This window comes from Oryx dammah, unplaced genomic scaffold (genome assembly GCF_014754425.2).
Source record: "Oryx dammah isolate SB20612 unplaced genomic scaffold, SCBI_Odam_1.1 HiC_scaffold_8, whole genome shotgun sequence".
Classification (NCBI taxonomy): domain Eukaryota; kingdom Metazoa; phylum Chordata; class Mammalia; order Artiodactyla; family Bovidae; genus Oryx; species Oryx dammah.
In genome coordinates, this window is record NW_024070192.1 from 52,801,364 (window position 1) to 52,923,504 (window position 122,141).

At 50.8% G+C, this 122,141-nt stretch overlaps 3 protein-coding genes and 1 non-coding gene across 8 annotated transcripts; 3 read left to right on the top strand and 1 right to left on the bottom strand.

Annotated features, from left to right (window-relative positions):
• Positions 1-9,971: 9,971 nt before the first annotated feature.
• TSPOAP1 (TSPO associated protein 1) lies at positions 9,972-35,817 on the top strand. The gene is made up of 32 exons (XM_040244228.1): positions 9,972-11,172; positions 11,960-12,067; positions 12,354-12,482; positions 13,057-13,236; positions 13,794-13,979; positions 15,108-15,185; positions 15,271-15,354; positions 15,606-15,695; positions 15,877-15,999; positions 16,230-16,334; positions 18,163-18,213; positions 18,522-18,542; positions 19,297-19,501; positions 20,073-20,248; positions 21,439-21,554; positions 21,808-21,917; positions 24,325-25,155; positions 25,324-25,475; positions 25,864-26,241; positions 26,340-26,573; positions 26,903-27,082; positions 27,679-28,566; positions 29,221-29,320; positions 29,405-29,559; positions 30,159-30,327; positions 30,702-30,773; positions 31,305-31,337; positions 31,494-31,597; positions 31,682-31,753; positions 31,965-32,075; positions 32,672-32,733; positions 34,547-35,817. Exons 1-31 carry the CDS (start codon positions 10,843-10,845, stop codon positions 32,699-32,701), a joined length of 5,601 nt encoding a protein of 1,866 aa, XP_040100162.1. The 5' UTR covers positions 9,972-10,842; the 3' UTR covers positions 32,702-32,733; positions 34,547-35,817.
• Positions 35,818-49,788: 13,971 nt separating this feature from the next.
• On the top strand, positions 49,789-59,749 carry MPO (myeloperoxidase). Its single transcript, XM_040244229.1, has 12 exons — positions 49,789-49,873; positions 50,023-50,116; positions 50,422-50,597; positions 50,786-50,909; positions 51,005-51,134; positions 51,206-51,412; positions 52,260-52,578; positions 54,649-54,809; positions 56,734-56,989; positions 57,432-57,602; positions 58,565-58,802; positions 59,532-59,749. The coding sequence occupies exons 1-12, from the start codon at positions 49,798-49,800 to the stop codon at positions 59,737-59,739; spliced, it is 2,160 nt and encodes a 719-aa protein (XP_040100163.1). The 5' UTR covers positions 49,789-49,797; the 3' UTR covers positions 59,740-59,749.
• A 2,204-nt stretch (positions 59,750-61,953) lies between these two features.
• On the bottom strand, positions 61,954-92,388 carry LPO (lactoperoxidase). Of its 5 annotated transcripts, none has more exons than XM_040244231.1 (13): positions 92,243-92,388; positions 87,355-87,432; positions 85,919-86,006; positions 81,124-81,284; positions 79,459-79,576; positions 78,917-79,046; positions 77,970-78,176; positions 76,190-76,514; positions 74,415-74,575; positions 65,533-65,785; positions 63,691-63,864; positions 62,836-63,073; positions 61,954-62,648 (listed from the first exon to the last, which is right to left on the bottom strand). In XM_040244231.1, the coding sequence occupies exons 1-13, from the start codon at positions 92,259-92,261 to the stop codon at positions 62,441-62,443; spliced, it is 2,160 nt and encodes a 719-aa protein (XP_040100165.1). In that variant the 5' UTR covers positions 92,262-92,388; the 3' UTR covers positions 61,954-62,440. The 5 variants fall into 5 exon arrangements, with proteins under 5 accessions (XP_040100165.1, XP_040100167.1, XP_040100168.1 ...); XM_040244233.1 differs by having other exon boundaries at positions 87,355-87,475; XM_040244234.1 differs by having other exon boundaries at positions 87,355-87,487.
• Positions 83,326-83,432, top strand: LOC120867513. The gene has a single exon (XR_005721934.1). It is a non-coding gene; the product is annotated as a U6 spliceosomal RNA (small nuclear RNA).
• Positions 92,389-122,141: the final 29,753 nt, after the last annotated feature.

Genomic DNA, 122,141 nt, shown 5'->3' on the forward strand with positions numbered 1-122,141 from the left:
CCTAAGCTCAGACTGGAAGACCCCCCCATCCTGCAGCAGGGGGCCTAAGCTCAGACTGGAAGACCCCCCCCACCCTGCAACAGGGGGCCTAAGCTCAGACTGGAAGACCCCCCCACCCTGCAGCAGGGAGGCCTATGCTCACCCCACCCTGCCCGCCCCGGCCTCCGCACCTCTCCTCCCCCTACCAGAGGCCAGAACTGGGGACCACGTGGTGCTCTAGCCCAGGGATCTTCACAGCCACTGGGAGGCAGAGTAGAAGGGAGAAGCGGCCCTCAGGCTAGAGCTTCCACAGTCATAATTTGTTCTGTCAGGATGACAATTACTTGGTTCAAAAACTTGGCCACCTGCATGATCGCATTTGCTCCTCAGTATGATCCCGTGGGGCATTATCTCCCTTTCACAAATGAGAAAACTGAGTTTCAGGGAACAAGGCTCGCCCAAGGTCCGCGGCCAGGCAAGGCTGTACAGGGGGCTGGTTTTCAGCCCAGCTGTCCTTATGGCGTCTCTTCGGTTCCTCCGTGGCAGATGGGGACCCGGGCACAAAACTGGGGTAGGGGTGAGGGCTAGTTCTTCCTTTTGCCCCCTTGAGTCCCAATCTGCAGGTGCGGGTCTGCCGACTGCAGCACCAAGGTGTTTGGGGACGAGGTGTCTGCTTCACTCCCGGGCTCTCTGGCCCGTGGACCCCTCCTGGAGGGCCTGGGCCCCCAGCCCTGTCCCCACTCCCCGTTTGGCCCCAGGACTCTCCGCAGCACCCCTTCCCCCTCCCTGCAGCCGCAACCCCAGGACACAGCGGCCTGCGCCCCATTGGCCAGCCTGGGAGCATTTGCCCTTATTTGGCCAGGCTGCTCCAGGCGGCCTCCACCCCCAGCCCAGCCCCCGCCGGCCGTCTCTCTCACTTCGTCTTTTTGAGGTTTGGCTCTGGGGCCCTGGCGGGCCTCGCTTCAAACGCACTTTCTGGTTGAGTCACTTTTTTAACGGCTCCAGGGCCATGAGCTGCCGCGGCGGTGGCTGCAGAAGCAGCTCCCAGCCCTGGTGGCCACCGCCCCCCACCCGACTACTTTAACGGGTTCCGAGGGAAGAAGCCGAGGTGTCCCCTCACTGTTGACCACTTGGGGACCCACTTAGACCCCTCTGTTCCTCCCACTCCCGAGCCTGGGGCCCGGGAAGTCTGCCCTGGGTTCCTCTCCCTGCTTTTTTTCCAACCCTCTTCTCCGACTGGGCTGGTGAGGAGGGAGGCAGGCTGCCTCTCACTGTCCTGTTGAGTGTCCACGCTGACGTCCTCCTGGTCCCCCGGGCGACACTTGAACGGAGTTCCTTAGGGAAACAGAAATGGGTTGCCGGCTGTTGGCTGATTTTCAGGAAGGTGAAACTTAACCTCGCTGTTTCCGGTTCCTCATCTTTGAGATGAGGATACTATCATTTACATCATTGGGTCAGCATGATGATCAAATGAGGTTTTATAAAGTTCTTGGCTGCTGTCCTTCCCACCCCCACCCCCCGCCCCCTGCCCCACAGCTCAGTGTGCACACCGCTCAGTGTGCACACCGTGGAGGTGAATGAAGAAACAGCCCAGAGTAGTTCACAGAGCAGTCCTCACAAAGCTCTCTGCTCTTTCCACCCCCTCACCTTTTGCTTCTCCAGCTGCCCCTGGGATGTGAGGTCGGCTGCAGAGGGCAGGATGCACGCAGGAGGGAACAAATAGGCGGAGGAGACCCTCAGCCCCCTGCCCCTGTTCTCAGCCACTAGGAGGAGTGGATTCAGCTCGCTCGAGCTCCCTTCCCAGCCATGGCCGTCTCTGAGCTATGAGATGTCTGCCTGTGAACTCAGTGGGGAAATCCATGGGCAGGTCCTGGAACACAGGCCCGCTGTTTCTTCCTTCAAGGGCTTTGGGGCCCCTTGCTCTTGGGGACTTCCTAGAGTACCCACAGGTCCTTGAGTCAACCTCTTCTTCAATTTATAGATGAAGAAACAAAGGCTGGGGGTTGGGGGCCAGATTCAGGGACAGGTCTAAAGTTGCACTGTAAATAGCCCCAGGGTGGGGACCGGACTCCTGGTCTCCCACCTCCTAGGGTTACCCTCACTTTCGTGGTCCTGATGCTGGGGGTAGGCAGTTAGCCTGATGAGAGACCATAGTGGGTTCCAGGCAGGGATGAGCTGACCAGCTCCACTCTTGGGACACACACACACAAACAACCCCCCACACACAGAGTTTATTTGTAGCAGTTAAAACTGGAGCAGGTGCAAATCTGCAGTGAAACCAGGCACCTTCGTACCTTTGCGTAGAGGGAGCCGGGAAGGTGTTTTCTCCCCTGTCCTTCCTGGGTCCCTAGGGGATCCCGGTGGAGGATGTGTCTGGCTCCATGGGCACTCCCACAGCAGTGGTCAAGGTGGTCTTCTTTCTCACACCCACACCCCTTTCCTACCCAGCCCACTCTGCCTCTTCCTGGATGATGCGGACAAAACCCTGAACCTGGCCCTATGTTGCTTTGTGACCTCAGGCTGCCTTTGGCCTGTCTCTGGTCTGGCAGCTCCATGTCCTCACTCAGGTCAGTTTGCTGCCTGATCCTGACCTCACCGGAGCTGGCTTCCCAAGGTTCCCACAGCTGCCTCTCACAGAACAGCACAGGAGAGCATGAGGTTTAACTTGGAGGATGTCTGGGCTGTGCAGGCAAGGCCAAGGGCAGAGGGTGCCCACCCTCCTTGTCTGGAGGCCACTCAGCACTCCTGATGCCCCTTCCCCTGTCCCCCCAGGCTCTGGGCTGAGACACCAGGCTTCTTAGGTGCTGCAGCTTCCTTGGGGACCCGGCCTGTTGAAGGGCTTTCTTCTTTCAGCCCCTGCTTCCCTTGGCAGCCCCCCCGCCTCAGGGAGCATGACATCCTAACATTTGGGGCTACCGACTCCAATCGCCCTTAGCCCCACTGTGCCGCGCCAGGGGCTCAATCTCCCTCTTTGTGGCCAGGCCCGTCCCCCAGCCTCGCCGGAGGGAGGATGGGCCGCTCTCCCCTGACTTCCTGTTTGTGCAGCGGCCCGTGGCTTCTCTTTTGTTGTCTCCGCACCAGGCAGGTTATCTAGGCTGCCATCTTTGCCTGCCTGCTGAGTGAGGGCCCTGGGCCCGTGCAGCTGGAGGGGAGGCTTGGTTTTCTTCTCTACTTTCCTGTGCAGACAAGACCCTTGAATTTCTCCCACCCTTGGGGGTCCATTTTCCCTTGCAGGTGTTACTCCTTCAAAAGGCCGTTTGCTCCCTGTTTCTCCTTGCCCAGTCAACTGCTCCCTTCTCTATCTCCTCCCCTTCCAATCCTCTTTCATCCGTGCTCGCTTCCTCCAGGAAGCCTTCTCTGACGGGCCCCGGCCACTTAAGCATCTGTCAGTCCAGCCCCATGGGCCCCTCAGCCCCACTCAGAACTGACATGGCCTTGTTGCTACTGTTTTATAAGATGTCGGCGTATGTGAAGGCACGTGGTATGTCCCCTCTCACTCCGCAGATTCAGCGCCTGCTCAAGCAAGAGTCCTGTGTCCCCATTAGGCCTGAAGCCTTACGCCTGTTTTAGGCACAAGCCACTCGCTCACACTGACATGTGAAGCTCCCACACCCTGCATGTGTGTGTCCTGGCTCAGACTGGGGAGTCCTGAAGACAGGGCTGTGTCCTTTTCGCCTTGGGGTCACATTTACCTGCCCGCAGCCTCAGCCTGGCACACAATACAGGCTGTCCCCAAGGTCAGCGAGGTCAGGTGGGGCTGGAGATTGTGAGCCTGGTGCCCTCCAGGAAGCCGGTCCCAGACCCAACAGCCTCAGGGCCCTGCCCTGGTGGAAAGGTTGGTCCCACTTTGTTTCTGATGTCAGCAGCCCCATCCCTACTCCTTCTTAGCTTGGTCCTGACTCCTTTTCCCCTCTTGCTGCCTCTGAGTGAGTTCTAGGAGTGTCAGAACTGGGGAGGACCATGGAGGACACTCTCTAGCAGAGTCTCAGTAAGCCCAGGCTGCCCACTGAGTGCCTGACTGAACCCAGACCTGCCAGCCACCACTGGGTGGAGTTGGAAGAATCGACTCAAACTCCTCTCTCCTTCACAAAGAGAGGCCTCCTGTTGCAGCCACATCCTCAGTCAGCCACTGGCCATCAGCAAGGTTGTTTTCTCTCATCCCAGGGAGCTCTGGTTGTGTCTATCCGTGTGTGTACATGTGCATGTGTGTACGTGCGTGTGTGCAGGCCTGCGCTGAGGCTTTTGTTGCTCAGTCATTCACTCAGGCCACACCTATGGGCTGTGCAGCACGGAGCAGGGCTCCCAGCCCAGCACTCCTGTTCGACTCACCTGGGTGGTTCTTACTGTCTCAGTGTCCTTATCTCAGACCCTGACCCTTCTATGTCTTTGACTTTGTCTCTGGTGTCCACGTTCTCTTCCTTTGAGGCCCAGCAGGGCTGGGGGAGAAGTCCAGGGTATGGAGGTCCTGACCACCCCCGCACCAGTTCCATGCGTCCTCAACCCCAGCCTCAGGATGGAATTAGGGAAAGGCCCAACCCGTCCAGAAACCGCCCAAGCCCTAGAAGCTCTGTGATTGGAGAGGCTGAGCCTCCAGCTCTTTGCTTAAAAAAAAAAATCAGTGGTCCTTGGCCTAGAGCCTTGAGGACAGACCGGGAAAACAGCCGCTGTTGTCACAGAGGGGCAGGCATCAGGGGTGCCCCCCACCCAGCTCTGGTCAGGAGAGAGGCCAGGCTGGGGCTGGGGACTGTTGAGGGACAAGCGTGTCCCTCAGAAGGAAGCTCAGGTCTGACTTGCCACAGGTCATACGCTGAAGGAGCCTGCGGCAGAGCTTGGCCCCGAAGCCAGGCCCCCTGGCCTCCAGCCTGTGACTCGTTTGCTAGGACGAAACACCTCCAAGGCGATGACTCTAGCGATGACTGTAGAAGGGGGGCGGCAAGATGCTCATGGAGGAGGAACCCTGAAGGGTGGGAGTCCAGGAACCCAGGTTACTGCACGACTCTGATATTCTTATCCTCTTATCGCCTGGGGCAGCCACTTCCCCTCCACCCAGGGTCTGCTGCGGTGGTCTGTTAAAGGAGCACTGTCCCATTTCTGGCCAGCTCATCCTCCTCACCACTGTCCCTTCAGGCCTGCAGGTGAAGGACCGTGTTTGCCCTTCTCTGTCCTATTTATGGGCCTGGAGACGGGTAACGATTTTCCAGGTTGAGGGTTGCCAAGCCTGAAGGAAAAGATGCAAGACAGTTTTCTCCCCTGCTGCCTCGCTGGCAGGCCAGTCCTCTTCTGGGCCTTTGAATCCAAGAGTTCCCGCAGTCTGTGCATGCCTGACCCGGAATGGGGGACCCAGAGAAGATGCCCATGGGAAGGAGACCCTGGGTGATTGTCATCCATCCTACCTGCTCCCTCACCTCCTTGGCCCTGGCCCAATCCACCCCTCTTGATGCCAGAGCCAAGCCCACTGAAAGGCTTGGAGAATCACTCACCCTAGCCCCCCACCCAGCCCCACACCCCGTTTCCCGCTCCCCGCACCCCCAGCCAGGGGCCCTGGGATGGGCAGCTTCCTGCCTTCCCCATGGGGAAAGCGGGGGTGGCATGCAGGTGGGCGGGCCCCGTGCCCACATCCGGTAGCAGCTTAGAACCTCTGTTCTCCAAGCCTCTCTCCCTCTAGCCCTCCAAACCCAGTGACTCCCAGGACCTGCCTGAGACCCCAGACCTCATCACCGCCCTTCCCTGCCCTGCCCTCTTATCCTGACAGGCCCTGCGGGGCGTGGGAACACCAAGTCTAGGGCCAACAGGCCCGGTGCAACCCCCACAGCGTGCTGAGGGGGTCTGGTCTCCCGCAGGCTGTGCAGGGGGAGGGGTGCTTTGTGGGGTGCTGGGGGCAACCTGGAGGGTATCGTGACGTGCTGCCCTAGACCCCCGTCAGACACCTGTTCCTCGGTGGCCTCCTTGGGCAGCAAGTACGGGAGCCATGGCCCGGTCTGAGAGCCACTGCCGTCCCAAAGGGATGGGAGTTTTCTGGGCTGGGGTCGGTGGGGGTGGAGCTCAGAGAAAAGGTTCTTCTCTTGTGCTAGAATTTAGGCCCTGAGAGGCAGCCCTTACGTCCTGGGGTCACTCCCATGGCAGCCCCTGGACTTCTGAACTAGCCCCCGAGGCTGGTGTCTGGGGGGAAGGGCAGGCCTGGGGTCCCGGAAGCCACCTGCCAGGGTGTGTGCCATGGTCTCTTCAGCCCCCTCCCGCCAATACCCAGGCTTGTCTCTGGTTTCCTGTCAGTCTGTCCTCCCCAGGGAGGGGAGGGGCAGCTAATCGGCACCGCAGTGTGGGGGCGGGCTCCAAGACCGTTGGGCGCCCTGAGATCTGACCCACGTGGCCTCGGGGTTATAAGCCCTGCCCGCCCTGAAGGGAACCCCACTTGGGAGCCTGGAGCACAGGGCTTGCGCCCTTCAGCCCTGCAGCATTAGGTAAGGATCTGAACCTTCACTGCAGCCCCCACTGGGGGTCCTGGACTTTAGGCCTCCAGGGGCGATGAGGGGCTTGGGCCGCAGGCCTTGGGTGGAGGTGCTGGGGAGGGGCTTGGGAGGCTCTGGTGCCAAGGCTTCCAAGCCAAGCGCTGGGCCAAGAGAAGCAAGACCCCTCAGGTCTACAGCTTCCGTGGTAGGCCAGCACCTCAAAATCCTTGACTTCTCTCTAGACAAGGGAGTGAAAATGGCTTCTGGCCCTGTGAAGAAAGAGGGGTCCAAGGCTTCAAGGGATGAGGCTGGGAGAACAGGGTGGGGATGGCAGAGGGTGAGGAGAGGCTGGAAGGGGGGACTTGGTATCGCGGAGAGGTGCTCAGGGTCTCTCTCCACCCAACATGGCCACCATCTCTGTCAAGACGGCCTTGGGCTCCTACGTGGGAGCCACAGCGGTGGGTGGTGAGGGACTCTGGCCTTGGGCTGGAGAGGAGGCTGGGGTCCCAGGCCTCTGGTGTGGCTCTGGAGGGCATCACGCCAGGGGGCAGAACCGGGGACTAGGGTGAGGCCTCCTGAGTGGCCACGGTCTCCACCTGAGTGCCCCAAACGTGGGGGCGACGGGGTGGAGCCGGGTGGGGGGGAAGGGAAGAGGGAACCAAAGAGGAAGTGGGGGAGGGAGGCCGCGTCTGGCGCCATGCTGAGTCACCGCCCACAGGGCCCGGGCGGCCAGGGTGCTGGGGCCGGGGCGGGCAGGGGGCCGGGCTGGGGCCGGAGGGCAGGGGCAGGGGCCTGGGGCGCAGGGGGCCGGGGCCTGGGGCGCAGGGGGAGGGCCGGGGCCGTCGGGCCGCAGCCTGGAGGAAGAGCCGGCGGCCTGAAGAGCACTGCAGACGGACAGACAGACAGTGCAGTCACCCATAAAGTAGAAAGCACTACTAACAGCACTGGAGGGTGTAGTGTTTCCTACTTTATGGATGAGTGTACTGTGGGCTTCGGAGACCACGCCGCCGCCGCCGCCGAATCCCCCGCCGTCGGGACCGCGTGGGACAGGTGAGCCCCGCGGGCGCCCCCCGCACGCCGCCCGGACCCCCGAACGGCCGCCCCTGCCCGCCGTGGCCCGCCTGGGCTCCTCGGCTGCCCCGAGGGCCGGCAGGTGGACGTCTGGACCCAATGCAGCCGGAGAGGCGCCCCCGCAGCGGCCCGGCCGTCGCGGATGCCGGAGGAGCAAGAGGCGGGAAAGGGGAGGAGACGGCATGGAGGCGGGAGCGGTGCCCGGGACCCCGACACTAATAAAGAGTGGACTCCTCTTCTCTCTTGTCTGAGACTCTCTTGCTGGGTGCGGTGGGGCGAATGGGCTTAGCAGGCACATGGATGCGCAGAAGGGCCGGAGGGAAAGTCACTCTCTCCTGAGAGAAATGGGTTTGGCTCTGCCTAAGAGACCAGAAGGAGGCTCTGGGCCTGGGCGGCTGGTGGCCTGCGGAGGGCCATCCCTGGGGGCAGACCTCCCTGCAAAGGAGGAAAGTGGGCAGGACATCAAGGGCAGGGCTCTGAGGACCTCCTGCCCTTCACCCGAGCTCCCCCGCCTTTTGCTGCCCTCCACCTGCTTTTCACACCCACAGACGAAGGCTGCCTACTTTAAGCTGTAATCTCAGAAAGTCTAGGGGCTCCTTGGTAGTCTAAGAATTGGGAACAAACTCACTGTGGCTCACACACAAAAAGCATCTTATACGTAAGAGAAGGGCACAGATGCTAATATACAAAGCACACACCAGCACATGAGTGCAATCACACACAGGGCCCCACATACATAAGCTGTCAGTACAAACTGTATAGGGATTTCCCTGGTGGTTAGGACTCTGAGCTTCCACTGTGGGGGTGGGGCAGGGTTTGATCCCTGGTTGGGAAACCAAGATCCTACAAGTTGTATGGTGCAGCCAAAAGGAAAAAAAAAATTGAAATGGCACATATACATGGCAGCATGTCACACAATGACACACAGGGATATACCCACACTCAGGACACAAACATATTCAATAGTATACACACATGCAATGATACAAATATATATAATATGTGTCACAGAAGAGCATACAAATACACATATGGTGACATTCACATACACACATAGTGACACGTTCATACACAATGAATATACAAGAGAGACATGATGATGTATACATATACATATATAGATATCAATAAAACCGTGTCGTATGTCATTACAGATCCGTGACTGTATGAGAGTGTGCTATATTGTGTAATGTCATCCATATACATTTAAGATGACTTACATGTTGTAATTTATATGCTCGCACAACATAGCCTCACATACACATCACAGCATGTGGATGATGTGACAAGTATATATGCAACGGCACATACATGGAAACATGCATGCTTGTATACCCAGGGAGGCCCACGGGCACGCAACAGCGTACACGCATGCGTACATATATGCGTGTGCATATGTATATGAAGTAACACAATGTCTGCCCACATACAGAGACAAATTTGTGTCCTCTATATATGCACTACACATAGGTGCGCACATAATGGCATGTGCATACACCCTGCACGTATGGATCTGTATACTGATTTAGGGAAGTGAGGGTGACACGTCTTCTCCATGCTCTCCCACCACCAACAGTTCCGTCAGCTCTGGCCTAGGTCGAGCCCACTCTCAGGGACTCTGTGGCTTAGCACTGCTGGTGCTGTCCCCTGGGGCTGCCACACGGGGGCCCCCTCCCTTAGGAGAGACTGGCTTGAGCCTCAGGTTTGGAGGGACTGAGTCTCCGGTCCAGAGGCCTCTCTGAGGTTCTTCCCAACATCCGTGTCCCTGGGGACTCCATCTAGGTCTCTGCCGCCACATAGAGGCTGGTTTAAGGGTGGAGGAGCTCCACATCCTTGTCCCCAAAATGCCATTTTACCATAACAAAAAGGCTTAGGACGAGACAGAAGGTGAGCTTCCTGACAGTTTGGGGCTAAGCCAGCCTAACAAGCCACGTGGCCTTCCCTGCTGGCCCGAGATGGCCAGGTTGCCCCCAAAATGCAGCAGCCAGGAGGAAGCAAAAGCAATTATCTCAGCCTATTTCCACCTCTGTCTCCTTGTTTCTCTCTTCTTGTTTTCATTATCTTGATTTCCCTGTCTCTCTTTGTTTCATCTTAAATTCCATCTTTTCTATTCCTGCCATTCTCCGTGGCTGGATTTCTGTCGTTCCAACCCCCTGTCTCAGTCTCTAACCGGCTTGGACTGGGACAGCTATGGAGACAGCAGCCCTGTCTGCAGCCCCCCTGTCTCTGTACCCTGGAAGACGTGGGTGTGTGTGTGGGAAGGGTGGGTGCTCACATGGGGGGCACTGGGTCGACATCCTAAGGAACCTGTTCTTCCCTCTGTCCTAACCCTGCCTGCTGGTCCAGCCCACCAGTCCAGCGCCATCCCCATGGAAACCAGCAGCCGAGTTCCTATTGGTGGGCGGGAAGGGAGGGGGAGGGGGAGGGAAGGGCTGGCTCTCCCTCGCTCACCCCCCTGGTTCTGAGGCTCGGCCCTCCTCCGCGCCCACCATCTCGGGGCTCTGGGACTACAGGGAACCCCTTCAGTCCCCAGAGCTGAGGCCAGCAGGGAGAGAGACTATGAGGCAAGCAGCCCACCGACCCAGGCCTCCTTAGGACCAGCCCAACTGCCCAGCAAGCTGGCCAGCAGCGGCGGAGAGAGGAGCGCGAGATAAAGGACTCCAGCGGACCTTTGGGGATCACCCCCAGCAGCTCCTGTGGACCCTAGCCGGGTTAAGGGATCGTGATGGATGGTCAGACTCACAGATGCCGAAACAGACACACAATGACAGCCATGCACACAGCAGCACAGCACTGAGACGCTCAGATACAACCAGTGGCAGCATCACACACCGCCACAGCCCTGCAGTAGACACCCACACGCAGAAACAACTGGCAACTCTGAGACAGGCTTAGGCAGTGGCACACAAAACCACAGCCCCCAGCACACACAAGTAGGAGCACCCATCCTACACACACACACACACACACACACACACACACACACAGAGCCGTGCTGACCGGCACAGGCCGACCTGCAGACGCGCGCACACCCTCAGCCGGAGCTGCTGTCGGTGGCCTCAGCACACTCTCCCCACCCCTGCAGGGACACCCTTGCTCCTCCAGGCTCGTGCACACAGCCACGAGCAAACACAGCTCGCACACCCCTGGCTCCAGCTCTTCCGGCAGCCCCGGCTCCCACAGCCTCCTTTGTGGGGCAGGAAGCACTCGGCTAACCTTGGATGGAATTTCAGTGAAGCCAAGAGCTCAGAGAGGAGAGGGTCTGGCCTGGCATGACCCTCATCGGCCCCTCCAGCTGGCTGGGTGATGTCCCCCGGCCTGGGTCCTAGGGACCCTTGGCAGAACCATGGAGCAACTGACATCTCTTCCATCGCTGGGGGACCCCGGAAACATGGAGCCGTGGGCACTGCCTGCTTGGCAGAGCTGGACTCCAGGCCGGGGGGGTGATGCTGGAGGCGCATCACCAAGCATGGCTGATACCCCCATAGATCTGCGTGTTGGAGAACTGAAGCCTGAGGAGAGTTCCGAGCCTGAGGGAGCCGGAAGCCTGGGGCCTGTGGGGGGCATGGAGCCTGGAAGAACAGGAACTGGGCTGCCCAGCCCTGCGCGGGGAGCCCTGAGCTCCGGACCCGGCTGTCAGAGGCTGGAGGACCCGGAGGCAGAGGCTTTCTCTAAGGTAAGGGAGCTGAGGTTGGCCGGGGTCTGCGAGGCTGGGGCTCTCTCCCTGCCTGCCGGCCTGGGCATGGTCGGGGACTTCACTGCCCTCTGTCTTCTCTGGGCCTATCTCTGTCTGGGAGTCCATCTCAGTGACCGTCTGTCCTCCCTCTTTGGGCAGAAATTTCAGTGGTTCCGTTTTTCCCCATCTGTCTGTCCTTCTGACTCGGCCTGTCTGTCTGCCTTGAACCCTCCCCTTCCCCCTCCTTCTGTGAGTCTCTCTCTGACAGTCTGTCTGTGTCTGTCTCTCTTCTCAGCACCTCTCTGTCTTTGGGGGCTGGGGGATACTGGGGGACTGTGGGGGTGTGTGTGTGATGGAATCAGAGTCTGGAGGAAGCGACTCAGTGGAGGGGGGCTCAGTGCTGGGCCAAGCCAGGGAGGATGAGGCTTGGGGTGGGTGTGAGCCATCTTCTGTAGACGACGGAGGGACCTGGACTTTGGGGAACTCAGGACCTGGGGGAGCCTGGAGGAGTGGGGGTGGGAGTTGAGGCTGGTCTTTCCCGAAAGGGGACGCTGGGCAGAGGTGGGGAGAACTGGGGACTAGCAGAGAGGGTCCCAGGGTTGGGAGATGCTAGTGTACTAAGCAGCCCCTCCTGTACTCCACTCTGAAGGCCTGGGGCATGGGGGAGAACCTTCTTGTCTCCATATCTCCTTGGACTGTGGAAGGGGAATGCGTCCATACAGAGGGCTCTGATTTCCATAGGTAGGGTGATTCCTGAGGGGCTGCGCCCCATCCTTTCCCATGCCAGGGCAAGCTGAAAATGGGCTTCGGGGACAGGCCCAATCTGGAGCTGCTGAGGGCCGTGGGGGAGCTGCAGCAGCGCTGTGCCATCCTTAAGGAGGAGAACCAGATGCTGGTGAGGCTTGGAAAGCAAGTCCTGGGTCCCGGGGGGGAGGCAGACTCAGACACCCCAGCTCTCTGCTTCAGCATCCTTCTCATCCCATGAACATCCCTCCAAGCAGGAGCTACATGGAGCTGACATGACCCCAAGACCCAGAGAGGGTGAACCCCTACCTAGAGTTGCCAAGGAGCCCCCCTGGGAGCCCAAGAGTCTAGCCCAAGGCCCAGGCTGTTACGATTGGGTCTGGGGTGGGGTCCGGGCTTCTCCCCACATGCCCCAATTCTGGCTGACCCCTTGTCAGAGGAAGAGCAGCTTCCCAGAGACGGAGGAGAAGGTGCGGAGGCTGAAGCGGAAGAATGCCGAGCTGGCGGTCATTGCCAAGCGCCTGGAGGAGAGGGCCCGAAAGCTGCAGGAGACTAACCTGAGGGTGGTGAGGATGGGAGGCCACTGGATGGGCAACCAGGGCAGAGGGGTGCCAGAGCAGTGGGGCTTGGGCATCGTGGACTCTTAGTACCCAGGGACGCAGGAGCCCAGCGGCTGAGGTGTAGGAAGGGCCAATGCCAGCCAGGCTATGGGGCTGGGGGCTTCTGGAACCACAGGAGGGAGAGAAGGGCTGGGGGAAGGGGGGGTCCCGGACAGGGAGAGCAGAATTCTGGATTGCCAGTGCTGGCGCTAGCGGCTGCCTCCTGCTGCGCTCATCTCTGGGTGCAGAGCTGGTGGGGGCAGGGACAAGACCTATCACACTGGCAGCCCTCAATTAGCAGCATCCTCTGGGCCTAAGCTAGAAGGTGGAGTTAACCCTTTCACCCCCGCTTGAGGATTGCTTGGGAAGGGGTCAAGCGAGGCTGAGAGTCGGCCCAGGGTAGATCCTCACTCAGGGTGGAAGCAGGTGAAGGCCACATTTCAAAGGTGTTCCTCCTAACCCCTCCTTTGGGAGGAGCTGAGAAGTGGGAGAAATGCCCCAGCCCTCAGATGACCATTGGCCTTACCCCTCCCCCGGCCAGGTGAGTGCTCCCATGCCCAGTCCAGGGGCCAGCTTGGAGTTGTGCCGGAAGGCCCTGGCGCGCCAACGAGCCCGGGACCTCAGTGAGACAGCCAGCGCCCTGTTGGCCAAGGACAAGCAGATTGCTGCCTTGCAGCGGGAGTGCAGGGAGCTCCAGGCCAGGCTCAGCCTGGCGGGCAAGGTGCGAGGAGGCCCTGGTCACCCCTTCCGGCTCAGCCCTACCTAGGGCTGCCGGCCTGGCGGTGTGGGACGCAGACTGAGATGGTAATGAGATGCAAATAAAGCGAGCAGGTGGAGGCTGCTGGGAGTAGGTTCCCCTGGCAACGGCCCAGGTGGGAGCGGGGACCGGGCGCCTGAACCGAAGGGGGTGGAGCCGTGAGTCCCAGACCTGGGAATTTCTGGGCTCCAGGTTTTGGGCTGCAAGCCAGTGGGCTTGGCTGAATGAACTCACGCATAACCTCACACTGGGGTGCAGAGATGTTCGCAAGGCATTGAGCACAGTGCCGAGGACACCGCGAATGTCCAGTAAACGAGCTCCCGGGAGTGTTTGCACACGGGCGAGCGGAAGCATGGGGCTGTGTAGGCATGCATCTGCGACCAGGCATAGATGCATGGGAAAGGTGCGCACCTGCCCGAGCCCGAGGGCCCCTGCAGTCCGGCGGAGGGCGGGCTCAGCTGGGGACGGCGCGGGGCGGGTCGGGGTTAGGCTCGACTCGGCTCCCGGTCCCCCGACTCCAGGAGGGCCCCCAGTGGCTTCACGTGCGGGACTTCGACCGGCTGCTGCGCGAGTCCCAGCGGGAGGTGCTGCGGCTGCAGAGGCAGATCGCCCTGCGCAACCAGCGGGAGCCGCCCTCGCCGCCCCGGCCCCCGGGCCCCTCTGTCCCGGCCAGAGCAGGGGCGCCCGCCCCGGGGGCCCCGGGAGAGGTGAGCGCCGACGCCAGGGCAGGTGTGTAGGTGTGCGGAGAATGGGGTGGGAGCGGCTCCGGGATCTCCCCCATCCCCGCGCACCGTGCTCAGAGCCCCGACGAGGAGGTGGCGGCGCGCGCATGGCCCGGGCCGGGTCCTTGGCCCGGCCTCCCAGGGCTCGTACCTGCGCCGCGCGTGTCCCCGGGGGCTCGGGCCCCCCCTCTCCGCAGGCCTGAGGCCGGCGGCCCGCCCTGCCGCCCCTGCCGCGCCGCCAGTGGTATGGCCCGGCCGCAAATCCCCGGTTGCCCTGGCAGCCGCCTGGGGCCCAGCCCGCGCCGCTGCCTCCCGCCGCAGCCGCAGCGCGGGGACGCCCCCTTCAGCGCCTGCCCGGTCCGTCAGACCCGGCCCGGCTTCCCCGGGGCGGCGAGGTGTCCTCCCTGGCTCCAGGTACGGGCGACCCTCACCGGGCGTTGGGCTTAGGCGTCCCCTGGCCCAAAAGCTGGGGACCCCGCTCCGGACCTCCGTAACTTAGAGGTCTGGCTCCTCTCCATCCTCTGTCCTGGGCGGCACCTGGGTCCCCCTCCTTCCGGGAAGAGGGTAGGGAGAAGGGATTTGGCCCCTCTGCCTGGTCCAGGGAGGTAGCATCTCTCATCAAGACCTGTCCTCCAGAGTTTGCATGGATGGATAACCGGGGTGTGCCCGTAGGGTGGGTTTGGGGAAGCTGGGAGGAGGGTCTGAACAGGTCTGTAGGCGCTAGGCCAAGACTATGGATCCATAAACCCTAGGTCTGGGGACACCACCTCCCTGGGGGCTCAGGCAGCCTCCTAGTTCCCTGCCAGTCACTGAAGGACACCCAGGACAGTTATTGAGTGCAGAGCAGGGCTGCAAGCTAAAAAGGGAAAGCTTTGGCCTGGATAGAGGACCCATCTCCCAGGGCAATCATGGGTCGCTGGATCTCAAAACACACAGGATCAACTGGAGATGGGGGGGGAGGGGGCAGACAGCACCCCTTCTCCTTCCTGAGCAGGGATCTCTTTGCTGACTGTGAGGTGGGGTGGGAACCCCCCTCGGACAGGCTGGGCCGGGGGCAGGCTGCCCTGAGGCCTTGCCCTCAGGTGCCAGCCCACTGCCCCTGGTCATTTTCAGGCCACACCTCAGGAGGATGTGGAAAACCCAGCTGTGGTCCTAGGGGAGCCAGAGAAACAGCAGCGGGTGCAGCAACTGGTAAGAGCCGGGTTAAGGCGCTGGAGGAGACCCTTTACAGGTGTATCTGCCATCCTGTGTGAGGAGCTCCTTTCTGATCCCACAGGAATCGGAGCTCAGCAAGAAGAGGAAGAAATGTGAGAGCCTGGAGCAGGAAGCCCGGAAAAAGCAGAGGCGATGTGAGGAGCTGGTGAGCTCTGTGGGGCCTTGGAAGGCCAGCTCCTTGGGTCCATCAGGCCCACCAGGTGGAGGACCCCCCCAGAATGCCAGTTCCTTCTCTCCTGCCCTGAAAGCATGCTTTCCCTCCTGCTTGGCGGGGCTTCCCTTTCCTGGCTGACGCAGGTCCCAGGAGGGGGCCGGCAGGGTCCCACGTGTGCCTGTGTTGGGAGAGGAGGAGGTGGGTGCTGGGAGCCTCCCTGGAGCTCCCCTCTGGTCTCGCAGGAACTGCAGCTCAGGGCAGCCCAGAACGAGAATGCCCGCCTCGTGGAGGAGAACTCTCGGCTCAGTGGGAGAGCCACGGAGAAGGAGCAGGTAGCGGCTCTGCCCAGGTCCTGCCAGGGCCCCATCCCCAGGCAAGGCGCTGCCTCTGCCAGCTCCCCAGTTGGGGAGCCGAGAGCATGGAGCACCCTGTGGCCCCTGGGGGCGGGGGTGCTGGGGGGCAAGGCTCACGCTCTCAACTCCCTGCACCCCCACTCCCCCCAACCCCGTCCAGGTGGAGTGGGAGAATGCAGAGCTGAGGGGCCAGCTCCTGGGGGTGACACAGGAGAGGGACTCGGCCCTTCTCAAGAGCCAAGGTCTGCAGAGCAAGCTGGAGAGCCTGGAGCAGGTGCTGAAGGTGAGGACACCGGGCGGCACGGGGCGAAAGAGGGCTGGCGAAGCATGTGCCCTGCGTGGGATGCGGGGGTGTAGGCTGAGTCCTGGCGCCCATGGCCCTTTCCTTCTCTAGCCGCAGTTTCCTTTTTAACAGAGTGTCTGGAACACATGGTGTCTGAGGCGCCCTCATCTTAGATCTTCCGTAGACAGTAGAGCAGGGCTCGGGCCTTGACGCAGGCTCTTGCGTTTCAGCACATGCGGGAGGTGGCCCAGCGGCGGCAGCAGCTGGAGGTGGAACATGAGCAGGCTCGGCTCAGCCTGCAGGAGAAGCGGGAGGAGGTCCGGAGGCTGCAGCAGGTAGGGGCAGCGTCCAGGGCGGCAGAAGGGCGGGGGGCTGCCAGACCTCAGCTGTAGCTTCTGGACCCTCATCCAATGTGGGTATTTATGGAGAACCCCTGGTGACTCGGACGGTCAAGAATCTGCCTGCAATGCAGAGACCCAGATTCCATCCCTGGGTGGGGAAGATCCCCTGGAGGAGGGCATGGCAACCCTCTCCAGTATCCTTGCCTGGAGAATCCCATGGGCAGAAGAGCCTAGGGGGCTGCAGTCGGTGGAATCACAAAGAGTCGGACGCGACTGGGCAACTAACACTGTCTAACTGACACACTGTGTGCCAGGCACTGTGCCAGGCCCTGGAGGGACTGTGAGGGGCAAAGGCCAGGTCCCCGACCGAGCAGAACTTAAACAGGTTCATGCATGAGCTGGTCGCAGGCGTTGACAAGTACAGTGGGGAAAGTTACCGGGGTGATGCAACACAGGGTGGCGGGGATGGGGTGAGGGGCCTCTTCAGCGAGCTTGGCAAGGGAGGCCTCTAATACCTCGAGGGTCAGAAGGAGCCAGCTGATGAGCACTCTGGGGAGGGGGTATACTCATGCCGATGCCCTGTGGTGGGGAGAAGCTTGAGGGGTACAGACCAGTGTGGCTAGCATGTGGTAGGATGGACGGAATGGCAGGAGTAGGCAAGAACCAGATCGCATCAGACCTTCAAAGTCAGGGGAGAAGTTTGGGTATTCTGCTTTCTGAGTCGTTTGAAGCCATTCAAAGGTCCCAAGCAGGGGAGTGGCATGGTCTGATCCGTCATTTAGAGGGTCACTTCGGCAGCACTCCAGATGATGGACAGGGGCGTGGGCGAAGAAGCAAGGCATTCGGGTGTTGGGTGGACACAGGGGTCCAGGTGGGAGATGATGTCTGCCTGGGTGAGAGTATAATCCATGGCGAGGAACAAGTGGGCAGATACGAAGTATGTTGTGGACAGAGAATCGACAGGACTCACTGCAGGCTTCCGATTGAGTGCCCTGTGCCTTCACTCAAGTGCTGAGTACATGGATGGTTGGGCCTTTCACCCGCCAGGAGTGAGGGATGACGGGCAGCAGGTTTGCGAGGTTGGGCATCCTGAGTTCTGAGTTCCGTTTTGACCAAGTTTGGGCTGTGTGTTAACCACTCGAGTGGAGAGCCCCATAGACAGCTGGGCTTGTGAGTCTTGGGTCCTGGGGAAGCTGGTCTTGGAGACAGGTTTCGGAGTCTTCAGTGCATCTGGTCCTGCGACTAGATGGGAGTCTAGAGAGAGTGACTGCGGGCCCAGCACTGTGCCCTGTGGGGCCCTGACACTCAGAGGGGGCAAAAGACTAGCAGGCAGAGAGCATCAAGAGAGACAGGAGGAGAAAAAACCCCAAGGCGGAGGGTCTGGGAAGCAGGAAGCAGTCCCAGGCCCCTCTTCTCGGCCCCTTCGCCTTCGGACTTGAGGTGCGGTTCAGAGTGGGAACCGGAGGGAGGCACCCACAGCCCCTTCCCAGCCCCCATCCTTCTCCTCTCTCCTCCTTTGTCCTGCCTGCCCACCTCCTTCGATCCCACCCCAGTCCTCACCCCTCTCCTCCAGCCTTTGCCTCCTCCCACTTGTAGACCCAGGTCTTCCCTGGTGGCTCAGAGGTTAAAGCATCTGCCTGCAATGTGGGAGACCTGGGTTCGATCCCTGGGTCGGGAGGATCCCTGGAGAAGGAAATGGCAGTCCACTCCAGTATTCTTGCCTGGAGAATCCCATGGATGGAGAAGCCTGGTAGGCTGCAGTCCATGGGGTCGCAAAGAGTCGGACACGACTAAGCGACTTCACTTTCACTTTCACTTGTAGGCCCAGGCGGAAGCCCAGAGGGAGCATGAAGGCGCTGTGCAGCTGCTGGAGGTAGGGTCCCTGGAGGTGGCTGCCGTGCTTCCAGCTAGGGGGAAGGCTGGGGCGGTTCAGAGAGTGTTGCAGGGGGTTGCCAGGGTGTGGGTGGAGGTGTGGGCTTGCAGGAAGGGCTCCTAAATGCTCTGGGGGCTGGGGCGATCCCCTCCACCTTTGGCCCTGAAATATCTTTCCAGTTAGCACTTGCTTAGTTGGTCCAGGGAGCTGACTGAGATGCGTCCACTTGGGCCCCTCTCTCCCTCTCTGGGTAATGCCCCTGGGTAAGAGTTCTAACCTCTCCTCTGGGCTTTCCTTTCCCGCCACAGTCTACCCTGGATTCCATGCAGGTACAGCCTCCTGATCCCCCACCTCCCTGGGGAGTGGGGGTGGGGGGCTCTCCCCAGCACCTCTCCAGGCTGGCTGAGCTGAGTCTCCTCCCTCAGGCTCAAGCGGTTCCAGCCCTCCTGTCCAACGACAGGGGTGTGACTGGTCGCAGGCTGAGACTCCGTAGATGGGCTGGGATTCTCACTGCCCCGGCCCCAGACCTGCCACTGTGCCTGGCACATACAGGCCCTGCCCATCTCTGAAACCCAGCCCCTGAGACCAGGAGGAGGTTCCAAAGCCAGCCAGTCTGACCCATGACCCCCTTGATGGGGACTCTCCTGATCCTTGAGAAAAACTCCTGGGAGTTGGCTCACTCCTGTCCCAACGATATCTCGAGCTCTGGGGTCTTTGGGGACATCTCTGAGGGCCGGGATGTGGGTCACTGGCTGTGGGAGGGTGACGAGCCACGGAGCAGAGAGAACCCCTGAAGTGATACCGTGGTGGTGATGGGGTGGGGCGACCCCTTTTGGCCCAGAAAATGCCACTGTCTGGGGCATGAAGCTCAGCTGGAGGTGGGGTTGGAAGTGACGATGTCCCACGGTGCCCAGTCTCGACCCTCAGCCACCCTATGTTGGGGCAGCCGGGCGGCCAGGCTGAGGGTTTGTGCCCAGCCCCGGGGCCTGGGCGGGTGTGATCTGAAGCGGGGCTGTGTGGAGATGGCACGGGCTGGCCCAGGCAGCTCCACGGCCCGGCAGCTCATCCTGCGTCTCGGCCCAGGTCCGGGTCCGGGAGCTGGAGGAGCAGTGCCGCAGCCAGACCGAGCGCTTCAGCCTGCTGGCGCGGGAGCTCCAGGCCTTCCGCCTGCACCCTGGCCCCCTGGACCTGCTCACCTCCGCCCTGGGCTGCAGTGCCCCAGGGGACCGCCCGCCACCCCCCTGTTGCTGCTCCACCCCGCAGCCCTGCCACGGATCCGGCCCCAAAGGTGAGGAAGACCCCCAGTGCCGTCAGCCTGGTGCTTTTGTCCTAAGTGGAGTTCAGGGTCAGAGAAGGCTAGCAGCTCACCCAAAGTCACACAGCAAGTTAGAGCCCGTTCTAGCTTGACCCAGGCTCTGGGTGGAGGGCGGGGCAGAGGGGAACAGCTGAGCCCACTAGAGAATCTCAGGTAGCTGCTCCTCTCCCTCCTCTGTGATCCTGGCTGGGAGGTGGGCACCAGGAGTCAGGCAATGTGGGCTGGCGAAGAGCCAGGTGGGCATCGGTCAGATCGGGTGGTCCCGGCTCCACTCACTCAGTGATGCTGTTAAAGCTCTGTGGGCCGTGTGTCCTAGGCGCTGAGACAGGGGTGTCCACTACACCTCATTGAGTTGCTCTGAGGATGCTGTGAAATAATACGTGTAAGTCACCTCCACCTCCACTCAGTAAGCTCCCCCAGGATTTCCTTTCTTGTAAGGGAACTTGGTCACAGAGGGCCTGATCGCTAGCTCCAAGAGGACGCGTGGTCACTGGTCACTCCTCGGGACACCAACCCCCAAGGCCACGTGTCATCTTTCCTGTAGACCTCGACCTCCCACCAGCCTCCCCGGGGCGCTGTACCCCGAAGTCTTCCGAGCCTCCCTCTGCCACCCTTGCTGGGGTCTCCCGAAGGACGCCGGCCAAGAGGGCAGAGTCTCTGTCCAACTCCTCTCGCTCTGAGTCCATCCACAACAGCCCCAAGTCCTGCCCGACCCCTGAGGTCAGTGCTGGGGAGGGGCCTGGACTCTAGCTCTGCCTTGGCGGGGGCAGGTGGAGGGAGGGGGTGGCCCAGGAGCTGGGGGGCTGCTGGCCCGTGTTGGGGGTCAGGCCAGACCCCGGAGGAGAGGGGCCCATGGATTCCTCCCGGCAGGCAGGGAGCTCCGATGGGGCCTGCCCTGCCTGCTGGTTGTGCCTGCTGTCCTTACTCAGGGGCTGCCCAGCCCGCCCCTCTGGGGCCCAGTGAGGCCCTAGAGTCTTGGGCTGCAGGGAGGGGGACCCTTTGGGGCCAGGACCCACACAACGAGGTTGGTGGTGAGCGTGTCTGTGGCAGAAGCTGGTGGCGCTGTGAGAAGGGGCACCGGTTCTGGGATTGAGGTCCCAGCTGTGTCTCAGGCAGGTCGCTGACCCTCTCTGGGCTTGGGTTTCGCTGTCGTCTGAGTTTTGAACTAACAAGCCTGCCCGGTGAGGTTGTGGGGAGGATGATGTGAAAAGAAAACAAGGACGGAACCTCCCACTGTGTGGGGCGCGCAGTAGATGCTTAACATGCTGGTATTACTGCCAAGTTCTTTGGTATCACTCACAACCGCAGCCCTCTCTCTCTCTCCCTCACAAACCCGAGAAAGTGCAGGGGGGGCGGGATGGGGGCGTCTGGAGCAGCCCTGCAGCCTCGGGTGCGGGAAGCGGTGGAGCCCAGCTGCGGCCTCTACCGTCCCCTTGTGGGCACGAGTGGAGGTGCTGGCTTTGGGTGCCCCCGCTTACCCTGGCAGTACCTCTGTCCCAGAGACTTCTCAGCCCCTTCTGCCCCTTTGCTTCCAGCTAGAGCGCTTTATTGCAGTTTTTTAAACCTTAAAGACACAGACTGTCATTGGGCGCCCCTTTGTCCCCCACCGCCAGAGTGGCTGCCCCCTCTCCGCTGGGCACGGTGGTTTCATTTACTGAGCTGGTGCAGCAGAGGCTGGGGCTCAGGGAGGGGTCACCATTGACCCCTCTCCCTTGACCCTGGGCCTCTGGGCTCCACCAGTACCCGAGGGCTCATGTTCTGGTTTAGAAAGTGTCAGTGGAGCTCCCTGCCGTTGGCCTCGTCCAGCATCTGCTCTGTTTCTCGTCTCAGGACAGCGGGGCCTCCCCTGCTGGGTTTGCAGTTGGCCCTTGGGTCCTGGAGAGGACTGGCCCTTTTCTGTTTGCCCCCAGGTGGACACAGCCAGTGAGGTGGAGGAGCTGGAGGCGGACAGCATCTCGCTGCTCCCGGCAGTGGCAGAGGGTGACCGGAGCGGAGCCAGGGTCCAGGTCTTCCTAGCTCGCTACAGGTGGGCCCTGACCCCTGCGCCCTGGCCCTCCGGCATTTGGGGTGCATGGGGGGAATGAGACGGAGAGGGTGTGGCGGGGGTCATGGTGGGAGAAGTCATCTTCGCCTCCTTGGGCTGGGGTGGGTGCAGTGGGCGCTCCCTGTGGTTAACGGTGGACAACAAAGTGTCCCCAAGGCCAAGCGACGGGCGGTGGGGGGAGGGAGGAGACAGGATGTTGGTCACCATCCCCCTCCTCCTCTGGGCCTCCCCGCAGCTACAACCCCTTCGAGGGCCCCAACGAGAACCCAGAGGCTGAGCTGCCGCTGACCGCCGGCGAGTACATCTACATCTACGGCAGCATGGACGAGGATGGCTTCTTTGAAGGTAGGAGGTAGCGGGGACTGTCCCATCCTTGTGTTTGCTTTGAAGCTCCTCTTCCCAAAGCCCTCCACCCATCTGCACCCTCTGAGCCCACTGTCACTCCTCAGACTCGGCAGAAAGGCACAGAGAGACCCGGTGGCCTGTGGAGAAAGGGCTCTGCGGGCAGCCGGTCTTACTCCACGTCTGCCCCGTGCAGGACAGGAGAGGGCCCAGCACAGTCCAGAGGGCGGACACAGCATCACAGGGAATTTCAGCTAAATTCGCTTTTCTGCTAGCAGACAGGGCACGGCAGCACTGAGCACTAGTGACCTCGAGGTCGGGTCTGATGCTGAGCCCAGTGAGTGTGGGGAGGAGGGGTCGGGGTCCAGGGCCCGGGAGAGGGTGTCGGCAAGTGGTCGGCAGTTGCCAGGGCCCAGGCAGGGCTGCGCTCCAGGGCGGTTCTACAGTGCCCAGGGCAGTTCTGTGGTGCCCGTCTGATCAGGTCACCGAGGCAGACACTGTGTTACTGAGTGGGCAGTCGGGCAGGGCCTGGCAGACTCTGCCGGGTGCCCTGGCTGGGCGCCAGGCTGTGACCTTTCGCAGCATGGAGGACAGCGTGGTGTGGAGACCAGGATGAGGGGTGGACAGGGCAGGCGAGAGTTGCAGTGGCCTGTGGGGATTCAGCAAAGGGCTCTGGTCTGGGTCTGTATCACCCAAAGCTTTGGGTTTGTGGGGGCCGCTCAGCCTATCCTCTTGGGGCCCCAAGCCTGTTATCTGAGCAGGTGCTGGGAATGATGGAAAACAACTAAACTCTCTCTAGGGATGGACGATGGAGAGAAGGATTAAATAGCTCCCAGAAAAATGGCTTTTTTAATGAGAAAAAAAAAACAAACCTAAACACCAACTCTGTCCAATCCCATGGACAGAGGGGCATGGCAGAAAACAGTCCGTGGGGTCGTAAGAGTCGAACACGACTTAGCCACTAAACCACCACCATCACCACCAGCGGGAACATAAATATTAACTAACCACAAGTTACTACAACTATGCAATCTAGGATAGCTGGAAAGGCATGCAGGCAAGTGGGTGTCAGACACCCTATTCCTCATCTTCCTTTGGTGGCTTCATCTGTATCTGATCCCACAGTTGCGCTGTTAGTGCCTGGAGGAATTTCTTAGTGCTGCCGTAAAAAGTTTCCACCAACTTGGTGGTGGCTTAAACCAACAGAAATGTGTCCTTTCACAGTGCTGGAGGCCAGAAGCCTGAAAGCAAGGTGTTGGCAGGGCCACCGTGCCCCTGGAGGCCCCAGAGGAGATTCTGCTCCTTGTCCCGTGCAGTTTCTGGGGGGTCCAGTTGTTCCCTGCTTGTGGCCACATCACTCTGGTCCCTGCATCTGCATTTCAGCACCTCTCCCTGTGTGTCCTCTTATAAGGACACTTGTCATTGGGTTTAGGGCCCACCCAGATAATCCAGGACGGTCTTTATCTCAAGCTCCTTAAAATTGCGTCTGCGAAGACACTTTTGCTGTATTTATAGGGTTCAGGGTTTAGGATGTGGACATATTTTGGGAAGGCCACCTTTCAACCCACTACTTACACTCTGTTACCTAACTTACTGAAAGTCTCTTGTTTCTCTTCATTTTCTTACTCCCCCCACCCCCCCACTCCTAGCCTAAGTAGAGAGAGATGATGTTGGGGAAGCTTCCACATCCTCCTGCCGCTCAGGACCGCCTTCACTCACCCCTGGCCCTAAACCTGGCCCTTGTTCCCCTTTCTTCCCAAGAAGGCCCAGCAGCCGCCAGCTCCTCTGGCTCTGGCACTCTTTTTCTTTTTCCCAAATTAGCTGTGATATGATAGGCCGTTTGTCCAGGTTCTCTGATCTTTGACATCCCACAAACAAACAGTAAGAAATGTTTTATAATGCTCTGTTACCAAGTGTTCAGGAGAGCTGGTCCATTTCCTGCAAGCACTGTCAGAACTGACTGACAGGCACCTCCCTGGTGGTCCAGTGGTTAAGAATCTGCCTTGCAGTGCAGCGGATGCGGGTTTGATCCCTGGTTGGGGAACTAAAGATCCCACATGCTTGGGATCAACTAAGCCTGCACACTATAGCTAGGGAGTCTGTGTGACACAAATACCCTGCCTGCTGTAACTAAGACCGACGCAGACAGATAAATGTTAAAAGACTTGACTGCCGGTCATGCTCCTAGACCCAGGCACATTAAAATTTAAAAGACGCCTGTCCTATCGAACTACAGTACTGTTATCACACCAGTGAAAATTAACAATAATTTCCCAGTCCACATCTTGACTGCTCTTTTAAAAGTGCCAACAGGTGAATCACATGCTTCTGATCACTCACCAAGCCTTGCTACAATGCATTGATCGGGCTGTGTTTTTCTCCACCTCCTCTCTTGTCTTCCCCTCCCCAGGGGAGCTCATGGATGGCCGGCGGGGCCTGGTCCCTTCCAATTTTGTTGAGCGAGTGTCTGACGACGACCTGCTGGCCTCCCTGCCTCCAGAGCTGGCTGACTTGTCCCACAGCTCAGGCCCCGAGCTCAGTTTTCTGAGCGGCGGTGGAGGCGGCAGCAGTAGTGGGGGCCAGAGCAGCGGGGGACGCAGCCAGCCCCGACCGGAGGACGAGGCGGCTGGCGAGGCACCCAGCCCGAGCCCCCCGCCCGAGGGCCTGGGGGAGCCCCCTGCCGTGCCTTACCCCCGCCGCCTGGCCGTCCTGAAGCAGCTGGCCCACTGCGTGGTGCTGGCCTGGGAGCCGCCTCCTGAGCGTGTGGAGCTAAGTGGCTACCACGTCTGTGTGAATGGGGAGCTGCGGCAGGCCCTGGGGTCCGGGGCGCCCCCCACGGCTGTGCTGGAGAACTTGGACCTGCAGGCGGGGCCCCTGTGGGTCTCTGTGCAGGCCCTGACCAGCCGGGGTGGCTCCGACCCGCTGCGCTGCTGCTTGCTGCTGGGGGCCCAGGCTGGCGTGGCTCCTAGCCAGCTGCGGGTCCATCGGCTGACTGCCACGTCTGCCGAGATCGCCTGGGTGCCCAGCAACAGCAGCTTGGCCCACGCCGTCTACCTCAACGGGGAAGAATGCCCCCCTGCCCGCCCCAGCACCTACTGGGCCACCTTCTGCCACCTGCGGCCTGGTACCCTCTATCAGGCCCGAGTGGAGGCTCAGCTCCCCCCTCGAGGGTCCTGGGAACCAGGTGGGGAGAGGCCAGAGCCGCGGGCTGCCACCCTGCAGTTCACCACGCTGCCAGCAGGTAGGTGGGCGCGGGCGCCCGGTATGTGTAAGCCCCGGGGAGGTCAGGCCCGGGAGGGTGGCCCCAGGGGGACACTGGCTACTACTTGCATCTTTAGGGAAGAGGCAGAGTGGGCTGTCCTCTCTGGCGGGAGTGCTCCAATCCTGGGTCTTGTGCCCCCTCCCCTAGGCCCACCTGACGCCCCCCTGGATGTGCAGGTCGAGCCGGGGCCCTCCCCTGGGATCCTGATCATCAGCTGGCTCCCAGTGACGATAGATGCAGCTGGCACCTCCAACGGCGTCCGGGTCACAGGCTACGCTGTTTATGCTGATGGGCAGAAGGTACGGCCCGGGGGTACCCACCTGTATCCTGGGAGCGGGGCGTGGGTCTCTGCCCTTTCCCGTACCCCGGGAGCGGGCCGTGTGTCTCTGCCGTCTCCCATACCCCGGGAGCAGGGCGTGGTTCTCTGCCCTCTCCATGCTGAGAGGCCTCGTCTCCCTGACCTGGCATGGAGCTGCCCGTCCCAGGCATCTGGGCACTGGGTAGCAGATTGGTTAAGAGCGTGGGCTTTGGTTGCCTACGGACTAGGACTCTAGCCCTGAGGCCCCATGGCCAGGAGGCTCAGAAGAGACCAGGCACCCGAGGGTGCGGCTCCCAGCACAGCACCAGCAGCCAGTGGGGACGTCACTGCAGCCCCCCTTTCCCGTGCTGTTCCCCCCACCCCCGCAGATCATGGAGGTGGCCTCGCCCACGGCGGGCAGCGTGCTGGTGGAGCTGGCGCAGCTGCAGCTGCTGCAGGCATGCCGCGCAGTGGCCGTGCGCACCATGTCGCCCCACGGCGAGTCGGCGGACTCCCTCCCAGCTCCTATTGCCCCCGCCCTGTCTGAGGCCTCCTGGACGGCCAGGGTCCCCTGCGCCTGCCCACGACCGGGCCTGGAGGCCAGACCGCCCCTTGCTCCAGCCTCCCCGGGGCTGGGGGATCCCAGCTCTCCTCTCGGGTGCCCCAACCCCCGTGGAGCTCAAGAGCCCCCAGGCGCCCCCCCAGCCAGCCCTGTCAGAGAGATGGCAGGAGGATCCTCAGAGGAGCCCCCAGCGCCTGTCTCGCAGGTACTTGGCCGGGGAGGAGGGTGGCTGGCAGAGGCTGGGAGGAGGGTCTGGGCCTGGGGTGGGGGGCCCTTCTTCAGTGCCTGCCATTCCAGGAGCAGGCTGGGGCGGCTGTGCTGGGTGCCCCTGGGGACGGGAAGGCCACCGAGCCCGCCTTGGGAGACTGTGTTCCTGGCCCTGCCACCTCCTCCATGGCCAAGGAGGACGCTGAGCAGACCGTAGGAGAGGCCCGCCTGGCACCCGGCACCACCCAAGGAACGCTGGCCCAGAGGCTGCCCTGTGCCCAGGCCTGCCGTGGAGGAGACGCAGGGTCCGGGCTGAGGCCCAGGGCTGAGGTATGGGGCTGGGGCACCTTGGGCCACTGCGAGGAGTCGAGGGCCTCCTCCCCGCCTCTGCCAGCCCAGAGCTGGTTGCCCACTCTGCCTGCTCTGCCCCGCTCTCGTTCTGCCCTGCGCTGTGTGTCTGGCTGTTTGTGTTTGCCACTTTGTCTTCTAGGTTTCTTTCCCCACCCCGCGCGGTGACTGTGCTCCAATTTGGGGGCATGCTCCTCTCTCCTTCTGCAGGGGGACCCCCCATTCATCCTGGCTGGGGCTGACCCTGTCAGAAGGTCCCCACGTGCCCTTGCTCACCTCCCCGCTGTCCTCCCACGTCTGGCCTCTTGTAGGAGGATGCGGCCGAGCTGGGGGTCCATCCGGGGAACTCCCTTGTGGACCAGGGCCGCAACTCGGATCTGTCAGACATTCAAGAAGAGGAGGAGGAGGAGGAGGAAGAAGAGCTGGGTGTCAGGACCTGCTCCTTCCCGAAGCAGGTGGCTGGCCACAGCATCGGGGGGCAGGGGGCCAAGGTATTGGGGTGAGGAGGGGCTGGGGGGCCCCTCAGGTTCCCGTGGCCTCCGCCCCCAGAGTCAGCGGCTGCTCCCGTGTGCCAGCAGCATTCTCGGTGTGCGGCCTGGGCCCTCTGCTGCGTGGCAGCTAGGAAGTAGCTCAGGCCCGGCCTCGACCCTCCTGAAAAGGAAGGGGGACCGAGGCGCCCCGTTCTGTAACTTTTCCCACTCAAGCCTGCTCGATGCAGCGCCCTCTGAGAGCCTCTCGGTGCTGGGAGCTTCCAAGGAGGGGCTGGGAGGCCCCGCACCATCTAGGCCTGGCCTGTTCCCGACACTCAACCCCTCTGTGCACCCCATTCTTGGGAGGGCGCCTTAGTGCTCCCCATGGCCCTGCCTTGGACACGCTGTGTGGCTCTGGGCCAGACTCTCTCTCTGGTCTTCCTTCTTGGAGGGAGGCGACCGGGGTTGCGTGGTGCAGGGGGCGGGGTGGGGGGGAGCTTTGGGTTACCTGAAACCCCTGCCCTCCTTTGAGGGCAAAGGTCACAGCTCTGTCCTTTCCCCACGGACCTCTCTTCCCTGCGCCTGCCCCACCCCCCGACCCCCAGTCCCAGCCCCAGCCCCAGCCCGACCCCTTCTGTGAGACCGACAGCGACGAGGAGGTATTGGAACAGATCCTGGAGCTGCCTCTCCAGCACTTTCGCAGCAAGAAGCTGTTTAGCATCCCCGAAGAGGAGGAGGAGGAGGAGGCGGAGGCGGCGGAGGAGGCCAGAGAGGCCGCCCAGGAGGAGAAGGAGCCAGGGGCAGGCTCTGCGTCCAGAGACCCCGGCCCGCCTGCACCCCTGCCTCTGGGGCCGGGCTGCGACTGTGCGCGGCCCCGCGGCCCCGGCCTCTGCGCTTCGTCCCCCCAGCCCTGCAGGGCTGGGGACCGCCTGGAGGACCCGCTGGGACTGGTCAGTGGCGGCAGCTGGAGAAAAGGAAGTGGCTCCCCCGAAAAGCCCCCTGGCCGCAGGCGGTCCCCGGATCCCCGGGAACACTGCAGTCGGCTTCTCAGCAACGGCGGCGGCGGGTCCCAGGCCCCCGGCCGAGCACCGGGCCCTACGCGCGAGAGGGGCGGCCCCGCTGCGGCCGAGGGCGCCAGGGCTCCGCCGGATGCCGGCGGGAGGGCGCGGCCTGCCCCCTCGAGGAAGTGCCCCCGGGGCCGGGCCCCGGAACCGGAACCGGAACCGGGCCTGGCCAGCTGCCTCTCCCCCAAGTGCTTGGAAATCAGCATCGAATATGACTCTGAGGATGAGCAAGAGACAGGCGGCGGGGACATGAGCATCACCAGCTCCGGCTGTCTCGGAGATGGGGAGGCCTGGGGTGCAGCCCCTGTGGGAAGGCCCAGGGCACCTCCGAAGGCCAGTTCAGGCCCCCACTCCTCCCCGTACTCCCCGGCCTGGGAGAAGGGGGAGCCGGAGCGGAGAGGCCGCAGTGCGACCGGCAGAGCCAAGGAGCCGCCCCCCAGGGTCCGTGCCCTCTCCCTGCCCGGGCAGCCCCCTGCCTACCGCCGCCCGGTGGCCCTGCTTGCTGCCCACCGGCCGCTCCCATTCCACGCTGCCGCCTCCATCAGCAGAGGTGGGGTGGGGCCTCGGGGCTCCCTCACCTGCCTCCTCCCACCCACATTCCACTGCTTTGCTGCTTCTGCCGACTGATCGGAACTGGGATGCGCGGATGCTCTGTGGCCATAAGTCGCCCATTGCTGCCAGCAGGCCCCCTGCCTTTGGCGCAGGTGACCCTTTCCTCTGCTTAGCTAGTGACAGCTTCAGGACCCAGCCTGCGATGTCCAGCATCGCCCAACCCTGACACCGAGAAGAGGCCCTCCTCTCACACGCTCCTCGGCCAGCTCTCAGATCTAAACCTTAGTCCCTCTACTGCACTCATCTGCTAAGGTGGCCGGAGCTGGGGCCTCCCCTCCTGCCCTTCCTCCCCCCGTGGGGGTGTCCGATGGCTCCAGTGAGCTTGGGCCACGGCTCCAGGAGAGGAATGTGTGTCCCTGCTCTGCTGTGCTGCTTCCGCCGATGGGGCAGAGCTGGGGGGAGTGCTCCTGGGGTCCTGCCCCTAATGAGGCCCATCAGAGGGGTGGTGCATCACTCCTGCTGTCTGTTGCCCTCTCTTTGCAGGCAGCAGAGTCTGGGGAGCCCAGAGGGCTGGACAGCCCAGGGCAGAGCGGCTCCCAGCGGAGAAGGGGCTGGGCCCCCAGGCCAGGCTCCACAGAGCTGGGTGAGCCTCTGCGGGGGCTGGGCCAGGCCAAGGGGGCCTCTCCCGCCTCCTTGGCCAGATTTGATTGCTGTTTCTCCTGCGCAGCTTCCCCGAGGAGCCCTCCAGAAACATCCCTGGCCCTCCGGGACCTCCCTGTCAGGGTCTTTGTGGCTCTGTTTGACTACGACCCCGTGTCAATGTCACCCAACCCTGATGCTGGGGAAGAGGAGCTCCCGTTCCGGGAGGGCCAGATCCTGAAGGTAACTGACTCGCTGTCTGCCTGCTTCCTCCCTTCTTTCCTGCCTTGTCCCGAGGGATCGTAGCCATACCCGGGTGGGAATGCAGCTTCTAGAGCCAGGTGATGTGGAGTGGGGTTGCGACAGTGCCACTTCGAGCTATGAAACCCAGAGTAGATTCTTTCCTTCGGGCCTCATGGGTAAAGTGAGGATCATGTGAGTGTCTGCCTCACAGGCTTGTTTGAGGATTAGAGGATTCAGTACCCACAGAGCGCTGAAACTGCCTGGTACATGGCACGGCGTGCTACTGCTGCTGTTAGCATGACGACCTCTTCTGAGCCTGCAAGGATTTCCTGAAGGCTTTGGGCTAAAACTCTGAGGTCAGGGAGATCCAGTCTGGGTGGACTGGGGGAATGGACGTGCAGATAGTGAGTCCTGATCATATGGATAGAGCTGTTTTCTGTCATTCCTCTGATCCTTCTTCTTGGCTATTTCCCCCTATTTCCGGTTCCATGAAAGGTAGAGCATTTTTCTGCAGTCCCGAGTGGGGGGTGCTGTGGGCTCGGGGTGCAGGGAGCACGCGGAACTGGCCTGCTGACACAGCTGGTCTCTTCTGCTTCCAGGTGTTTGGAGACAAGGACGCAGATGGCTTCTACCGGGGTGAGGGTGGGGGCCGGTGGGGCTACATTCCCTGCAACATGGTGGCTGAGGTGGCCGTGGACAGCCCTGCGGGGACACAGCAGCTGCTCCAGCGGGCCCATCTGTCCCCAGAGGTTCTCGCTGAGGGCTCAGGTATGACCTGCTCCTGCCCCTCGCCCACCGCTCCCCACCCCAGTGCCGACTCAACACCCCCCAGCCCCAAGTAATTTGGACGTCGGGAGCGGCCAGGGTATCTGGTTGATCCAGAGACTGGCAGAGTCACTGGGGCCCTCAGAGACTCGGGCCCGCGTGGCTGCAGTAGTGAGCTTGCCATGTGGAATGGGGGCCGCTGCAGGGGGACTGGCCGTGTATTTTGGATCCTGGAGGTCGGGATGGGAAGGGAAGAGTGGCCTTAGAGGCTTGAGCACAGGAACCCCAGCACAGCCCTGAGAGGAGACCAGAGTCACTGTCCGTCTCGCTCCCTCACCTCGGTTTCCCTCTGACATCCGCTTGCCTGTCTGGAGCAGGGAACGGCCTGTTTGTCTATTCCACAGCCCGTACTGCTGGGCCTCCTCCCAAGCCCCGCCGCTCCAAGAAAGGTGGGTGTGATCCTTGTCTTCTCCAGGGCCCCTGAGGATGAGGAGGGAGGGGGCAGGGGCACTGCCTGGCTCTCGGGAAACACATACAAGGTCTGTCTTGAACAGGTGGAGGGAACCGGCCCCACCTTCACCCACAGCCATGCGTCCCATGGGGAGCTTCATTCTAATGGGGTTGGGAAGTGGTTTGCTGGAACCTCTGTTCTAGAAAGCGTCCTTGTCTCTTCTGTCTCCTGCATTGGCAAGCGGGCTTTTAACCCCTAGTGCTGCCTGGGAAGCCCCGTTCCAGAAAGCACCTGGCTATACATTCTGTGCAACCTGGAGCAAGTCACTGACCCTGTCTGGCCCTTAGTTCACTGTGAAGACCGCAGGGCGGGTCTGCTTTCGGGCTGGTGGTCCTTCTCCTGCATCTCTCCCTGTGTGAGGCTGAGCATCCTGCTTGCCCCGCACCAGACCCCCGCCCCGCCCCGCCTTCCCCTGCCCCCAGAGGGGAGGGACGGAGGGCCAGGGCTCACAGGCCCCTTCTCTCCTCAGCTGAGTGGGAAGGGCCCGCCCAGCCCCGTGCAGGTGAGGGGCTTCCTTGCACCTCCAGCCTCCCCTGGAGCCACAGCTGCTGCGGAGGCGGAGGCGGCGACTCCAGTCGGCAGGTCTCCAGCGCCGAGGACAGGAGAGGGGTGGGAGTGCCTAGAAAGAGTCCCGAGTCGTCTTCTCCTCCCCCTCCAGGGCCCCCCTTGCTGGCCTCCTCTGCTAGCCTGAAAGCTCCCCATTCCATGGTGGCCGCGTTTGACTACAACCCCCGGGAGAGCTCTCCCAACATGGATGTGGAGGTGAGCCCCTTCAGAGCCCAGCCAAGGCCGGGTGGTTGACCGGGTCTGCCCCGGCCTGACTCCTGCCTCATGGTCTCTCCATAGGCAGAGCTGCCCTTCCGGGCAGGGGATGTCATCACTGTTTTCGGGGCCATGGACGATGACGGTTTCTACTATGTGAGGACGTGGGGGTGGGGGTGTGCCCAAGGGGGCTCTCCTGGAGCCATGGTTTGGGGGGAGCCAGGTTCCTGATGGAAACCCAGAGGGACAGGCTAGTCGCCTCCCACTATGGGGACATTGACCCCAGGCTGTCCCCCCAGAGCTTCAGGGTTCAGGCGGTGCTGTTGAGGCCCCTCCTGGCCTTGTCTCACCCGCATCTCCTCCCCAGGGGGAGCTGAATGGACAGCGGGGCCTGGTTCCATCCAACTTCCTGGAGGGCCCTGGGCCTGAGGCAGGCGGCTCAGACAGGGAGCCTGGGGCAGCCCCATCCGAGGGCCAGGTCAGTGAAGACCTGGGCTCCAGGCTCAGCACTTGGGTCTCTATGCTGCGTCGTGGGAGGGGTGCAGCTGCGTGCAGCGGTCCAGGTGTCCACGGTGCCCAGGAGGGGGTTGTGCCCACGGCCAAGGTGGCTCCCCCCGCCTCCCCTCCCCAGCATGTGCCCCTCTGCATGGTGGGGTGAGGCCGAGACCTTGATGCCCATCTCATCTGACCTGGCTGTCCACAGTCCCAGCCAGTGCAGTGGAGGGCCCCCTGGAAAAGGACCCGCGAGCCTCCCACACCTCTTGCCATCACAGCCCCAATCAGGGACCCTCCCTGATTCCCTGCTGCAGCTTCCCGGCTCCCAGGCGCTTTTTAAAGCCAGACGCCCAGCAAGGCCCCAGTTCCTGGGTGGGTGGAGTATACTTACAGGCTCCCAGGGCACGAAGAGGGTGAGGGGGCCGGGCCCCGACCGGAAAGCCCTGGGCCTCCATCTGCGCTAGTTCCAGAGTCAGGGGCTGTGCAAGCAGGACCTAGTGGCCCGGGTGGCCGGAGACTGGTTGGAGAGCTCGTGGTCTGCCAGTAACCCATCTCCTCTCTTTGTTCCCTGTTCTTCAGAGAACGAGGAGGAGAAGAGTCCAGTGCTAGATGGAGATAGATATATGTAGAGAGAGCGACATGTAAGTGGGGACTGACCCCCTGGGTCCACGTCACCCTGTTCCTCATCCCTCACAATCAGATAGTGCTCCTTGTCTCAGACACAGGAGCCCCACGGGCTTGTCCACCTGCTTCCAGGAACAGGGGAGGGAGCTCTTGCCATGAGCCCACTTTGGAACTCATATCGGCCCCTCCCCTTACCTTATTCAGGGCAGTGGCAGCTGCCTTAGGAGCACGTGTCATGCTAGTATGTACTGTCCCACGTTAGCTGACTCTTCATGTTCTATAGCACGTGAGGCTCATAGAATGTTGTGTGACATCCACATTGTGGCTCATCAGTGTATTATGATACTATATGACTATGGTATTATAATATTGTGATTATTATTGGTGACAGAAGAATGATACTAACGCCACCAGTAATAATAGTCTCCATCTTCCCACCCTCATCCTCTGTATCATGACCTCTTAGGGGCATCAGAGGCATGATTTTATGTCCAACTTTCCGTTTTCTTGCAGGTGGGGCGGGTATAAAAGGGGAGGTTTAAACAGTCGGAGTCCATGGATAACCTCAAACCGTTCATTTCTGGGGCCCCTCCGTGTGTCTCCCCAGTGGGAGTGGTAAGGGCCTCCGATCTCCTCCCAACCCTGGCCAGCCATCAGCCCTGGCTAGTTGGAAAGAGATTCTTTGACCTCTGGGTGCTACCCTCCTCCAGGGGATCTTCCCGACTCCAGGGGTTGAGCCCACGTCTCTTATATCTCCTGTGTTGGCAGGTGGGTTCTTTACCACGTGCGCCACCTGGGAAACCCCCTCTGGGTGCCAGCAGACCTCTTTGCGGGCAGCCCTGCCAGATCACCAGGGCCTTAGGTGGAGGTGGGCCCCAGGCTGGGCACCCGGCACCTGGGCTCTGTGATTGGTTCTGCCAGTAGACTGCCAGGCCCTGGTGGAAGTCGGGGTTTGAGGAAGGGAGTAGGGGGCGGGCGTGGAGAACACATAGGCTGGCAGGACCTGACAGGCCGTACCAGGCACAGGTCACAGAGGGGGCGTGGGAATTCAGCGGGTGGGGGGAGGCTTCCTCGTGGCTCTCTTCTTTGTCCAGTCCCTGTTTTTAGGCCACTTACAGCACAGTCTGGGTGGGTGTGTGGCAGCGGGAGTCACTCATGGCGGCTCATAGAACAAGGAGCTTCTGCAGAGGAGGCATGCTAAGGGCAGGGAGGGGCGGGTGGGGAGCAGCTCTCTCTGGAGAGAGCTCATGGTGAGTGTGAGTGCCTCTGGCCCTGCCTCCCTGCAGCCCTCTCTGGGGCCATCCAAGGAAGAGTCTCCCCTTGGAGTGGGCACTCCTCCCCTCCCTGAAGGCCCTCGGACACCGTGTGGGCCCGCTCGTCTGTGCGGTGGTGCAGGAGCCACCTTCCCTTGGAGTGTCTGGCTCCTTCCAGCATCCCTGTCCTTGCTCTCCCTTTGGCTAGGAAGGGATGATGGGGTGGGGGGGTGGTGTTGGAGCACCCATCCCAAGGGTCAAGTCCAAGGGCTCTTGAACTCCATCAGCCCAGCATCCTGCAGAGAGACCCAGAGGAGGGGAGGGGCTCGCCCCCTCCAAGAGAACCGAAGCAGAACTGAGCCTCCTCATCTATCCCTTCTGACAGCCAGCTCCGTGCTCTCCCATCATCGTGCCCTCTTGGTGCTCTGCATGGGGCGGCGGCTGGACGTGGGTTCTGGTTCACGCCTGTGCTTCTGTGATGACCTGGGGGCTGCGGGCTCCTGAGGTCGTGGGGTAAAGGAGGCAAGGTGGGGTGGGGGTCAGGCCTTGACCTTGCCCCTTTTCTCTTACTTTCTAGGACTGGGTCAGCTCAACCCAGGGGCCCCCAGCGCCCCCAGGCTGGCCCTGTGCTCCTGGCCCTCACCGCTTCCCCAAGGTTGAACCGGGGTTGCCACAGGGCCCAAGCAGGAAGGTGTGGGGTCTCATCTCCAAGGGGAAGCAGCTCCTCAGGAAACTGGGCTCGGGGAAGGAGTGATGCTGTGGCCTGACTGAGGCCCCAGCCGCGTGGGGAAGACCCTGGACTCTGGTTCTCCCAAGTGAGCGCCGTGGTGCTGGGACAGGACTCTGACCCAGTGAAGATCAGAGCTAGAGGAGCGGCTGGTCCTCCGGATGGGCGTCGTCTTCTTACAGGCGGGGACCCTGAGCCCCGGCACAGGAGTGAGTCCAGGGGCTGAGCACCTGGTCCCGGAGCTGGCCGGGGACACGGACTTGTCACTCCTGGTTCACCTGTCTGCGCCTGCTGTCCGCTGCGCTATGCTAGTCCCTTCTCGGCCTCCACACACCTGACTCGGGGAGATCCTGTTCCCTCCGACGGCGCTGGCCGTCCTCTTCAAGTCTTCCCTCTCTGAAGGAAAGTTTGCACTGGATTCTGCCGAGCCCCCCACCCCGGGGGCGGAGCTGTGTATATAGATGTACATACTCAGTGCCTCAGCCCAGCTTCCTCCCTCTCGCTTCCACCGCACAGGCCCGGGATGGAGAAAGGCCAAGCCAAAGCGGGCCTGACCCCGCCGCACAGCACCCCTCCACACCCCCCTGCAAGACCTGAGACCCAAGACCCGGGGCCTGTGAGCAGAAAGCAGGAGTTGGGTTTGCCTTATTTTGCTCATCGGATTCAACTTCTCTTTTGCATCGTTTTCCTCTGGTCCCTGTTGGAGTCTGGGGGCTGGTGGGGAGGACAGATTCATGCAACTATTTTCATACATTCCCTGTTCAGAGTGGGGTGGTGGTTTGTCGCCCTCCTCCCCTTAGCACCCTTTGCCTCACACTCTGGCTGGGTGAGTGTCTCTGGTCCCTGTTGGAGTCTGGGGGCTGGTGGGGAGGACAGATTTATGCAACTATTTTCATACATTCGCTGTTCAGAGTGGGGTGGCGGTTTGTCCCCCTCCTCCCCTTAGCACCCTTTGCCTCACACTCTGGCTGGGTGAGTGAGTGTCTCTGCATGTTTCCGTTGCTGTGGTGGGAGATTGTTTGAACTCCCACCCCCACCTTGGTCTCCAGGGGTGTGGAATGGTGGGGGCATTTGTTTAAAAAGACATTTTATTATAATAAAGTCTATTTTCACAAAACCCATGCTGGGCTCTACCTGGGATGAAGGACCCCTGAGGGGTGGCTTATGGTGGGCTTTGGACTCCACTTTAGAATCCAGAAGTTAACATCTGAGGGTGACCAGGGGTAAAACTAAGAACACCAAGAAGATCAAGCAGCTCTGGAATTGTTTTCTCAAGAAGGTTTGGGGGCTTTCTGACTTCCTGATCACCGGGTCAGGTGTTGAGAGTTGGGTCAGGATCCTGGAGGAAGAAAGAGACCTGGGAAGGGGATGCGGAGACAGGAGGAGAAAAGGCACCAGTTTCAAGGTGGTGGACTGAACTGAATACATGCCACAATCTTGGTTCTCCTGGACCAAATTCATAGGAATAATAGAGGTAATAAAAACCAGCCAAACACCCAAATGAACAGCATACATAGCTCCATTTGAAGAAGGGGGACTCCCACTAGATGAGAAACAGCAGGATTTCAGAAAACACAGAAAATAGATGGGAAGACTTCCCTGGTTGTCCAGTGGCTAAGACTCCAAGCTCCCAATGCAGGGGGCCTGGCTTTGATCCCTGGTCAGAGAACAAGATCCCGCATACCACAACTAAGACTGGGCACAGCTAACTCAATCACTCAGTCTTACAAGAAAAAAAGAAAACAGATGAGAAATCACATTTAGAAACCTCAAAGCAGAGCTCAGGAGACTTCTGTACAGCTCTGCGCCTAGAGGAGGCACCAACAGCAGAAGGACCTCAGGGGCCATGATGGCATGATTAGTTGGGAGTCCACGTGGGGAGCCTCCAGGCCGATGGCTGCACATTCTCCTCTCCATGGGCCAAGGGGCAATGGTGAGGATGGCTGCCTTTAATGAAAACAGTGAGAGTGGCAGCTTGGACCAGAGACCAGATGGTAAATGGCTGGCAGAATCCTGGCAGGAAGCAGAAGCGTCATTGCCCAGGGAAGACGCCACCAATGTGAGCACAGTGTTCCCACCTCCCTCTCTCACTGAAACCCTCCAAGTCAGCAACAGCACCCACCCAGGTGTTTTACAGGGACTCTCAACTACTAAGGCAAGGAGACAAGACAACACACAGATCAATTTGGGAAGAACTGACATTTGAATTATGTGAACCTATGAGCAAAGCCTTTCTCTCTGTTAATGTCTCTTAGCCATGTTTTGTAGTTTTCAGTATAGAGTGTGTACATCTTTGTCAGATTTATCCTTGATTATTTGATACTTTTAATACAATTATAAATGGTACTATTACTTTATATTCCAGTTTCTGATGCTTTGTTGTTAGAAAACAGAAACACAAGTGGTTTTTGTGTTTTGGGCTTGCATGTTGCAACCTTACTAAACCCACTTATTAGTTCTAGCAGTTGTTTTATAGATTCCTTTGAATCCTCTGACTTAGCAGCAGCAGCACACATGTGATCATACTGTATATAAACAAAGACAGTTTCACGTCTCCCTTTCAAATTTTGACGCATTTAATTTCTTTTGCTTGCCTCACTGCACCGATAGAACTTCCAGTCCAATGCTTAATAGAAATACAGGAAAAGGACACACTTGCTTTGTTTCTGGTCTTACAGAGAAAGTCTGTTACCATTATGATGTTAGCGATAGGGTTTTTTGGTAGATGCCCTTTGTTTGGTTTGAGGAAGTTCTCGTCATCCCTCATTTGCAGAGAAGTGTTTTTTGTTTCATTTTAAAGAGAATCTACATTAAATCACACCTGCAATGAAGTATCACCCCACACCCATCAGAATGGCCATCATCAAAAAATCTACAAATGATCAATGCTGGAGAGGGTATGGAGAAAAAGGAATCTCCTACATTGTCGGCGGGAATGTAAACTGGAGCAGTCACTATGGAGAACAGTATGGAAGAGGTTCCTTAAAAAACTAAAAATGGGACTACCCTGGTGGTCCAGTGGTTAAGAATCCGCCTGCCAGTGCAGGGGACATGGATTTGATCCTCGGCCCTGGAAGATTTCACACGACATGGAGTAAATAAGCCTATGCACCACAACTCCTGAAGCCTGCATGCTCCAGAGCTCAGGCCCCACCGCAAGGAAAGCCACTGAAGTGAGATGCCACACACCACAACAAAAAGTAGACCCACTCGCCGTAAATAAAGCCCCAGTGCAACAATGTGCATCCACAAAAATAAATAAGCAAATTAATTTAAAAAGCTAGAATAGAGTTACTGTATAATTCTGCAATCCCACTCCTGGGGCATCGATCCAAAGAAAACCATAATTCAAAAAGATACATGCACCCCAATGTTAATTTTAGCAGGTGTAAATCACACCTGCAATGAAGTATCACACCTTCATTTGATATTTACAACATCCAAGACATAGAAGCATCCTAAATGCCTATCGACAGAGAAAAGTATAAAGAAAATGTGGTACACACACACACACACAATGGAATATTATTCAGCCATAAAAAAGAATGAAATAATACCATTTGCAGCAACATAGATTGCTGCAACAGGACCTAGAGATTATCATAGTAAGTGAAGTAGGCCAGCCAGGAAAAGGCAAATACATATTAAATCACTTATATATGGAATTTAAAAAATGATACAAATGAACTTACCTACAAAATAGAAACAGACACAAACAGAAAAAAAAATTTATGGTCACCAAAGAGGAAGTTGGTGGTGGTGGTTTGGTCACTAAGTTGTGTCTGACTCTTGAGACCCCATGGACTTTAGCCTGTGAGGCTCCTCTGTCCATGGGATTCTCTGGGCAAGAATACCAGAGTGAGTAGTCATTTCCTTCTTCAGGGGATCTTCCCGACCCAGGGATCGAACCTGGGTCTTCTGCATTGCAGGCAGATTCTTTATGAACTGAGATATGAGGGAAGCCCAAGGGGAGGCATAAAGTAAGAGTTTGGGATTAACATATACATACTATTACATATGAAATAGATAACCAATAATGACCTACTGTATAGCAAAGGAAACTACACCCAATATTTTGTAATAACCTATAAGGGAAGATAATCTGAAAAAAAGATATATAACTGAATCACTTTGCTGTACACCAGAAACTAACACAGCATTGTAAACCAACTATACTTCAAAAAATTAATTAATTAAAAATTAAGAGAATCAGTCTTAATTTATTTTTATTTTTAAATATATATTCTTTTTCAAGTTCTTTTCCATAATGGCTTGTTAGAAGATATTGAATACAGTTCCCTGTACTGTACAGTAAGAGCTTGTTGTTTATCTATTTTACATATAGTAGCTTGCATTTGCTAATCCCAAACTCCTAATTTTTCCCTCCTCAGATTTCCCCTCTGGTAACCATGAGTTTGTTTTCTATGTCTGTGAGTCTGTTTCTGTTTTGCAAATAAACTCATTTGTATCACATTTTGCATTCTACGTGTAAGTGATATATATTTGTCTGTCTCTGTCTGACTTACTTCAAGCTTAGCATAATAATCTCTAAGTCTACCCAGGTTGCTGCAAATGGCATTATTTCATTATTTTTTTTAATGGCTGAATAATATTCCATTGTGTATACATATCATTTCTTTATCCATTCACTTGCCTATGGACATTTAGGTTGTCTCTTTGTCTTAACTATTGTAAAAAATGCTGCTATGAACATTGGGGTGCATATATCTTTAAAAAATTTTTTTTAATTTTATTTTTTCCAATTTGTTATTATTCTACTTTTCTTTTTTAAAAAGTATGTATTTTTGGTTGTGCTGGGTCTTTGTTGCTGCACATGGGCTTTCTCTAGTTGTGGCCAGCAAGGGGTTACTCTTCATGTTAGAGCACAGGCTTCTCATTGCCGTGGCGTCTCTTGCTGTGGAGCACAGGCTCTAGAGAGGGTGGGCTTCAGTGACTGTGGTGCACGGACTTAGTTGATCCCTGACTGTGGAATCTTCCTGGGCCAGGGAGTGGACCCCACTGGCAGGCAGATTTTTAACCACTGGACCCCCAGGGAAGTCCTGCATGTATCTTTTTGAATTACAGTTTTCTCTGGATATGTGCCTAGGTATTACAAGATCATATGGTAACTGTATGTTAGGTTTCCTTCGGCCAGGCCGTGCAGCTTGCTGGACTCAGCTCCCGACCAGGGACTGAACCAGGCCAGACAGTCCTAACTGCTGGATGGCCAGGGAATTCCCTGTTTATTTTAGTTTCTCAAGGAACCTCCATACTGTTTTCTATCGTGGCGGCACCAGCTTACATTCGCCCTCCCTCCCACTCCCCAGCAGTGTGTAAGACAGTTCTCTTTTCTCACATCTGCAGAGAAGTTTTGTTTTTGAACAATCACTAATGGATGTTGGATTTTGTCAGATGCTCTTTTGGCATCTAATGAGACATCACCCCAGTTGTGGTGAATCTCACTGATTGATTTTGGAGTGTTGAATCAACTTTACTTTTCCTGGGATAAATTCTACATGGTTATGAGCTGGGAGGAGGACAAAAGCCTACTCTCTAGGCTGCGCCCCTTATGCTGAATTGAGGAGTGTGTACTGGGTAAAGAGAAGTGGCGATGGTGGGAGACTCACGTGCAAGAGAGATTCTGGGGTTAACATCTGGGCTCATCCATTCTCCGTTTCCTACCTGCCCTCAGCCATGGGTCTTTACCCATTAGGGAGTCTCCATTCTCTGTTAAGGTAAGAACCTCCCCTTGGGTCATGGAACTCTGGTCCTCAGGGCAGAGGAAAGGACCTCTTGTTTCTGAATGTGACCAGGATCCAGCACCTCTGTGTAACGCCCTCTCTCACACACTTCTGTTGTTTGCAAGGGGCTTTTTCCTGGCTGCAGTCCCTGCAGAGAGGAGGGCATAACTAGAAAGTTCTCCTTAGCCTCACCCCCTGCTGGAGATGCCTGGTCCTGGCCTTATCTGCTCTCTGCCTTCCCCACCAGGTTCCAGGATCCTTCTGAGTCCCTGGGGGTTTCCCACCGCTGCTGCTGCTGCTGCTGCTGCTAAGTCGCTTCAGTCGCGTCCAACTCTGTGCGACCCCATAGACGGCAGCCCACCAGGCTCCCCCGTCCCTGGGATTCTCCAGGCAAGAACACTGGAGTGGGTTGCCATTTCCTTCTCCAGTGCAGGAAAGTGAAAAGTGAAAGTGAAGTCGCTCAGTTGTGTCCAACTCTTAGCGACCCCATGGACTGCAGCCCCACCAGGCTCCTCCGTCCATGGGATTTTCCAGGCAAGAGTACTGGAATGGGGTGCCATTGCCTTTTTGGAGGGTTTCCCACAGCTCTTGTTATTTTCTTGCTCTACAACAATTTCACTTCCATGTCTCACTTCCATGATATCTCCACGGTCAAGTTTGGCTGATAGATCCTGTAACCCACATTAATTCTGCTTTGTCTGAAATCAGGGTTAGCAGAATTTCAGGAGCTGGAAGTCTACTTGTGACAGAGAACTTGACTGCAATATTAGATGCATAAAGATAATAGAGCAATATCTTCCAAGTATTGGTGTACTGCAGTCCATGGGATTGCAAAGAGTTGGGCACAGCATACTGACTGAACAATAATAACAAATCTTCCAAGCATTGAAGAGAAAGAAATTTGGACTTGAATGCTATACTTAAATTATCATTTACAATACTGAAGTCTCCCACATGGGAGGCCTTTAATCCTAAATGCCGTGTGTGCCAAGGTTATCATTTCAATCTTTGATAACATTTGACTTTATTTTAAGAAATCAAAGTAAAAGTAATCCAAAACTGCAGATTAGTTTGCTACTTTGAGGGGAGGTTGAGGAGGAGGGAGAGATTATTAATCTTTTGTGGTAAAATTATATTTTTCCTGGTAAAACTCCCAGAGGGGTATTGACTTTAAAGTAAAGCCTCCACTGTCTCAGCCTTTTCAGTTTCATTCCCCAAAGGTAGCCACTGCTAATAGGCTTCTGTGTCTGCTTCTAGAATGTTCTATAGATATTTAAAATATGTATGTGCTTATACATGGCATGTGAGTGTGTGTGCTTTGTATAAATTGCATTATGCTGTATATAATGTTTTACAGGGCTTCCCTTGTAGCTCAGTTGGTAAAGAACCTGTCTACAATGCAGGAGACTCAGGCTTGATTTCTGGTTTGGGAAGATCCCCTGGAGGAGGAAATGGCAACCCATTCCAGGATTCTTGCCTGGAGAATCCCATGGACAGAAGAGCCTGGTGGGCTACAGTCCATGGGGTTGCAAGAGTCGGACACGACTTAGCGAGTCCACCAACGTTTTATAATTAGTTCTTTCCTTTCAGCAACATCTTTTTCTTTTTTAAACTATCTTTTTTAAAAAAAATTATTTATTTGACTGTGTTGGGTCTTAGCAGCAGCAAACTGGATCTTTCCTTGCAGTGCACAGAGTCTCTAGTTGTGCTCTGGGCTCCAGACCTCAAGGCCTTCAGCAGGCACAGCAGGTGCTGCGTTGCTTCGAGGCAAGTGGGACCTTAGTTTCCGGACCAGGGATCAAACCCCCATCCTCTGAGCTGCAAGCTGGATTCTCAACCACAGGAGCACCAGGGAAGCCCCAACGTAGCTTTATCGTTACATATAGACCTCCCTTCTTAGGCTTAAAGGCTGCATAAAACACTATTATCTAGATGTGCCACACTATGGCAAAAATCTGTTCAGGACATTTGGCCCGTTTATAGTCTTTTTGGTTGCTGCAAATGAGGCTGAAATGAACACTCTTGTGCAGGTATCTTTCTGTTTTCCTAAGAATGCATCTGAAAAGTAAAGTAGAAAAGTTGAGTCAGAGCAAGTGTACAGTTTAGATGTTGACTGATAGTGCCAAATTGCCATCCCACGGCACAGAGCCAATCTACACTTATTTTTTCACACATTGTCTGGCACTGGCTTTATCCATCCTTTTAAAATTTAACTAGTCTGTCTGATTGATAAAGATGAGGTTGAATTATTTTACTTTGAATTTTGTGCTTCTTATTTTTACTGTCATTTTGTAGAACTTTGTCTCGTGGAAGCTTACCACCCATCCCAGCCCTCTGCCCTCCCCCTCTCACCAAAAATCACAAGTATAAAAAGAATTAACTGAATAACCATTAAATATTTATGTAGTCATGTAACTTAACCCGTCTTTACTTTTACCATACTATCCTAAACAAATTTGAAAGTCATTATTTGAAACTAACAAAAGTCTGAATGCTCACTCTTTAAAAATTTTTAATCTTGTTAAGTAGAAAGTGCAACCTTTCTAGAATAGAGGGTTAAAAATGTTCAATGCTTTTCAACTCTATGAATCTACCGTCTAAAGAAAACCAAAAGAAGTAGGCTAAATTCTTTTCTTTAAAAATACTTACACTGAAAGCTTTTAAGGGAAAGAGAATATTTATTATTATAGATTTTACAGGTTCTGTGCAGAAACTCAATGACCAAATTTATATACATTTTTCAAAAAGAAGGCATTTAGGAATAAACCTAACAAGAGGGTAAAACAATAACACTTCAATGAAGACTATAAAAGTAGACTTAAATAAAATGGTATACTATATTTCTCAAGAATGTAAACTCCAAGAGAGCAAGTAATTTGTTAATTGCTATATCTCCAGTGCCAAGAACAGGGCTGGCACAGACATGCTAAGTAAATACATGTTAAATGGATGAATGTGCATGGATGGAAAGATTTACTCTCATAAGATGCCAACTGTCACCAAATTTATGCATAAATTGAATATAATATTAATAAAATTATATTGTCTTTCTCATGGAACTAGACACTCAAAAATTCACAAGAGACCACAACATTAAGAATGTTGAGGATTCTTTTGAAAAAGAAGAATAAGAAAGGAGAATTTATCTTATAAGAAATCAAAACATATTAGAAAGTTATGGCAACTGTAATGATTAGGTATTGACATAGAAACAGATAAAAAGACTAGTAGATCAATAGAGCAGAATAATTAGAAACACACACATTTATCGTAAATGATAAAAGTAGCACTCAGTTCAGTGGAAAAATAACAGATTATTCAGTTAAAGGCATTGGGACAACTGGCTTTCCATTTGGAAAGAAATGAAAGTAGCTCTCTCCCTTACACTATTCACTCACAAAAATTCCAGATGATTTAGCAACCCAAGCTCCAATATTTTCGTCACCTGATGCGAAAACTGACTCATTGGAAAAGACTCTGATGCTGGGAAAGATTGAGGGCAGGAGAAGAGGGCGACAGAGGATGCGATGATTGGATAGCATCACCGACTTAATGGACATGAGTTTGAGCAAACTCCAGGAGATAGTGAAGGACAGGGAAGCCTGGCGTGGTGCAGTCCATGGGGTCACGAAGAGTCAGACACAACTTAGAGACTGAACAACAACGACAAAGCTTTCAGAAAAATATACAGGAGGATATATAAATTTATGATTTTTGTAAAAGGGTAGATCCTCTTAAGTCTGAAAAGAAAAATCCATAGAGGAAAAGATTGATAAATCAGACCACCTCAAAATTGAGACCCTACAAAAAATTAGTGAAAAGTGACAAGACTGTAAAAAAATATTAGCCACACACAAGACAGGTGACAGATTACTGTTTATCCAGAACATATAATAACTTTGCACTTCAATAAAAAAGAGTGATTATCAGTAGGAAAATGGAGAAAACCAAACAGGAAATTTACAGAACTGAATACGACTAAAATGATGCACAAACTATTAACCAAAGAAGTAAAACCTGAACCAATAATGTGATTCTAATCTTCGCCTACAAGAATTTTACTTTTTTGGAAATATCTATTAAACATTTAAAATGCATAAAACCTATGCCCTACTTCTCAGTCTTTACTCTGGAGTATACATGCGTGCACACAAAGAGGCTCTTGCCACACTGTCCTTAACAGTGAAAAATGGGAAAGTGTCAGCCTCCAACAATGAAGAGTTGCCTAGTGGTGGTATATCATCTAAAGAATACCGTGTGTGCATGCTCAGTCGCTCAGGAATATCTGATTCTGCAATCCCATGGACTGTAGCCTGGCAGGCTCCTCTGTGCATGGGATTTTCCAGGCAAGAATACTGGGGCAGGTTGCCATTTCCTACTCCAGGGGATCTTCCTAAATCAGGGATCAAACCTGTGTCTCTCAGGTCTAAAGTGAGACAGTTTTGTAAGTAACACATGATTACAGATCTGCAGAGGGATTGTTGAGTGAGAGAAGCACGCTGCTGAGCAGTACGTATAATGTGATATCATTTATGGAAAAATAAACAAGCAAGAATATTTCCCACAGATCTACCCACATAAATGAATGTAAGGTAAAAAGATTTGGAAGGACAAACACAGAAATGACAACAGTATTTATGTTTCAAGAGTGGGGGGAAGGGACTATAATCGAAAATGATGCAATAATCTAATCCAGAAACTGACCTGCAACATTTTAATTTTATTCAAAATATATCCAGTATGAATTACTTGCATACTTCTATATTAATTTTTAAAACTTGAAGGAGAGAGAAAGCAAAGACTTTGGACTGGGTGCAGTTCGGGTGTTTGAGGAGTCACTGTCCTTACCCCTTCCCCAGCTTCCATAACCTCCTTCACTCCAGCCACACACGCACTGTAATCCCAACTGAACTGTTTCCTAAATAGCATTAAGAAAGAATAAACTGTTTTGCAAGCAGTAGCAAAGAGAGCCCGTTACCCCACAGACAGATAAACTTTTTTGCAAGCAGTAGCAAAGAGAGCCCGTTACCCCACAGACAGTTTGACTTCACCTTAGGAGTGGGGATGTTTGTGAAGGTAAAGTGGGGAGGAGGGCAGTGTGTGTGGGTGGAGGGCGTCTCCCGCAAAGGACTGTAGTCTTAAAATGTAGCAGTCTCAGCAGCGCCCTCCAGAGGCTACCCCAGGATGGGAGTTCAGTTTAGTTCAGTCGCTCAGTGGTGTCCGACTCTTTGCGACCCCATGAATCACAGCACGCCAGGCCTCCCTGTCCATCACCAACCCCGGGAGTTCACTCAGATTCGCGTCCATCGAGCCGGTGATGCCATCCAGCCATCTCATTCTCTGTCGTCCCCTTCTCCTCCTGCCCCTGAACCCGTCCAGCATCAAAGTCTTTTCCAATGAGTCAACTCTTCGCATGAGGTGGCCAAAGTACTGGAGTTTCAGCTTCAGCATCATTCCTTCCAAAGAAATCCCAGGGCTGATCTCCTTCAGAATGGACTGGTTGGATCTCCTTGCAGTCCAAGGGACCCTCAAGAGTCTTCTCCAACACCACAGTTCAGAAGCATCAATTCTTCGGCGCTCAGCCTTCTTCACAGTCCAACTCTCACATCCATACATGACCACTGGAAAAACCATAGCCTTGACTAGACGGACCTTAGCTAGGGGTAATTTGCGCCATGAGGTTTGTCAGAAATCTCTCTTCTGGCAGACACATTCTCCTTCTGGTTACTCTGCACGCTGAGAAGCCCTCTGAGCCTCACTTACATCTGGGCTTCCCAGGTGGCAACAGGGGTAAAGAACCCGCCTGCCAACACAGGAGATGTAAGAGATGAGGGTTCTATCCCTGGCTCGGGAAGAACTCTTGGAGGAGGGCATGGCAACCCACTCCAGTATTCTTGCCTGGAGAATCCCATGGATAGAGGAACCTGGCGGGTTACAGTCCATAGGGTCACAAAGGGTTGGACATGACTGAAGTAACATTCTGCATGCATTCAGACAAACAGGGCTGAGAAGAGGAATCAACAATGATACAGACTGGTCAGCCTTGCAATGATGTCACTTGGCTCATTGTTAATTAGTTGCAAACATCATAAAGGGCATCTCACATCATCATAGAACATCTCAAACCTCTGCACACAAATGCAGGCCCGCAGCCCCCATCGTGGGCCAAAGGCAGGTGGTTTGGGATGGTCCATCTTGAGAATCGTCCCCCCACCATTCACACAGAGAATTTAAGGCATTTTAGTATCATTCTTTGAAAATGTTTCAGTTTTTCAAAATTCACTGCCTCATCGCCACGTGTGTGTGAGAAATCAGGGCAGGTCTCTTGATGCCTATGAATCACTGCAATGCCTCATGCTTGGCGCTGGGCCTCTGGGCTGGTCCCCGAAGTGCCCACGTGAGCTTTCTAAAATGAACCCTGACCAGGCACTTCAGGGCCTCCACGGCCCCCTGGAGCCTTCAGAACGAGAACTTCTCAGGAGGTCAGCAAGAGTGTTGTGTCCTAGACCTGCTTCATCAGCCTCAGCCTGCCCCAACCTCTCCCCCATGTTGGAACCGTCTGGATGAAGCCCACCAGCGTCAGAGCTTTGCTGTGTCATTCTCAGGCGCCAGAGCATTCTTCCTTCCTGTGCCCAACTTCTAAACATTCTTCAAGACAATCTCAAATACTAATTCCTCAAAAAGGCCTTCTCTGATGCTCCTGAAGAATTCTGCCCAAGGTTGTTGGGGTGCCGTTGGTCCACATCCTCCTGTGCTCATTGAGGTCAGAGGGCACGGTACCTGGCATGTGCAGCGGCTTGGTAACTACTCATTGAACAATCTTGGGTGATGGATCAGGAGTAAACCTTCAGAGGCCATTGGGTAAAGAGCACATGTTTGTAAGTCAAGAGATCTGACCAGTAGATTATTCCGAGCTGTCACGTTGCTGCTATCAGCAAAGTCATTTCCTTCCCAGACCTCCGTCTTCCTCATCTGTGCTAAGAGGAGCTTGTATTAAACGTCTCTCCCCTCTTGGGCTCTGACCATTCCCTTAAAAGAGTCAAAGGACACTAACTGTCAGGGCTAACGAGGGTGATGGGGTGCTTCCACGCACGGCTGGGAGGATGAACACTTTAAAAATGTGGCTACCCAGGTATGCAGCGATTTTACTTTCAGGACTTTTTACCTAAGGAAATAATTGAAGAGATGACTAGAGATTTACATGGATCACGATCCTAGTACTGCTTCTAACAGTGAAAATAGGAAATGCCCCAAGTATCTTAACAAGAGAGGATTAGTGAATAAGACATAGCATCTCATAATATTATGCAGACATAAGAATGAAATAAATCTGTTTATTGACACAGATGTCCAGGCTAAATTAAGTATTAAAAGTCAGATTATAAAATAATATTTAAAGTATGTTTTTTTTTTTTTGATCATACCTTGCATCTTGCAGAATCTTAGTTCCCTGACCAGGGCACGGCAGTGAAAATGCCAAGTGCTAACCGCTGACCATTAGGGATAAGTATGTTCTTATCACTGTTTGAAATACATATTGGACTTCCCTATGGTCCAGTGGTTAAGAATCCACCTGCCAGTGCAGGAGACATGGGCTCCACCCCTGGCTTGGGAAGGTTTCACATGCCAAGGGGCAACAAAGCCCCGAAGCCACGATTACTAAGCCTGAGCTCTAGAGCCTGTGTTCCACAAGTACTAAGCCCACGTGCTGCAGCTACTGAAGGCTGCACGCCTAGAACCCATGCTCTACAACAAGAGAAGCCTCCGCAATGAGAAGCCTGTGCAATGCAACTGGAGAGTAGCCCCTGTTTGCCACACGCAGAGAAAGCCCACAAGCAGCAACAAAGACCCAGCGCAGCCAAAATGAAATAACAAATAAATAAAATACATATTATATCTACATATACAGATCAAATTATGAAATGGGATGATTAGTCAGTGCTAGGAATATGGGAAATTATTTTCCTTCTTGTTTCTTATTTATGTGAAAGATGACAAAGCTGGAAAGAAAAAAATTACCCTAATCTCACCTGTCTGTAAATAGTTTATTTATTTATTCTATAACATTTCATGAATGGAAATACATTACAGGATTTTTTTAAAAAGTATTTTTCAAAAGCCTATAAAATTCTAGAACCTGATTCACAAAGAGCCACTTGTCCAAGTTCACACATAGCAAGCCCTGGAAGAACAAGGCTGGAAGAACTTCCTGGCAGGTGGAAAGGGACACCAGGAAGATGTCGCTGTCCCTTGTTCCTCGGCCAAGAGGTGGTCTGGGGATAGATGGCAAGAGTGAGTGCAGGAGGGTGTCTGGAGGTAGGATGTGTGGGTAGACTGAACAGGACATGGGGGCCATGGGGGCCATGGGGGCCAGCCTGACGAGGGCACAGGAAGGCAGATGAACACCGTCATGAGTTGTAGGGCACCTTTCCCACTGGCACTCTCTTTACCAGCCTTCCTCTGGGTCTGGGCTGCGTCACCCAGCTGACCACTAACCACAGCCAGCTCTGTTCTCTCCTGGTTCCTGAAATCTGGGAGCAGATGGAGGGGGTGTTGGAGGTAGTCCCCTACAAAGAGCCAAGAGGAAAGGCGATGAGAGGGATAGAGGAAGTTCCTTGGTCCTCAGCCCGTAGCCCCCATGTTCCTCTTTCCTGTAAAGCTCAACGATCTCCAGTCAGATTTCCTGTCCCCTTAGCCTGCTCCAAGAATGAGGGGCTGCCCACCATGGTTGGCCCCAGGGGCCTGGTTACTGTTGAGCGTGGGGGAATGGTGTCCGGAGGCCGATCGGGCCATCATCACTCCAATTTCTGTTTCCCATTATTCCCTGGGCTGTCAGTTCCTAACTTTCATCCCTTGCAAAGGAACCCTGGATACTCAGTTGAACCAGAATTTTGGAGAGGGGGGATAAAATTTGCACGCTTTGGGGACAGCACTGGTCTAGCACACGTGGGGAGCTGAGATTCTCTGGAGGAGTGCCAAGTTCACAGGCTGGAGATGGTTTTGGTCCCTCCTCCACTGCCTGTTTCTCCCATACGAGGGGGCTCTTTCTGTGCTCCCTGGCCCCAGTGGGGGAGGAGAGAGGCTTTAGTCTCCAGGGGCGGGACCCACCTGCCCCAGCCCTCCCCTAGTCTGGAGAACATAAAAGCCCAGGTTCAGCTAAGAGGTGATGACAATGCCAGGTGGAGCCCTGGAACTTCAGAGGTAGGGTCCTAGACTCCGTCTGCAAGCAGAACCCACTGCGGGGGCACTGGGTGAGAAGGAGGGGGTGAGGGGCCTGGGAGGAGGTGGCTGTGGGGCGCCCGTCTCCCCAGTGCACTGTGGGCTTTGCACACTTCGCAGGCACGGGGTCTTGTTGCAGAGATGAAGCTGCTCCTGGGCCCGGCGGGACTCCTGGCAGTTCTGATCATGCTCCAGCCCTCAGAGGGTGCCCCTCCAGGTAACAGTTCAGAAAGAAGGGAAAAGGTGGCGTGTCGAGGGTAGGTCTGAGTCCCCGGGATTCCTTTCCTCCTTGTAAGCCACCCGGGCTCTGGGGTCTGATGGGGACTTTGGGTCCATTCCTGACCTCCTGACCTCTGTTCTGGGCAGCTGTCCCGGGGGAAGTGGAGACCTCAGTGGTGTTGACCTGCATGGAGGAAGCCAAGCGGCTAGTGGACAAAGCCTACAAGGAGCGGCGGGAAAGGTGGGGCTTCTGAGTGAGGCTGTCCCCGGCATTTCAGAGAAGGAACAGGCAGCAGGGAACGTGTGGCTGGAGGCTGGAGGTGGGGCCCTCTGCCGGGCGGTCTTTCTGTCTTTGGGTGTGAAAATGTCTTCAAGACCATGCCTCCCACGGCCTTGTCTTTGGACTCCCAGGTCCAAACCTTTGGTGTCTACAAAGACAAACCTGCTTCCCGGCTCTGGGTCCTTCGAGCCCACAGCTCTGGGCTGGGGCCCTGCTCGGTGTCTCCCCCTCCTTTCTCTGGGCTCACCCCTCCTTCCCTCAAGCAGCATCAAGCAGCGGCTTCACAGCGGCTCGGCCAGCCCCATGGAACTCCTGTCCTACTTCAAGCAGCCGGTGGCGGCCACCAGGACCGCCGTGAGGGCGGCTGACTACCTGCACGTGGCCCTCAGCCTGCTGGAGAGGAAGCTGAGGGCCCTGTGGCCAGGCCGTTTCAATGTCACAGGTACAGTTCCCGCTACTCTTCCAGCACCTCACTCAGTCCCTGTGGGTCTCCCCATCCCTCCTTCCGGGGGGTATCCTAGCAGCCCCCCACTATGTCCTCAGTCCACATCCCCCAAGCAAGGCTCCCCAGAAGTGGGTAGAACACAGGGGCTCAGCTCCCACTTGCCTCCTACTTTGCCCGGTCCACAGACGTGCTGACCCCGGCCCAGCTGAACCTGCTGTCCAAGACTAGCGGCTGCACCCACCAGGACCTGGGGGTGAGCTGCCCAGAGAGGGACAAGTACCGAACCATCACCGGGCAGTGCAACAACAGGTGTGGCTGCTGGGGGTGGCCCCTGATGGGCGGGTGGTGGCTGGAGGCTGGGGACCATACCAAGGGGTGTTAGCGCCGTGTTCCCGCCCCTGCAGGCGCAGCCCCACGCTGGGGGCTTCCAACCGCGCCTTTGCACGCTGGCTGCCGGCGGAGTACGAGGACGGCTTCTCGCTGCCCTTTGGCTGGACGCCCCGGGTCAAGCGCAGCGGCTTCCCAGTGCCCCTGGTGAGCCCCGGCCGGGCGGAGGGGGAGCGGCCCGGCCAAGACCGCGGCCCCTGACGCCCGGTGTCCCACAGGCTCGCGCCGTGTCCAATGAGATCGTGCGCTTCCCCACGGAGAAGCTGACTCCGGACCAGGAGCGCTCACTCATGTTCATGCAGTGGGGCCAGCTGCTCGACCACGACCTCGACTTCACCCCCGAGCCGGCCGCCCGCGCCTCCTTCCTCACCGGCATCAACTGCGAGACCAGCTGCCTGCAGCAGCCGCCGTGCTTCCCGCTCAAGGTGCTTCCTCCCGGCCCCGCCCTGCAGCCCGCCGGGTCGGGGGAGAGGGGCATCGTTCCTTGAAGAGGCCACCTCCCTTCCTGCCCAGCTTGTCTTCTCCGGGTCCCAGCAAGCCTGCCCTGACCGCTCCCCCCGCCTCCACCACCCAGCATTTCCCAACCTCTCTGTGCTGACAACCTTCCCACTGCCCCTCAGACTTCTGTGTGCAAGCGCCGGGGGGGGGCTCAGTCTTCTTCCCTCCCCACTCGGGGGTCCCCCAGCCCCAGCCCACATCACACAGAGCCTGGTAGTGGCGTTGGAGCGGGGCTGAGAGTGGACACGTGCAGAGTAGGTAGCAGGGGAGAGAAGGAAGGAAGGAGGGTCCCAGAGAGAGGCGGACAGAGGCAGATAGGGGACGGAGTGAGACAGAGAGACAAGAGGGGGAAGGGAAAGAAGAGAGGCCACCGCAGAGGACAGAGAGAGAGCCAGAGACCCGAGCAGAGAGGAACAGAGTCAGAGGAGAGGAGAGAGAGGAGGTTGAGGGGGAGGGTCGGAGGACTGGCCTGCGCACCTCCAGGGGGCCCAGGTCCTCCATGCCTGCCCTCCAGTCACCGCCCCTCCTGCTCAGAGGCGCTCTGCCGGTGGGACCTTAGGCTCATCCCTCGGGGGCCTTGAGAAGCCTTCCTGCCAGCTGAGGGGGGCCCGAGGGGCTCTGTTTACTGTCTGGGTTGCCCGCTCTGGTCCCCGGTTCCAGACGGCTTCCCTAGCGGGAATTCAGGGTCTAAAAAGGCGGGTGGACCAGGGCGAGCCACTCCTGACCTCTGTCCCTGGCCGCGGCGAGCCCGCGGGCCCTCTCTCTGCACCTCAGATCCCGCCCAATGACCCCCGCATCAAGAACCAGCAGGACTGCATCCCTTTCTTCCGCTCCAGCCCTGCGTGCACCCAGAGCAACATCACCATCCGCAACCAGATCAACGCGCTCACGTCCTTCGTGGACGCCAGCATGGTCTACGGCAGTGAGGACCCCTTGGCCATGAGGCTGCGCAACCTGACCAACCAGCTGGGGCTGCTGGCCGTCAACACCCGCTTCAAGGACAACGGCCGGGCCCTGCTGCCCTTCGACAACCTGCGCGATGACCCCTGCCTCCTCACCAACCGCTCTGCGAACATCCCCTGCTTCCTGGCAGGTCAGTCCTGGGCAGGGACCGGGACTGATGCAGGGCGCCCCCTACTGGAGCCACAGCGAGCCTATTGCAGAGCCCCTTGTGGGGTTAGCATTCAGAGACTGCCCTCACCAATTTACAGGGTGAGAATGGAGTTGCCTTGGTAACAAGTTGGATGGAGCCAGAAGGAAAAACAAAAACAAACCCCCAAAACGACAAGAACAAAACACCCCAAATTTAAGAAGGAGACTCGGGGATGGCCAAGGCGCCTGGCTCCATCTATCTAGCCCTTTCTCTGTTGCTCCCTTTCCATTTGGGCTCTGAGAGAGGGGAAAGCTGACTCCTCCAGGGACAGGAAACCAAAGAGAGAGCAGCATGGCGCCCTCAACGCTCTAGAACAGCAGTATCCAATATGGCAGACACTAGGCATACATGGCTATTTTCATTTATATGTAATTTAGCTTAAATTAAAAACAAGCTTGCTCTACTGTGCCAGCTACCTTTCAAGTGCGCATTTCAAGTGTTCAGTAGCCCCATAGGCTAATGGCTTCTATACAGGACAGCTCAAATGTAGAACGTTTTCATCAGTGCAGAATTTCTGTGGGACAGAGCTGCTCCAGAACATCACCACCTACCCACCTTGATTCCCTGTAATAAAAGAGGGTGGGATTTTCGATTTAGACAACTGGCAGTCCTGGGCATAAAGTTGGGGCAGTGATGGTGGCCATGCCCAGAAATTTTACTTGATACGGTGTTTTTAACTGTGAACCCAGCAGTGGGTCTGAGGCCCTTCTCTCTGGCCTCTTAACCTCTCCTCATGATGGCTCTGCTGGCTGGGCCCTGGGGAAGAGAATCCAGGTCAGCCTCACTGTGGACTTTTCTGGGCTAGAGGAGAAGGAGCAGCAGTCCTCCGCCTCCACATGGTGTTGAGTCATGTGTCCCCAGCCCGGATGGTCTTGACCTCTTGTTAAGTAATGAGAAGGAAAGGCTACTCTCAGGGAATTTCCTTGCCACCGACTTTTAGAGCTGGGGAGGACGGAACCAAGTGTCTTACAGAAATGGGCCTGGTCCTGACCCTCCAGAGCAGGGTTAGGGGAGGACTAGAAGAATCAGAGGGTCACTCTTGGTTCTTTTAACAGTCTCAGGTGTGGCCTTCAAACATCCTGTGCCCTGACTCCCTCTCCCAAGCAGACTGCAGAGTTAGAATGTAGTAAGGTGGGCATGGCAGCTCTGAGCAGGTGGTAGTGGCTTTCTAGAGTCCTGTGGTAAGAAGGATTCTGAGGTTGCATCCAATTTCTTTTTTTATATTAATTTTTATTTTTGGCTGCGCTGGGTCTTCAGTGCTTCACTGCTATGTGTAGGCTTTCTCTAGTTGTGGCAAGTGGAAACTGCTCTAGTCACAGTGTGTCAGCTTCTCACTGTGGTGGCTTCTTTTGTCGTGAAGCACAGGCTCTAGGGCACACAGACTTCAGTAGCTGTGCCACACGGGCTTAGTTGCTCCATGGCACTTGGGATCTTCCCAGACCAGGTCCCCTGCAGTGGCAGGCAGATTCTTAACCACTGGACCACCAGGGAAGTCTGCATCTAATTTTATCAGGAGTAAAGGCTGTGATCATTTGCTGTGTCTGACATGGGCAGGAAAACAGGGAGAGCCAACATGCATGCTACTTTTTTGGCCTTCCCTGAATCAAGAAAATGTCAATCAAGCAGTGCTCATGGATCTCCTATTTTGTCCCAGGCAGTGTTAAACCCCATGTGTTTGTGTGTACGTTGGGTGGGAGGGTCAGATACAAAAAGGCACAATCCATGGTCCTTGTCCTCCAGGGGCCAGCAGTCTCAGGTATGGGAAGGTGGCAAGTCTTGTGTAAGATCTGATGCTTAGTAAATGAGCATTCCCGGCCAGCATTGAAGAGCTGCTAAGGCGGACCAGGGGATCAAGGGAGGCCTCCAAGATGGGGTGCAGACTGAGCATGGCGTGAAAAGTTGAGTGGAGATAACAGCATTTGAGGCCTTGGCCCCAGAGGGAGTTTCAGTGGAGCAAGTCCTTTCTGGGAGGGAGGTCTTAAGAATGACAGTAGCTTTTGCTTCCCCAAGGGGACTCCCGTGCGAGTGAGATGCCTGAGCTCACCTCCATGCACACACTCTTTGTGAGGGAGCACAACCGGCTGGCCACAGAGCTCAAGCGCCTGAACACCCGCTGGGATGGAGAGAGGCTCTATCAGGAAGCCCGAAAGATCGTGGGAGCCATGGTCCAGGTAGGCAGTCCTGGGCATCTGTGATGCCAGGGGTTGGCAGACTTGGGATGCCAAAGTTCCTCTGCTGCATGTTGCTTGCTTGCTTGCTAAGTCACTTCAGTCGTGTCCGACTCTGTGTGACCCCATAGACGGCAGCCCACCAGGCTCCCCGTCCCTGGGATTCTCCAGTAAGAACACTGGAGTGGGTTGCCATTTCTTCTCCAATTCGTGAGAATGAAAAGTGAAAGTGAAGTCACTCAGTCATGTCCAACTCTTAGTGATCCCATGGACTGCAGCCTACCAGGCTCCTCTATCCATGGGATTTTCTAGGCAAGAGTACCGGAGTGGGCTGCCATTGCCTTCTCCGCTGCTGCATGTTAGCTGTGCAAATTAACCCTCATGAGCTATGTGAAAACACCTGGCAGATACTAAGTGCCTGACAAGGGTCACTTGCCTTTCATCCCCTCTTTCCCAGGCTTGCTCTCCTTTCGACTTTCCTGTCTACCAGGAATGATACTGACAGGTTTAAACAGGTGGATCTAAAATGCTTGGTGCCCAGTGAAAGTGGAATTTGCTCAGTCATGTCCGATTCTTTGCGACCCCATGGACTATATAGAGTCCGTGGAATTCTCCAGGCCAGAATACTGGAGTGGGTAACCTTTCCCTTCTCCAGGGGATCGTCCCAACCCAGGGATCAAACCCAGATTTCCTGCATTGCAGGCGGATTCTTTAGCAGCTGGGCCACCAGGCGTACAGTAGGTGTTCAGTAAATTCTTCTTTCCTTTATCACATTCACTCTTGGCTCCTTTACACACTCCCTCTTTTTTACGGCTCTATCCCAGCTCACCCACTCTTCTTATCCTCGCTTAAAGGGGTGTTCTCCCAATTTGGGGGGAACTATTTCAATGCTTTATTTATTTCTTGGCTGCGCTATTTAGCTTTGGGGATCTTAGTCCCCCAACCAGGGATTGAACCTGTACCCCCTGCAGTGGAAACGCAGAGTCCAAATCACTGGACTGCCAGGGGGTTTCCTTTCTCCCAAGTTTTGACGCTCCAGCACCCTCCTCCTCTCCCAGGTCATGAACGTGCACTCGAGTGCACACACCACACACACACACACACACACTGGTTGTTAATACTCCTCAACTTTGAAGTGGAGAGAGTTGCTGGTGCTGAGGTTGATCAGGGTGACCAGTTTTCCATTGGCACTAAGAACTTAAATGAGATTTAACTCTGAGAGGAGATTCCAGAGTCTAAAATCTAGAGTGTGTCTGTTCCCTCTCTTCTCTTTTCACTGCGAGAAATCACCTAGGGTAGCCCTTTTCCCTTTTGCCTCCCCTCTGTCTACAGACACTAGATTGAACCCTACTGTGAGCCAGGCACTTGGTTGCCTACTGAGTAATTTCAAGAGAAATGAGATCCAACCCTTGCCCTCAAGGAGTATGCTAGTTAAGAGAAATGCTGCTGCTGCTGCTGCTGCTATATCGCCTCAGTTGTGTCCGACTCCTAGCCACCCCATGGACTGCAGCCCACAAGGCTCTTCCGTCCATGGGATTCTCCAGGCAAGAGTACTGGAGTGGGTTGCCATTGCCTTCTCCCTATAAGAGAAATGAGACAGGAATAACTCAAGGGCAAGGAGCTATGAAAGGACTCACAAACCTTTTATTATTTAATCCTCTAAGGCGGAATGCGGCATAATTACCTGTAATTTACATTTGAGGAACTGGGGCTCAGAGAGGTTAATAACTGGCCTAAGGTCACACAGCAGGCAAGCACTCGAGCCCTGTTCATGCCACTTGGTCCTACTCTGTGGGACCCAGGTCCAGTACTGTGGAAGGCAAATCCTTGGCCTTAGGCGAGGGAGGGATCCCTCCGAGTCAGGAGCAGGTGAAGAATCCGCAGGGAAGGGTGAGTGGAGAGGCCACTCTGAGTGACTTTCCTTTAGATCATCACTTACCGGGATTACCTGCCCCTGGTGCTGGGGCGGGAGGCCATGCGGAAGTACCTGCCCCGGTACCGCTGCTACAACGACTCGGTGGACCCGCGCATCGCCAACGTCTTCACCAACGCCTTCCGCTACGGCCACACCCTCATCCAACCCTTCATGTTCCGCCTGAACTGTCGATACCAACCTATGCCGCCCAACCCCCGCGTGCCGCTCAGCAGGGTCTTTTTTGCCAGCTGGAGGGTTGTGCTCGAAGGTGAGCAAGACCCTGTCCGGGAGTGAGGGAGTGAACTGGCCGCCGAAGGTGGGGTGGGCGTGGACTTGGTCACAGGGAGCTAGGGCGGAATAAATTGTCTTTCCTTCCGTCTTCGGGGCATCTGATTTCTGGCCTGGTTCACTTGACTCTGCTTGCACATCGAACAGAGTGGGGTGAGACAGCTTATAGGGAGCTGGCTCCTTCCTGTGCATTGGGATCCTCAGGGACCCAGGAGGGCTGGGAGCATCTGAGCCTGACGAGTTTGAATGGCTTTATCCCCGAGGCCGCAGAGCCTCAGTGAGGATCTGCCCACCCGGGGACCTTGGCGCCAGGAGCCACATGTGCTCAGCGCTCTTCGCCACTGCCCCCGGGTACGGCTCGCTGCAGTCTGAGCTCCGGTACCGAGCTGGACCCTTCCCCCGGCGTGCTTCTCTTGCTGCAGGTGGCATCGACCCCATCCTGCGGGGCCTCATGGCCACCCCTGCGAAGCTGAACCGCCAGAACCAAATCGCGGTGGACGAGATCCGGGAGCGGCTGTTTGAGCAGGTCATGAGGATCGGGCTAGACCTGCCCGCGCTCAACATGCAGCGCAGCCGCGACCACGGCCTTCCTGGTGAGGGGGCTGCCCTGGCCTCCCGGGCCCACCCACCTCCCAGTCCAGTGCCTGTCCTCTCCAGTGCCCCCAGCTACTGGGGCACCCCCCACCCGCCCCCACCCGCCCCCACCGCCTCCCCCTCGACCGCCAACCCTCAGAACCTTGCTCTTAGGATGCGGCCTGAGGTCAGGCCCCTGGGCCCCTCTGCCCCGTTTCCAGCACCTTCCACCTACTTTGTGTTGCTGGAATCCCCCAATTTAGTGCATCGCCATAATAACAACGAGCCCCTACTGCCCTGAAAACCTACCTCCATCCATTTTGCTTCATTTTATGTGCATTCTGAGGGGAAGAGATGATTATCACTCCCGTTTTACTGATGTGGAGAAAGAAATGGCAACCCACTCCAATATTCTCACCTGGAGAATCCCATGGACAGAGGAGCCTGGCAAGCTACAGTCCATGGGGTTGCAAGAGTTGGACACAACTTAGCGACTAAACCACCACCATTTTACTAATGAGGAAACTGAGGCTTGGAGAAATTCAGAACCTGCCCAGGTTCTCCAGCCAAGTCAGGGACAGAGCTGGAATGGGAGCCCAGATCAGCCTACCATCCTGCTGATGCCTGTACTGTGGGACAGCTGGTATGGGGCTGATCCTTCCAGACACACCGCACCCATCGCAGGTCTGAGATCTCCACAAGCACAAGGAGATGCTCCTGTTCTTGGACCCAGCAGGAGTGATGACAATTTAGGATTTACCTTAGAGTGGGAAGGGTAGGGGAAGACAGAGAGGCTCCTGGAGAGACCCAGCTGTGCCCAGGCTCCCGGGGAGGCCAGAGGATTCCCTGGGGGGTTTGTAGACGGGTAGCAGCCCCTTTGTGCCCTCCTTTCCTGCATGAACCTCTGTATGTGGCCTCACTGTGTTGGGAGGGTGGCCTTTCTGCGACCCACTCACAACCACCCTCCGCTCCTCCCATACAGGGTACAATGCCTGGAGGCGCTTCTGTGGGCTCCCAGAGCCCAACACAGTGGGTGAGCTGGGCACAGTCCTGAGGAACCTGGATCTGGCAAGAAGGCTGATGGCCCTGTACCACACGCCCAACAACATTGACATCTGGATAGGTGGCGTGGCTGAGCCCTTGAACAAAAATGGCCGCGTGGGCCCACTGCTTGCCTGTCTCATTGGGACCCAGTTCAGGAAGCTCCGTGATGGCGACCGGTGAGGATGGAGGCCTTGCAGCTCTGGCCCTGCTCCTGACCCTCGGGGGACCCCCGCTTCCTCTTGCTAGAAGGAGTCTGTGATTTTCCAATGTGTTCTGGGGAGCCTCAAGGTCGTCACTGATGTACCCTGAAGCTGTTGAGGGTGCAAAAAGGAGGGATCTCTAGTTGTCAAGGAGAGGGACGAGAGAAAATGCTACCCTTAGTCATGTTTCTCCAGGTCCTGGGTGTGGTCACGGGGCCACCAGTCTCCATTGGAAGGTCCCATCCTTGCTTCCCCCCGCCCGCCGCTCCTGTTTTCATTCCACTGTGGGCCTGACCTCTGTCACACCCAGTTCTCACCTGGTCCAAACTGTGCCTTCGGGAAACTCTTAACAAGGTGTCCCTCTCTGGGTGGACAAATGAGACACACTCCCTAGATCCCACCTTCCCGCCTGAACGTAGCCCTGTCCAGGACACAGGGTCTCATGGGAGAGTGGGCCCGTCTGTCATTAGTGATGCCTAGAGGCTGCTGGGGTGGGAGCGGGTTGTGGGGGGCACCTGGGCAGCTGTGAGTGGGGCTCTATTTGTTTGAATCCCCCCTTGGGCTGCCCGAGGGCCTGGAGCTCTCCTGTGCCGTGGGGCCGCTGTCCACTGTGGTCCTCTGTCACCCAGGAGCAGCTCCAGCCAGTGGGTGTCCTCCCAGCCCAGGAGGGCCTCAGGCACAGTGGCCGTGGGTGTTCCCGTGCAGGTTCTGGTGGCAGAACAAGGGCGTGTTCAGCAAGCGGCAGCAGCAGGCCCTGGCCAAGATCTCCTTGCCTCGCATCATCTGTGACAACACAGGCATCAACGTCGTGTCCAAGAACAACATCTTCATGTCCAACAGATTCCCTCGGGACTTTGTCCGCTGCAGTAGTCTCCCGGCATTGGACTTGGCTCCCTGGAGGGAAAAGAGCTAGAGGCAGGTAGGGTAAGGGGGGCAGTGGGGAAGTGACGGCTGGGCATCTCTGGGCTGGCCAGTTGGGCCCACAGAGCTCTCCCTTCTCTAGGTGAGCCCCTCCCTGTTCTGGGTGCCAGCCAAAGACACCACTAACAACTGGACATTTGTGTGTGTGTGTGTGTGTGTGTGTGTGTGTGTGTGCGCGTGCACAGTGAATCGAAATTGGATTTTGTGTGTGTTGCATGTGAACGTGGGTAATGTTTTGTGTGCTGTGTATACATGAGTGTGTATTTGCTGATACTAGATGTGTGGAAGGCAGCAGAGTGGATTGGTGAGACACACAGGCTAAGGAGCCAGACTGCTTGGGTTCAGATCCTGCAGCCTACCAGTTGTGGGACCTTGAACAAGTTCCTCAACCTTGCTAAGCCTGAATTTCCTTTTTAAATAACTGCTGCCATGGCTCCTTAGAGAGTCCGTTGCATCCTCTAGTATTGGGTTTATTGAGCACCCATTGCCTGCCAGGCAGTGTGGCCCGCATGGGAAACACACAGGAAAAGTCAGACACCATTTCTGCCCTTGTGGAGCTTATACCTTGACTGTGTCCTGTTAACAGAGGTGAAGCAGCGACCCTGGAGGAGTGACGACCCCGGAGGAGTGGCTATTAGAAGTGGGCTGCGCGTGGGTTGAGTTACAGGCCCAGGCTCGCCAGGCTCAGTCCATGGCTCCTCTTTTTCTTCCTTACCCTGTTGTCTTACTTATTCAGAGGAGCTGCTTGGAGAGGAATTTGGCCCTTTTATACCATTTGTTTATACCTGATGATTATAATAAAGCACCACAGATGGGGTCTTTGCTCTGTGTCTGCAGTGGGGCTGGACCCTCAGCAAGAGGCTTGCTCTGGGCTCTGAACCTGAACCAGAGTGGTCTGTGCTTCAGGGCCCTTTCTAAACTGGGGGTCAGGACGTCCAGGCGTTCTCCTTGGGCTGATTCATACACGGAAGGCCGTCATCCTTGGACGCCTAGGGGCCAGGCCAAACTGAGCAGACCCTCTTCCCTCACCTTCCCCAGAGAGCGGGAATCGCGGGCACCAAGCCCTTCTGTTGGTGCCCTGCGCCGGGAAGTATTATGCTTGCTACGTGCTCGCTCTGCATCGGGCCTGTGCCAAGTGTTGGGAAACAGAGGGCACTCAGGAGAGGAAAGAGCAGGAGGTTGGGGGGAAGGTGGTTCCCTCCCCAGGTGACAAGACACCTGGGGACCCTGTTAGCCGGCCCGGTGGGTCAGAGGCCCCAGGACGGTAGATGCCCCCTCAGTCTTGCCTTTGCCGGGGGTCCAGACCAGGACAGCAGGCGGGACTGAGGGAGGGGAAGGAGCAGGCTCCCCTGATGAGCGTGCCTGCAACTTGATCCCTCTGCCTGCCTGGTGGATTCCCTCCCATTCTCTCCCTTCTTCCCACATTTGGGGAGGAGGGCACCCACAGCTGGGGCCTGAAAGGATGTGAGGGGCACGTACCCACGGGAGTCTCAGACATTAGAATCTTCCCCAAGAGGGAGAAACCCTGCTCAACCCCCTCTTCTGGCTCCCAGGCTTTCCTGTAGAATGGTTGCAGGCCTCCTGCCCCCGCTGTGCCAGTCAGGGGGCCTGGGGGTCCTCACTGGGCTGACCTTACCCAGGAGGGTCTTTGAGAAAGAACTCATGAGTGTGTATTGGGTGGCAAACTAGGAATATTCTGGAGTTGCCGGTCAGAGGCCTCACAGGCTCCCAGGACTAACCTAGAAGAGGGTATTTCCCTAAAGGACCCCTGGAAAAGAAATTAACTTTTTTTTTTTTTTTTCAAACTGCACATCATGGCATGTGGGCATCTTAGTTTCCTGACGAGGGATTAAACCTGTGTCCCCTGCAGTGGAAGTGTGGAGTCCTAATCACTGGACCACCAGGGAATCCCCCCAAATTAGCTCTGGGGAAAATCCAGGCTTGGATATCTCTGCCCCTGTGGCGATGCCCTGAAAGTTCTCCTGCCACCCCACGGCCATGCCTTCTTTGCGCAGGAGCCCCTTCCCTCCTTTTCTTTGAGAGCGCTTTGAAGCTGAGAGCACCAAACTGGGCCCTCTCACTGCCTAGACTCATGCATGTGACCCCTTTGTGGTGGGACATGTCCGAACTGTAAACACCGTTGCTCATTTGGTAGTGATTCCAAGGCCTGCCTTCCAGAAGGGAACAAGGTCATCGCCAGCATCTATAGTCAATCATCAGGTGTTTATTGAGCATTCACTGTGTGCCAAGTACTACGCTGGGGGCCCCAGGACACACTTGGAAGCAGGCTGAAGGCCGAGCTCAAGAAGTTTACAATCTAGTTCAAGGGGAGGAGAGATACGGGTGTCAAGGCCACAGCCTCAGCCAAGACTTTTTTGGGGAAAGGATGGGTGACATCTGGCAAGCAAGATCGGAAAGCATTTTGGAGAGTGTAAGTCTTGACAGAAGTGGGGAAGAAGATGGAGAGGATGGGGGTGGAGAGGTGGGATTCAACAGGAAGAGCTGGAGCGGCAAGGCAGCTGCCTTGGGCTTGAGCAAGGTGTGCCTGGGGGGCGTGCAGAGACTCGGCTGGGCAGAAGTCCTGGGATCGGGTAGGGAGCCCGAAGGGGCCAGGTCACTGAGTCTACTTGAAATGGCATCGTGGCCAAGGGGAGCTTTACTGCACAGTGAGGGAGGCTGTGGAGTCCGGGCCCCTAATTCTCCCTGGAGGCCCAGGGTGAGAGATCAAGCTTATCAACAGCTGAGCAATCCACAAAGTCATGTGGGTAGTTGTTGGCCTGGAAAGCATGCAGTGGGACCTTCGTGATGTGGGTGTTGTCACAGATGAGGCGCGAGAAGGATACTTTCTGTAGAGAGTCCCGCTGCTTCTCAGTGAAGACCCCAGGGTTCTCCCACCAGAACCTACAGAGACACAAGCAGGGTCTCCACACAGCCCAGCTGCTGGCCCCTTCCCACTCTGCCAAAAGGGAAGGGAGGAGGTCCCCGGGAACATGCCGAGGTCTGGCATCTGTCCTGCAGGACGCCCACCCCAATGCCCACCTCTCAGAAGGGCCTCCCCTGCCGCCCTCCCCGCTGAGGTCTCACTCACCTGTCCCCATCACGTATCTGCTGGAATTGCCTCCCTAGGAGGCAGGCCAGGAGAGGCCCCACCCGGCCCCTTTCTACCATGGGCTCGGCGTTGCCTCCGATCCAGATGTCAATGTTGTCGGGGGTCTTGTAGAGATCCAGTAACTTCTTAGCCAGTATCTTGTTCTTCAGCACGGCCTGCAGCCCCTTCAGCGTCTTGGGCTGTGAGAGGCCACAGAAGCCCCTCCAGGAGTTGTACCCTAGGGCAGAGAGGTGGAGGCTGTCTAATGCCCTTTGAGGACATGCCCACTCCAGCTCCATCAGCCCCAGAGAGTCTGCTTTCCCAGCCTCTGGGAACGGGGAGGCAGTGAGCCACTGTTTCACCCTGTGGCACTTGGGCTTCGAGGGAGCCAGCAGGATATGTGCTGCTTACTGTGGGCCCAGGCACTGCTCTAAGCCCTGCACACATATGTAAACTGAAGAACAGAGATGCTAAGTCACTTGTCTAAGGTCACACAGCTAGAATTTGAACCCAGACAGTCTGGCCCTTAAAGTTCTGCATTTAGGAAGGTCCAGTAGTCATCGCTTTCTCTCTGTTCTCCTTTTCTTAATATTTTCTGGGTTTTTAAACTGCTTTCACAGGTCAGTGGTTGATCGCTTTCATTTGAGGAGCCCAGGCATAGTACCAGATATGTTCTCTGGTCTCTGTCTTAGGGAGACTGGAAGATGCCATTTCACAAGTGCGTTTTTAAAACAGGCATCTCTGCCTTCTGTTTTAGAATTGATCAGCTCCTCAGGGCTATAGAGGAAAGTCCCTGGGAACCCCAGAAAGCAGCGAAACATTCCCCAGGCCTGGCTGGACCCTGGGCCCACTCACCAGGCATCCCATGGTCCCGGCAACGCTGTAAATTGATAGCAGCCAGGTCAAAGCCGTGGATTTTGTGAGTGGGCTGGAAAAGCTTGTTGCGCAGCTCACTTGTCACCATTTTATTCTGATTCATCAGTTTGGACTTCTTGGCCAGCAGACCCCGCACCAGGGGGTCAATTCCACCTGCAAGGGAGACCCAGAGGCCATGCTGGGGGTGGGGCAGCTGGGGACATCTTCCATTGCTGGGCACGCCCTCCTCCTGACAGTTTCTCTTTCTCAGGTGAAAGACAGGCCAACTGCCCCTCTGGGGCTGGAACTGGGGAAAGAAGAACACAGCGCAGCCCACAGGGTGTGCTGGGGGTTTGAGGCACGTCCACACCACCTGCCATCCTGCGGGGATGCGTGAGCATAAGCTTCAGGGTTTCTTCCAAGCTCCCGTTCAGAGAGCTGGCTCCTTCTCCTCCATATGGTCCCCCAAGGAACTGTGCACCATGAGAAGAGATGGCAGAAATCTCTAGAAATATGCCCTGACTTGTCAGGCCTTAAGTAAAAGCCAGTTTCAACACAGCCCAGCTCAGGATAAAGGGGAACAGGGGTCCAATCGTTGGCACTTAATGGAAGTGGAAAGCTGTAGAGAAGAGCAGAAAAGAGCAATTTATTTACTGTGTGTGTGTCAGCTGCTCAGTCATGTCTGACTCTTTGTGACCCCAGGGACTGTAGCCCGCCAGGCTCCTCTGTCCATGGAATTCTCCAGGCAAGAATACTAGAGTGGGTTGCCATTGCCCTTCTCCAGGGGATCTTCCCGACCCAGGGATCAAACCCAGGTCTCCTGCACAGCACGCAGATTCTTTACCATTTGAGCTACCCAGGGAAGCCCTATTTATTTATTAGACACAGGAATTCTTTCTGCAAGTGTCAGGGAAGCCTGAGGGAGGGAAAGGAAGCAGGGAAAACTTGGCACCTTAAAGGACAGTGCAAGAAAGAGAGAATAATAACTAATATTTAGTGATCACCTCCTGTGTGTCAGAAACTATTGTAGGGCGCTTTATATATGTATTTCATTTTTTTTGGAACAATCTTCCTATAAAATTAGTTTATTGACCATATCCAAACAAGCACATACATATTTTATTTTATGTGAATAAAATATAATATTAATGTTTCAAACATAGTTGATACTCAGGAACTAATCGCCAAACTTTTGAAAAACCTAGATTTTACGGTCAGTTAATTTCAATATATTAAATACAATTAAATTGTATAAGTGCACTATTAATTTCCCTACTATTATGATTTGATAAAGAGATTACTTATAATCTTAATAACTACAATTAAGGCTGTAATGAGTACCCTTGAGTTTACATACACATTCGAACACTCCTTATTATGTCCTATAGGTAAATTTCTAAATATAAAATTGTTTGTCAAAATGTGCTAATTTCCATCCAATACATATTTTTCACTGTCTTTTGGACAGACACACAAGGAGTTCCAAATTCTCCATACTTTGCTAATAAATGTACCATTACTCTAATAGGTGAAAAAAGTAATTGCTGATTTATTTGTGTGTTTGTGACTATGTTTAAAGAGACACACAAATATTAATTTCATTATATACTTATAATAATTGATAATTATTTATATATAGTTATTTCATTTTAGTATCCTAGTGAGAGAGATATTATTAGTGTCCCCATTTTACAAACGAAGAAACTGAGGCTCAGTGGGGTGAAGTCACTTGCCCAAGGTGGCATGGGAAGTGGCAGGAGGCTGACTTCCATGCCAGGTTTTTCTAGAAGCAGGCTGCAGAGTGAGACAGCCGGGTGATGGCGCATCCCCGAAAGGACATACCGTCTTTGATTATCCTCCAGGTGTTGAAGAAGAGGGTATGCAGGGGGAGCTCTGCTTCCGGACCCCATGGCTGGTAATTCTCATCCAGGCGGGACACAGTGGAGGGAACCTCCATGTGGCCAAAGCGGAGGGCAAAGATGAAGACGTTGGAAATTCGGGGATCCACAGAGTTGTTATAGCCTTGGTAGGGCGGGATCCACTTCTGCGTCTCACTACCTAGCACAATGGGTAGGTAGTCCCTAAAGGTGATAATCTGCAAGGAAAAACAAGTCCAAAAAAAAGGATGTGAGAAGACTCAAACCTTTGTGGAGTGAGGTCGGAGCCAAGGAGGAGTGGTCAAAAATCAAGGATGGCAAATGGGTTGCATATGTGTCCTATGCGTTGCACGTGTCCAATTCTCCTTCCCGTAACCCTGGCAGACATTACTAACCAATCGTGACCTAGTTTCTGCTGACCTTCCATGATCTGCCTCAATATAGGCTCTACTGATCAGTCCCTTGAATTTGACATTTGAAATGTACTCTCTTGGCCATCTTTGCTCTAAATTTATGATGAAGCTAACATCACAGTTTCTGTGTGTCACTTTAACATAAAATTATATTATTAAACTTTTTCCCACAGGCCAGGGCAAGAAGAATGGAGAACCACAGGAATGAGTCACAGGGTAACCAAGGGGAGTTCATTCAGTCCCCCATTCTGAAAGAAGTGCTGCTCCATGGAGAGGTCAGTTTCTTGTTTGTTTTGCTCAGAAGAGTGAACTAACATAAACAGAAAATTTTGAAAAAATATAAAGTCATGCCATCCCACAACACGATAATTATGTTAATTGTTTATTCTTTCTAATTTTTATGGTATACATATTTTAACTTGGTTGTAATCCTAGAGAACATGTAGTGAAATGCATTCTGCTTTTTTACCTAATATCTCTCATGTTTCTGCCTAGCTCACGATTATGCCACTGACCGTGTATAATATTCTCTTGCCCTCAGGGGTCCTTCCCATTCCTTCAGCAGCATAGACTCTGGGGACACCATCCTTGGGGCAGGCCGCCTGCTCCTCAGGCTCTGGGAGGCAGCAGGAGACGGAACCCCGCCCCTGGCCACAGTGGACTGGCCTGACCGGGGCCCCAGACTAAGCTGGTTAGTCAGATTCTCTTGCTCAGGAATTTAGATTTCAGATGCAGCTACTCTAGACTGTTCCTGGTGGTGCTCGATAGGAGGGGACAGATGGATTGTCATTTTCTAGTGAGCAGAAATGCAGAGAAAACCCGTCTGCAGAGAAAGAGAGATGTGAGGGGAGGAGAAGAGGAGAGGGAGAGACAGTGAAAATGACTTGCCTCAGTTCCAAAGGATTTCCAGCCTCTGGCTGTCACCCTTGCCGAGGCCCGACTGCATTACACTCACTGTCCCGGGGTTCCAGGAGAAACCCTTAGGAGCTTCCATGTGATAAACGTGTAGGGTGAACCAATACTGAACATCTTAATTATCCCAAGTGGGTATCTTTTTCTTGTAGTCCAAGAAACCCTACGCTGAAGCTCTAACTCTCTCATGTGACTGTATTTGGAGATAGGGCCTGTAAAGAGGTAATTAAGGTTAAATTATGTCATAAGGGTGGAGCCCTAATCCAGTAAGACTAGTGTCCTTATAAGAGAGAGACGCACACACGTGCGTGAAAACCACGTGAGAAAAACATACAGCGAAGGTGGCCAAACCAAGGAGAAAGGCTTCAGGAGAAATCAAACCTGCTAACTCCTTTAATCTTGGATTTCCAGCCTCCAGAACTGTAAGAAAATACCCTCTGTTGTGTAAGCCTCCCAGTCTGCATTACTCTGTTATGGCAGCCCAAGTAAACTAATAAAAGCCTCAACTCAGACAGCCTTCAGGTAGATAATTTTTATCCTTTGATTTCCTATACACATCTCCAGCAGCAAGATTTATGGGTCTACATTTTCTTAAAAAATAAGTATTGAACTGTGGAGATTTTGCTAAGAAATGAATGGAAATAGTTCTCTTTGATGGTTAAAAATATGCACATAGCGCTTCTGGTTGCAAAACAAGATGGAATTTACTCAGTTCTCCTTACTGACTGTAACTAAAGAAACCTAAATGTATCCTCCACTAAATAGAACTAAATGCTCTGGAAATTTTATCCAACAGACAGCACTAAATAGACTCCAAAAGCTGGAGAGATGGACTAGCTAAAGACCTTGTCAAGGAATGACAAAATGGTGAGTTCCTACATACCCCAGACTAGGTCCATGAGAGGATGGCAGTCTTCAACCCCCAACAGAAATAGACAAAAGCAGTTAAGAATAACCTTCTCTCTCATTCTCCAGAGGACCTGGCTAGGGGGAAGTTCAGCAAAAACCTAGTAAAGAGTCCCCACAGCTGCTTCACAATTCAAGCCATTAGCCATCTCAACCCTTGATCCACAACCCAACCCACGATCTGCCTGCAGCAGTGAACCCTGTGTCTCTGTTCTTCACCCAGTGGCATAGAGACTCAGGCATAGTGGCTCCTATAACTCTAGAAGGTTAACCCGTAACTCTAGAAGGTTACTCAGCAACAGAAGGCAGCCAGGAGAGTACCTTCCGGCCCTGCAGACAGAGTCAGCAGGGATAGGGTGGGGACCCCAGAAGAATGAAGAAGAATGAAGCAGACCAGAATAGCATTGCAAGGGCTCAGAAAGCTAAACTCTCATTGGAACTAAAGCTTGCAAAAGCATGCCAGAACCTACAACCAAACCTACACAGGGTAACTTATTATGGAATAATATGTGCCTAAATAGAAGATTAAAATAGGATCAGGAGTCTCCTAACATAATAACTAAACCGTCCAGGATAAAATTGAAAATCACCCATAATACCAAGAACCAGGAAAGCCAAAGTTGAATGAGAAAAGATAATAAACTGATGCCAATACTGGCATGAATCAGATGCTGGAATCATCTGATAAAGATTTTAAAGCAGCTGTCATAAAAATGCCTCAATAATCAATGTTAAGTTATCTTAAATGAAAAAACAGAACATTCCATAAAAGGAGTGCTAAGTCACTTCAGTCATGTTCAACTCTTTGTGACCCCACGGACTGTAGCCCACCAGGCTGCTCTATCCATGGGATTCTCCAGGCAAGAATACTGGAGTGGGTTGCCATGTCCTTCTCCAATAAAAGAAGTAGAATTTACATAAAAAAGGAACAAATTGAAACTATATAACTGAGACTATCCTAACTCAAATAAAAACTTGTTGACTAGACTCAGTAGTAAGGTGGGCATGGCAGGATAGAATTGAAGACAGATCAATAGAAATTAGTCAATCTGAAAAACAGAAAGAAAATAGACTTAAAAAAAAAAGCAAAAGCAAACAAAAAAAAGTCAAACAAACCACAGCCTCCGTGTTCTGTGGCACAATAACAAAAAATCTAATGTTCATATTAATGGAATTCCAGAATTAGAAGAGAAATTGGATAGGACTGAAAAAGTATTTGAAGAAATAATGCCTGAAACCTCCCCCCCAAATTAGTGACAGACAAACATTAACATATATAAGAAGTTGAATTTCAAACAGAATAAACCCAAAGAAATCTATTGTAAGACACATCATAATTAAGTTTGTGAAAACTAAACACAAAAATTCTTAAAAACAGCCAAGGAGAAATGATATATCACCTACAAAGGAACACCAACTTGAATAGCTTCCCTCATAGCTCAGTTGGTAAAGAATCCGCCTGCAATACAGGAGACCCCGGTTCCATTCCTGGGTTGGGAAGATCCTCTGGAGGGAATAGGCTACCTACTCCAGTTTTTTTGGGCTTTCCTGGTGGCTCAGCTGGTAAAGAATCCACCTGCAATGTGGGAGACCTGGGTTCGATCCCTGGGCTGGAAGATCCCCTGGAGAAGGGAAAGGCTACCCACTCCAGTATTCTGGCCCAGAGAATTCCATGAATTGTATAGTCCATGGGGTCACAAAAAGTAGGACACAACTGAGTGACCTTCACTTTCAATTTGAATAGCAGTGAATTTCTCATTTGAAACCATGGAGGCAAGAGGAAAGTGGCACAACGTTTTTAAAGTGCTGAAAGAAAAGAACTGTCAGCCTTGAATCTAGTATCTGGTAACACTATTCCTCTGGAATAAAAGGGAAATAAAGACATTCTCAGATGAAGGAAAGGAAGAGCATTTACTGCGAGCAGACCTATCCTCAGAGAATGGCTAAAAGAAACTCTTTAAATATAAAGAAATGACAACAGAAGGAGGCTAGGACCTTCAGAAAGGAAGGAACAATGTGATAGGTAACAATCCACCCAATAGCAGAATGCACAAGCAGTTCTTAAGGATCTGTGGAACATTCAACCAGAGAACGGTACCAGAGCTATAAAGTAAACCTTAACAAATTTGAAAGAATTGAGATCATATAGAGTATATTATCTGACAATGATGGAATCAAACTAGAAATCAGTAACAGAAAGGCAGCAGCAAAATCTCTGAACACTTGGAAATAAAACAATATACTTCTAAATAACCTACAGGTCAAAGAGAAAGGAAGTAACAACAACAAGAAAACATACATACTGAATTAAAATGAAAACATAGTGTATTGACATTTGTGGGATACAATTAACAGTGCCAAGAAGGAAATTTATATCACTTCTAACAGTGGAAACAGTGTCAGACTTTATTTTTGGGGGCTCCAAAATCACTGCAGATGGTGATTGCAGCCATGAAATTAAAAGATGTTTACTCCTTGGAAGGAAAGTTATGACCAACCTAGATAGCATATTCAAAAGCAGAGACATTACTTTGCTGACTAAGGTCCGTCTAGTCAAGGCTATGGTTTTTCCTGTGGTCATGTATGGATATGAGAGTTGGACTGTGAAGAAGGCTGAGCACTGAAGAATTGATGCTTTTGAACTGTGGTGTTGGAGAAGACTCTTGAAGAGTCCCTTGGACTGCAAGGAGATCCAACCAGTCCATTCTGAAGGAGATCAGCCCTGGGATTTCTTTGGAAGGAATGATGCTAAAGCTGAAACTCCAGTACTTTGGCCACCTCATAGGAAGAGTTGACTCATTGGAAAAGACTCTGATGCTGGGAGGGATTAGGGTCAGGAGGAGAAGGGGATGACAGAGGATGAGATGGCTGGATGGCATCACTGACTCGATGGACGTGAGTCTGAGTGAACTCCGGGAGTTGGTGATGGACAGGGAGGCCTGGCGTGCTGTGATTCATGGGGTCGCAAAGAGTCGGACACGACTGAGCGACTGAACTGAACTGAACTGAATACTTATATTAGAAAAGACGAAAGATCTCAAATCAATAATCTAAGTTCCCACCTCAATAAACTAGCTGCTGCTGCTGCTGCTGCTAAGTTGCTTCAGTCATGTCCGACTCTGTGCGACCCCATAGACGGCAGCCCACCAGGCTCCGCCATCCCTGGGATTCTCCAGGCAAGAACACTGGAGTGGGCTGCCATTTTGTTCTCCAATGCGTGAAAGTGAAGCCGTTCAGTTGTGTCCGACTCTTCGCAACCCCATGGACTGCAGCCTACCAGGCTCCCTGTCCATGGGATTTTCCAGGCAAGAGTACTGGAGTGGGTTGCCATTGCCTTCTCTGAATAAACTAGCAGTAAGAGCAAAATAAACCTAAAGCAACCAGAGTAGACTAAAGAAGAAAAGTCATATAATTATATAAGTCTATGCAGAAAAACCACTTGACAAAATTCCACATCTGTTCATTTAAAAACTTTCAGTAAGCTAGGAGAAGAGCAGAACTTCCTCAACTTCATAAAGAGCACTTACAAAGAAATTCACAATTAACATACTTAATGGTAAACCTTGAATGCTTTTCTTTAACTGTTGGGAAGGTGAGACTGTCTGCTGTCACCAATCTTATTCAGGATAGTACTGAAGGTATACTTTTCTTGCCTGTAATAAGGCAAGGTAAAGAAATGAAAAACACACAAATTAGAAAAGAAGGAATATAACTAATTATTTATAGATGACACAACTATCTGTAGAAAATCCCAAGGAATCTACAGATTCCTAGAACTGAGTTTAGCAAGGGTCATAGGATACAGAATCAACATATAAAAATCAATTATATTTTTACACACTGATAATGAGTCACTGGAAACTGAAATAAGAGATGTAATACCATTTACAATTCTTCCAAAGGAAGTTAATATGTAATACCATTTACAGTTCTTCCAAAGGAAGTTAATATCAGGTATGTAACAAGCATGTACAGGATCTGTATGATTAAAATTATAAAATGCTGATGAAATAAATCAAGGAAAATCTAAACATTTGGAGAGACATACTATGTTTATGGGCTTCCCTGATGGTAAAGAATCTGCCTGCAATGCAAGAGACCTGGGTTCGATCCCTGGATTGGGAAGATCCCCTGGAGGAGGGCATGCCAACCCACTCCAGTATTCTTACCTGGAGATTCCCCATGAACAGAGGAGCCTGGTGGGCTACAGTCCATGGGGTCACAGAGTTAGACATGACTGACGGACTAACACACAGACATACACACTGTTTATATATTGGAAAACTCAACATAGTAAGGATGTCAATTCCTAAATTGATCTAAGGTTTAATACAATTCTTATCAAAATCTCAGCAAGACTTCTTTCTAGACATGGATAAGCATGTTTAAAATGTTATGGAAAGGTAAAGACCCTATGATAGCCGAAGTAATTTCGAAAAAGAAGAGTAAAGAGAGAAGAGTCATTCTTCCTAATGTTAAGTCTTATCATATAACTGCAGTTATTGAACACTGGTGCGGGTACAGGGATAGGCATATAGATTAGTGGAATAGAATGGGCAATCTAGAAATAGATTGATATAAATATGGCCAAATATTAATAATTTTTGACAAAAGAGCAAAAGCCATTCAAAAGGAGAAAGATAAGTTGTGCTGGAGCCATCAGAAATCCAGTCACCCCTGCCTGCCCCTCAGTGAACCCTGACCTAAACCTTATGTTTTATACAAAAATTAACCTCAAATGGATCATGAACTTAAATGTAAAAGATAAAACCATAAAACGTCTAGAAAAATAAAACCAGGAGATAGATCTTTGGGATCTAAGACTTAGGGAAAGAATGGAGACTTAACACCAAAAGCACAGTATGTGAAAGGGAAAAAACTGATAAATTGACCTCATTAAAATTAAAGCCCTTATTCTGAAAAGAACTCTATTAAGAGAATGAAAAGACAAAGTACAGACTGATCGGACAAAAGACTCATAGCTAGAATGTAAAAAGAACTGGTTTCCTTGATGGTTCAGATAGTAAAGAATCTTCATGCAATGCAAGAGACCCAGGTTTGATCCCTGGGTCAGGAAGATCCCCTAGAGAAGGGAATGGTAACCCACTCCAGTACTCTTGCCTGGGGAATTCCATGGACAGAGGAGCCTGGCAGATTATAGTCCATGGGGTTGCAAAGAGTCAGACACGACTGAGTGACTAACACACACTGAAAACTCTACATCAAAAAACAAACTCGAATTTGAAAATGGGAAAAATAGGGACTTCCCTGGTGGTCTGGTGGTTAAGAATCCACCTTCCAATGCTTCCAGTGCAGGTGCCTCGGGTTCCAGTCCTGGTCTGTGCACTAAGCTCCCACTGCGGACGACTACCCCGGTGCACCGAAACTGCTGAACTCATAGGCCACAGTGAAAGAGCTCACGTGCCGCAACTAAGACCCAAGGCAGCCAAAAAACAACAAATTAAAAGCAAAAAAAAAGAAAGAAAGAAAGAAAGAAAACAGGCAAAATACATGAACCAAAGATTTACTGAAGAGGATATCCAGATGGCAAAAAAATATATAAAAGCATGTGAAAAGATGTTCAGTGTGATCAGCCATCAGGTAAATGCAAAGTAAAACCACATGCAATATCATTACATACCTATCAGAAAGGGTGAGTGAAGTGAAAGTCGTTCAGTCATGTCTGACTCTTTGTGATCCCATGGACTATACAGTCCATGGAATTCTCCAGGCCAGAATACTGGAGTGGGTAGCCTTTCCCTTCTCCAGGGGATCTTTCCAACCCAGGGTTCGAACCCAGGTCTCCCGAACTGCAGGCAGATTCTTTACCAGCTGAGCTACAGCTGGTAAAAAAGTAGCAGAAGGGAGTCCTGTGGTGATGGAAGAGCTAAGTGTCTTTATTGTGGTGGTGGTTACATGAAACTACACATTTTTCATGGTACAACTGCATGAAGCTACACACACACACACACACACACACACACATATACACACCACACACGAATTGACTGCATTTATTATTGGTGAAATCTGATTAAACTTTATGGTTCATATCAGTGTTAACTTCAGGCTTTTGCAATTGTACCACAGCTATGCAAAATGTTAGCACTGGGGGAGACTAGGTGCATGCACATTTTGGGGGCTACAACTCCCTAAGCATCTACAAGTATTTTTAAATAAAATGTTTTTAAAAATCTGTGTATGGTTAATGTCAACATATCCACCTTTCTAAGTCTATTCTAGTCAATCAGTTGATCAACAATAGCAATTGACTTGTGCCTGTGACTGTGGTTTAGGTGTGGGATTGAAAGATAATCCAATCCAAACAATCAGAATAATGGCGATGTAACCATCCCAGGAGATGGAACCAATGGTCCCAGTGATGGCACCTGAGGAGGCACACTGAGTGACCAACATATGAATGACCTGCGGACACCCCGAATCCAGGGGTTCATTTTGGGGCAGAGAAGCTGAAGAAACAGAGGGGAGGGTTTACAAGAGTGAGACAGTGGCAAAGAAGCAGGAGAGGAGACGATGGAGGTCTGGCAGCAGGCAGAAGGCAGAGCCGGGTGAGCGAGCCAGGCTGGTGTACAGGCAGTGCTCCCGGGCTTCTCACCTGTATGAAGGCTCCCAGGATTTTCCGGGCTTCCTGGTAGAGCTTCTCTCCATCCCAGTGAGGGTTGAGTTGCTTTAGTTCTCTGGCCAGCCGGTTGTGCTCCCGGAGAAGGAGGGTGTGGACAGTGGCCAGCAGGATCTGCTCTGAGGCTCGGAAATCTCCTGAAAGCCCAGAAGGCAGGAAGGCGGGTTCACCCCGAGCAGCCCCTGAACCCAGTAACTTACACAAAGAAATACATGATGGTGCCCCAGCGGGAAGCTCTCTTAAGTCTCTCCTTCTAGTTAATTTAAGCTGGGAAGAGATCTGAGTTGTGATTCACAGATTTGAATCCCAGTTCTGCACACATACCTTTTAGTTCCGTGACTTTGGACAAGTTACTTAATGTTTCTAAGCCTCAGTCTTCATAGCTGTGAAAATGGGGATAATAAGGTTGACCCCCCACTAGACTGTGGTAAAGACTACAGATGACATTAAGAAGTAAAATTTTGCTAATTAAATCCAAATTGTCTTCTAAGACAGGGCCTACAAATGAGCGAGGGGCTTTTTATTGTTCAGAGCAACTCTGATGGTTTTAGGAATGCAAATTTGAGGGTAGGAACCTGGGAAGGGTTAAATTATTCCGTGTAATAAGGAGAAGAATCTAGAGATGGGGGCTGTTGGGAGGAGAGGGTCATGAGGATGGTGAAAGACCAGGTGTTTTACAGGGGGCTTCTCTTTGTGTCCTCTAATCTTCAGGAAAGTCTGTGAAATTCACAGATGCTTGGTCTTAGTGGATATTTTTATAGAAAACAGGAAGGGCTTGGTTTTGTGTCTGGACTGATGTGAGATGTGTGTGGACACAGAATCCAGATCTAGCAAGAGACCTGGGCCTTCTGCCATGTTTGAGTGGGATTCATCCTAGAAGACTGGATTTTTGGAAGAGATAAGACCTCTGGAAGCCAGAGGCAGAGAGGACCAGGAGGGCATGAGCCCCTAGAATGAGAATTGGAGGGCTTCAGTTGCACAGGCTGCATGGAGTGGGGGCTCTGTGCCAAGATTATAAAAAGCCTTAAAAATATACATTCCTTTTGATTTATATAGAACTTCCTCCTCTAGGAAGTTATCTTAGTAAACTGATTGAAAATCAGCACAAGGATTCATCAACAAGGATGCTCACGACCTTAAAAACAGCAACAAAATCACAGAAAAGCTAAAAATGACTTAAATGTCTCCAAATAGGGTTGGTAAAATAAATTATGATAAACATATGCTGTGGAAAGCCAGGTAACCATTAAAGATCATGATGTAGAAGAAAAAATATTTAAAGACCTAATAGGTGAAGAGAAAACATCGGATTACAGAGCTGCACTCTAGTATGACCCCAATTGTGTAAAACAATGTAGAACAAGATCTATGCTAGGAAAAAAGCTGGAAAGATAGGCCTTAAAATGTCAACGATGATTATCTGTGAGTAGTGGGATTTTGTGGATTTTATTTTTCTTTGTGCTTTTCTGGATTTCCATAATTCTTTTTTTTTTTTTTTTTAACATACATTGAACACATGTTCCTAGATCCTGTATTTGTCTGGGCCCTTCTGCCAGTCCTGGACCAGTGCCTGCAGCAGTGGTGGCTTTCAGTGTGTATTTTTCCAGAAGACAATGAGAAGAAGCAAGGGTCACTTTCAGTGCTTGGAAGACACCCAGCACCCCCGAGAAGCTTTTCCGGCCTCCCTCTGCTCTCAGTCCCCAGGATAATCCCTTTGTCCTTGGGCCCCTCTATTCCCAGCCTAGACTCACCCGCCTGGAAGCAGGGCACACGGGCAGTGGTGTTGATGAACTCACAGGGGCTTGGCTTCTTGTTGTTAAAGGGCGGGTAGGCCAGCCCGTGGTCCCAGGCTTCTTGGTTGACAGCCATGAGGCCCAGCGGGCTGCTGAGGTTCCGGAGACGGCTGGCCAGACTGGGCTCAGAGCCGTACACTAAGCTGGCGTCCAGGAAGGAGGTCACAGCATTGATCTGTTCTCGGGCCAACGACTGGTAAGGTGGAGTGGGGCAGACAAACCCGGCTCGGAAGAAAGGCATGCATTTCCCTTGAGTCTTCAACTTGGGATCGTTTTTTGGGAACTGCAGAGAGATGCGGGTGGGTGACTGCAGAGGTGGTACAGCTGGCAGCCTCTCCCCAGGGTAGGTCGGGATGCAGCTGGCAAAGATGCTGATGGTGCCCTGCTGGGACCCTGGTGCCAGACACTGGCTCCAGAGGCCTCGTGCTGACGCTACATCCTGGGCCCCCAGGACCCTGAAGTTCACTACCTCCTGCTGTGTAAAAGGGCCAAGAGGAAAAGCTCCAAATTTTTGGTTGTGAGGGAGTCCTGCGATCCCGGCACAGGGAAGCAGGACATGAGGCAGGAAAGAGTTTGTTAATAATTACTACTGACAACAGCTACCATTTTTTTATTTTGGACCTACCATGTGCCTTGGTATCATGCATACTTTATCTCACTTTGGTCCTCATAAAACCCTGTAAGGTAGGTAATTCTGTCCCACTTTACATGTGAGAAAACTGAGGCTCCAAAAGGTTAAGTAATTTGCCCAAGAGCTTACAAACTGAAAGGGAAAGATGTGGGACTCAGATCTAGGTTGACCTTACTCCACAGCTTATGTTCTCCACGTGCTGTGCTGTGCTAAGTCGCTTCAGTTGTGTCCGACTCTTTTCGACCCTACGGACAGTAGCCTTCAGGCTTCTCTGTTCATGGGATTCTCCAGATAAGAAAACTGGAGTGGGCTGCCATGCCCTCCTCCAGGGGGTCTTCCCAATCCAGGGATGGAACCCGCCTGTCTTATGTCTTCTGCATTAGCAGGTGGGTTCTTTACCACTAGTACCACCTGGGAAGCCCATGTTCTTTATACCACAACACATATTCTTGATATGCTTGAGTGGATAATCACGCTCTCACTGTAAAACCCACGAATAAGAAGAAAGGTGCACCACTGCAAATTCCTTTCCCTTCCTGCTGGAAAGTCCCATAAGTCCCTGCTGCTCGTTCTGACTCATCCATCACGTTTCAGCTCTTTCTGAGAGTAGCCTTCCTGGACGCCATGATGACTCACGGTGGCATTCCACAAATTTACTGGGTATACAATGACTCTCCTGGGGATCTGAATAAAATGTAGATTCTGCTTACATTTGGGATGTGGTTTGAGATTTTACATTTCTAATAAGACCCCCGGTGACACCAGTGTTGCTGGGCCAGGGATGAAGAAAACTCTCTCCAGAGCTTCCCAGTTTTGCCACTAGTGATTGCTTGTCTATTTCCTACACAGTTCCTCTGTCCTCGAGGGAAGGGATGCTGTCTCATTCACCTTTGAATCTCAAGTGCTTAGTGTGTTGCCTGATGATGGCAGATGATGGATGTCTATTTACTAAATAAGTGGGCGAATGAATGAATAGAATGTGAGAGGCTTGGGAAGCTGTCAGATCAGCATTCAGGATCTCCAGGAGGTCCTGGCTGATGGGCTGGGAACACCTGCTACACCAGGATGCAAGCAGTTTGCCAGGGGCCCCCCGCTGCAGGGGCCTACCATGATGGGGAAGCAGTTGTCTCCCTGGATACAGTGCTCCTCACACTGGGCTTTGGAGTGCTCGCTGCTCCCCGGTTCTGTTTCCGGGGCGAAGTCCAGGTCGTGGTCCACAATTTGACCCCACTGCATGAAGAGCAGGGACCTGTTTTGGTCTAGAACACCCTCTTCATCCAGGTAGCCTACAATTTTGTTGGATACCTCACGGGCCTACAAGATGGAGACAGAAGAAGAGGGAAGAAAAGGTGCTTTGAAGATTCAGATTGAACGCAGTATATTGAGTATCCATGACGTAACAGGTACACTTCCCCTTCAGGACAAGCTCTGAAGTGGGTGGCATTACTCCCATTCTGAGAGTCCAAGAAGGGTGAGAGCAACTCACCCACGTCCTGCAGCTACAAAGGGCCAGGTCTGTATGACTTGATGGTTTCAAGGCCAATGCCCTTTCCACTCAAAGAGGGAAAACAAAGACAGGCTGTCCCTTAAGTAAATGCCACGGAGGAGGTGCCAGGTGTCTGGAAACAGGAACAGAGGGGCTCTGGGGAGGGCCTGCCAACTCAGATGAGGCCAATAGATGGGACCTCCAGGCAAACAACAGCTGATGCACTCCAGGGGCTGCGGCTGGACAAGCGCCAGCAGGATGGTGCAGGGAGGCCATCTGCCTGGGAGACCCCGGGGTACTTGGCTTGATGGCGACGGGGCCATGCCCACCACGTGGCTGGGCTGGGACGCGGGATCTGCAGCCCTCTGGTGGCGTTTGCTGGAACACCACGAGGGAGCGAGTCCCCATCTCCGCGTCTCCCCGGGTGTGCTTCTGCCGCGCGTCTGTCTCTCCTCGCGCCTGTGTCTGCGTCCTCTCCTCGGGTAGTTAGGGGGGCGCCTCCCTTCCCCTCTGACTGCATGTCCCCGGGCCAGCTCGGGGCTCGCCCCCTCCCCGCGGCCGCGCTCACCAGCGGGACGCGGAAGCCGTTGCGCGTCTTCCTCTGCGTCCAGCCGAAGGGCACGGCGAGCCCGTCCTCGTACTCCGCCGGCAGCCAGCGCGCCAGCGCCCTGTTGGCGGCGCCCAGCGCGGGGCTCCTCCTGAAACGGCAAGGCTGGCCCTCAGCCTCGGCCGGCTGGCTCCCGGGTCTGCTTCTCCGCACACCCCACGGGGATCCCCCGGGGAACGACGGGAGCCTCTGCCCCAGGGAGACTGGATGCGGAGGAGGTGCCTCTCAAGTGTGAGGTGGTCTGGACCACTCCCATCCCCGAAGGCTCCGGGCTCCTCCGCCCCCCGGGAAAGGCGCTCCTTCCAGCCGGATATACGGTGGTCTCTTTAGACAAGTTGGGAAAGTGAGGCGGGTTCCAACAGAACGGATTCCAGCGGGACGCTGGCCCGGGAGGGTGAGGCCGTGGGAGTCCTGCCTGTAGTGCCCAAGGGGCCAAGGCCCTGGCTGGGCTGGGCGGGGCAGGTGGGCCACCCTGCCCACTACACACCCCCACTGCCGCTCACCTGTTATTACAGTCTCCCGTGATGGTGCGGTAGGGGCTGTTTTCATCACATTTCACCAGAGGAACCGGGGCACCGCAGCCCACCTCCCAGGAGAGGGCAGTCAAGTCCAGGCTAGGGTCTGAAAGAGAAGAGACGCCACAGAGCAAGGTGGTGTCAGAAAACCCTCTATCCTTTCTGTGCCTGGGTTCTTCCTCCATTCCGAGGCCCGGAGGGGAGGTGCATCTTTTGAACTTGATTTTTGGAAGAATACATTTTACATTCTAAGCAAGCGTTTTTCAGGGGGTTTCACCTTTAACCCTGACAACTCGTTACGGTAAAACTTTTAATTCTCATTTTACAGAGAAAAAACAGAGACCATAGGGTTCCCAAGACTTGCCCAAGGCGGCACAGATTGGTAATCTCCAGAACTGTTAGTAATTCTTGGTCTATCAGATCATTTGAATCAACGGGGTTTTCTTTTAGAATAAAAGTACCCCCTGAGAGGTTAGGTGCATGTTAGTATGAGTTAGTTTGGTAAGATTGCTTTTCTTCTAAAGCTCCACTGATGGGTATGTCCCTGGTGGTCCAGTGGTTTAGACTCCACACTTCCACCATAGGGGGTGAGAGTTCAACCGCTGCTTGGGGAACTAAGATCTTAGATGCCACATGGCATTGCGGAAAAAAAAGAAAAAAAGTAAAAAAGTTCCACTGACCTCTAAAGTACTAAGCACACAGGAATCTAAATGGGAAAGATATTGGGAAGGGACAGGCCATTTTAAAGTGAGGAGCGCTGTGGTCTTGGGGGGGTAACACTGGGGAGTTTTAGGCATCAGAGGCCTTCATGAGGCCTCAGAAGAGAGAGCCGCCCAAGTCCTAGAGCAGCCTGTACTCCATCCTGGTACCTGCAGGGAAAAGGAGTCAGGGGGATCCAGCCCTGGGGGGCTTCTTCAGGGGACCCATCTGCAGAAATGGGCAGGGGCCAAGGTTCAAGCCCCAGCACCTTTTGAGTCTCATGGAGTTCAAAGCGCTCCCTTCTCCTCCCTACCTTGTCCTGGTTTTCTTCCTTCCTTTGGGAACTTTGGAATTTGCCCATGTCCTAGGCCAGGTATCTTCCCTCACTTGAACTTTTCCCAGCAAGAACCTGCAGTCTCTTCCTTCCGTCAAGATCAATCCCCTTCCTCCATGACCGTCTATGAACTGTGACATTTGGCCAGGGGTGGAGTGGAGGGGTCGAGGAGCTCATGATCAATTGGCAAAGCTCATTGTTTCAGCTCCACAGTACCCAGAACAAGAGGGACAGTTCCTCACCCATGACATAATCCCAGTAAATCTCCCCTGACACAGGTGGCTTAAATGTCCTTTTCACAGGCGGAAGTGGTGCACTGTGGTTTGAGACAGGGAGCCCGTGTTTATTGACTTTAGTCCTTCCTCTGGACAGAGGCCTTACAGCTGGTATTATGCCAAAGGGCACGAATGTCGCCTCATTGGAGTTGGCAGTGTGACCTTTCTGGGCCCGAGTTCCTTTCTCTGCCAAAAGAGCACTGACCTGGCTGTCCTCCCAGCCCCTCCTTGCTCTGAGGGAGAGAAGAGGGCTCTGAACAGGAGCTGCAGTCTTGATAGCTTCTGGTCTTTCCCGCAGGGAGATGAGCCCTTCCTGCCCTTGAGGGGCTGGTGGGATTTCCGTACCTGTGACGTTGGTCAGGGTTGTGTCCCGCCTCAGCCTCTTTAAGGACTCCTCCCACACCTGCCCGTTGCGAATGGCCGTGCGGGTCCGGCCCTTGGCGTGCTTGAAGTACTCTGAGAGCTGTCGGGTGGTGGGTGCCTCCGAGCTCAGGGCCGTCTTCAGCCTACAGTGGAGAGCAGTGGGGGACCCATGGGGGTGTGGGCAGCAAGCAGGAGCCCCCCACGTCTGTGCTCTCGGTATCCTTACTCAGCTCTCCTCGGATGCCTCTGGAAAACCGCCTCTGGGAGGAGGAAGCTGCAGTGTGTCTTTAAGCTTGCTTAAGTCTGGTTCTAAGGAAAGGCAGGCAGATGGACCTGAGCGCTTCCTGAGTTAAAATCAGAGGGCTGCCGCTGTATTGGCGGCTTCCGGCTCAGTTGGGGAAACCAAATACGCCTAAGTCCCCGGATGTACCATTCCGACTGAGGAGCCCCTGACTGTGGAACTCCCCCATCACTGAGCCTTGGGGGCAACCAACTGATGCCAATCCTGGCGTGAACCAGATGCTGGAGACATCTGATAAAGATTTTAAAATGATTTAAAATCCGCTGTCATTAAAATGGTTCAATAATCAATTTTAAGTTTTTCTTAAATGGAAAAAAAAAAACACAACAAACCCAGACCATTTCATAAAAGTAGAATTTACTATGTATGGCTGAGTCCCTTCGCGGTATCTGAAACGACTACGACATGGTTAATTGGCTATACCTCAGTACAAAATAAAAAGTTTAAAGTTTGAAAAAAAGAGTAGAATTTATTAAAAGAAAACAAGTCGAAATTAGAGACCTGAAAATACCCTAACTGAAATAAAAAGCTTGTTGACTAGACCCAGCAGTCAGGTGGACATAAGACAGAATTGAAGACAGGTCAATAGAATGTAGTCAGTCTGGAAAAACAGAGGAAATAGACTTCTACTACTAAGCAGGTGAGGTGGGTGAAGACCTGCATGAGAACCCTCTCCCCACTCCTGTGTGAGATGAGGGGTCCTGTGAGATGATCTTTACGGCTCTAAGACTCTGAAATTTTGAAAGTGGCTCAAACTCTCAGGAAGACAACCTTGCTTTTGGGATACACTTCACAGGCTGTGACTCCTGGCCTGTCCCTGTGGATCAAGTCGTTAACTCTACCTCTAGCACGCAGGGGCCTGGTGTCTCAGCCTGAGGGGTGACTTGAACAAGCAGGCCGACCTGGGCTCCAGGGGAGCAGGCAGGGCTGTGGAGGAACTCTTTCCCATCTCCAGGCCTCTGCCCTCGCCCTAGTCGTCATTGTCCCCCATCTGGATGGTTGCAGCAGACTACTGCCTCCCCTCCTGTCCTCCTCCCATCCATTCTCCACCTGGCTGCAGGAGGGAGGTTTTTCGAATGAAAAGCAGACCAGGCTACTCTGATTTAAGCACTTTCTTGGCTCACCCTGCGGCATACCTGAATCCATGGTCTTATAGCGTACATGCTCACGGCATTACGCGAGCTTTGCCTCTGTCTAGCTCCCAAACATTTTCATCACCTGCAAAGGAGACTCCACACCCATGAACTGTCATGCCTGATCCCTCCCCTTCTCCCCCAGCCCCTCCAAGCCGCTGCTCTGCCTCTGACCCTCTGACTCTCAGGCTCCACCTGTGTGTCCTCTTTTCCTACTGCCACCACCAGCATGGCCTTCTTTCTGTGTCCTTAGCACCCAAAGCTCTCTCCTGCACTGCCCTCAGGCCCTGTAATGCTAGCCCCTGGCTCGCTACATGGCCTGTTCCTTCTCATCCTCCATCAGGCTTCCCTGCTCCCTGCAACTAGAGTAGCAGCCACTGCTCTGTTTATTTCCTTCATTGTCCTCATCACAGTTTGTGAGGCACTGGATTGATTGTTTGCTTGCTTGTGAACAAAATGTTTAAATGTGATTATGTCTCCATGAGGTCCCCAAATCCAGGAACTGACCAGTGGGGATGAGTTCCAAGGCAGGGCTGCTCATCCTGGCCAGCATGACTCAAAAAGGAGGTGCTGAACACGGATTTTGTGGCTTTTAGTGTACCCCCACCTTGGGCTATAAAAGGGTTGACGTTAAGGAGAGACAAAGTTCATTGGGAGACAGTGGCTGAAATACCCGACATTTCCCTCCCACCACTGTGGGGCTTCCTCTTTGCTTTCAGTCCTATGATAAGGTCCTTACATGGAGGACAGGTGCTCACTTTGGCAGCACATATCCTAAAATTGGGACTATACAGAAAGGATTAGCATGGCCCCTGCACAAGGATGACAAGCAAATTTGTGAAAGGTTCCATATTTTTACCTAGAGACAGATTTTTACCTTTGTCATACAGAGTGAGGTAAATCAGAAAGAGGAAAAACAAATATTGTATAATATCACTTACATGTGGAATCTAGAAAAACAGCACAGATGAGCTTATTGGCAAAGCAGAAACAGAGTCAAGATGTAGAGAACAAACTTACGGATACCAAGGGGGAGGATGTTACAAATTGGGAGACTGAGACTGACATATATACACTCTTATGTATAAAATAGGTAACTAATGAGAACTGAGGGTATAGCACAGGGAACTCTTCTCCATGACCTGTGGTGACCTAATTGGGAAGGAAATCCAGAAAGGAGTGGATATATGATACATATAGCTGATTCACTGTGCTATACAGCAGAAACTAACACAACATTGTAAAGCAACTATACGCCAATAAAAATTAATTTTTAAAAAAAAGTGAAAAAGAAGAGGGTGCTGCGGTGTGTCCTGGAGTCGTGGCTGGTGGTTGACACCTGCCCAAAGAGCTGAAAGAAAACAAGAAAAGAGGAGGTGGCTGGCACTGTGCACCTAACAGCAGAGTAAGCCAGACAGGCCGGCACTGGGCCCTGAATCCACACAGCCTCCAGGGGCAGGGCAAAGCTTTCAGCCCTCTGTGCGTACCTGTGTGTGCGTGCTCAGTTATATCTGACTCTTTGTGACCTATGGACTGTAGCCCACCAGGCTCTGTTTGTTTGTTTGTTTGTTTGGTCCATGGGATTCTCCAGGCAAGAATACTGGAGTGGGTTGCCATTTCCTTCTTCAGGGGATCATCCTGACCCAGGGATGGAACCAGCGTCTCCTGCATTGGCAGGTAGATTCCTTACCATTGAGCCACCTGGAAGCCCCTCTCTGTACAGTGGTCCCAAATCAAATCCCGGAGACAGTTTTGGGTAAAGTAGAAAAGGATAACTTTATTGCTTTGCCAGGCAAAGGGAGACACACCAGGCTCCTGCATTGAAAAACTGTTTGGTCTTCTGGAGCCTCTTTAAAGGGGACCTCGGTCAAGATGATATGTGGAGGGACTAGGGAGGGAGCCGCAAGCTCCTGGGCTGCGACTTGGAGCTGTGAGCTACTGGTCAGATACTTCTCTGGGTCAGAGACTTGGCAGCAGAGTGTGTGAGAGCCGAAAGTGCCCAGGGAGGAAAGGACTTCTGATCTCCCCACCCCACCTCCAGGCATTACATTATCCAACTGATTTAGGCTTTGTCATCCTATATCTCTCCTTCCTTCCCTCAGCTTAACCCCTAAGTCAGAAACCTGGGCTGGGGGATGGCAAGAAGCCCAGGAAAGAGGGACGACAGACCATGGACCCTTCCTTCTCTCTGAAGCCTACAACAGCTCTGAGCAGAGGAAAGTGAGAGGCTCGGCGCTTCATCTTCTTTGGCTGATATTTGAGTTCCTGAAAGGATGCTGTTCTTGGGACTAGAAGAGATCAGAGCACATCTTTTCCTCTAAAAGTCAGCCAAGAAGTTGGGGGACCTCTTGAGAGTTTATGCAAGAGTCAAGGGGGAGTGAAACCCCAAGTTCAGTAAAGAGACAGCAAGAGGAATGAGCAAGGTGGTTTTCAGCTCTGTGAAGTGATTACTCTGGTTTGTCTGCTTCTCTGGCTCCAGCATGTGCTTCCTGAGGGTAGGGATGCAGTCTGCACTGCTTATTCTGGGAAGCCCAGCCCCTGCACGGGGTTGGGAGGTAGCTGACTGCCGGTGTCCTGTATGTTCCCCGAGTGCATTTGGGCCCCTCTGCTGGCTGCTGCGGGTGCAGCTGCTGCTGATGGTTCCTGCCTCTAACTTTCTTGGGCAATGGCGTCTGAGTCAGGGAGCTGCCAGTCTGGAATGCCTGGGAGTCACACAGTGTGCGGCATCCTCTAGCCGCCCCCACCCCAGCTCCAGTACCAAGCTTGCAGCATATCTGGCTGAGCCAAGGGCACCTTTGGCAGGTGAACACTCTGCTCCCTTGCTCGAGGTAGGACAGGCTCTGAGATACAGCCCACACTCTGGATCTCCCTGCAGGGTCAGCTGGGGCTGGACCTTAAACTGCATCCCTGCTTATTGGCCTTTTTACCCATCTGGCCTCACTCCTTCGCTCCTCTAGAGCTTCCTGAGAGTGCTTCCCAGTAAGTCACCTGTACATGAATGCAGATCTCAGTTTCTGTTCCTAAGGACTTGATCTAAGTCATGCTGAATGAACGAAAAACTACTGACTGGTTTTCTGAGACTCTGGAAGGCATGACCCAAGGAATCACTCAACTACAGGAAAGAAAGTGCTCATGGGATCAGATGAGACATCCTCTTCAAGTAAACTTCGAGGCTGAGGATTTTAGGAGCTGCGGGCTCTTGCTCCTGCTCGGCCCCTGCTCGCAGGTGAGGGCAGGCTGTATAATTGCTTTGGCTTACTGGCCTGTCGGGACTGGTCTAGATGCACTTGTCCTTAACAGGAAGCCCAGGAAGGAACGCGCGTGGTGTTTGTGTCTCACCCACCTGGTCCGGGAATCCAGGAAGGCCTTGTTGACCTGGGTCTTGACCTTACTCACAGCATCAGAGATGGTGGTGGTGCTGGCGGCCTGTGCTTGGAGCAGGGAAACAAGGAGCAAGCTATCAGACGCCACTCTTTGGAGAAGCCCTTTGTTCTGTCCCCCTCTTTCTCTGCTATTATCCCCACTCCTCAGATCTGAGCAGGAAGAGATCAAGATTAGGAAACATCCCCCAGTTGGAAAAGCCAAGAATGAGAAGGATACTCTCTGATCCTCCTCAATAGGGTATCAATATCGCTCTTTAGGAGTCCACTAGAATACAGTCATCCCTCAGTATCCACAGGGGATTTGTTCCAGGAACCCCCAGGATGCTCATGCCCTTTATATAAAATGTATTTGTAAATCTATCATATCATCCTATATACTTTAAATCATAAGTTATCATTTCTAGATAACTTATAAAACTTAATGCAATGTAAATGTCATGTAAATAGCTGCCAGAGTGCTTTTTTTTTGAAGGGGTGTTTTCTGGAATCTTTTTAAAAAAATTAATTTATTTGGCTGTGCCGGTTGCAACATGTAGCATCTTTAGTTGCGGCATGTGAACTTCTAGATGCGGCATGTGGGATCTAGTTCCTTGAGCAGTGATCAAACCCAGATCCCCAGCACCGGGAGCATGGAATCTTAGCCACTGGATCACCAGGGAGGTTCTTGGAATCTTAAAAATAAAATACTTTCAATCTACTGATGACTGAATCTGTTGACGCAGAACCTGCGGATATAGAGGGCTGCCTGGATCCAGTGATGGGATTAAGGTGTGTGACCACTCAGATTGGATCTGGATACTGGACTGTGGGCTTTGTTTGGTTCTTGGTGAGGTGGACCCATAAGCAAGTCCCTCAAAGGGCTTAGCTGATCATCAGGATCCCGAGGTAGGGAAGGAGACGGCTTAGAGTAGAGGTGGGTTTCCTTGTTTTCGTTCATATTAGGGTCTGGAGTGGTGGGGGAAATCAGGATGAAGTCTTTGAACAAGGGGAGTGTAGTGGCTTAAATAGTGTCCCTCCAAAATACATGTCCAACTAAAACCTTAGAATGTGACTTCAAGAAGAAGTAATAAGGGCCCGGGATTAGAGGGTGCTCTATATCCGCTGACTAGTGGCTTTATCACAAGGGGCAAGGACACACAAGAGGACCCCCCAGAGAAGCAGGCTGGAGTTGGAGTGACGCAGCTGTAAGTCAAGGATGGCTGGGAGCCACCGAGGCTGGAAGAGGCAAGGAAGGATTCTCCCCTTGAGCCTGTAGAGCAGCCTGGGCCACTAACACCTTGATTTTGGACTTCTAGCCTCCTGAACCGGAGGAGACGAAATTCTCTTGTCTTAAACCACCCAGATTGTGGTCCTCTGTAACCGCAGCCCCAGGAAACCAGCGCAGGGTGGCACTTACCAATTGTGTCAGATGTTGCAACCTCGAATAAGGTCACGGAAGCCAAAAAGACTGGAAGATGGAGACAGACCAACATTGCTGAAACAAGACCCCGGATGAGGGTGTGAGCCTTGCAGAATCCCTGTGGGTAGGACTGACTCAGAGAAGGAGGATGAGAAAGCGGGGAAAACCCAGAGAACACCAGACACCCTAACATGAGAGCAAAGGAGGGGAAACCACAGTAACTAACTAAGCATCAAACATATGTGCAGACCATGCTGGTGGTGCTTTAGTCACTAGTCATGTCCAACTCTTGTGACCCCACGGACTGTAGCCCACCAGGCTCCCCTGTCAATGGGGTTTCCCAGGCAAGAATACTGGAGTGAGTTGCCATTTCCTTCTCCAGGGGATCCTCCCAACCCAGAGAGATCAAACCCTCATCTCTTGCATCTTCTTCATTGGTGGGCAGTTTCTGGGAAGCTGATATGTGCAGACCCATGCTTGGGCTTCCCTGGTGGCTCAGATGGTAAAGAACCTGCCTGCAATATGGGAGACCTGGGTTCAATCCCTTGGTTGGGAAAACCCCCTGGAGAAGGGCATGGTAACCCACTCCAGTGTTCTTGCCTGGAGAATCCCATGGACAGAGAAGCCTGGTGGGCTATAGTCCGTGGGGTTGCAAAGAGTTGGACTCAACTGAGTGACTAAGAACATCCCAGCACATGCTTAGGTACTGGGAGATAAAAGGGGCCATGGTAGAAGGAAAAGGACTCAGACTTTGGGGTCAGAAGGGCCTGAGTTGTAGTTATGCATTGTCCTAACTAGCTCTGTGATATTGGGCAGATTACTTAACATCTCTGGGCCCCTGGCCCGAATGAGTGAGAGGGTTGGACCAGGTGATCCAGGACATCTGATTCTGACCCAAGATCCTGACCTTGTCTGGTGACCAGTGACAAATGCTGTCACCAAACCTGAAACACATCTTTGGAGTGCCCTTCCTCTGTCCCCTCAGGATGTATTGCTCCCTGGAAGCCATCCTTGCTCTGGCCCAGCCCCGGGGGAGTGAGCCTCAGAGGCAGACACCCAGTTCCTTCCTTCAGGACCTGGCAGGGCTTCACCCTCCTTCAAGAACTGACTTGATGGAACAAGAAAACGAAAGTTGTGGCAGAGCTCACAGCTGGGTCCCAGGTTGCCTGGAGAGATTCCTGCTCTTAGGTCAACGCCTTCATCATGAACTTTAACTCATGATTTAAACTAAGTCATCAGATTAAAATCGGGCAGCTTTGTTTGCCAATGAGGGGCTTTGGGGCTCAGAGTGTTCATTAGGTTTGGTGGAACAGACCCAAAAAGCTTCTTTTGAGGAGATTCTAGCTCCAGCCTGGGAGGCACCCACGTGTCCAGATGGAACGATCATGTATCTAGACTGTTCATAAGAGCGCACAAGTTCTCCCTGTAGTCTGCATTCAATAGATGCAATAGATAGACTCCAGAAACGACCTCCGATTGGCTGCTCCATGTCTACTCAAGGCTCCCCAAGAGAAATTGTGGTTCTGGGGCTTTGCCTGAGAGACCACCTAGGCGGTCTTCCAGACACTCTCCAGATAATCTCCAGAAAAGGTAAACCGTGTCTCTAAGGAAATTTCAGCCTCCACTGGACTGTCACTCTTTTTCTCTGACCTTGGATGATCCCCGGAATGATTTTTATCTTGTTGGATGTGCTTTTTGTAAGCTAACTGTAGGAAAAGAAAGGGCAAAGTATGACTAAATACCTCCCTGGCACAGTTTTCTTCCCAAGAGAAAAACAGTTTGACTCCTCAGAGGGCTCCTGTCCTTACACCTCTGTGGGCTTGAGAAGAAACGCAGTCCTCCTCTTTGTGATTCAGGGACACCGCTGAGCCAGCAGAAATCTGCCTTTTCAGGCAAACACAGGTGATGATTTGGAGTCAAAGCGTCATTGATTTTAAATTGTGGTGAAAACACATAGCACAAAGTGTACCACCTTAATCATTTTAACCAGACAGTAGAGCAGTGATAAGTGTATTCACATTGTTGTACAACAGATCTTTAGAACTATTTCATCTTGCAAAACTGAATCTCTGTACCCACTAAACACCAACTCCTCCATCCCCCTTTCTCCCAGGCCCTGGCAGCCACCATATCATTGATTTTTAAAGAGAGCTGAGGCATATACAAGTATTCATTATATCATTCTTTCAATGACTAACGTATTTCATGATATCAAAAACAAAAAGTGAAAGGTTAGTCTATGGAAAAGGGCATCAGCTGAGATAGACTGAGGAAGAACTATATCGTCGGCCAAGAAATAAAAGTTGAGAAATCTGAACTGGAAAAAGTCCTCAGAGACTCATTTCTCCTCTCCTTTCCTTGAAACCCCCTTCATACTCCCCTCACTGAAAATTGATGGGAGGGAACCTCAAAGCCAAAGCTAAATTATTTTTCATCTCTGGATCATCTTTCCTGGTAGGTGTGAAGGAAGCACGAGGGAGAGAACACCAGGCCAAGCAAACACGAGGTCATGCCATTGGGAAACGCGTATGCAGAAAGATCCCAGAGGAACACTGTCTGCAGCCAGAGCTAAGATGCTTCTGGGACGTCTGGATATTCACCCACGTTCTTATCATCATGCTCAAGGAAGAAATCATTTTCCAGGCCCTTTGGGTTGCATCAAAGCTTAAAGTTTTTCCTGATAGATGAAACATTATCTGGAGACAAAACCACAACCTCTGCCTCTCAAATGCCAGGCTCTTCCACAGTCCCCTGCCTCTTACTCACAGTCTTTCCTATGCAAAGTCTTCTTGGTCAAATAAACTATTCATCCTTCAAAACCCAGGCCCAAAGCCATGTTCTCTCTGAAGTGTACCAGATTTCTCCAGGCAAAGTGAGGTCATTCTTTTTTCTGTCTTTCCCAGAGTACTTTATTCACATTTGCTGTCACTGTTTTCATGCATTTCCCCTACCAGACCTTGAGCTCCTCAAGAACTGTCTGTGGTTTTTTCAGTGCCCAAGCCTAATGTTGGCACATAATAGGTGTTGCGTACACACTGAATGAATGAAATTCCCAGGGCAGAGGAGTTCAGCATCTGGATGGTACAGAGAGAGAGGGTGGTGGTGGTCCCTTAATAGGCTTCTCCCCACCTTAATGTGGCTACTAATCACTGGGGGACCTTATTAAATGCAGATTTTAAATCAGAAGGGGCCTGAGAGCCTGCACTTCCAACAAGCACGGAGGTGATGTCAATGCTGCTAGTCTACAGACCACACTGAGCACCATGACCTCCCAGAGCTGGGCTCTCAGACTTTGCTGGGAAGTCACCAAAAGGGCTGCAGGAAGCCCTGAGAAAGGAACGGTGAGTGCTCTGTGGAAGGTGGTGGGATGATCCAGAAGGAAAACCAACAGACTCTCCATCACCCCCAGGAACACTCTATTTGATCTTTCGAGCAGCTCCAGTATCAAGAGGAAAATGGAAAAGAGAGAGCTCTATCAAGCTCTCTACAGCAGGAAAAAATCCCTCTGAGCCATAGGGTTATGTGCCTGCCTGCTTAGTCACTCTTTTGTGTCTGACTGTCTGCAACCCCATGGACTGTGGCCCACCAGGCTCCTCTGTCTGTGGAATTTCCCAGGCAAGAAAACTGGAGTGGGTGGCCGTTTCCTACTCCAGGGGAGCTTCCTTACCCAGGGATTGAACCTGCTTCTCTTGCACTGGCAGGTGGATTCTACACCACTGAGCCACCACTGAGCCACCTGGGAAGTCCAGGGTTACCCAACTCCATAAAAAAAAAAAAAAAAAAAACCATGATTCAATCACTCTGTATTCTCCTCAGATGAAACACATTTAAATACTGCTGCAATTTATAAATCTGATTAAGAATCAAGGGTCCACAAGACTTTGGAGATACCTAGAACATTCAGGGTTAACTAGATGTTCAGGTCTTCTGTAGATAGCATGAGATAATACTGATAGAAACAAGATGAAGGTATGATATGCCTGGCTATGATAGACAACACTTTAAACACCACAAAATTTTCACTATAGATCATACTGTATTGCATCAGTCTCAAGAACACCATATGGGGCATCATTCCGTATTATTTTTCCCCAACTTTCTGAGTGTCTGGGACACATGGTCTCTCTTAGGCTTTATTTCCCAAACAGGATGGATGAGAGGAATATGGTACCTTCAAGCCCTAAAAGTTTACAATTCTATGACTCTTTTTTTAGACTCAGAGAGGCCTCTTTTCCCCACAATGAATTCAATAATATTCTCCCTTACACTGAACAGGGATGACCTTCCAGGGTGGCAGCTGAATCTGGCGCTAGAGAATGCTGGAGGATGACAAGTCCAAATCCAGTACTGTAAGCCCCCTGTATATGAATGAGTTCCATTCTGAGAGCATATTTGTAAGTCCAATTTGTTCATAAGTCCCACAAAGTTAGCCTAGGTACCCAACTAACACAATCAGCTACATAATACTGTACTATAATAGGTTTATTTATAATACTGTTCACACAAATAACACACAAAAAGCACATACAATAGAACGTCTGAAATCTTACAGTACAGTACCTTGAAAAGTGCAGTGGGATAGTACAACAGCTGGCATACAGTGACTGGAACCTAGTGAACAGGCAAGAAGAGTTACTCACTGGAGCAGGGAGAGGAGATGGGAGATGGTAGAGCTGAAGGACTGTCAACATAGAGGAGATAGAGGGCAAGGTGCAATTTCACTAACACCTGATGTTGATAGCATGCACCTTCCCATCTTTGAAAGTTCAGAACTTGAAGGTTCCTATGTAGGAGACTTACTGTACCAAGCTTTCTGAGAAGCCTTTAGGAAATTTCATCATCGACTTTGCAGACACCAGGAAAAATTTAAGTCAATGAGTCTTACCTATTGAGTGCCTTGGCATCCTGTGGCAGCCAGGGGGAGTTTCTCTGCTTGGAGGAGCTGGCCTTTTATACCGTCTATCAAGAGTTAATTTCAGAGCAAAGCCCAGAAGGAAAGATTTTGAGGGGCTGATGTGGCTTGCAGGAGACTCAGGTTCAGCAGGAAACACCCTGTGACTCTAGACAGATACACAAGGAAACTGTCAAATGGCAGGGTTTGGTTGTCTTTTATACCATCTATCAGGAATTAATTTCAGGGAAAGGCCCAGAAAGAGAGATTTTGAGGGGCTGGGATGTGGCTTGGAGGAGACTCAGTTTCAGCAGGAAACACCCTGTGACTCTGGGCACACACAGGAGGAAACTGCTGCGTGGCAGGGGTTGGCTGATGCACTGTCACTGACCTGGATAAGACAAATCCTCTTCGTCTCATTTTCCAGTTTAACTACGTGGTCCTGCTGCAGTCATGGAAGGCAAAACTCCAGTCTCTGAGCAGGCTTGTCACTTTAGCTCTTAAAATTAGGAACAAATAAATGGCTTCTTCCCCATTCCTTTAGGAGAAGGCAATGGCAACCCACTCCAGTACTCTTGCCTGGAGAATCTCAGGGACAGGGGAGCCTGGTAGGCTGCAGTCCATGGGGTCGCTAGGAGTTGGACACGACTGAACGACTTCACTTTCACTTTTCACTTTCATGCATTGGAGAAGGAAATGGCAGCCCACTCCAGTGTTCTTGCCTGGAGAATCCCAGGGACGGGGGAGCCTGGTGGGCTGCCATCTATGGGGTCACACAGAGTCGGACACGACTGAAGTGACTTAGCCATTCCATTATCCACTTCCTTTTGAATTCTCTTTTACTTTTCATCCTGTCATTGTGGAAGCCAAGAGATTCATCTCTGAGGTTTAAATAGTCTTCCAATGTTCACTTTTTGGATGGTCAAAATTTCAAAATACAGTCCCATTTTGGCCACCAGAGATGTGACAAGAACCCTGGACTTGTTGTCAGGGGTAGATTAAATTCCTGTCTCTGTCACTGTGTGGCTCTGGACTAGTCACCTCACCTTCTGTCTCCTTGTATACTCTAGTTGCAAAACCAGTGGTTGGCTTAGATGATTCCTAGGATTCTATGACTTCATACCTTCTACAGGCTGAGCCATTAAAAAACACCAATATTCAAGACCGATTTAAAGCCCGATTATAATGTTATACACCATCAAGTTCATTAGATCATTATAGGAACAGGAAGGCTCAAAGAATACAAAATTTCATGAAGATGGATTTTACAGACAGACAAATTAAAATATAAACTTCTTTATAAAACTGTACTTTGCCCTGGAAATACTCTGGGGGACTGTCAGGAATTCATCACCCCAAAACCAGTCCCCTGAATTTACCTTCCAAAAACTGATATTCCTTTTCTCTGGCTGATGCAAGGTAGGTAGAAGCTGCTTCTCTTGTGATGAATAGGGGCAAATGAGCTGGGCATCTCAAAAGAAGGCAGCTGTCCAGGAAAGGCGAGTGAGGGACTGCAGGCTCTTCTTGTTTTCTTTGAAAGACATTTCTGCTTCTCAGCCAAGTTTTTCTTTGTCTGACCATTCCCTGAACTTTGGTGCATGATTCTCAAGGCTCTCACCTCTGGGTTTCATGCTTTATGAGTTAATGAAGCTGTATCTTTAGGTGAATCTTGACATAGTTGGTTCTGAACAATTACAAGATGGAAATTCCTTCTGGAAGGCTGTGTAGGATAACACTGTCTTCCTATGTGCATATAGTGAGTTACTGGAGTCAGGGTTATAGGTCTGACTGTCCCTGGCTCTTGGTCAAGTTATGATGCGATATATCTTAGGTTTGAATTTTTTTGGAATGGGCAGCTGGGGCATTGTCAGCTCCAGACTGGGCTGGTCTTCCTTTTGCTCTGGGTGTGAAGCAGACCCAGAGGCATCAAAGTGGACATGTAACTGTCCTAAGGCTAATTAGTGTTTTCAGAGCTTTGCTGACATGTGTTCATGGACTTATCTCAGTCTAGTTATATCTCTTTAGCACAGTTAGATGCCTCCCCATTAGGGAACTGGCCTGAGAAATAGAGACTGGAAGACAAGTAGTCCAGTCTAAAAAGGCCAACAGTTTCTTATACATCAGCACAGAGAGTTCAAGACATTTTAGTAATAGCAGCATCAGGAAACACCTGGTGCCGAACGCTCGGCTTCTCTGTACAGCTGTGGCAAATCAAATCTCAGAGATGGAGTTTGGGGTGAAGTGTAAAAGGATAGCTTTACTGTTTTGTCAAGCAAAGGGGGCCACAGTGGGCTAATGCTCTCAAAACCATGTGTCCCCACTTGGGGAAGATAGTGAGAAGTTTTATAGTAATTGCTCAAAGAGGGCGTGATCAGCTCATGGACATTCTTCTGATGGGTTGGTAGTGAGGTAACTAGCAGTCCACATTGTCATTCTTTAGGTTCAACTGATCTGGGGTCTACATGCCTGTGGGTAGCTTACTATTTTAAACCATTACCCGCAGAGGGTTTCAGTATTGCAAAATAGGTCAAAGATATTGTGTGTATCCAGTGATGGGGAACCAAGGGCTTTGCCCCAAGGCTGCTCTTGACTGTTTACTTCTCTCATCCCCTTTCACGGTGCTAAGAATGCTTATTCCCAGGTCTGGCAAAGATTTCACTGACAGGCCACTCAGTATGCTGCTAATATTAGACTAGGTCTCATTAACACTGTCAAAAGGCTCCAAACCACCTGTCTCAGTAGCCTCTTGTGGTCCAGGAAAATATTCCCTCTTGTTCCTTCTTCCCATGTCCAGAGTTACACTATTACAATCATTGATCTCATATGGAACTATATGTCATCATTCTATGAAAAGCTCAGTCACATGTGTGGTTATGCAATAAGCAATACTTTTGTAAAACAGGCAAGACAGAGACTGAGCCAGGCCTGTCTGTGTGTTTGAGGGTCTCCTGTGGAGGCACAGGTCAGAAGTGGCCTGCTGCAGGGACTGGGGTTCTGGCAGCAGCAGTCCTGGGAGACACAGTGAGTGGCATGAGTCCTCTACAGTGACCCAGTTGGCCCTTGGCCATATGACTGAATCTGTTGAGCTCATGTGATTTGCTATTATTGCTTGATTACATAAAGGCTTTGGTAAGAATTCTAAAGGTTAGTACTGTCAGGATATAACTTGGTATGATTATTTTGTCCCCAACAAATGGGAGCTGTTTTTATCAATTGTACCTTTTCTGGAGTTATCCACATATCCTGGTGCCAAGTTTGGTATATTTGTTGGGCGGTATATCTTGTAGTTTTAATTTCTCTGTGGGCATGGCTAGTATTGGTTGTTTCTTTTATATAATAGCTATAGGTATCTCTTTCTGTTTGATCATAATCAAAATGTAAATTGTGTCCCAGTCCATTCATATTATTACACCAAGTCAATAAAGTCATGTTAAGGACATTTAAATCTTTGGCTTGATCTTGAGTAGAATGACATACCTTTTGAAAATCGGGTCTATCTAAGGGTGACAGTAACCAAAGCAGTCTGTGAATGGAGGATAATGGGAGGGCTCCACAGACCCAACAGTCTGACCAATTTTGGAACATTGCACAATCATGTGCCCATGAAATGAGAACATTAGCCTGTGTCCAATCTAAAGGCACTTGAGAGGTCATTATTACATTAAGAAGAACAAAATAGAGCAGTGTGTGTCTGAGCATGCTGCGTTAAAAGAGTTACTTATCTGGGCCCTTTGGACACGATCTTGGTTCCACCATAACTACCTAGCTGCAATATTTGTGCCATCGCTTGACACCACTGACATAATGCTCAAAGTAGAAGCCTTGACTACTTTTACAAGACAAGCTTTAAATGATAGTACGATGGCGATTGCCGCCTTAAATTCAGAACAAGCTTTACTGTGCAAAGCTGTACTCCAAAATAGAATGGCATTAGGTATATTAATGTCTGCACAGAGTGGAACCCGTGCCACAGTTCGTGCAGAATGCTGTGTACATAGACATGACTCTCACAGAATGCGTCTGATTCTCTTCAAGATATGAAAAGTCAAGTCCAGGAGATGGCTGATTCCGCTGCTCCTCTTGGGACTGGCTTATGGAGCTGGATATCAGCCTCCATCTTGTGGAAACCCCTGGTCCTCATTGGAAGCCGTATTCTGCTCTTATTGCTTTTTGGCCCTTATATTCTAAATTGTCTCTCTTGCTTTGTAATGTCCTGCATAGAAGCTATCAAACTTCAAATGGTTATGTAAGTGGAGCCTAAGAGGATATATTGAGATCCACTGGATCGCCCCACAGGTGGAAAACCTAACTGCCATCCCCTTGTCCCTACACAGCTTGAAGAAGCCGGATCAGTCATCACCCCTTTCCCCGTAATGGCAGTTCTTCTAGAGTCTCCATCTCTAGAAGAGTGGGTTGAGGTAGAAGTTGCTAGGCAGTCATTGTAGACCGCTCTCGTGTTTTCAGTAAACGTTTCACTCCATTAGCCTAGTTCAGTTCAGTTCAGTCGCTCAGTCGTGTCTGACTCTTTGTGACCCCATGAATCGCAGCACGCCAGGCCTCCCTGTCCATCACCAACTCCCGGAGTTCACTCAGACTCATGTCCATTGAGTCAGTGATGCCATCCAGCCACCTCATCCTCTGTCGTCCCCTTCTCCTCCTACCCCCAATCCCTCCCAGCTCAGGGTCTTTTCCAATGAGTCAACTCTTCGCATGAGGTGGCCAAAGTATTGGAATTTCAGCTTCAGCATCAGTCCTTCCAGTGAACACCCAGGACTGATCTCCTTTAGGATGGACTGGTTGGATCTCCTTGCAGTCCAAGGGACTCTCAAGAGTCTTCTCCAACACCATAGTTCAAAAGCATCAACTCTTCAGCGCTCAGCTTTCTTCACAGTCTAAGTCTCACATCCATACATGACCACTGGAAAAACCATAGCCTTGACTAGATGGGCCTTTGCTGGCAAAGTAATGTCTCTGCTTTTGAATATGCTATCTAGGTTGGTCATAACTTTCCTTACAAGGAGTAAGTGTCTTTTAATTTCATGGCTGCAGTCACCATCTGCAGTGATTTTGGAGCCCCCCAAAATAAAGTCTGACACTGTTTCCACTGTTTCCCCATCTATTTCCCATGAAGCGATGGGACCAGATGCCAGGATCTTCGTTTTCTGAATGTTGAGCTTTAAGCCAACTTTTTCACTCTCCTCTTTCACTTTCATCAAGAGGCTTTTGAGTTCTTCTTCACTTTCTGCCATAAGGGTGGTGTCATCTGCATATCTGAGGTTATTCATATTTCTCCCAGCAGTCTTGATTCCAGCTTGTGTTTCTTCCAGTCCAGCGTTTCTCATGATGTACTCTGCATAGAAGTTAAATAAGCAGGGTGACAATATACAGCCTTGACGTACTCCTTTTTCTATTTGGAACCAGTCTGTTGTTCCATGTCCAGTTCTAACTGTTGCTTCCTGACCTGCATACAGATTTCTCAAGAGGCAGGTCAGGTGCTCTGGTATTCCCATCTCTCAGAATTTTCCACAGTTTATTGTGATCCACACAGTCAAAGGCTTTGGCATAGTCAATACAGCAGAAATAGATGTTTTTCTGGAACTCTCTTGCTCTTTCCATGATCCAGCAGATGTTGGCAATTTGATCTCTGGTTCCTCTGCCTTTTCTAAAACCAGCTTGAACATCTGGAAGTTCACGGTTCTCGTATTGCTGAAGCCTGGCTTGGAGAATTTTCAGCATTACTTGACTAGCATGTGAGGTGAGTGAAACTGTGCGGTAGTTTGAGCATTCTTTGGCATTGCCTTTCTTTGGGATTGGAATGAAAACTGACCTTTTCCAGTCCTGTGGCCACTGCTGAGTTTTCCACATTTGCTGGCATATTGAGTGCAGCACTTTCACAGCATCATCTTTTAGGATTTGAAACAGCTCAACTGGAATTCCATTACCTCCACTAGCTTTGTTCGTAGTGATGCTTTCTAAGGACCACTTGACTTCACACAGCAGGATGTCTGGCTCTAGGTGAGTGATCACACCATCGTGATTATCTGGGTCATGAAGCTCTTTTTTGTACAGTTCTTCTGTGTGTTCTTGCCACCTCTTCTTAATATCTTCTGCTTCTGTTAGCTCCATACCATTTCTGTCCTTAATCGAGCCCATTTTTGCATGAAATGTTCCTTTGGTATCTCTAATTTTCTTGAAGAGATCTCTAGTCTTTCTCATTCTGTTGTTTTCCTCTATTTCTTTTTATTATTATTATTATTTTTTTTTTTTACTATACAATACTGTATTGGTTTTGCCATACATTGACATGAATACACCACGGGTGTACATGAGTTCCCAATTCTGAACCCCCCTCCCACCACCCTCCCCATATCATCTCTCTGGGTCATCCCAGTGCACCAGCCCCAAGCATCCTGTATCCTGTATCGAACCTAGACTAGCGATTTGTTTCTTACATGATAGTATACATGTTTCAATGCCATTCTCTGAAATCATCCCACCCTCTCCCTCTCCCACAGAGTCCAAAAGTCTGTTCTATACATCTGTGTCTCTTTTGCTGTCTCGCATACAGGGTTATCGTTACCATCTTTCTAGATTCCATATATATGAGTTAGTATACTGTATTGGTGTTTTTCTTTCTGGCTTACTTCACTCTGTTTTCTGGCTTACTTCACTCTGTCTTCTGTTGTTTTCCTCTATTTCTTTGCATTGATCGCTGAGGAAGGCTTTCTTATCTCTCCTTTCTATTCTTTGGAACTCTGCATTCAGATGCTTATATCTTTCCTTTTCTCCTTTGCTTTCCACTTCTCTTCTTTTAACAGCTATTTGTAAGGCCTCCTCAGACAGCCATTTTGCTTTTTTGCATTTTTTTTCCTTGGGGATGGTCTTGATCCCTGTCTCCTGTACAATGTCATGAACCTTTGTCCATAGTTCATCAGACACTCTGTCTATCAGATCTAGTCCCTTAAATCTATTTCTCACTTCCACTGTATAATCATAAGGGATTTGATTTAGGTCATACCTGAATGGTCTAATGGTTTTCCCCACTTTCTTCAATTTAAGTCTGAATTTGGCAATAAGGAGTTCATGATCTGAGCCACAGTCAGCTCCCAGTCTTGTTTTTGCTGACTGTATATCATTTGTCTTGAATTCCTGGAATAGATCCCTGGTCTGATAAATTATCAGCACTCAGATCCAGGGAAGGACAGTAATTAACTTTTGCTCCATATGCCTGAAGGAAAAACAACTGGTGATCATTAATCTTAAGCCTATACATTTGGCCCATTATAAAATGGCCTGGGGGCATGAAAAAGGGTAGTGACTTAGTCTGAGTATCAAGAGAAGCCACAGAGATGCTAAGTTAAGCATCTTGACCTTTAGAAATAACGATTTAAGGACAGGAGCCAACCAAAATGTACAGATTGAAGCTATAAAAACTGCTGCAAGTTCCACCTTTGGGGAACCCCCTCTTAGCGTCTTTGCCAAGATCTTTGTACTTTCCTCCCCTCTAATAAATTCTTTTCATTTGCTACAGTGAGTGTTTGGATGTTTGTGGATTCCATTCTTCAGCTCTGCGAACAAGAACTGGATTCCTGTTTCACTCTTGGAGGAGGTTGCCATTAGCCCCTGTATAGCGCCACCAAACAGGTGACCCACAAACTGGAGAGCAATTATAGCAAAGAAGTTCTGGCACTGTTGTGAAAGTTCCAGGGCCCACACCAGATTTCCCAACCTGGGCATCCAAAAGGGACTGAGAACCCCCAGGTAGTTTGACTTTCAAATCCAGTGGGATTTGATTACAGAACTTCCATAGGACTAGGGAAACAGACTTGGAGGGCACACACAAAGCCTTGTGCATACCAGGACCCAGGAGAAAGGAGCAGTGACCCCACAGGAGACAGAGTCAGACTTGCCTGTGAGTATTTGGGGTTCTCCAGCCGAGGCATGGTCACCAGTGGCCTGCTATGGGGTCAGTGTACTGGAAGGTGCTGGCATAAGTCCTTTTGGAGGAGGTCACCATTATCCCTACCACGGTTTGGCCTTAGGCCAAACTACAGGGAGGGAACACAGTCCCACTCATCAGCAGAAAATGGGATTAAAGAGTTACTGAGCACGGCCTTGCCCACTAGAGCAAGATCTAGTTTTCCCCATAGCCAGTTCCTCCCATTAGGAAGCTTCCATAAGTCTCTTATCCTCATCTATCAGAGGGCAGACAGAATGAAAACCACAATCACAGAAAACTAACCAAACTGATCACACTGACCACAGCCTTTTCTAACTCAATGAAAATATGAGCCATGCCGTGTAGGGCCACCCAAGATGGATGGGTCATGGTGGCGAGTTCTGACAAAACATGGTCCACTGGAGAAGGAAATGGTAAACCACTTCAGCATTCTTGCCCTAAGAACCACACGAACAGTGTGAAAAGGCAAAAAGATATGACACTGAAACATGAACTCCCCAGTTTGGTAGGTGCCCAGTATGCTACTGGAGAAGAGGGGAGAAATTGCTCCAGAAGGAATGAAGAGGCTGAGTCAAAGTGGAAGGAATGCCCAGTTGTGGATGTGTCCAGTAGTGAAAGTAAAGTCCGATGCTGTAAAGAACAACATTGCATAGGAACCTGGAATGTCAGGTCCATGAATCAAGGCAAATTGGAAGTGGTCAAACAGGAGATGGCAAGGGTGAACGTCGACATTTTAGGAATCAGTGAACTAAAATGGACGGGAATGGGCGAATTTAATTCAGATGATCATTATATCTACAACTGTAGGCAAGAATCCCTTTGAGAAAATGGAGTGACTTCATCGAAAACAAGAGTCCGAAATGCAGTACTTGGGTTCGATCTCAAAAACAACAGAATGATTTTTTTCCTGTCAGTTCATTTCCAAGGAAAACCATTCAATATCACAGAAATCTAAGTCTATGCCCCAACTACTAATGCCAAAGAAGCTAAAGTTGAATGGTTCTGTGAATACAAGACTTTCTAGAACTAACACCAAAAAAAGATGTCCTTTTCATTATAGGGGACTGGAATGCAAAGGCAGGAAGTCAAGAGATACCTGGAGTAACAGGCAAGATTAGCCTTGGAGTATGAAATGAAGCAGGGCAAAGGCTAATGGAGTTTTGCCATGAGAACGCACTAGTCATAGCAAACACCCTCTTCCAACAACACAAGAGAAGACACTATACATGAAAACCACCAGATGGTCAATGTCAAAATCAGATTGATTACATTGTTTGTAGCCGAAGATGGAGAAGCTCTATACAGTCAGCAAAAACAAGACCAGGAGCTGACTGTGACTCAGATCAAGAACTCGTTATTGCAAAATTCAGATTTAAGTTGAAGGAAGTAGGGAAAACCACTAGCCCATTCAGGTATGACCTAAATCAAATCTTTTATAATTATACAGTGGAGGTGATAAACAGATTCAAGGGATTAGATCTGATAGACAGAGTTCCTAATGAACTATGGACGGAGGTTTGTAACATTGTACAGAAGGCTGTGATCAAAACCATCCTAAGAAAAAGAAAGGGAAAACAGTTGTTTGAGGATGCCTTACAAACAGCTGAGAAAAGAAAAGTGAAAGGCAAAGGGAAGATATACCCATCTGAATGCAGAGTTCCAAAGATTAGCAAAAAAATAGAGAAAAACAGTAGAATGGGAAAGATTAGAGATCTCTTCAAGAAAATTAGAGATACCAAAGGAACATTTCATGCAAAGATGGGCTCGATAAAGGACAGAAATGGTATGGACCTATCAGAAGAAGAGATTAAGAGGAAGTAGCAAGAATACACAGAAGAGCTATACAAAAAAAGGTCTTAATGACCCAGATAACCACTATGGTGTGATCAATAGACATCCTGGAGTGTGAAGTCAAGTAGGACACATCACTACAAGCAAAGCTAGTGGAGGTGATGAAATTTCAGTTGAGCTATTTCAAATCCTAGAAGATGATGCTGTTAAAGTGCTACGTTTAATATGCCAGCAAATTTGGAAAACTCAGCAGTGGCCACAGGATTGGAAAAGGTCAGTCTTCATGCCAATTCCAAAGAAAGGCAATGCCAAAGAATGCTCAAACTACCGCACAATTGCACTCATTTTACATGCTAGCAAAGTAATGCTCAAAATCCTTCAAGCGAGGCTTCAGCAGTACGTGAACCGAGAGCTTCCAGATGTACAACCTGGGTTTAGAAAATGCAGAGGAGCCAGAGATCAAATTGCCAACATCTCTTGGATCTAGAAAAAGCAAAAGAATTCCAGAAAAATCTGCTTCATTGACTACGTTAAAGCTTTTGACTGTGTAGATCACAACAAACTGGAAAATTCTGAAAGAGATGGGAACACCAGACCACCTTCCCTGCCTCCTGCGAAACCTGTCTGCAGGTCAAGAAGCAACAGTTAGTACCTGACATGAAACAATAGACTGGTTCCAAACTGGGAAAGGAGTACATCAAGGCTGTATGTTATCATTCTGCTTTTCTGTGCAGAGTATATCATGAGAAATGCTGGGCTGGATGATGCTCAAGCTGGAATCAAGATTGCTGGGAGAAATATCAGTATCCTCTTATAAGCAGAAGACATCACCCTTATGGCAGAAAGCAAAGAGGAATTTTTAAAAAATCTCTTGATGAAGGTGAAAAAGAAAACTGAAAAGACTGGCTTAAAAACTCTACATTCAAAAAATGAAGATTATGGCATTTGGTCACATCACTTCATGGCAAATAGATGGAGGAACAATGGAAACAGTGACAGACTTTATTTTCTTGGGCTCCAAAATCACTGTGGACGGTGACTGCCGCCATGAAATTAAAAGATGCTTGCTCCTGGGAAGAAAAGCAATGACAAAACTAGACAGTATATTAAAAAGCAGAGACATTACTTTGCTAACAAAGGTCCGTATAGTCAAAGCTATGGTGTTTTTTTCTAGTAGTCATGCATTAATGTGAGAGTTGGACTATAAAGAAGGCTGAGCACTGACGAATTGATGCTTTTGAACTGTGGTGTTGGAGAAGATTCTTGAGAGTCCCTTGGACTGCAAGGAGATCAAACCAGTCAATCTTAAAGGAAACCAATCCTGAATATTCATTGGAAGGACTGATGCTGAAATTGAAGCTCTAATACTTTGGCCACCTGATGAGCAGAGTCAACTCATGGGAAAGACCCTGATGCTGGGAAAGATAGAAGGCAGGAGAAGAAAAGATGACAGAGGAGGAGATGGTTGGATGGCATCACCAACTCAATGGACATGAGGTTGAGCAAGCTCCAGGAGATGGTGAAACACAGGGAAGCCTGGCGTGCTGCAGTCCATGGGGTCTCAAAGAGTTGGTCATGACTGAGTGACTGAACAATAACAATGATTTAATTGTCCCCAGCATGAGGGAGCCTTTAAATTTAGATGACCATAACTTGGTGTTAATCTCCTGCAGCATCTGATTTTTTTTTCCAAAGATTGATTACAAAGTTAGGTTTCAGAAACAAACTTGGAGTATTTTTCTGACAATTTAATAAAATCTTGTAACAGCATAACATAACAGCAAGGACCTATCTGGGAAGCGGGTCTTGGTAAACACAGAACTTTATTAACAAAACTAAAATTTAAAATTGTGAAACCTAGCTTTCCTAAAGTTACCCCCATTTTCATCAAATACATGTGGGTGTGCTAAGTTGCTTCAGTGGTGTCTGACTCTGCAACCTTACGGACAGAGGAGTCTCCAGGCAAGAATACTGGAGTGGGTTGCCAGGATCTCCCCCAGAAGATCTTCTGGACCCAGGGATCTAACTCGCATCTCTTAAGTCTCTTGGAACTGGCAGGCAGGTTCTTTATTATTAGCGCCACCTGGGAAGCCATTCAAGTACAGCCAAGACTAATTTGTTTTTAACATAAGTTTGGTCCATTGACTGTGTATGTTTTTCAACACTGACTCCAGTGTATTTCCTCTGAAGGAGTCTCAGACTAAATTTCCAAAAGGCATGCCATCAGATTTTGCCTAGGTGGATTTCTTTCTTCAGAAGTCCCCAAAATATCACGATTCCTACACATGCCAGAAGATTGTCTTTCTCATTCTCCTGATACGGCTGCTCGGAACCCACGAATCTCTAATTTTTGAAGGGAACAGACTGAGTGAAAAGAAACACATCTCAATTTTACTCACAGAGGCCTAGCTTACCAAATTGTTGTAAATCATAACCAACATGAGGGGAAGGGCTTCCCTATATATGAAAAACACAGATCAAAACCAGTAATGCTTCAGGCAAAACCCATAAAATTATAACCATATTCACCAGTCCATTTAGTAACCAATCCTCTTAATCCTTTTGTTAACTTTTTAAAATGAAATTATCACATTTTTCCTTAATATTTTTTTCTTCCTTACCCGTTCCCCAGCATAGCCTGAGATTTTTAATAATACAACAGTCAGTTCAGTTCAGTTCAGTTCAGTCGCTCAGTTGTGTCTGACTCTTTGCGACCCCATGAACTGCAGCACGCCAGGCCTCCCTGTCCATCACCAACACCAGGAGTTCACTCAGACTCACTTCCATCGAGTCTGTGATGCCATCCAGCCATCTCATCCTCTGTCATCCCCTTCTCCTCCTGCCCCCAACCCCCTCCCCCAACCCCAGCATCAGACACTTTTCCAATGAGTCAACTCTTCGCATGAGGTGGCCAAAGTACTGGAGTTTCAGCTTCAGCATCATTCCTTCCAAAGAAATCCCAGGGCTGATCTCCTTCAGAATGGACTGGTTGGATCTCCTTGCAGTCCAAGGGACTCTCAAGAGTCTTCTCCAACACCACAGTTCAAAAGCATCAATTCTTCGGCACTCAGCCTTCTTCACAGTCCAACTCTCACATCCATACATGACCACTGGAAAAACCATAGCCTTGACTAGATGGACCTTAGTCGGCAAAGTAATGTCTCTGCTTTTGAATATGCTATCTAGGTTGGTCATAACTCTTCTTCCAAGGAGTAAGCGTCTTTTAATTTCATGGCTGCAGTCACCATCTGCAGTGATTTTGGAGCCCCCCAAAATAAAGTCTGACACTGTTTCCACTGTTTCTCCATCTATTTCCCATGCTGTCTATAAATCATAGAAAGACTTAAAAAGTCACAGTGAAGCATTTAGTCACAATTTGACAAAAGAAAATGAGCTATTGTTGTTATGTGCAACATTTTAAAATAACTAGAATTATGACTGATAGCACTTTACTAGAGCATAGGTCACAGCCTGGTCATGGCGAAGAAGAGGCTTGCATAACTCAATGAAGCTATGAACCATGCTGTGTAAGGCCACCCAAGATGGACAGGTCATAGTGAAGAGTTCTAACAAAACATGGTCCGCTGGAAGAGGGAATGGCAAACCACTGCAGTATTCTTCCGTGAAAATCCCATGAACAATATGAAAAAGCAAAAAGATATGACACCAGAAGCTGAGCCCTGCTAGGTGGAGGTGTCGAACAAGCTACTGGAGAAGAGTGGAGGGCAATTACTAATTGCTCCTGAAAGAAGGAAGCAGTTGGGCTGAAGAGGAAATGACTCTCATTTGTGGATGTGTCTGGTGGTGAAAGTAAATTATGATGCTATGAAAAACAATATTCCATTGGAACCTGGAATGTTAGGTCCATGAATCAAAATAAATTGGAAGTGGTCAAACAGCAGATGGCAAAAATGAACATCAACATCTCAGGGTTCCATGAACTAAAAAGGAAGGGAATGGGTGAATTTAATTCAGACGATCATTATATCGACTACTGTGGGCAAGAATCCCCTAAAAGAAATGGAGTTGCCTTCAAGGTCAACGAAAGTGTGCAAAATGCAGTACTTAGTTACAATCTCAAAAATGAGAGAATTGTCTTGGTTCATTTCCAAGGAAAACCATTCAACCTCACAGTAATCCAAATATATGCCCCAATCACTAATGCAAAAGAAGCTTAAGTTGACCAGTTTGATGAGTCAAGACCTTCTAGAATTAACACCAAAAAAAGAGATGTCCTTTTCATCACAGGGGATTGGAATGCAAAAGTAGGAAGTCAAGAGATATCTGGAGTAACAGGCAAATTTGACCTTGAAATACAATGTGAAACAGGCCAAAGGCTAATAGAGTTTTGTCAAGAGAACACATGGTTCATAGCAAACACCCTCTTCCAACAAAACAAGAGTCAACTCTACACGTGGACATCACCAGATGGTCAATGCCAAAATCAGATTGATTATATTCTTTGTAACAGAAGATGGAGAAGCTCTATACAACCAGTGAAAAAAAGACCTGGAGCTACCTGTGGCTCAGATCAAGAACTCCTTAGTGCAAAATTCAGACTTAAATTGAAGAAAGTTGGGAAAACCACTAGCCCATTCAGATATGACCTAAATCAAATCCATTATGATTATACAGTGGAAGTAATGAATAGATTCAAGGGATTAGACTTGATAGATAGAGTGCCTGAAGAACCATGGGTGGATGTTCATAACATCATATAGGAGGCAGTGACCAAAACCATCCCAAAGAGAAAGAAATGCAAGAAGGCCAAGTGATTGTCTGAAGAGGACTTACAAAGGGCTGGGAAAAGAAGAGAAGTGAAAGGCAAAGAAGAAAGGGAATACAGAGTTCCAGAGAATAGCAGTGAGAGATAGAAAGACATTTTTAAACGAACAATGCAAAGAAATAGAGGAAAATGATAGAATGGGAAAGACTAGAGATCTCTTCAAGAAAACTGGAGATACCAAGGAAACATTTCATGCAAAGATGGGCACCTACAGAACAGAAATGGTGAGAACCTAACAATAGCAGAAGAGATTAAGAAGAGGTGACAAGAATTCACAGAAAGTAAACATGAAAGTGAAGTTTTCTCAGTTGTGTCTGACTCTTTGTGACCCTGTGGACTATATAGTCCATGGAATTCTCCAGGCTAGAATACTGGAGTGTGTAGCCGTTCCCTTCTCCAGGGGATCTTCCCAACCCAGGGATCAAACCCAGGTCTCCTGCATTGCAGGTGGATTCTTTACCAGCTGAGCCAAAAGGGAAGCCCAGAATACACAGAAGAACTATACAAAAAAGGTCTTAATGACCCAGAAAACCATGGTGGTGGGATCATTCACTTAGAGCCAGACATCCTGGAGTGTGAAGTTAAGTGGGCCTTAGGAAGCATTACTACAAACAAAGCTAGTGGAGATAATGGAATTCCAGATGAGTTATTTAAAATCCTAAAAGATGATACTATTAAAGTGCTGCACTCAATATGTTATCAGATTTGGAAAACTCAGGAGTAGCCACAGGACTGGAAAAGGTCAGTTTTCATCCCAATTCCAAAGAAGGGCAGTGGTAAAGAACGTTTCAAACTATCTGACAGTTGCACTCACTTCCATGCTAGTATGATTACTCTCAAAATCCTTCAAGCTAGGCATCAGTAATACTTGAATTGAAAACTTCCAGATGTACAAGCTGGGTTTAGAAAAGTCAGAGGAGTAGAGATCAAATTGCCAATATTCACTGGATCATAGAGAAAGCAAAGAAATTTCAGAGAAACATCTACTTCTGTTTCATTGACTTTGCCAAGGCCTTTGACCGTGTGGATCACAACAAAGTGTGGAAAATTCTTAAAGTGATGGGAATACCAGATCATCTTCCCTGACTCCTCAGAAACCTGTATGTGGGTCAAGAATCAAGAGGTAGAACCTTACATGGAACAATGGCTTGGTTCCAAATTAGGAAAGAGTACAACAAGGCTGTATATTGTCACCCTGATTATTTAACTTATATGCAAAGTTCAGTTCAGTTCAGTCACTCAGTTGTGTCCAACTCTTTGCGACCCCATGGACTGCAGCACACTGGGCTTCCCTGTCCATCACCAACTCCTGGAGCTTGCTCAAACTCATATGTGCATATGTACTCATATATGCAGAGTACCTCCTGTGAAATGCTGGGCTGGATGAAGCACAAGCTGGAATCAAGATTCCAGGGAGAAATATCAATAATCTCAGACGTGCAGATGATACCACTCTAATGGCAGAAAGTGAAGCTGAAGCAGAAGCTCCAATACTTTGGTCACCTGATGCAAAAAGCTGACTCATTGGAAAAGACCCTGATGCTGGGAAAGATTGAGGGCAGGAGGAGAAGAGGGAGGCAGAGGATGAGATTGTTGGATAGCATCACCGATTCAGTGGACATGAACTTGGGCAAACTCTAGGAAATAGTGAGGGACAAGAAGGCCTGGTGTGCAACAGTTCATGGGTTCACAAAGAGTCAGACACAACTTAGCAAGTGAACAACAACAACAAGAAAATTCTGATCATGCACAACTCTAAAAACACAGGCTTTCTTATGGAGAATATCTCAGTGTGGCACCAAACTCTTTGTTTCCTAAATACAATAACTTAGTTTCTCTCTGCCAAGGGCTGGTGCACTGGGATGACCCAGAAGGATGGGATGGGGAGGGAGGGGGGAGGGGGGTTCAGGATGGGGAACAAATGTACACCCATGGCTGATTAATGTCAATGTATGGCAAAAACCACTACAGTATTGTAAAGTAATTAGCCTCCAATTAAAATAAATGAATTAAAAAAATTTTCAATGAAGAAAAATGAAGTCAGATTTTTTTTAAAAAAAAGGGAGGAGCCAATATTCACAAATTACTGTTTCAGCACCTTATTTTACTTGGAAATGACTCACTGATTCAATAAACCTCCATCATTTATCTTTAATTATTAAGCTACCAAGTAGCTAAAGAGATTATTCTTCAGTACACATTTGTTTGCTCCTTGGAAGAAAAGCAATGACAAACATAGACATGTATTAGAAAGCAAAGACATTACTCTGCCTATAAATGTCTGTATAGTCAAACCTATGGTTTTTCCAGTAGTCATGTATGAATGTGAGAGTTGGGCCATAAAGAAGGCTGAGCATTGAAGAATTGATGCTTTTGAACTGTGGTGTTGGAGAAGACTCTTGAGAGTCCCTTGCACTGCAAGGAGATCCAACTAGTCAATCCTAAAGGAAATCAGTCCTGAATATTCTTTGGAAGGACAGATGCTGAAACTGAATCTCCAATACTTTGGCCACTTGATGCGAAGTGCCAACTTATTGGAAAAAACCCTGATGCTGGGAAAGATTGAAGGCGGGAGGAGAAGGCCTGGCACAGAGAGTTGGACATGACTGAGCACATCTAGAAAATAGGCCGAGTTCAATTTTAGGAGCACATGATCTGGGAAATATTCAGTACTGAATTGATATATGTTATTGAAGGTGGTTCAAGATTGTTGGTTTGATTAATATAGCCATTTTTAGAGTCATCAGTGTTAAGTAATGCAAGTGAGTTAAGAGCTTTTGGGTAAAACTTCAGGAATGATTGTTTTAGGAAAGTGTTGTTGTTGTTGTTCAGTCCTTCCAATGAATATTCAGGGTTGATTTCCTTTAGGATTGACTGGTTTGATCTCCTTGAAGTCCCAGGGACTCTCAAGAGTCTTCTCCAGCATCACAGTTCAAAAGCATAAATTCTTCAGCACTCAGCCTTTTTTATTGTCCAGCTCTCACATCTGTACATGACTACTGGAAAAACCACAGCTTTGACTATATGGACATTTGTAGGCAAAATAATGTCTCTGCTTTTTAATATGCTGTCTAGGTTGGTCATTGCTTTTTTTCCAAGGAGCAAGCGTCTTTTAAATTCATGGTTGCAGTCACCTTCCACAGTGATTTTGGAGCCCAAGAAAATAAAGTCTGTCACTGTTTCCATTGTTTCCCCATCTATTTGCCATGAAGTGATGGGACCAGATGCCATGATCTTTGTTTTTTGAATGTTGAGTTTTAAGCCAGTTTTTTCACTCTCTTCTTTCACCTTCATCAAGAGGCTCTTTGGTTCCTCTTTGCTTTCTGCCACAAGGGTGGTGTCATCTGCATATCTGAGGTTATTGATATTTCTCCCAGCAGTCTTGATTCCAGCTTGTGCTTCATCCAGCCTGGCATTTTGCATGATGTACCCTGTATAGAAGTTAAATAAGCAGGGTGACAATATATAGCCTTGATGTACTCCTTTCCCAATTTTCAACCAGGCCATTGTTTCATGTCTGGTACTAACTGTTGCTTCTTGACCTGCATACAGATTTCTCAGGAGACATGTAAGGTGGTCTGGTGTTCCCATCTCTGGAAGAATTTTCCACAGTTTCTTATGATCTACACAGTCAAAGCCTTTACCACAGTCAATGAAGCAGAAGTAGATGTTTTTCTGGAATTCTCTAGCTTTTTCTGTGATCCAATGGATGTTGGCAATTAGATCTCTGGTTCCTCTGCGTTTTCTAAATCCAGCTTGTATATCTGGAAGTTCTTGGTTCATGTACTGTTGAAGCCTAGCTTGAAGGATTTAGAGAATTACTTTACTAGCATGTGAAATGAACATTATTTTGCTAGCATGTAATACTTATTTTAAACTTAGTTAATCCTGACTGACTATGTACAAAACCCTTTTTGGGGTCCATTTTCCACAAACCTTTCATCATTTAACTAAGAGTTGGATTTGGCTTTTCTTTTCCTGTTTAGAGAAAAATTTTCTTGGACTGCCATTTTTGATAACAGATTTTGTGAGCTTCTTTGCCTTTATGTAGTTTATATTTGCTTTTGAGATGTCTGGTTGTTTTCTTTTGTTGTTGTTGTTGTTAAGGAATAATTATTGCCCAAGTTTCTTTATCAATTAATCAGATATTTAACATGATTCTTTTGTCATTTATAGATACTTTTGTACTCTAGTCCTGTTACAAAAAGGTCTTAGTTATCAAGGAGATTCACAGGAAGAATATGGAAGCAGTTACAACAGTTCAACATCAAAATGATGTTGGGTGAGGATTTTCAAAATTCATTTTTGAAAATTCATTTTCAAATTCAGGATTCATTTTCAAAATGAAAATAGGTGAGGATTCCAGCCCATACCGATTAAAACAAGGAGCTGTCCTGCCCCTGGGGCCCCTAGACCAGGTATCTAGAGATTTTTACTCCCTGACAGGCAGGGTCTATGGCCCTACTCAGCCTTGAAGCAGTTACAGAAGATAGACCATCACTCCTCTGCTTCCCAGAGAAAAAAGTTTTGAGTAAACTTTCAGAAATATATGTTCTAAGATCTCTCCAGATATTCTACAACAAGCTAAAATTGTGCTAAAATAAGTTAAATGATGAGAGGTTTGTGGAAAATGGACCCCATGATCAGTCAGGATTGACTAAGTTTAAAATAAGTTTGACTGAGTAAATGAACTTTAAAAGTAAGCTAGTGCAAAATATAAATTTGGCTTTTCTTTCTGTTAAAATGGCCAAGTTTTCTGAAGATGCTAAACTGCCTTTGATAACAGATTTTTAAAGTTTCTTTACCTTTTAAGTGCTCTATATTTGCCTTTGAACTCTTTTATTGTTACTTTGACTAAATAAATAACTATTTCACAGTGACTTATGATTTCATTGTGTTTAGAAAAACTTCTTTTAAGGTCTTCTGACAAAACTTCTCAAGCCAAATTACCTGTAGCTAACTTTGGGATGCTTCAAACAGCCTGTGAAATACCCTAAAAGAAGATATTAACCTAATTCAGTTCACTTGGTATGTTAAATTACATGGGAGGCTGACCCTTCCAGGAGGTGTCTTACAAGACTGAAGACCCTATTTACTTTACTTCCTCTCTACCTCTTCTTCTGTATACTACCTTAAAAAAATTTTTTTTTATTTTTACTTTATTTTGCTTTACAATACTGTATTCATTTAGCCATATATTGACATGAATCCACCACGGGTGTACATGAGTTCCCAATCCTGAAACCCCCTCCCACCTCCCACCCCATATCATCTCTCTGGATCATCCCCAGGCACCAGCCCCAAGCATCCTGTATCCTGTATCGAACATAGACTGGAGATTCATTTCTTACATGATAGTTGTATACTACCTTTTGACTATATTTCCTCATTGCTTCTCTCTGTCTCTACTCTATAAAAGAACTTTCCTGACAAGATGGTTACTATGAGACATCAGTCTGCCACCTTCTTAGTCAGTTAGTTTTCTGAATAAAGCTTATTCCTTGCCTCACACCTTGTCTCTCCGATTCACTGGCCTGTTGTGTGGCAAGCAGAGCAAGCTTGGATTTGGAAACAATTTTTTTTCTTTTGGAAACAATTTCTTTTTTTAGTCATAGGTTTATAACTGTAGGTCATCCAAGCTGTGAAAATTTTCCCCTGGGGGCTATCAGATGAAACTGAAGCTCTTTCCATATTGATTGAAGAAGCACTTCCCATATTGATCAAAAAACCGTCACTAGTGGACTGAAAACAAAACAAAATTTGCCAGCAGACGGAAGTCTTATTCCAGAAAACAACAGACAGCACAAAGCTCAGAGTGGCTGCTTCCAAGTCCCACTAAGCCTGTGACCTTAGTCCAAGCAGTGCCTTACAGACAGGATCTCCTTTCTGAAATGAACAATCCCAAATGAGAACCAAAATTTCCTCAAGGGGACAAAGTTGAAGGGGCCTGGGAGTGCACTCCTGGGATTTACCAGGTTCTGGTAGAGGTGTCTAGATGTCAGACACTATCTTTTCTGCTTTCTCAAAATAATTCCACAGAGTAGGAAGTCCAGGGCTGTCCAAGCAGGAGGAAGAGAGGAACATCCTCAAGGCAAAAGGGCCTTGGCAGCTGGTAGAGTGGTCCCTCCTCCACCATGGAGTCCCAGCTGCCAGGATAGCAGATCAGTATGACTAGGGCTCAGACTTTCAAGCAAGGGTCCTAGACAATCTGGCCTCTAGGGACCCCTCCCTGGGACTGTCCCTGAGTCAGCCCTGCATTGGGTGCCAAATTTGATGCCAAAAGCCCAGCTTCTCTGTATACTGGTGCCAAATCAAATCTCAGAGACAGAGTTCAGGTGGAGTAGACTAGGATAGCTTTGTTGTTATGCCAGGGAAAAGGAGCCACAGTGGGCGAATGCCCTCAAAACCATGTGTCCACACTTGGGGAAGATAGTGAGAAGTTTTATAATAATTGTTCAAAGAGGGCATGATCAGCTCCTGGAGGTTCTTCTGATGGGTTGGTGGTGAGGTAAGTAGGAGTCAGCATCATGAGCCTTCAGGTCCGACTGCTCTGGAGTCTCCAGGCTTGTGGGCAGCATACTATCATTTACTGTTAACTTCTCCCACTTGGGAGGGGTTTCAGTATCTGCAAAACAGGCCAAAGATTGTTGTGTGTATCCACTGATGGGGAAAGAGAACTTTAGCCCAAGCCTGCTTCTGACTGTTTGTTTCTCCCTGGTATCTCTTCCCCTCCTTTTCCTAATTAAGTGGCTTGAATCTGCCACTTGGAACCCAGGGAAGATCATGAAGGCTGAATGAAGCTGTTTCGTTTAATTAAAGAAATGGGGGACACAGAAACATCTTGTGCCCAGGAGCCCCACAGGGCCCTGCACAATATCATACCCAATGAAAATGGAGTCCATCCCTGGCGCATGGCAGTGTGTGCATGCGTGCACACACACAAATGGACACTCTCCATGAATTCACAGTTTATAAGTGAGGCTGACCTCAGACATGGTTGGATGTCCTCTTATACTTCCAGAAGTACAATTCCGTGTGCTGTGCATATATTGCATGCTGGTCAAGGGACATTCACGGTCAGTGAGTGGCCAAGTGACCGATGTGTATGAGGTGATTGCAGCTCTCACACAGGGCTCTGACTTTCTAGTCATTTTCACTATTTCCGGTGATGCAAGTTCTTGGAAGTCCAGCCAGTCACTTCCTCAGCTGTCCGTTTTCACCCACCTTCTGCTGGCTTGGCTGTCATTCACAGCTGGACACTTTTTTTTTTTCCTTCCCTGGCTAAAATGCATTTCCTCCTGCTGGTTCTCAGAACACCAAACAAACAGACTTCTTGTCCCCAGTATGGTTCCATATGCCAACGTTTCCCCTCTCTGGGATGTATCCCCTGTTCACTCCAGAGAAGGGAGGAACCCAGGTGCTCTGACATAAGCCATCTTGGCCTTGGGAGAGGTGTAGAGATGACAGTGCTTCTCTGAATGCTGTCCCTGGCTGCACAGGCCCTTGGGAGGGATGGGGACATTGCAAGATAACCCCTTTCAGGAGAAAGAGGGATTTGTGGGAGAGAAAAGTGTCTGGAATGGTTTGTGTGCTTTCTTCAGCAGGTGAGAAGAGGCCTCCTGTCTTCTCTAAGTACTTTTTAGTGGGAGGAGTCATTGGATGTTTGCTGGCTTCTGAGACTGGCATAACATCCGGGTTTTTAGTGGTAAACCAAGTATCATTGAGTTTTTCCAATCAGCCATAGAATGTTGGAAACCGTGGGTTGGGTCTTATTCAGAGCCTCCAGGAAGCACTCTGGTTGAACAGGCAGATGGAATTTCCAAGAACCTCCTTGATGGAGTGGGCAGAATGTTCCTCCTTCTCTCCATTAACCTACTCCTTTCCCCTGGGTCCCGATGCACACAAGGTTTTGTTTGTGTCCTTCAAGAGTAAGAGTCTCTGTTCCCCCCAGTCCTGTGGAAGTCCTGCAATCTAATCCTTCTGGCCTTCAAAGTCAGGTTCCCTGGGGATTTGTAATGCTTTTCCTGGATCCTCAGACTGGAAAGCCTGACATGGGACTGTGAACCTCCACAACAGTGGGACAACTTCTTCGGTTTTGTTGTTCTCCAGTCTGTGGGTCAACCACCTGGAGAGTATGGGTTTTGCTTTTATCATGATTATGCCCCTCCTACTGTTTCACTGGGGTTTCTCCTTTGTAGCTGGACATGGCACATCTTTTTTCCCTTGAGTTCCAGCCTCTGCCTGTTGATGGTTATTCTGTAACTGTTTGTGAATTGGTGCTCTTGCAAGAGGAGCTGAGCCATACATGTCCTTCTACTCTGCCATCTTGAACCAATGGACCCTTCTTTCCATTAATCTAAAATCCTTTTTTGATCAATGCCAGTTTCCTATTTTCCATCATTCATTGTTCCATTTCTCTTCCTTTCTTTTTTTTTTTTTGCCACTTTATTTATTTTTTAATTTTTTTTTAATTGAGGGATAATTGCTTTACAGAATTTTGCGGTTTTCTCTCAGATATCAACAAGATCTCTTCCTTCCTTATCTCTTCCTCTAAGAGAGCACCTGGTATTATGTGCTTCTTGTTTTGTTTCCTTTTCTTACCCCAACCCTCCTTTTTCCTAATTAGCTTAGAAATGATGCATTTTGATAAAGTTCGCTTCAAATGAAAAAGGTGCCAGATCTGTTCCTTGCCTTAGCAGAATGGTGTAGGGATAAAACTGGGAAAGGTGACAGACAGATCTTACAGCTTAGCCAAGACCTTTTGAACTGAAATAGATCCAAAGATGATCGGGGTAGAGATGAGGAGATAAACCAGCTGTCATATGAGTCACACAGTCAGGATTTTAAACAAAAGTCAACCTTGAATTATTATTGTTATTATATGAGGAGTCAGGTGAGGTATAATTTGTGGTAAATCCACAGAGAAAATAACATTCAAATAAAATGCCCCATCACTCAGCAAGCATGTGCACACCACACACACAGATAAAACACTAAGCAACAACTAGAAATGCAAGCAGCTCTAGATTAAGATTCAGGAGCCCAGGTTCTAGGCTAACCTTGCTACCCACTGACCGTGTGACCCTGAGGAAGTCACTGTTCATCTGCAGCTCTCAGTTTATCTATAAAGAGAAGTGGGCCCACTAAATACTTGTGTTGGCTCTCAAGGTTCTGCTGTTTAGGATTCTCATGTGAATCATCAGTTCCCGGAGCTCCTAGTACTCACCTCCTTCTGCCCTACCTGTTCAATCTTGTACAAATCATGTATCCTTAGGTCCTCTTTTTACAAAAGGGGGATCAGAATCTTATTTTAGTCTCTGTTAGAATCAGCTGGGATGGAGTTGCCTTTAGTTCTGAGGGATAAGGAGGATAAACCAATGAGAGGAATCTTGTTGAGAAAGAAGGAAAATTCTGCTGGGAACATGACCATTCCCTCTGCCACTGCAGTCAGAAACCAGGGAGTCATCCTGAGCGACTTTCACTCTTTTTTCTCTTCTTTTTCCTCCCTCGGCTTTCCTGCCATCTCACACCTCAGTCACTGATCCCTAACCATTTGTCTTTATAAAGCCTCTTGCACTGGTCAGTTCCTTCCTTTCCACATTCTGGTTCTGCCCTGACTCACCCTAGTTTTGCCCCAAGATCATATCCTTCTCACTGGTCTCCTTGCCACCAATCCTCTCCACCCTTTTCTCCTCTATACCAAGGTTTTCACTCTCGAGCTCCCTATCACCAGAGAACAAAGTCTCATGTCTTATCCAGGGTTCTAGCCTGGAACCTCCCATCTCTTCTGGTCCCTCTACACTGTTCCTTTACCCAAGCTCTTCATTCCAGCCCCACTAACCTTCTCCTTCCCCTCACTGTGTCACACACACTCCTGCTTCTGATGGTCTCTCTGCTGTTCTCCGATGCTGGCTGGCTGGCTCCCTTCTTACCCAACCAGTATCTCAACCCTGTCTTGCCCATGGATCCTTCCCTACCTGCCAAGCTTCAGGGAACACCAGATACTGCCCCTCCTTTCCTTTCTTTTGCTTTTCCTATTTATCATCTCTTTTTGCATCTTTCCTGTTCCCCAGATTGGATAATAAAATCCTCAAGAGCTCTAAATTGTATTGGGCAATCGATGATATTTGTTTTGAGGATAAAGATGATGACATGGGTGTAAGAATGACCTTGGCTTAATTTTGTCATTCAAATCCAAGGTCTCAGCTGTTGGTTCTAAAGCTGGTTTTGGAAGCAGTTTCTGGATTGACTAAAACACTGTGGCTATTCATAGCTAGAGGGCATCATTTCTGGATTTTTCTCTTCTTTTTTTCATTTTCCCCAACTAAGTTTATTTAGAGCCCAACCTAGGATGCACAAAAACAAAGAGAGCCAGGAGATCATGAGCGTCATTTGAATTTTGGTCCTTTTACAGTTGGATGAAAACAGCAGTTCAAGCCACTTTTCCAGGCTGAAGGCGGAAATTCAACGTCTGTTTCCCAAATGACGGAAAAATCTTTCAGAAGCAGCAGAACCCACTCGCCCCAGTCTTGCGAAACTTTATCCTTAGGTCTCTTGGCCAGATGGAGGCTGGAATGCCACATGAACATTCTTGAGAAGGCACCCCGCACAGCAGCTGACTAGCCCTGGCACTAGTGGGTGGTGGCTGTCTGAGATATACCATAAATGGTTGAGATCTAACTACTTCTTCCTGGGGCTCCACCCAGATAATTTGGGGATATGCAAAGATAATGAGCTCTGAAAGATTGGGGTGAGGCTGGAATGGGGTGGGGTGCTGGAGTAGACCTGCTCAAATAGAATCTGTTCTGCTTTCCTGGGAACCCGGGGAGGCCTAAGTGGTTATTTGCCTATCACTCCTCTCAAAGTCCTAAGAAGCGGGCAGAGGCCAGGGGAAGAGAGAGAAAGAGCTTTTATGGTCTTGCTTTTTTGTTCTTCTCTTAAGAAATACAAGTTTTCAAGGTGCTGTAGAATGTCCTTCTATTCTGTGAACAACAGGGTGTGGGCAATGCTATTTATTTATTTAAACACATTTTTATATTGGAGTATATTTGGTTAACAATTTGTGTTAATTTCAGGTATACAGCAAAGTGATTCAGTTGTACATATATGGGTGTCTATTCTTTTTCAAATTCTTTTCCCATTTAGATTAGTACAGACTATTGAGTAGTGTTGCCTGTGCTATACAGTAGGTCTTTGTTGGTCATCTGTTTTAAATATAACAACGTATACGTATCAGTTCCAAACTCTGAGTCTATCCCTTTGCCACTGCATAACCATAAATTCTCTAAGCCTGTGAGTTTGTTTCTGTTTTGTAGATATGTTCATTGGTACCATTTTTGAAGATTCCACATATAAGCAATACCACATGATATTTGTCTTTCTCTGTCTGACTTACTTCACTTAGTATGGTAATCTCTAGCTCCATCCACATTGCGGCAAATGGCATTATTTCATTCTTTTTTATGGCTGAATTGTATTCCATTGTATATAGGTACCACATCTTCTCTGTGGCTTCCCTTGTGGCTCAGCTGGTAAAGAATCCGCCTGCAATGTGGGAGATCTGGGTTTGATCTCTGGGTTGGGAAGATCCCCTGGAGAAGGGAAAGGCTACCCACTCCAGCATTCTGGCCTGGAGAACTCTATGGACTGTATAGTACATGGGGTCTCAAAGAGTCCGACATGACTGAGTGACTTTCACTTTCAGTTTCATGTCCATTGAGTCAGTGATGCCATTCAACCATCTCATCCTGTCGTCCTCTTCTCGTCCTGTCTTTAGTCTTTCCCAGAATCAGGGTCTCTTCTAATGAGTCAGTTCTTCACATTAGGCGGCCAAAGTATTGGAGCTTCAGCTTCATCACCAGTCTTTCCAGTGAATATTCAGGGTTGATTTTCTATAGGATTGACTGGTTTGATCTCCTTGCTGTCTAAGGAACTCTCAAGAGTCTTCTCCAGCATCATATTTCGAAGGCATCAATTCTTCGGTACTCAGTTTTTTTTATCATCCAGCTCTCATATTCATGCATAACTACGAAAAAACCATAGCTTTGACTATAGGGATCTTTGTTGGCAAAGTAACATCTCTGCTTTTTAATATGATGTCTAGGTTTGTCATAGCCCTTCTTCCAAGGAAAGAATCAATAATCGAGCTATTTTGAGAGTACTACTAAAGTCTACTCTGCAAAAGGATGGAAAATGCGAAATTCCCAGGAGAGGGAATAAGTGTAAAGCTAGGACTCCTAAATAACAGGGATGTGTTCTGACCCTGTGCTATTTACAACATCTATATATGAGGACAGGTTTCTCTGTTGGCTTAGATGGTAAAGAATCCACCTGTGGTGTGGGAGACCTGGGTTCAATCCTTGGGTTGGGAAGATCCCCTGGAGGAGGGCATGGCAACCCACTCCAGGATTCTTGCTTGGAGAATCCCCATGGACAGAGGACCCTGGGCGGGCTACAGTCTGCTGGGTCCCAAAGAGTCAGACACGACTGAGCGACTAAGCACACACACACGTACAGCAGGAGGATTGCTGTCAGCCTACACTTGCCCCATCCTGATTTATATTTGTCAGATTCTTGAGAGAAGGAAGTGTAGAGTTTGAAATAAATTTAGGAAGCCTCTGGTTCAGTGTTTCCCAAAGATTGTATCTGAATGAGTGGAAAGCTTGTTAAAAATACAAGGGTCCAGGTTCTGTTCCTCATCTACAGAATTTGAATCTCTGGCATTGGAGCTTAAGAACCTTCATTTCTAGTACATCTCCTGGGTGAGTCTGACATGCAGGCGGGTTTGGAAACTAATAACCTAGTATAGGTCTTCCCAGGTGGTGAGAGTGGTAAAGAATCCACCTGCCAATGCAGGAGACATGAGACATGGATTTGATCGCTGGGTTGGGAAAATCTCCTGGGGGAGAGCCTGGCAACCCACTCCAGTATTCTTGCCGAGAGGAGCCTAGCAGGCAACAGTCCATGGGATCATAGAGCTGGACATGACGGAAGTGACTTAGCTTGCAGGCAACCTAGTTGACCTTTCTATCTATGAGATCCCTGCTATATCCTTCCTGTTTAAAGTGTGGTCTGCACTTTGAATAGAAGAGTCTGCACCTGCAGCATTGGAATCCTCTGGAGCTATCTAGAAATACAGACTCCCAGGGCCCACCCCAGACCTATCAAATCAGAATCTGCATTTTCACAAGGTTCCCAGGTAACACTTACTCACATTAAAGCTGGAGAAGTACCGCTCTATCTCATCTTTGACAGATCACCAAGTCTCTGCTTAAAACTCCTGGTTGGAGAGCTCATTACATGGCAACCTGCTTCTTTGGTGGGTGGTTCTAATTACTGGGTAGCTCTTTCTTAGAGTGAGTTCAGTTATTCACTCATTCACATGTATTTTCTGTTACTATGGGCACACTCTAAAAAGTTGGACAAGAGAAACAATCATCGCATTTCAGCCATTTAAATTAAAAACATATTTTATTGAAGTATAGTTGATTTACAATGTTGTATTGATTTCTGCTGTACAGCAAAGTGAGTCCATTAAATATATATATAATTGGGCTATACAGTAGGACCTTGTTGTTTATCTATTCTACATGTAGTACTTTGCATCTGTTAATCCCAAACTCCCAATCCAGCCCTCCCTCACCCTCTCTCCCTCAGGCAACCACAAATCTGTTCTCTACATCTGTGAATCTGTGAACTGCAGATTAGCTCATTTGTGTCATACTGCAGACTCCACATGTAAGCGATTTCCTACGGTATTTGTTTTTCTCTGACTTACTTCACTTAGTATGATCATCTCTAGGCTCAACCATGTTGCTGCTAATGGCATTCTTTCATTCTTTTTTATGGCTGAGTAGTATGCCATTTTGTGTGTGTGTGTGTGTGTGTGTATGTGATCATCATCATCACCATCTTTGTCCATTTGTCTGTTGATGAGAATTTAGGTGGTTTCCATATCTTGGCTATTGTGAAAAGTACCTTTCAGCCATTTTTAAAAACTGTAACTCACAGGAGACAAGCACCTCTCTTAACAGAAATGTGTTTTGTTCTTTCTCTGTTTTCACACAAACCAGTGTGAGGCTAAGCACGCCTCTTTTTTCTATAGAAAAAAAGTGGCTTACTAAGGGCTATAAGAAGTTGGCAACACAATCCTGCATCCTGACTTTCTCGTACCTTCTCCTAATACAACAGCAAGCACGGCACGAGGACCCTCTTCCAGGATGTCAGCTTAACACCTTGCTATACAAAGGGTGGTCCATGGATCAGCAGCACTGGGAGCTGTGATGCTAAATTCCCCAAAGGATTATTAACTTTCCAGCCCAGGATCAAGCCCTATCTTTCCAGGTCAGCCAATTTCATCAGATTTAAAATCTGTTCATTGCAGCATTCCAAACTGATTGAGATCTTAATTATTTTCTTCTGTTGAAAGGATAAAAATACTTTCCTTCCACCCCCCCTGAAGAGCAGTTAAAAGCTTTGTGTCCTGGAAGGCTGGATTTTCCTTGCCTCCCAGGAAATTAATAAGCTCTTTTTAAAACAAACAAGCAGATAATCAACCTACCAACCACCATCACTACCACCAGCATAACTGGCAAACAAAACCTAGGTCACGGTAGTCAGAGAGTTCCACTGAGATGTTGGGGCTGCAGAGGAGCGGGGAGGAATAGAAGTCTATCTCTGAAATCCCTTTTTTCTTCTTCCTGTACCTGGGCATTCAACTCTTGCCCTTAACTGAATTGGGAAATTTTGCTTCTTGCCCTGTGTGGCCTTGGCCCGTTTTGTCCTTTGCAGACTTGCTAGCAACTGATAAGGTCTTCATACTCTGATTCTTCAATTTTCTGCCTGGTGACATTGACATTAAGTCCTGGGAGGGGGTGAATTGAGAGAGTAGCTTTGACATTTATATGCTACCATGTGTAAAATAAATAGCTAGTGGGAAGCTGCTATTTAACACAGGAAATCCAGCGTGGTGCTCTGTGATGACCTAGAGGGGTGGGATTGGGGGTGGGGGGTGGTGTGGGGGGTAGACTCAAGAGGGAGAGTGTATATATGTATATATATCAATTCAGTTCAGTAGCTCAGTCATGTCTGACTCTTAGTGACCCCATACCAGGCTTCCTTGTCCTTCACCATCTTCCAGAGCTTGCTCAAACTCGTTGATTGAGTCAGTGATGTCATCCAACCATCTCATTCTCTGTTGTCCTCTTCTCCTCCTGCCTTCAATATTTCCCAGCATCAGGGTCTTTTCTAATGAGTCAGCTCTTTGCACCAGGTGGCCAAAGTATTGGAGCTTCAGCTTCAGCATCAGTCCTTCCAATGAATATGCAGGGCTGATTTCCTTTAGGATTGACTGATTT

Coding starts and splice junctions, on each gene's coding strand:
- TSPOAP1 (XM_040244228.1), top strand. CDS start 10,843: ATGGAGCAACTGACATCTCTTCCATCGCTGGGGGACCCCGGAAACATG. Junction 29,560..30,158: donor GGGAGGGCCAGATCCTGAAG/GTAACTGACTCG, acceptor TTCTGCTTCCAG/GTGTTTGGAGACAAGGACGC. Junction 30,774..31,304: donor GCCCCGCCGCTCCAAGAAAG/GTGGGTGTGATC, acceptor TTCTCTCCTCAG/CTGAGTGGGAAGGGCCCGCC.
- LPO (XM_040244230.1), bottom strand. CDS start 87,550: ATGTTAGGGTGTCTGGTGTTCTCTGGGTTTTCCCCGCTTTCTCATCCT. Junction 79,577..81,123: donor AACCCTGACCAACGTCACAG/GTACGGAAATCC, acceptor CTTCTCTTTCAG/ACCCTAGCCTGGACTTGACT. Junction 63,074..63,690: donor CCGGGACCATGGGATGCCTG/GTGAGTGGGCCC, acceptor TCTCTGCCCTAG/GGTACAACTCCTGGAGGGGC.
- MPO (XM_040244229.1), top strand. CDS start 49,798: ATGAAGCTGCTCCTGGGCCCGGCGGGACTCCTGGCAGTTCTGATCATG. Junction 50,117..50,421: donor TACAAGGAGCGGCGGGAAAG/GTGGGGCTTCTG, acceptor TCCCTCAAGCAG/CATCAAGCAGCGGCTTCACA. Junction 51,135..51,205: donor GCGGCTTCCCAGTGCCCCTG/GTGAGCCCCGGC, acceptor GGTGTCCCACAG/GCTCGCGCCGTGTCCAATGA.